The sequence below is a fragment of the Elgaria multicarinata genome, chromosome 6 (assembly GCF_023053635.1).
Source record: "Elgaria multicarinata webbii isolate HBS135686 ecotype San Diego chromosome 6, rElgMul1.1.pri, whole genome shotgun sequence".
Classification (NCBI taxonomy): domain Eukaryota; kingdom Metazoa; phylum Chordata; class Lepidosauria; order Squamata; family Anguidae; genus Elgaria; species Elgaria multicarinata.
Genome location: NC_086176.1, coordinates 92,062,868 through 92,172,849, shown reverse-complemented (window position 1 = coordinate 92,172,849; position 109,982 = coordinate 92,062,868). Strand labels below are relative to the sequence as shown.

At 41.0% G+C, this 109,982-nt stretch overlaps 2 protein-coding genes across 3 annotated transcripts; one reads left to right on the top strand and one right to left on the bottom strand.

The window, feature by feature from the left end:
- Positions 1–639: 639 nt before the first annotated feature.
- On the bottom strand, positions 640–23,858 carry MIER3 (MIER family member 3). 2 transcript variants are annotated; one of them, XM_063128056.1, is made up of 13 exons: positions 23,810–23,858; positions 22,826–22,903; positions 18,984–19,129; positions 17,750–17,884; positions 16,356–16,476; positions 15,093–15,178; positions 14,415–14,487; positions 10,389–10,540; positions 9,320–9,401; positions 8,103–8,194; positions 4,891–5,018; positions 4,586–4,731; positions 640–4,480 (listed from the first exon to the last, which is right to left on the bottom strand). In XM_063128056.1, the coding sequence occupies exons 3-13, from the start codon at positions 19,080–19,082 to the stop codon at positions 4,023–4,025; spliced, it is 1,572 nt and encodes a 523-aa protein (XP_062984126.1). In that variant the 5' UTR covers positions 19,083–19,129; positions 22,826–22,903; positions 23,810–23,858; the 3' UTR covers positions 640–4,022. The 2 variants fall into 2 exon arrangements, with proteins under 2 accessions (XP_062984126.1, XP_062984125.1); XM_063128055.1 differs by having other exon boundaries at positions 22,879–22,903.
- Positions 23,859–47,828: 23,970 nt separating this feature from the next.
- Positions 47,829–91,108, top strand: GPBP1 (GC-rich promoter binding protein 1). Its single transcript, XM_063128054.1, has 13 exons — positions 47,829–47,992; positions 49,057–50,049; positions 51,726–51,795; positions 73,453–73,572; positions 78,602–78,725; positions 79,661–79,884; positions 82,692–82,758; positions 83,893–84,074; positions 85,059–85,196; positions 85,402–85,563; positions 86,666–86,856; positions 88,474–88,576; positions 90,216–91,108. The coding sequence occupies exons 4-13, from the start codon at positions 73,510–73,512 to the stop codon at positions 90,372–90,374; spliced, it is 1,413 nt and encodes a 470-aa protein (XP_062984124.1). The 5' UTR covers positions 47,829–47,992; positions 49,057–50,049; positions 51,726–51,795; positions 73,453–73,509; the 3' UTR covers positions 90,375–91,108.
- The last annotated feature ends 18,874 nt before the right edge of the window (positions 91,109–109,982 follow it).

Below are 109,982 nucleotides of genomic sequence, written 5' to 3'. Positions count from 1 at the left end.
CCCACCCCTGGCCCATACCTGCAAAAAAAAATGACTAGGCACAAAGATTACAGTTAGTGTCTGACACTGTAAGCACTAGAGCTGAGGGTAGGCAACCTGGAGCCTTCCACATGTTTAGACTACGGCACCCATAATTCCTGATCATTGATTGTGCTGACTGGGAAGGATGGCCTATCCTAGCTCTAGCAGTATTCACAACTGCCAGGTTTGGTGGTGGTGTGAGATTCAAAACTGTTAAATGGTATGGAAAGGGTGAATGTTGTACCTACAAGTGGGATGATGCTGTTGGAATGCACTGGGTCAGCTCACCAAACAGCAGCAAATCAGAATAAAGTTGCCACATAGATCTCATTGGAGTACTTGAGTATTCCCTAGAAATTTGTTGTACGTGATTAGGCACTTTGGGAGACCAAAGTAGTTCTCTTGCCTAAGGATGGCCTATTTCCTCCCATTATTCCAAGTGACACACACTTCCCATATCCGAGTGCAATGGTGATAATATAAATGTCTTAATATTCCATTTCCATTCCTTATTGGAGACTGAACTTCTGAAAACAAAAACTCAAGAACTCTTGTGTCTAAAAATACTAGAGTGACAAATAAATGTTGCAGAGGCATGAAAACTTTCACAGGAAGAAAAAAGGTTTCCAGACATTTATTTCTGGAACTGTACACCAGGTATTAAAGTACAACAAATACAAAATAATGTTCAAAAAAATCAGTGTTTATGTACAAATATTAAAACCAATGCAACAATAGCAACTTCCTCTTGGGCATCAGATACTAAAACTGGTTGCGATTGTCACTAATTTATGTCATTATGCACAGGGGATACCAACCTGAATCTAGGAATGACTGGATTTACTGGTTGCTTCAGGGAGGACTACAGTCCTCAGCTGTTCTTGAACAATAACTAGAAAGTTCTCCCGTTCAAATGGAACAATCATAACCATGATACTGTGTAAATTTAGTTTCCCATTTATAGACAATGTGCTTATAACACTGGGCAAACAGTCTGCTAATGGTCAGTTTATCCACTAGTTTACATTCAAACGTGAAATATCCACTAAAGACTTTGGTTAAATTAAATAGTATCACTAATACACTACTGGATCAGAAATTAACATCCGGTTTTGTAAGTTTTAAAATGAAAACTGCACAAATCAACTGTATATTGTACACAATTTAGTATACTTCAGACAGGATTGTACAGCCTTCAAGCGAATTCACCAGTATGACCATAACATGAGGAAAAATAAACTTTTTAAAAGCTATCAATGAGAGTATGAAATGGCTAACAAAAGTAGAAGTATTGCTCTAATCACAGCACCAGTTACGCTTCTAAGAGAATCGGCTATCCTTTTCAGAATCCCTGTAGTTAAGTGATGCATCTACCAAACTGCAATTGCCCATGATGGATTTTTGGTTTGTTCATGAAAGTGGGGAAGGGGAAGAATATATTCAGCAAAGAACCAAGAAGTCATCACAGTTTGTTAGAAGAATTGTGTTTTACCCACTAAGGAATCAAGGCAATATAGATTTCTTCATATGGTTACAGTTCGGCCGTCTTCAAAGTGACCCTTAAACACAATTCTTTTAATAAACGGTAACAATTTCTCCATTAAAATGTTTAAAATAGAGAAAAACAGGTTAAGTCCAGCTTTTAAAAGAAAAATTCAATAAATAGCTATTTTACATGAATAAATTCATAGTGGTACAAATTTATGAATGACACATCAAGCATGCACAAAATGTTACTATACACAGAAGTAGTCAGAAAATATTGAAATAGATATCTAAAAAGATATGCAGAATGTACATATTTACATAATCTTGCAAATTATTGCCTCATTTTAACAAGGAATTAAAAGTAAACATTACCAGCTAGTTAGCCAACAGGCTAAATTAGATCAGCAATTAAAAATCTATTAAAACTAGCCAGAATTCATTGTTCTCTCATACCATTTTCAGAATTTTGGTCAAAAGTCTTTATTAAATAACTAAAGTGTCCATTCAACTTGCTGACAATCAAAACTTTAGACGAGAAACTAGACTGTCTCAGTCTTCATTAAGTCCCCAGCAATGCATAGATAAACTGAACATAGTACTGCATCAGCTAATGAGAATGGGTGTGTTCACTTAAGTGCAACTGGTATAAGCATTCAGACATTTTTGTGTAATGATTTTTGTACAGACCAGCCACTGTAAACCCATAAACATGTATGTATAACAGAAAAAAGAATATGGCCGGTATTTTACAAAATTATGTAAGATGAGTTGATTCAAAATAAAAAGAAACAAGGTACAGAATTCAGCACAAACCACAGCAACAAGGAGCTGACAATTTGGCTAAAAGTGTCAGAATATGACACAGGGCCTAGGCTACCCATTACTGACTGTGTACTTATTAGAATGACAGATTTTTAGATGTATACTTTAGAACAGATCAACAACAACATTTTTTGTCCATTGTGCTAAATTAAGTTGCTAAAATGGTTAAGTGTGCTATTGTGTAGAATTCTTCAAAGCCGTCTTTTCTTACAATGCCGTGAAGAACACACAGCACTATGCTGCATCTCAAACTCGGGATGTCAATGCAGTTCACAGTATGTAGAATAAATACCCTCCCTTTGAAGTATCAACTAAGGAGTCTGATTTCTACTTATGCAGTGCAACCATGAAATCATTACTACCAACACTGACAAATTTGCCCTTAAAAAAAGAAATTGCAATATATTTAAAGGAAATTAAATATGCTAATGGCCAGTGCAAAACGAGACACGGTTTACTGCATTTCAATTGTACTGTAGTAAAGTTCACCATTTTTATAGAAGTGTGTGTCATTAAGGACACATTACCAATACCTTCAGGTTAAGGTTGTAACTGACAGCCAAAGCTTTAGTGGCCTTTCACAAATCTGCATCTGTGAAGCTTAACCAAAAACACACACACATAAGAACAGCCTTATCAACGGTTCCTCTCTGGAATATAAAATGCACTTGAGCCTGTATCAATCCAGGAAGAAAAATATATATCCATGGTGGAAAACGAAATTAGCTCCAACACTCTACTGCATCCTCACCTTCAATGGATCTGAAGTCCCTCATACATTTACCATTTTGAACTGCAGTGCTCTGAATTTAAGGCAAGTCCTAAGATGTAAATCATTAGTGGCAAATCCTAAGCTGTGCAGACTGTACCATTATATCCCAGTGGCCTTAGGAAAAGTTACGTAACATTTGATGTTGTTTTTCACATTAAACTCCTGAGGAGTGTGGACACCCACCCCCCACCCCACCCCAAACAATACACATCATTTCAGCCAACAGGTTTTAAGAGTACACCAAAACCTTTGGACAGTATAGCCAGCTCTGTGTAAGGTAGCCATGGCCTATAATTTGGTAAGAGCATCCAAATGTGTCTTCGGACTTTGCTCCTACAGTCCCTTGTGCTAGTATCCACCAAGATGAAACTGTAGTTTTGTAAACTGAAGTGCTCTGGTTTAGTATCAGATGAGAGAAGGTTCCATTTAAAATATCCTTGTGTGTTGTGCAGTTTAAATTAAAGAAACCTTTCCCTGCTTATTTTTTTTTAAAATGCTACATTGAGCAGGGATCAGGACTGGTACCTGTAAACAATCGCTATTCCACTGCATCCATTAGGGCAGAATCAACTTAGACTAAAAGCCACTGCAATCAGTTCAGAACTTCTGTGCTGGTTTTGAGACAGCAGTCTCTGTCTACAGGTTTAAAAAGAAAGAGGAAGCAGAGCTTAAAGCTGCACCACAGAGTTCTCTTAGTCCCCAAACTCTGCTAAACATTGTATGAAGTTTCCACATTTATGGATTGGGAAAAAAAGTGAAATTACTCTTGATAAATCAAGATATAGTTCTGTACATAAAGACATCACTGATGTCATATAGTTCAAACTTCCAGTGAAAGACTAAGCAAACCTGATCATTCCAATCAAGTTTACCACGAACTGCTAACAGCATCCACCGTCTCTTCAATTTGCTGCTAAATTCATTCCGAGTGGAGGGCAGTATGCTGGTGTAATGCATGAGCACTGATAAAGCCATTTGTCTCGTTTGCAGATAGACTGCTGAAGTCGGCCACTGAGACTGCCATTTTGGCACTTGTAATGTGATGCGTGTGATTCTCAAAATCAACACCCAAGTTGTTTACAGAAACATCATTCATGAAGGATTCCGGGACTGCAATTCCCATTTTTAGTCTCTTGGCAGGCCTTTCAGACTCCTCACTGCACATGTTCATTGGGTTTAACTCAGAGTGATAAAATCCAGTCTCAAATAAATTAAAACAATCACTTTCACCATTACTAGGCAAGTTAAGCAAATCTTCTGTTACGACAGGCACATGATTAACTGCTGTTCGGGGCAAGCTGTCCAGAGGTGGGAAGGCATCATCTAAGCAGTTCACATCTGTAGAGTGGCAGACTGTGGCTACACTGTTGGTCAGCGCTGGAAGAAAGAAAAAGATTTTACCCAAAACATCACCATTATCCTGACACTCATTAGCAGTAAGCTGTTCCATGCCATCTTTCCATCCAGTACCATTCAATTTACCTGTCAAATCATTGGCAGTGATAGAGTTCAGGATGCTTAGCTGTTGGTCAGGAATGGGCTCTGATCTGCTGTTCGACGTTATGGCTGAAGAATGTACAGCTCCACCAAGAGCTTCTGCTTCATCTACCAACCGATCCATATAGTCCCTGCAAAGGCATGATCATATTATGATTAATTAAGTGGTCTGGTTGGAAGATACGTCTTCAGAATATCATCAACGTAATGTTAAAATACTGATGATGCTGAGGAATTCTAGAGGAGAAATGAAGGGGGGGGGGAAGACCTTCCAAGATCTTTGAACTTACGTGACTCCAGGATGGTGGTTGTACCTCTTTTTTCCAAATCTTGTTTGCTGTGCAAAGTAGTCATATCGTTCTGATTTCTTCCACATGTAGTAAAATGCTACACATTCAGCGACTGTTCTGGTTCTCACCTGTAAAGAGTAATAATTAGCACATTCAAGTCTTGATACTAGTCTCTGATAACTGTAACCTTCCTGCTTTATGAGAAGGTCTGAAGGAAGATTACAGTCCTGACCACAATTAGAAATCCTGTATAATTGTGGTGTGGCCTGTAACCCCATTCAGCTGAACGCAGTTACAATCCCCCTTCAGATATTTCTGCTCAGTGTGAGAAGGTTGGGGTGCATGAGGCCAGCACACGGAGCCCCATACACCCTCTCCAGATACAATTCATGAATGCCAGATTAGGACTTGGGGGGAAAATACTAATTGCAAAATACTAAAAATCTCTGAATTGTTTCCAGGTTAAAGATGTGGAACCTCTGTAAACCCCATCTCAGTTGTCAAGACAGAAACGGAGGAGAATAGGTTTATTACTTAAAATGCAGGTTTTCTTTGCAATTTGTTGCTGTTAGTTCTTTGGGCATTTGGTATGTCCAAAGAAGACCTTTATCTTCTTTTTCACGAGAAGAGCATTTTAACAGCTATCAGAAGGAGATACCACTTCTAGATAATCAAATACTTTCATGAATGGTATCTGCAGAGGGGATATGGGGCTGCATGTGCCGGGCCCATCTCATGCACCTCCAACCTTCCCACGCTGAGCAGGAATATCTGAAGGGAGATTCTGCATGTGGTTGCAGCCCACACCACAATTACACAGCGTTGCCAATTGTTGTCATGACTATAATCTCTCTTCAGTCGATACAGGAAAGTTAGAGATAGGGTGGCGGCAGGAGAGGCATGCATGATCCAACAACCCCTCCACTCATACCATTTATGAATATGGCTCCCTAATTTTTTTTAAAAAGAATTTTGAGATATGTATTTAGAACTTTGCACAACGGATCTCACTAATAAAATGGATGTCACATCTTTGTAAACTGCCTTGGGAGCCTTTTTGGCTAAAGGGTGGGATAAAAATGCTACAAATAAACTTGAAAGGTAATTGCCAACAGCCTCTTCAGAGAGAAGTCATAGGCTTTAGCAAGCCTAGTCCGTGTCTTTGGGCCTTATATATTTACAGAGTGGGTAATTAAAAGAATTCAAATAGCATAAATTACAGTCTAAAGATAGTCTATTTTAGCTTTTCTTTTTTATATACTTTGAGCATATGCAGGCTTGCAATTATGCCATTCACCTGGTTGGCTGAGACAAGTTGTTTGCAGGAAACCAGATGAGAAGGGCTAAAGTTGTGCAAACAGTCATCACACTGGTGTCTTACATTCATATAGGACTGTACTAGGAGAACTGGACCATGGCTCTTTCCCCGTTCTAGACATAGAGGCTTTTTACTAGTTGAGTAGTACCAAAAAGAGCCCAGAGCACTGGCTATACAGATGTCCTGTGTGCGTACAGGGCAGAACTCTTGTGGTCTCCTTTCTCAATTAGACAAGAGCTACACATTACTGATCAATCTGTGTTTCTGAATAGCCACCACAGCTTTCATGGCTTTGTTCTTGCAGAAATAGTCTATCCTAGTCAGCCTTGCTCTATAAGCAAAATGTATTCTCACAGCTGAAACTTACTTATGATGATATCAAAGACAAGCTGGCAAAGAAGAGCCTGACTCTTTCATAAATTGAGCAACACCATGGGAGGCCCTCAGGATTACACCAAGTTCATTTTGTCACAGGTAATAACATTCTAAGGATTCTTAGGCCATGGCTAGACCAGGCCTATATCCCGGGATTGTCCCGGGATCACCCCTGTGCATCCAAATGACACACAGGGGATCCCGGGAGCAGGCAGGGACGACCCCTCCATTTGCCTGTGATAATCCTTAGGTCTAGGTGAGGCCTTAAACGCAAGGGGTTTGCCCCTGATCTTACAGAAGACATTTAATAATAGCCCATGGCCCTCCTTAAGCATTGAGAAAAACCAGAAGGCTCAAGGTACCAAATTCTGATGCATTTTGATTGAGAGTAGAACATATAAGCAGGCTAAATACTACAAGACCAAGAGAGTGCTCCTGCTTTGTTAGAAGTATGAATCACCCACAGCTCTGCTCGGGTTGCATAACAGCTTTTCCATCAACCAAGAAAGTCAAATCATTCACATCTTGTATTCCTGCCATGCCTATTTCAAAGATTTCTTCTTATTTCAGACTGGTAGAATAAAGTTCTCATCTTAACTATACCAGTAAGAGACTCTCCATTTTTTAAATATCCATTGCAACCATCCTAAATCCTTGCTAGGCACCCTTCCTCCTGGCCTGCAAGTCACCCCTTCCCAGTGAGCACAGGAGAGAAGCTGCCTTCGCATTTAGCATGCACCCCAAAAGCAGACTATGTTAGGATAGGGAGACACAGTCTTTGTGCTTTGTGTAGCCTGCTCTCTCCCACTTCCAGCTTGGCATATGCTCTCTGGAGACCAAGCTGTACAGAAGGAAAATGGCACTCAGTCGAAGGCATGCACCACTGATACAATTCCTCTGACCCTTTGAAGGCAAGGGAAAGTCGACAGGGTCTTGTCGTCACCCCTTGAAAGGCTAACAATTTATTGTGGCATAAACATTTTGTGAACTGCCCAGAGAGCTTCGGCTATTGGGCGGTATAAAAATGTAATAACTAACTAACTAACTAAATAAACATTCATTAGTCAGAGCCCACTTTGCCAGATGCATTTAAGATAGCTATACCTCAGGCATCAGCAAATATAAACTGGTTTCAGAACAGAAGTAGCGGTCATAAATTGGATGCTTTTCTCCTTTAGCCGCAAACAATAATTTAGGACTTGTGTGTGGTAGTGAAATAGCAGAAAACTAAATGAGCAGGGCAACTAGTTTAAAAAAGAAAAGGATAAACCTCCAAAATAATGACATTCCAATGCAGCCTATTTCAGACATAAACAGCCGGACTCATCTACGAAATGAGCAGCTTTACAACATTTGTTGTAAAATTAACATGCAAACAGCCAGTCAGCAACAATATGCTGTTTATGTTATTCTACGCATATCTGATTTTATCTGATTTAATTAGTTACTTCTCAGATTTTAGAATGACTTTTGCCTGCATTTGTTTCGATTCATTTCATTTATTTGGATACAAACATACCTTATTTTTTTGTATGAGATGAAAATCTTTCCCATAAAGCAGAAGTGCATGTTCAAAGTTTCTACATTCTTCTTCGGTCCAGGCTGTCATTTCTTGAGAAAGAGAGAGAAGCAATTACAATTTGATAATCTGGCAAATGAATAGCCATCCAGGCTCTAACAGAGAACATCCTCAACCAAGAAAACAGAGAACATCCCCAACCCAGTAATAACAAACCACATGTGGAAATGGGTTTCTGTCAACTGTAGCCTGAGTCCAACAGGCAGGGAAGAAAGGTTCACATCCTGTAATGGCACCACGCAGGCACAACTGTACATGTATACTCTAACTGTATACTTCATGGGCAGCAGACTTATTCTGGAGAGCTCAGTTTCCAATTATATATTATATTATTACACTATGGTATATTGTATACAATTGAATTCAGTTGAAATAATATATTCAATTATAGTATTTTCAACATACTAATTCTTATGTCGTGCCCATCTAACTACCCTTATTGCACTTATTTAGGGCAATAAATAACAATAGATTTATTGCTCTTATTTAGATTTTTAGCCCAGGCTCAAGGCAGGTTGCAATAATGCTAATTTTTATTACCTGAAGAGAATGTATCTTTTAATTGTGACTTTAAAAATTGCAGAAATGTCCTCTTTAATAACATATATTGAAATACCTAGCCAATGTCTATATTTTTCTAGCTATGGCGTTTAAAATAAATAATTTTATTTGGAAGTGCATCTCGTTCAAAATAACTAAAAGGAGTTTAGCTCATGATGGATTCATACACTTGGGTGTTTTTTTTTAGCATTCAATAGCCTCATTAGTAGCATCTCCCTTATGGTGTATGATTGTGTGTTTTCTCTTTGAAATTTTTACCTAACACCTCTCACAGTGAACTAAAGCTGCAGAATGAAGCTGTAACCTCACACAACAGAATCTTCAAGAGACGAATATCTTCCATTGTCAAATTATATGGAATATTCCAGCTGTAACTCTTGCATCTTTCTGATAGTAGCTAAGCAATCTATGATGCTATTATAAGAAGTGAGGAACTGGGGTTGTCACCTCAACTGATTTCTGCACCTTGCAATAAAGCATTCCTCCTGCAGTGCAATCCGACACATGTCTACTAGAAATCACTGTTAAGTTCAACAGTATTTTCTCTCAAGTGTGTATAGCATTGCAGCCATAATCTCTTACCAGAGAGGTCTTACCTTGAGATGCCTTTCCATTTGAGCAATACTTCTCAACTGCTTCTTTTATGCTGTGGTTACATTTGAAAAGTTCATAGAGTGCCTAGGGGAGATAGCAATATTCCTTGTTAAACTAGTCAAAAGAAAGATACACAGCACAGGGGTTATATCCCCACGACAACCAAATCTTTTTAACCTTATTATTCTGTGATTTTTCCACTTTAAAAAAGGCAATGAAGTGAGATTTTATGCACACCAAGACAGTATCAGAAGATATTGGGTTGGAGCCAAGCCAAGCCTTCTGCAAACAGAAGGGCCCCTTCTGTCCTAGCTCTTGATCCAGAAGAAGGTTGGAAGGAGGAGAGGGTGGCTACTTCTGCACTCCTCCCCCGGTATAATCTCCCACACTGTTCTGTAGGGTCCCCCAATCATCCAAAGCAGATTTCTGACGTTGCCTCCCTCCCTTTCTCGCTGGCAAGAGCATCTGCTATCCAGAGCTCTGCTCTGGCCTGCAGAAATGAAGCCACTAAAGGGATGCAGAATTCTGGTTCTTGCATCCCTAGCTTTGGAACTGTCTCCTAAACATCCAAATTAAGGATTTTAGGATAAAAAGCAGTAAAACATATAAAAGCACTTGGGGTGGGGGTGGGGTGGGGGTGCCAGAGAGCCATTTCTGCCTCTGCAGCCCTCTATTATCTTTTAAAAAATCAGTTTTGGACAGTTGGGGGACCCTCCAGAACATTGTGGGACGTGGCACAGGAGAAAAGGGCAAAAATCACCTCACTCCAGTCCTCTGCCAGGAACCTCCTTTGGATCTCAGTCCTTCCAGAAATGGAAAGACCCTTCCATTCACAAAAGAGCAAGTCTGGATCCAGCCTATACATTTACAATGCATTTTGTAAAAAACACACAAACAACCCTTCAAAATATTCTAATCCCAATGGGATAAGGCAAAGTGTAAATCAAACTATAACATGATTGTAGCCTTAAGCAAAAGGAAGCCAAAAATGTTTGATTTACCTTTTCCTGAATTTAAGAAACAAAAAGCACTAGGCAGGCAAATTATACACAGGTAAAATTAGAAACGTACCTGTTCATTGTCCCGTGTATGTATTCCCTCAGGAATTCTGCCAATCATTTTTTCATTTCCAGTTCTTAAAGCAGTCTCAAAAAGGTACTCTTTAACTTTACTCTCAGAAATCACATCAGGTTGCCAAAGTAGCTGGTCTTCATTTTCATATGCTATTAAGAAAAGTAATTGAAACAAAAATGATGGGACAGGATCTCCAATGACAAAGAGGCAGAAAGATGGAAAATATGTAATTTTGACTATATTGGCCACAAAAATAAGGAAATAAACACTGGCACAGACAGGTCAAGTAAAAGTGGATCAAAATCAAGCACCTTGGAAAACCAGGAGTACAACAATCATTATTCCTAAAAAGCCTGGATAAGAGGACTGGCCTTTTTATCATGTGTACTTTAGAGTTTTAATTTTTGTGAACCACCCAGGGAGCTTTCGCTATTGCATGGTCTAGCAGTACAATTAATTAATCAATTAAACAATCTCATATACAGTTTTCTTAGAAGTATAGCACACTTATGGCACAATACTACAATAGAGAGAAATACTGGAAAGGAGTGGCTTTCTGATGTCATTTTCAGTTTATAAAACTTTATAAATTTGTTAGCATGTACTCTTAGCTTGTCAAGAAACCAACACTTGAAACACTTGTTCTCCAAGTCACCCCATCCCAATTTCCAATTTTACACGCTTATTTTACACTAAACCCTCACAATTGGAATATACAACTTAGATCTTAACTGCAGAACAAATTATGGGAACGTCAACCATTATGCCTGCCATGGCAAGTGTGGCACTGCCCTCTGGTGAGCACAACAAGCAAAGAGCCTTTCTCTCAGAATTGAGGCTGCACATCCCAACAGCTCATTGATAGCCATGCCCCCACCCCACCCGTTTGAATATTGGAAGGAAAGTTGGGGGGCAGGGTTGGAAGCACACACCCTGCCTCTCTTCCCTTCCCTACCTTTCTTACAGAAAAAGTGTGTTGGGGGGGGGGGAAAGGGTCTTTGTTGTTGGAGGGAGGCACTTGCCTGTCCAGCTGACAACCATAATTTTGGACTTGACTAGAAAGGCCAGCCAAGAATTGTAGACCTCTTCATTGGCAATTGTCATATGTTTAAGCATTGAGATTGCTTTGCAAACAAAATGTTTTATATTTAACCTCGCAAGTTTTCCACAGGCAACTCTGCATTAGATAATTCTCTAATCCAGAACTGTAATAAACATGAAAAATGGATTATACATGAACAAAAAATCCAATTAGCTTCTTACCCTGAAGAACATGGCTAAATAAGAGGCCAAAATCCTGCTTGTGTCTTTTGAAATAACCTTCTGGCATATTTTAGCAAAATACAATGAAAATGAATTCATTTTTTAAAAAGTTCCATTTGCCTTACTTGGAATCTCATAAGTGCTTCTGATATTTTAATTGGCAATTAACAAACAGTTAATTTACATCATTGATCCTCCCATCTCTCTCAGCAGCTTTTGAAATCACATAAATGTTAAGCCATCTGCAGAAGTTAGCAGCAATGGAAAAATTGTTTTAAGATGGCATCAATGTTTCTTTTCAAAATGGTCTCAAAATATAGCAATAAGGAATTGCTTCCCTGTCACATGGAAATTATACTGTGTAGCCAGTGATATTGGATGTTTTTTTTTTCATTTTTAAACTTACATTGTTTCATAAAATTAATAGTAACAGAATAGATGAATACAAATGAAATTGGACAAGCAGAATAAATACTGTACCAATCAGATCTAAAATCAAAAGTTGTAACAAACTTTTTGTGTTCTATTATCTCTAGAAATTAGTATACATAGGCACACAGATCTTCAGATGTGTTAAAATTAGTAAGTTAACAGTTTTCACTACCTTCATCCCCCCACTAAAATCTAAATAATATAAAGGAAGTGGTATGCAACTGTGAGTTGTCTTATTTAAAATATACTTACCAGTATCCCAGCAAAACTAATTAATTCCTAAGTATATTTCTTCAAATCACACCAAGTGCACTTTAATAATCAAATATTTAAGTTCAAATGCTTCGTGCTATTGGTAAGACTTTTCAGATATTTATGCAGCACTTAAAACTAACACTGCATACTTTTTAAAAGCTTTGTTTACTGAAGTCAAATAAGCGTGCAAAATCAGATAACCATCACTATATTTCTGGGAAAAGTTCCAATTTAAAATTCCCCAGAAAATCCTAGTCTTTTTACCTAATATAAAACAACAGTTCTAAATAGCAATATTGAATGCTCATTGTCTTCAACACACAATTCAAGGTGCTGGTTTTAAATGATATAGTCTCAGTAGCCTGAAACTTACATTAATACTAGGGAGCACCACTGAGATGCTCTTTACTGTGGAGGCATGCTCCAAGTTCCATCATATTTTTGCACTGGATCAGAGATGTTATGTAAAACAATGTTTTCATTACTGTGGCCCATTTTTTTTTACAGAATTGAACATAAGAAGTGTCATGCTGGATCAGACCAAGGGTCCATCTAGTCCAGTACTCTGTTCACACAGTGGCCAACCAGTCGACGGCCAGGGACCAGCACCCTCTCATCCATGTTCCCCAACAAATGGTGCACACAGGCTTACTGCTTCGAATACAGGAGATAGCATACAACCATCAGGTCTAGTAGCCATTGATAGCCTTTGCCTCCAGGAATTTATCCATCTAAAGGCCATCCAAATTGGTGGCCATCACTACATCTTGTGGTAGTGAGTTCCATAATTTAACTATGCGGTGTGTTGCCTCAACAGGGAAGCCTGGCAGAGCTTGATGTAGCTAAACTGGGGAATGGGGGGACAGGGGGGTGAGCGAGGCAGGAGTAAAAATATTTTTCTGCATAGGATGCCATGCTACAGGGCTGCCAACATCCCCAACTCTTCCTTGCCAGTGGAGCTGTTGTGCAGCAGAACTGTGCTGGCTGCAGTGGTGTCAATATGGTAGTAGCTCATTCTATGTTCCTAAATCAACAGCCCAGAAAGACTATATTAGTCTTTAAATGCCTATATTGTTATATTCTCAGTCTCACTTACTGGAGAAGTGAAGATACCACATTCAAAGTGATTGTTTCTTGAGAAGCATTATATCCCGCACTGTTCTGTAAGTACCTTTTACATACTTTCATCTGATGAATACAAGTTTCTAGGCTATATTCCTGCACCTAGATTTCAATGAGACTTAAGCCCTGTTCAGGCTTTTGCCTGAATGTATGAGGGATTAACCGGGTAAAGGACGAGGCCATGCAAGCTGGCTCTGCTCCCTAAATCCCCATGTGAACCACCCTACTCCCCTCTACGCCTCTGTCTGAAGGGGAGTTTTACTTCTGTTCGCCTGAATGGGAGTAGAACTCTGCATGATCAAGGTCTGCAATCATGCAGAGTTCTACTTGCATTCAGTTGAATGCAAGTTGAACGTCTCTTCAGACCTCCCAGCTCAATGAATAAGAACATAAAGACGAGTCATGCTGGATCAGACCAAGGTCCATCTAGTCCAGCATTCAGTTCACACAGGGGCCAACCAGCTGCCCACAGGAAACCCACAAGGAGGACATGGCATTCGCAGGGGTGTAGAAGGCAGGATCAGCAAGCATAGGCCCATCCCCTACCCAGTTTATGCACTCACACATTCAGGTGAACACCTGATAATACAATTGTGCATTATCTAATTGGATGCTTACTACTATTTCTATGCTACTTTTCAATCTATGAAATGCTTTATAAAATATTCAAAACTACCCTGTGAGTTGCCGAGATAACTCAGCAAAGCACACCCAGTGGACTTCATGGCTGAGTAGAGTTCTGGACTTGGATATCCAGTGTCCGAATGCAATAATCTATCTGCTGCACCACAACAGCCCTTTGATGTTTTAATATTCTGCTTTAGATGCAACTGCCACTTTTAAAAAAATGTAATTTAAAAAACTTGACATAAAAGACTCAACATTAAATCAATAATAATAACAACAACAACAACAACAACAACAACAATTATAATAATAATAATGACTTACCCTTTTCATCATCAGAGTTTTTGCCTAAATAAGGAGGAATTTCTGCTTGGTACTGAGAACCAATCATTATTTCCTGAAAGGATTAAAAAAAAACTATTTGAACCATATATTGTTTTATATAGTTTTAATACATTTTAATTTTTAGTAGAAAAGCAGGATCCAAATCAAATAAACAATAACAATAATATTTTTGTAAACCGCCCAGAGAACTTTGGCTACTGAGCAGTATAAAAATGCAATAAATTATACATACACACACACACACTTATTCATACATGGCTCTCATTAAAACCAAATAGCCATGATCCAAATTCTTCCCCTTGCATAAGATCCAAGCCCACCCTCACTTCCATACACACACAGGAGTGAGATAATATTTCCTTTTGACAGCAATACCTCATAGCTCATGGGATGCCACTCTGGCAACCCTCCTGAGCACTGGAAGAACTTTCTGAGGGTTACTGCTGGAAAAAGGAGCTGAAAGCCCCTACAGGCAAGCAGAACTCTGTCCATAGTACTTTGAATCCTGCTCAAGGCCAACAACAAATATAACTCCAGGACCGGGCATTTTTCTTATAATATTTCAGCTTCACAGTCTTTATTTATCCAGGACATGTAGCTCAATTTAACTATTTAAATAAGTTTAAATCAATTACGGTGGACAATTCTAAACATTACCTTCCGCAAATCTTCAGATGAATTACCAGTATCCACCTCCACATCTTCACCATCTGATTCTTTATCACCATCACATGTAGTGTTTGCTTTTAATAACAGAAAAGGAGTAAGTGTTAATTCAAAATTATGACTTTAATAGCATACACTGTAACATAGATAGGTCCAATATATTTTATTTTTGTTTGGAGACCTAGAAAATAAAATTAATCTTAACAGCCCTTAATTACATTATGCTGCGCAAGAATGGCATCCATTTGACTCCTTCTGTTGGTATATTTAAATGTCTGATAAAAACGTGTTTTTTAAAACTCTCCTTTCATGTTTACCAGTTCCCATCTTTTGCTTTCCCTTGCATCTTTCACCTTATGTAGAGTGTAAGCTTAAGTGCAGGACCTGTGCCTTTTACAGTGCTTTATTTACATAGGTACTCATACACTTCAATTTAAAGCAATGCAAACTACGCTAGTATTTCACTGAAATTTGGATTGTCTTAATATTTTCTATGCTCCCTGTTCCCACTTCCTAGCAAAATTCAGATAAATTAGACTGCATTTTAAGTGGTTGGACAAGGATGTTGCCATTAACCCTTATCTCAGTTTTATCTCAAGCAAGGCAAACACAATATTGACTCTAATATCGAAATCATTCAGGTTATCATTAATTACATTTTTTTTCACTCTTTAGAATTTTGAAAGTTCAGCACATATGAATTGAAGGGGTTTCAACATAGTTTTATATATTTTGGTTAATGATACTGGATTTCTAGATCACACCCACTTGTGGAAAAAGTTTCAAGATACTTTCTAACACGCCAGGAATTATTTTTTCCTGAAAATGAAACATTATCACAGGTGGGCCACTTGTTCACTAACTGTGTCCTAGCATCCATGTTTCTTTTGACTGTGTGTAAATGGATCTATGCAGGTTGGTGGGAGTCCACTGGCTGAGTTTCTAGTGTGGCCTTTAGTAAGCAGTGTAATTAGCACAGTTGTACTACTGCAATGTTAGAGACATAACAATTACATTCTAACTTTCTTTCCATAGCCATGTGATTTACTAATATAAAATAGATCAGAGGGACACCAAAAGCCTGTTCTAGGAGGGTACCGCTATGCCTACATTTTAAAGAGGCGAGATCAGCAAGCTAAATCAGAATGTATTCTTCATGGAGAAAACTAAATACATGACTGATACAAGTTCACAAACTTAACCCTCCTAATTTGAAATCTGGCACATGAATATTAATAATATTAATTTCCCTACATCTTAAAGGCCGAGGGAAAAAGTCTGTAGTTTCATGCGAAGTAACCGACGGTGTCAAATCATCAGCGGAAGACTGAGTTTCTTCATCATCCCCTGACAAAAGGTCTTTGGCTATTTCTTCCTGTAACCAGAAGAGCCAAGGATTACTGTCATTCAACACTGAAAGTAGTACCTATCTTGAAATTCACATTACAGCTGTGCTCCTTATGTGGAATTCTGGAGAAGAAGGGCAAATCTTTCCATGAGAATTTCATTTACTTCTGATGTCAGACCCAATTTGAGTCACACTCACGAAAGAGCTTGACAAAAGGGAAACATTACAGCATCCAGTAGTTTTATGTTTCAATAATTATACAAAGCATCTGGATGGTGTATATATGAAATTTTATATCCTGTCACTAGCAGCTCAAACACAATGTGTTCAGTTGAAAGAAATGTGCATTCAAGAGGAAACTATACAAAGTAGCATTGGATATAAGAGGCATATTTGGCTATAATGTATACTATTTGTTTGGAATTTTACCTTTCTTAGGTAAGATTTTTTTTTTAAAGTCTTTGACATTATAAGGGCACAATCCTATGGGTTGCACCTTGGGTAGTTGTAAGCCCTCCCCCCACCAAATGCAGGGAATGCAAGGCAGACGGAGGGAATCCTCTCCTCCATGCTCTGTCCGCCCTACAGTTGTTGCTAGATGCTCGATTTTGAGTATCTACCCAGGGAGCTCTAGAGTGGGAGTGGGGAGGCTGCGTGTTGCATAGGAAGCTGTCTAAAGCAGATTCTGCAGTCTCCTCCCCTCCCCACCCTCAGGAACGCCCCATTTTCACCCTCTCCGTGCTCGGTTCTATGAGCACGGAGAGACAGCCATCAAGGTTCACACTTCATACTGGCTGCGAGGGGAAGGGGATGTGTTTTCCTGGCTCCCAGCTCAGAGTACTGTCTGTGAGCTTGGAGCCAGAAAACTGAAAAATCCTATGTCCTCCCAGACTCTGTCCAGGATTGCTCTCTAAATATCTCATGCTTTCATTTCATTCTGTTTTTCTATTTAAACCCAAATCTTAACCACGCTTACCCAGATGTCTACCCCATTGCTTTTAATGCAAATTATTTCCAAGTTAAGCTTGCTTAGGATTGCAACCTACTTATCTCCTGCATGTTAAAGAAAATCAGGGTCAGATTTCTAAGAATTGTTTGTAAATATTTGGAATCCAGCCTCCAGTCCAATGAAGAGATTTAATCTCTACATCCTAAATGGAACAGGAACGTGATAACCACAGAACACAGAAGTCTATAACTGAAACAGAGGAAGGTGTTTAAAACTTATTTATTTATTTATTTATTTATAACGTTTGTATCCCATCCTATATCATTAAGATCTCAGGACGGCATAACTTACTTTATCCAAAGTCATGTCTGGAAGTTCATCCGCAAGTTCACTTGGGGAACTGTCTGCACTGGAACTTGCTATAACAGGAATCGTAGGTTCATAGCCATAGAATGCCAGCAAGTCTTCTAAGGGCATGCTTCCTTCCTGATTTTTTGTTTTAAAGGAAAACAAAATACACTGCCATTTGTAGAAGTCAATAGGCAGAATCCAACATAGTGCAAGTGACTTTCTCCCTCTCTCCTTCCAACTGCAGTGCCTCATAAGGAAACATTTTGCTCCAGAGGGTCCTGTACACTCCCTCCCAATTCTTCGGATGGAAACAGTTCTAGCACTGGAACTACTTCATTGGATTTCACCCAAATTATTTTTACACATGCATCAAGGAACAAAATGGTTTAACAACTAAGTGAAAAGAATTATATAGACTGGTTAGCCCTGCATGAACAGAATGTTATAGGTGGACCTTTGGTCTGATCCAGCATGGCTCTTTATGCTCTTATCCAAAGATATTAAGAAGTGATTTAAAGAGAGGTAGACTTTAAATACACAATTTAAATTGATAGAGATAGCATTTGCAATCTAATCCTACACTACCACTTAATTTCAACAGACAAACTGGCATCCTATTATTGAGCAGAGCCATATTTTATTTATTTATTTATTACATTTTTATACCGCCCAATAGCCGAAGCTCTCTGGGCAGTTCACAAAAATTAAAACCATGAAGAGCATATTGTTCTGCAATAGCTTCTCAACAGCCATCTACACAGTATAGATACACTGCCGTTAGGCCTACATAGAGCGCTGGTTGTGCAGTGCTGATGGCTGCATGTAATAAAGCAAATAACGTTCTGAGTGGAAGTATTCACTACATACAAGTTCAGAAGAAACTACACTTAGTACATTCCATTCACAGCTTGTTATTGCACCCTACAATCTAGACTGGGAGTTTAATGACATGTAAAGTATGAAGTGATTATACTCTTAACAACAAGAGTTACATACCAGTTATGAACAAATGGGGAAGTTGTGTGGGAGTGGTTTTCTATCATTTTGTTGTCATATCAATAGACTGGGCTTCTCATACTTAATTGTTTGAGCCCTATGAATATTCCCCTCAAAATTTCTAAAATGACAATGAAAGAAAAAAGTAGGTAGGGCTTCTTTGGTGGTTAACAAGGCACAAACCATTCAGTAGAGAAGATACTATAGATCCAGCAAGTCTAGGGGAAAAGTTGCTTACCTTTTCTAAGTCTTCAATCTCAGAACTGAAATTTTTGCCCTCATCCATCATTTCCTCCTCTTCAAGAGTTCTTTCATCATCATAGTCATGTACCAACATTTCAGCTGTAGGGTCAAAGTCATGATCCTCAGAAGATAAAGAGCCAACTATAAAAAACAATGCAAATACCTTTAGCAACATACAAAATGATACCAACGGTAAAAAGCAATGCAATATATTAAGTTCAAGGCCAATGTTACAAACAAGCAAGCCTCAGCATCCATTTTTCTTACCCACTAGTTGTAAGCACACTGCTATGTCCTCTAATTTAAATAAAGAAGGATATGAGCTTCATGCCCCTTATTCCAGAATAGCCATTTTGGGATAGTCAAGTGTCTGCTCTGGAGCAGAAGTTCTACTGAATCACTTACGTACAGCCTTTGTTGCAAGTACTGAAGCTAAATATAGGTATATTTGCATAAATAGCAAATATGTCTGCCAGTATAAACTATACCAATGAGCTTAACCAATATATTGTAGCTATGTTGTATGTAATCTGTTTTTATGCTTTTTACGGTTTTAACTTTTGCATATTTATTTTTAATGTTCTGGGTTTTAATCTTTGTAAACCACCCAGAGTCCTTCAGCTATGGAATGGTATATAAATGTAACAAATAATAATAATAATAATAATAATAATAATAATAATAATAATTATAATAATACCTTCCCTGATCACTGGACTTTGGTATTATGAACCAGCGAACGAACACTAACCAATGTAAACACAATGGTTTATATGTGGGAAACCCAATACAATTTGGATGAGAACTTGCAGAAATGTAATGTCTGTATTCAAACACCTACTAAACAAGAAAATATTGCACTGATTAGAAGCTGACTCACTTGAAAAGATGGGTTAAAACTATCATAGCTTGGAGGAAGAGGGAAAGTAATCTAAACAAGTAAGAACTGGGTGTTCATAATTCATTTTTAATAAGAAAAATGTTGTTTAAAAGCTGTTTAAATTAGCCCCAGCTATGTAACACTGACTTCTCAGACAGCCCAAGACAGGATATAGTTGCTTTGCAGATTTATAGCAACATGTCTGGATGGTGCATGCCCATTTATTATGACCCTAAAGGTCAGCAGATCACCTGTATTCTTATTTTAAAAAACTTGGAACAACTTCAAACTGTAACTTTCCTACAAAATGTGAAGTATCTGTATCTGGACAATTTGGACTGAAATATAATATTTTGATTAAATCCAATTTTCTTGCAGTTGTTGAAATGGAGGGAGACACATTTTAAAAGAATACAAATAAAATTAAAAAATACAGTTCTACTTATTTCCTTTTTAAAAGAATGCTTCCCCTCTTTGACAACTACTTATGATATCCTAGTATAGTAAAAGTGCTCTACTTAATCCAAATTTACAACAATCTGAAAAATTGAATTACTCATTCTCATAACAATAAGGACAAGCACATATAATTTAGAACTGATAACTTCTATTTTAAAATATATGGGACAGGATCCAGCTGAAGTTAAGCATTATGAAATCCTACTGATTTGAATGGGAAATATTTAAGTTGGTATGCAACATCCCCATTAAAATCAATGGCATCTAAAGCGCTTAATTTTTCACCACATTGTGTTCACATTATTTTTCTTCAAATAATTCTAGAACCAGGTGGGTAAGTTTATGATACAGAATATTTTATATTGCTGCATATAGCTGATTAGAAAGCTAACGAGTTATGTTAATTTAACTCTTATTATAATGGAAAACTCCCTACATATTCTAACAATCCAATTCTATGCTTGTTTACTTAGAGGTAAGTCCCACTGTTTTGAATGGGGCTTACACCCAAGAAAGTGTGCTTCAGCTTGTGCTGGCCAGAGGGCAGGGTGAGGAGTTTCCAAAGACAGGCCTGGTAAATCTTTGCTGTTTTGAACCCACAGTTGAACCTAACCCAGGGAAAGGGGGAATTACTCCAGTTAATTGAAGGTCTTAATTCTGGAACATCTCAATGAAAAGAAGGGACTTTGGATCCAGTGAATTTAGGGCCACTTCAGGTTACCCTCCGCTATGCCCATAGAATACCTTGTTTCAAAGCCTACTGCCAGCAATAGAGCTACACTTTCTGCAGCATACCAGGGACTCTGCTGTGGACAAGCACTCTACCGGTGGAACTCCTCTCCACTAGCGGAGGAGCACATCTGCCTGATCCATCTCCAGCCAGCAAATTTCCAGGCTAGGATTGCACTGTAAAGGTCTTAGAATAACTTTTAATATATCAAATCTTGTGCAACACTTATTCTGATTACTGTACTTGCCAAGTGCTGCTTTAGGTTGTTTTGCATTTCTTTATACAATTAGAGAACAAAGTATATTCCATTTATAGGCTGTATATTTAAGGAACATTCACTTAACAGATAACACAATCCTACACTTGTCTACTCAGATGTAATCCCCATTGAGCTCCAAGGTGTGTATAGGCTTGCACCCCAATAATTCAGTCAATGATTCTTACATAATGTAACTTTCATCAAGGTGAGCAAAGCCACATTATATAGGTTTTCAATAGGTAATTTGGCTTTTTTAAAAAATACCTGATTTGTATGATTTTATTTTGATTTCATTAAAAGACAAACTAAACCTAAGATTAACACTCACTACACTTTAACTTCTTTGACACAAGTAACTACACTTTTACTTCTTTTCATTAAAGTTAAAATGTTTAATGAACAAAGCAACAAATAATCATTACTACCACAAGCAACAGAAACACAGAAAGCTGCATACACAACACAATGGGGCTTTTTTCCAAATGCATAGATCAGATTTCATGGCTGTAATCCTATGTACCTTTACAGTCCAATTTTAGCCATGATTAGTTAGAAGGCAGTCCCAATATCTTCATTGAGATTTACTTCCAAGTAAATATGCTTACAGCTGCAATCTTACTCACGAGTAAGCTAAATTTGTTGAGTGCTATTTAACTAGCATCTTCTGCAGATGGAATAGCATCTATAGTTGGAATTGATTCTTCTTCTCCTTTTCAGACCGAATGCTCCCCATTTGCTCCAGAGAATTGAGGACCCTTCAAAGCAAATTCTGGGGGGGGGGGGGGCGTGCAAGGAAAGGGGAGTTCTGCTGCATGAGCAGAAGTCTATTCAAACAAAACTGCATATCACCCCTTACGATAATTGCATTTTATTTTATATATTTAATACATAGCGGATTGACTGTATTTGACTACTCTTACTGTTCTGAGTCATCTTGAGGACCTTACAGAATAGCAGGGTACAATTTAATATAAGAATAAATATGTCCCATTTAAATCAACAGGATTGACTTCTGAAAAAACATGGCTATCAACTTGTGAGGCTGCAATTCTAAACTCATTTCCTGTGAAGAAAGCATAGTGAACTCAGGGGGACTTACTTCTGACTAAGCATGCTCAGTTTAGTGAAGAAACAAGTGTTTTTCAAAGAAGTGTCTGACAATTGCTGAAGCAGCAAACAAGTAGCATTCAAGCCTTACCAGCCTATGTCTTAAGGTGAATTCTCTTGCATGTACCACCGATTTCGTTTAGAACACTAAATGTTTGGCTTTTACAACACCACAATAGTTTTATGACCAATCACTGTGAATTCTACAGGAGAAAACACCTCTACAGGTCACTCCGCACTTCTACTTGAGAACAAAATCGGTGACTTTGAACATGAAAAATGTAGCACAAATTAGTGAGAATTGAGAGATAGAGAGAAAGAGAGAAAATTATAGTAACATATTAGAGAAAATACACAAAGCATCTTTGACAGATGCGCCTGTAACCTGGCCCTTAACCGTACCCAAAAGCTTCCCACTGCTGGAATCACAGAAGAAGGAACTGAACAGGACAAACCTGGGCTCGAACTCCCAAAGGAAGCCTGGAACAAGCAACGGGAGAAAAAAGAGGTTAGAGACAGGCTTGCCAAAGAGAGCTGGGAAGACGGGACTTGAAAAAGGAATGTGTTAAGTGAACACATCCCGTTCCAAGTTTCTCTCTCTGTCTCTTTCATACAGACACACACACACACACTTCCCCTCCCTCTTTTTCTTTGCCTCTCTAACTTCCCAGCTCGTATTTTTTTCCTTCCCTTTCTTTTTTTCTTTTTGTGTCTCAGCATCCCTCCCCCCCACCCACCCCACCCACTGACCCACCCCTCTCCAGGGGCGCACCTACTATGTCTCCATCCCTCACCCAGTCCCACATCTCTTTTCGCCGTCCCTTTCCGCCCGTCCTCCCGGCTCTTGGTCATCCCTCCGGGTTGCCCCTCGCCCTCTCACACTTTCTCTATCCCCGCCGTCACTGATGCGAGAGCCGGGCCCTGACACCCCCGTTCCCATCTCGGCCGGGCCCGCCCGGGAGCTGACAGGGGCTGCCCAAGCAGGAGTGACGAAGGGAGCAGGACCGCCCGTCGGAGAATCTTGCCGCCGCCGCCGCCGCCTTCACCCCTCCGCAGCCCAGCCCGGCTAGTGTCCCTCCATCCCAGCCTTGCCCGGGCCGCCCCGCTCCCAGCCGTGGGACTGTGGTTGGAGACCGGCCGGGCGCTCAGCAGACAGCTCGAGTGGAGACGGTCGGAGCCAGCCGCGGCCTAGTCGCGCAGGCTACGCTTCCCCGGGGCGAGCGGCTCGAGTGGCCCCCAGACAGCCCCGGAGGCCCCATCAGAGGGGCTCCGACCTACGGAAGGGGGTTATGGGGCCGCCGAGGCAGCCCCCGGGGACCGGCCCGCCCCGCCGCCCCGCCAGGAGCCCGCCGGACCCCAGCGCCCCTACCCGCTTTCCCCGCTCACCTCCGCCATATTGGGAGCGCTCGGGCTGAGCAACAGCGATGCGCCAAGTGCCCGGATGGGGCCGCTAAGCCAATGGCAGCCCGGCCGGGACTAGGGCTAAAGCCGGCCAAGGAGGGAGGGCAGGGGGAGAGCGGGCGAGAGACAAGGCTCCTCGCCTGGTCGGGCGGGCTAGTTGAGGAAAAGAAGGCGACGGAGGCGCAGAAGTGCGGCCACCGCGATCCTTCCCATCCTGTCAGAGACTTTCTTTCTCACCTCCCACCCCGAGGGCCTGGCAAGGGGTCCAATGTGGGGAAGAGTGGGGGGGGGAGGAGGAGAAGAAACTCTCCGCTTCAAACCCAGGCGGCTGACACGAGCCCTGCGCCGAATACTTACTCATTGAAGTTTGTCAGGGTTCTTCCGTCCCCGCATGAGTGGATAGGCCACCCGAGAAACCACGTTAAACAACAGCGGGAGGGATGACAGGAGTGGGTAAAGACAGAAGTTCTTCCCTTCCTATACAGAAACTTCACCTCAGACTTCAAGGAGAAGAGAGAGTCTGTCACAGACCTCCACCCACACACCTTACCTAGGAGTTGCAAAATTATTCTCACAGCTACTCCCCACCAAAAGTGAGGTTTGCATATCTTCTAGAATGCAATATACTTCGTTCAGCAACCTGTAGAATACCTGTTTTACAGCCAGCAGCACTTTCAAATACCATGATTACAAAAATCATAAATTTCTCCTGTCACTATGTGGTTCAAATCATAAGATTTGGTCCATTGCACAAGTAGGGAGGTAAGTAACAAAGCTTGGAAATCTTCACAAAGTAGAAATCCAAGGGTTGAATCCAATGTTAGTTCCCTGTAGTGTTGACTAACTTAAGTCCCATGCAAGTCAATGGGTCTACTGCAGATTGCACCAAATTATTTGGGATAGTGAAGTCTCCCCAAATAAAAATTCAAGTCTCAAACTTCAAACTGATAGATGGGCAACAAAATGGTAAATAAGATTTGCTATGTGTAAGTCTAAAATGAAGTACATTGGAGAAACGTAGCACAAATTTATGTATAAACTGATGTGGTCTGAACAGCTTGGGAAGATATCTTGAAGTCATGGTTTGCTACCACGAGATGTAGTGATAGCCGCAATCTGGATGGTTTTAAAAGGGGGTTAGACAAATTCATGGAGACTAAAGCTATCTGTGGCTACTAGTTCTGATGGCTATATGCTACCTCCAGTATTATCAGAGACAGTAGTACACCAGTTGCTAGGGAACGCAACCAGGATAGTGGTATTATCCTGGATTTTTTAGGACATACCTGATTTTGCTCTATTGGAATTGCTGGGAAGGGTATTGAAAAATTGCTAACCAAGCTCTCTTAAAAAATATAAGATGTCTTATTATGAAATACAAATGCCCAATATTTAATAAATAATTAAGAATTTGAAAATATGAATATGCAAAATGTAATAATTGTATTAAAGGGAAGACACACAAACACACAAGCAGGCTCACAATAAATTCTGGATAACTAGCATAAAAAACAGTTGTCAAGAAGACCTGGATAATATCCACAGATAAAATGCTAAGTTAAAACCCTATAACTTGGGCTACAGGGTTATTTGAGCAATGGACATGTTTAAGACTATTATTCCAGGACAAAAGTATACTTGAAAGTTTTGCTTATCAATTAATGAGCAAAAATGTTGTGTCAAGCCATGGATGTCCACAGATTTTTTTTCCAGGGTGGGGAAAAACTGCCGTGCATAGCAGTTTGCAGTTGTAATTTGCTACTACCACACACCTGTGCACTTTCCTTCTGAGTGTGCTTTGTTGCTTAACATCACATTCCATGACAGAAGCCTACACAAAGTAAGTAGAAGATCCTGGGAAATCATGTAAGTCAGTCATTTACAAGTTTTCACCTTCACCAAAATAGTATAATCTCATAGAGGGATAATGCGACATTTCAGAACATTTTAACTGTCCCTGACACACACCTTGAAAAGAGATGATATTGCTTAATAAGATTTTCTGAAGCTCAAATGTAAAAATACATTAGGGACAAGAAATACCAGATACAGAATACATGCCACTGCCTACTACAGATTTATGCTCATGGTGTGAAAGTCCCCTGCATTAGCATCAAATCAGAAAGTGTTTGGTCTACAAACACACACACACACTTTCAAAATGCTGGTGATTACCTTGAAAGCCTTGGAACCCAGGTACCTGAAATAAGTCCTGGTCCCACATCAGCTCACCTGTGTACTGAGGTTTTCTTTGGAGGCTCCCCTCTGGGTGCCCACCAATTAAGGTCAGGCAGGTGGTGACCAGAGGGCACAAGGCTGGTGAGCATAGAGATGTAAAATTTCCAGAAATTTTGAAGCCATGGGGGAAAAATAGAAATTTTCAGAAAAATTGGAGAGAGAAAAAGCAAAAAGCAATATTAGCACTTTTTACAGATTGAAAGTCATTTTGTTACTTTAGGAACATAAAATGTAATTATGTGCAAGTTGGTTATTTCATATGCCTACAGAGTCGTGAGGAAAGAGTGGCCGAAACCCTGTTGCTCTTGCCCAGCAGGGTTCATAGACATGTGTCACCCGTCCCTGAGTGGGGCGCCCCACATGTTCCCAGGCACATGCATGTGCCACCACTGAGTGGGGTGCCCTGATTGGCAGTGCCCCATGTGCTTCCCAGAACGTGGAGGTGCCATCACTGGGTGGGGTGGAGCATTGCTATCAGCGGCTTGCCTCTCTGAGCCACCATCCTGTTCCCATGCAAAGGATTTCTCCCCTAAAGCTATGTGAGAGATGCTTGCAGCCACCTCGCTTTTCACTTGCAAAGTGGGGCAACTGCAAGCATCTCTTGCATCACTTTAACCATCAATGATTTGGGGGATGGACAATGAGAAGCCCATAAAATTCACTACTACAGGATGTAGTGATGACCATAGATTCAGTTGTCTTTAAAGAGGGTTTAAACAAATGCATGCAGGATAGCTATTATCAAGGCTATTAGCCATGATCACTAAAAGAACCTTGATGTTCAGAGGCAGAATATCTTTGAATTCCAATTGCTGTTGGTGGTGCAAGCAGCTAATGAGGGCTGCTGCCTTTATTTGATGCTTGTGGGCTTCATAGAAGCACTTAGCTGGCTGCTGTTGGAAACAGGATGGACTATATTTGGTCTAACTGGAAATGTTATCTGCATGGAAACATTCAGTGAAAACGAATTGAATATCTTTCCAATTTGCGGATAGTGATTTATTAACCTTGGGTCTTGAGTATTTTCCACTGACACCTTAGAACTCTTCTACTTAAACACAAACGCTAGATGTTATTGTGAAATGGAATTGCTTTGTGTAAAATTGTTTCCTTGAATAATTGTTAAAAATACTAGAATGTAATTCAGTCATTTGCAATTTTTCACCTTCACCAAAATAGTATTATAATCTCACATGAGAATAACGTGACATTTCAGAACATTTTAACTGACCCTGACACACACCTTGAAAAGAGATGATATTGCTTAATAGCAAGATTTTAAACACATTAGGGACAAGGAATACCAGATACAGAATTCATACTACTGCTTACTACAGATTTGTGCTCATGGTGTGAAAGCCCCCTGCATTAACATCAAATCAGAAAGTGTTTGGTCTACAAACACACACACACACACACACACACACACACTCAAAATGTCAACTTACCTTGAAAGCCTTGGAACCCAGGTACCTGAAATAAGTCCTGGTCCCACATCAGCTCACCTTTGTATTGAGGTTTTCTTTGGAGGCTCCCCTCTGGGTGCCCACCAGTTAAGGTCAGTCAGGTGGTGACCAGGGCCTTCTTAGTGGTGGCATCCCATTTGCAGAATTCCCTCCCCAAGTAGGCTTGTCTAGCACCAACTTTGTTTAGCACCAGGCAGGCTTTTAAAGATTTCATTATTTTAACTGCTGCTGTGGTTGTTGTTGTGTTTGGAAGAATTGGATTTGCATTTCTGTTTATTTTTGTGGAAATATGGCTTTAGAGCAGCACACAATTTCAAATTTAAAAAAAACCTGGTATAACTTGGCATAGGAAAACTCCTATATCTGGTTTGCTGCTAGTTGGAAAGGGAATGCTAGACTAGATGAACCTTGACCTAGGCTACGAAGGCAATCCATATTTCAACATTGCACCTTGAACGGTGTGCTTCTCCCGGCTGCAGTGCTGATATGGAATGTACCAAAATGGACTGATGGCATTGGATAGGTTTAATTAGTGCTTATTCTGCACTGAAACAAGTAACCATACCAGCTGATGTTATAGACGGCAATGATAAAATTGAACCTTGGCTCTGACATTCATTCATTCATTCCTGTTCTATATCACCCAATAGCTGAAGCTCTCTGGGCAGTTCACAACAATTAAAGTCATATATATGGCACAATTAAATATACTATAAAATTTAAATGTTTAAAAACTACAGCATAGAATAAAAACAACAAACAAAATAAAACCTAGCAGTAGTGCAAAGTTTTAAAATACAGTGACAGATTTTAAACAACAGAAACTGAAAGATTAAATGCCTGGAAATTGGAAAGTCTTCACTGGTGCAGAAAAGATCACAAAGCAGGCACCAGGTGAGTCTCCCTTGAGAACTCAATCCACAAAAGAAAAGGCCTTCTTCTTAGTAGCTAGCCAAATGTCACAAACTCATTAAAGGTGCAATCCTATGCATGTTTAGAGACAGAAAAGTCCTACAACTCCCAGCATTCAACACCCAGTATGGCTGGCTAGAGAATTCTGGGAGTTGTGGGACTTTCTCTCTCTCTAAGCATGCATAAGATTGCATCCTATGTGGTTTCAGCAAGCTACTGCTTCAGCTCCATTATATTATCTGTATGATTATCAAGCTTCTTATCAAGCATTTCACAAATCGTACAAGCTTCTTATAAAGTGTTTCGCAACCATAAACGACTTTTGTTTATTTAAAGTCTATTAACAAGCTATTGTATAAGTTCTGTATCAAGCTATAGTTTTGCAACTATTAATGACTTTATTCAATTAAGTTTCTTTTTAGGTGTTTTTCATCTATAAATTACTTTTGTCTGTTCTGAGCACTAAATACTAAGTGCCTGATACTGTAAACAAAACAAGTGTCTTATGTTAAGCGTTTCACTACTATAAAATACTTTTGTTTGGTCTGAGCACTAAATAGCACATGCCAGATATTAATTAATATTTTTTTTGAACCCATTACCTCAATTTTTGTTCATATTTAGTATTGCAGTTTGTATGCTGGTTAGCACCACCTTGTTTTGTTTATTTCAACTGCTGCCTTCTATTTTGTATACTTAATATTGTAGGGTGACATTTCCACTTCACTCCTCCTTGTAACCATGAAGCCCAATGCATGGTCTCAGAGCAACCAATGCTATAGCATTGTCAAAGGTTTTTATTTGTTTGTGTAGGAAACAATGTACAGTTGTAAGTGGGAGAGCTCCCCCCTCCTCTTTAAATTCAGAGTGCTATTTAATTATCTCACTAGTAAATTTCTAGCCATAAAATCTGTGAAGCAAAGCATAGAAATGTTAACGTCAAACTCTATCCAAAAATGCAATCTGAAAAATATGTATATATAGGTATGTTAAGAAAGTTAATTATGTGGAATTTGTTCTTCGAGTCTGCAGTGGGAGCAGAGAGAGAAGCTGAGCGTAACCAATGGGTTTAGGGATAACTGACATCTGCGCCTGCTTGAGTTGGCCTCTTTGCAAAAGTGATGCCTGGATGCTTTCCTGAGAAATGGCTACCTAGGAATAAGGAAAGAAAAACAAGACAAATACTCCAAGCAAGCAAGAAAAAAGGAAGGACAATGTCTTTTTGCCAGTCCCTTTCCCTTCATCTGTGACCACACAGAACTGGGACAGCAACACAGAAAAGCAATGGTTTACATTTCCTACTAACTAGGCATATGCTCCGCTCCTATTAGAAGCGCAGAAGCAGGAGCGAATTGGCCTGCTCCGCCTTGCCCAGAGGCGGAGTAGAAGCGGACCGCGGACCCCTAGAAGCAAGGCGAAGAGAAGCGACCATTTTCGGAGCGCTTCTCTTTCCGCGGAGCGCTCCGATTGCCATCTTGAAACATTTCACCCATAGATAACTGGGTTGTTTTTGAAGCTATCGTTCTGAAAATTCTTGTGCTTAGACAGTCGTGGATGGGGGTCATTTTGAGACTACTCTCACCTCTCTGCATCGTGCGGGTCGCGTGCTATTTTTTTTAAAAAATCGGGTCAACAAACAGGGACAGTGCGGGTCAAACGGCGGTTTTCGCCCATAGGATTGCATTGCGGAAAAGAATCGGGGATAACTGGGTTGTTTTTTAAGCTATCGTTCTGAAAATTCTTGTGCTTAGACAGTCGTGGATGAGGGTCATTTTGAGACTACTCTCAACTTTCTGTGTCCTTTGGTTCGCGTGCTATGTTTTTTAAAAAAATCGGGTACATTTACAATACAAACGGTAGGGTAAACCCGGCTGCGGCGCGGCGGGGTTTATTTGAAGCGATGACAGGCACATTCAACTCCCAATCCTGATGAGAATTGATCACCTCATGAAGCATCCTCTAATCCCAGTGTTGGAGGGGGAGACTAAGGCAGAGGCACCCTCAGAGCTTTCAGCTTTCAGCGTCTTTGTGGGTTGGCGTTCGTGGAGAGAGGAGTTAGTTATAGGTGCTGCTGCTGTGTTTGGACTTTGGAGATAGATTAGGATTTAGCTTGGCGCATGTGTGTGTGTTTGTTTGCTTCTTTCTGACTTTTAGCTTAGTTTGCTCTGTGTTTTTCCCTTACTTTGATTTAATATAAACTTTATTTTTAAACTTTGCAGTGTGTGTTTGTTTGTTTGATTGGTTGGTTGTCCCCCCGCCCCCTCTCTTAAAGCCTGACTGTGTTTCATCTTCCTTCCTTCTATATACCAAAAAATACAAAAAAATACCAAAAAAATAATAATTCTCTATTTCTTCTCTCTGTTACTTGGACTCTGTGTGTGACTGTGTGAGCGTGCTGTGTGTGCAGTGCACTGTTTGTGAAGTGCAACAGCCACTGATTGAGCATTTCAAATCCTGTTTGGGCAAAGCATACACACACTTCTTGTCCCATTCCCCTACATACAGTAGGATTAGACACATGGATTAGCTTTCATGGTGCCAAGTTTGAGGTTTCTAACATGCAAAATGACAGAGCTATGGAAAGGGGTGTGAATGGGGTGCCCGATTTTCATAAATTCCCCAAAAATCAGGGGATGATGGGATTGCCTTGAAACTTGGCGTCCATGTGGACACGTGGATAAGCTATCATGGTGCCGAGTTTGAGGTTTCTAACATGCAAATTGACATAGTTGTAGAATGGGACAATTTGGGGTGAGTTAAGCCGCGCCAAAAATCAGGTGATGATGGGATTGCCTTGAGTCTGGGCGTCCATGTGGACACATGGATAAGCTATCATGGTGCTGAGTTTGAGGTTTCTAACTTGCAAATTGACGGAGCTATCCCAAGGGGTCTGAATGGGGTGCCCGATTTTCAAAAATTCCCCAAAAATCAGGGGATGATGGGATTGCCTTGAAACTTGGCGTCCATGTGGACACGTGGATAAGCTATCATGGTGCTGAGCTTGAGGTTTCTAACATGCAAATTGACGGAGCTATCGAAAGGGGTGTGAATTAGGGTTATGGGTGGTGCGTTAGAGGTTAGAGCCGCGCCAAAAATCAGGGGATGATGGGACTGCCTTGAGTCTGGGCGTGCATGTGTGTCCCTGGATAAGCTCTCATGGTGGCGAGTTTGAGATTTTTAGCGTGCAAATTGACGGAGCTATGGAAAGGGGTGTGAATGGGGTGCCCGATTTTCAAAAGTTCCCCAAAAATCAGGGGATGATGGGATTCCCTTGAAACTTGGCGTGCATGTGTATACCCCCATGAGGTGTCATGGTGCCAAACGTGAGGTTTCTAACTTGAACAGAAAAAAACTTGTTTACTTTTTTAGCTTTCAATGCAAGCCTATGGGGGGGGAAACGGAGCTCCGATCCGGATCCGGAGCTCCGAGCGGAGCGGAGCGGAGCGGACATGGGCGGAGCGGGGCAGGGCGAAGCGGCCCGATCCGAAAATCACGGATCTGGAAGTGAAGTGGAGCAGGGGGTCCGTGCACATCCCTACTACTAACCCTGTTCCTAGTCCACCAGAAGTCCTAATCCAGAGCCTTCAAGGTGCAGCACTTGTCAAACTACTTTGCATTCCACTTGCATGGAGTCTAAACACCTGTATTTTACATGGGTGGAGTGGTTTTGAAATTTAAGCAGGGAGTTGACTTCCTGTTTCCTGAGCAATGAGCAGGTGTAAACGTTTGTAGAAATGCCATATACATTTGTTCTGAATGTTGGTGATAATGGAAGCTTTTCAAAAGCTTAAATGTGTATGTGGGAAAATCTTTTATCTCCATCAGCTGATCAGAGATAAGAGATTTTTCTTGCCTGGAGAGGAGGACCAGTGGGGAACCCCTGCAAGCCATATGTGGCCCATGGGTCAGAGGTTCTCCATACGTGCTCTATGGTCAGTCAGACCCTATAATCTCCTGGTACAGGCCACGTGTCCTATTTTACAGAGATCTGTCTTCTGCTTAAAGGTTTCCTTCAAGTCTGGTTTAAAGATAAAAACCAGACGTAAGCTTATGCAGTGCAGCCCTCTGGTGGAACACCAGGAGCTTAACCTATTTTGACCCTCATGAACTACAATGGAAGGGTTGATTCTGAGGCAGAGACTCTGAGGGAGGAGAGAGAGAGAGAGAGAAGAGAGGTCCTGACAAGTATTAAGAGAAGACATGGAAAGAGAGCCATCCCACCAGTAGCCTTCTGTCCATCCACAGTTAAAATTCAGCACCAATCCATAAGCAATAAGTATCAGCAACTGAGGCCTACAGCCAACTCTGGACTATGTAGCCAGAGACAAGTGTTAAGAGATAAACCCACACTTTAGGATCCTACAGTTCCTAGACTCAGTGGAGGCTGATAGTTCTGATGTTGGTGGGGTGGTGAATCTGCTCCGATTTTCAGTCAGAACCAGTCAGAATTCTAAAGGAGCTATTCAAGGACTGACTGACTGGGTTCTGACTGAAACCCAGAGCGGATTCACCACCCCGCTGACATCAGAGCAACCATCCTCCACTGATTGGATTCTGTCCCCCTCCCCCCATTGTTTTTTTTACAGAAGGGTTATAGAAACTGGGGCCTGGGGCCAAATCCGTCACTCCAGGGGTTCCCAGAAGGCCACACACCCCTTTCCCCATCTGCTTTCCTCTAACCACTGTTCATTTGTGCAGATTTCCCCCCATTCTAAAAGGCTGAAATGTCTCAGGGTTAGTTACTGGCTCTAAGAGCTTTAAATTAAAATAAGCTGATATTTTTTATTTGTATTTTTATTGCATTTTTATCCCTGTGGGCCGTAAAAGCTTCACCAAAATACAATTCAGCCCTCGGGCCAAAATACAGTCTGCACCAGTGATTTAGAGACTTGAACCTTGTTTATTCCTTTTGCTTCCTCCCCCTCCCTCTGGTTACAATAAATCCTAGTTCTTGTTTTTATTTCTTCCAGTAAGCTGCTCACTGGTTTCTTCCCTACTTCACGTTGAGGGAACAAGGTTCCTGGTGGCCTGGAGGCATCACACGTTATTATTATTATTATTATTATTATTATTATTATTATTATTATTTACATTTATATACCGCCCCATAGCCAAAGCTCTCTGGGCGGTTTACAAAGATTAAAACACAGAACATTATTTATTTATTTATTACATTTCTATACCGCCCAATAGCCGGAGCTCTCTGGGTGGTTCACAAAAATTAAAAGCAAATATACAAAATTTAAAACCATAAAAAGCAAAACAACAACAACAAAAAACAGAAAATACCCATTTAAAAGAACTATTCTGGGGTCAGTTACAAAACTCAGCATATGCTGTTAAATGCCTGGGAGAAAAGTCTTAAGCTGGTGCTGAAAGCACCAGGTGAGCCTTGTTGAGGAGATTGTTCTATAATTGGGGGAGTAGGCACCCGGAGGAGGACCTTAGATGTTGAGTGTAGTGTATGGGTAGGTTTATGTCGGGAGAGGCGTTCCATCAGGTATTGTGGTCCCAAGCCGTGTAAGGCTTTATAGGTTAAAACCTGCATCTTGAATCTGGCTCGGAAACATACAGCCAGCCAATGAAAGCGGGCCAGATTAGTCTTGTATGTTCAAACCTTCTGTTTGGGGGCAGCATTTCCCCCTCTCATTCTTCCTTTACCATGTGAACCCAAGTCCCAGGGTTCCAGTGGAGGTTGATGGCTCCACTGGAATCCACTCTGGGTTCCAGTCAGAACTCTAAAGGAGCTAGCTAAGATGCTGAACCTCTTATGGGGACAGGGTTCAGCGCCTTGGATAGCTCCTTTAGATTTCTGACAGAAACCCAGTGTGAATTCTCTACCCCATGAGGTTGAAGCCACTAGTCTTCTCTTCACTACATGGTTCCCACCACTTCACAGAGTTGATGGTAGCAAAAGTTGGGTTACACTTATGAAGAGAGCACAGCAGCCTTGAGGTCCCCCATCAGCAATTAGCACCTGGACAGCAGACTGACTAGACACAGCTGGTCACCACTATGGTGAGATGTATTGTGTTTCTATTTATATTATAGTAATTCTTTCTAAATTTGCATTTAATCATAAATTAGTATATGCAAATTTTACCCAAATATGTGCCCTCTTTAGTCCTCTTTTTGGGTGATGCGTAGTAGCCACCCTAGCTCATGCTCAGAGTGACCTTAGAGACAGAGCTACATTGGGGTACATACTCCAGACAAACCTCTTTGTCTATATTAAACTGAGTTTTGGGTTCCCTTGGCTTGATGGAGCTGAAGGCTCCTTTTAAGAATGTGATCAAGTAATTTAGCTAACCTTTTTTATGAAGTGTGCAAACTTTAATAGTCATCGACAAAATATTTATAAAACATCAATAAAACATTTTAAGAAGAGGAGAGCATACAGGTCATGGTATAAAAATAACAATGCAGGTGGTTATTTATATCTAGCTTCCTAAATTGCTGACAAAAGATGCATAAGACCAGTGAGAGTTGAGAGCTTGTAGTTACTTGTTCAGCCTATGTTAAAAGTTACAAAATAGTGTCAGTGACGTAACTTCTGAGCTGCCTATACATTGACAGAGCAAGTAATTTGTCAGCAGCAGATATTGTAACATCTGTAGGCTGTGAAGGCTATTTCCTTTCCTTACCAAATATATTCAATCACCTGATGTTTAGGTGACATTTGGTGCCATACGAAAAACTGGTTCTTCAAAGCTCCAATGAGCAAAGGAAGGGTGGACCAGGAAGTACTAGAGACAGCTTTAAAGTACATCTTATTTTTTATATAAAAATTAAAATTCACAGTAGAAAAGCAGTGGATACATTCCAGCATATGACAGACAAGTAATACCAAGTTTTCTTCTATTTCATTCCATAGCTCTTCAAGACCTTCCCCACCTTCACAAAATAACCTAAGCTACACTGTAAGGTAACGTTAACATTGAGTTATTACCTTTTTTTCTCACTGGTCCAAATCATCTAGTGTGTGCGTGACTTTTGCCAAGAAAATTTGCATGTGTATGTTGTTTCTGGTGAAGAAGATAGCTGCAAAAATGCTTTTGAAGAACAACACATTCTTTTAAACCTCTCTTTATATATTCCAAGTTAGAACATGCCATGTGTTTGTCAACATGGGCTCTATCCCTGGGGTGCTTCCAGACAAGGATTTTTATGTGCAATTGCCCTGCCACATTCATGGATTTTTTTTTGGAGAATTTTACAAATGATGTCTGCATCCACTTGTAAATGCACTCCCATCCCCAGCCCACTGATTTTCTACTGCTTCTTCTTTCACAGAAAATATGTTAAGAAAGAAAAGATGGAATAGCTGCACAATACTTTCTGATTGTTAACACTATGGCACCTTCATCTGGAAGCACCCTTTATTTATTTATTTATTTATTTATTTATTTATTTATTTATTTATTTATTTATTTATTACATTCTATACTGCCCAATAGCCGGAGCTCTCTGGGCGGTTCACAAAAATTAAAACCATTCAAAATATAAAACAACAGTATAAAACTAGAAGTTTGCTTCCCTCCCAGGAGTTGCAGGGCCCCCAATCTGAATTGGCCAAGGATTAAAGACTCTCGCTCCATATGCCACAGTCCTGAGATGGATCAGACCCCTCCCCCCGCCGCCATTGCAGCTGCTATTTACCTTTAAAAAAGCACTTATGTATTTATGAAGTTGTTCTAAAACCAGGAGCTGTTTGGGAGGAAGAGTTTCCATTTGCAATTTCAAGCAGCAGGCTGGAGTTCTCCCTGCCACCAGATCTACTCCTAAGAAAGCTGTTCTGTTCTGGTTGGGTTGGAAGCCGATAAAAGCACTAAGGAAGCTTCTGCAATCCTATATATATCTACTCAGAAGTAAGGCCCATTGTGTTTAATGGGAGTTACTTCTGGATAAGTGTGTGTAGGATTGCACCCTTAATGGTGCTAGCCTAGGATGGGAATCAGGCTTCAGGCAGGACCTGATTCTTATGTTTCCTGTTGCCTGTGTGAACTGCAAACATGCGAAGAGCAGCACAGGAGCTTGAAATGGAGAGTTGACGTGGATGCAATCCAAGGCTGGCACTAAGAAAGAACATAATTGTCCATCTTCAAAAAATAGGATAATAGGATAAAACCAGCATAGCTATTAAATACCAGGCCTTAAAGGAAAAGACTAAGGATCTTGCTGGTGAATTTGTAAAAATTGGAACCATAAATTTAGAAGAGCAAAATCTCGTTTCCCCAGGTGATGGATTTTAACTATGTGTAAATCAAACTAACAGATGCTTGGCAATGAAGCAGAATGTGTGACCGAAAATGAACCTGAGCAAAACAGCTCATTATCTGTACAGTAGGGCTGTGCTCCGCTTCTCTTCGGTTCTTAGAAGCGATAGTGGAGCAGCCTGATTCGCCTCCATTACAGGTGGAGGAGAAGCGGATGGGGTGGCTAGCAAAGCATGGCAAAGAGAAGCGACCAAAAGTGAACAATTCGCTTTTACGTGGAGCGCTCCGCCCGCCATTTTAGATAGGATTGCATTGCGGAAAAGATTAGCATATAACTTTTTTGTTTTTCAAGCTACATCCTTGAAACTGAATGTGCTTAGAGAGTCATGGGTGGGGGTCATTTGTGCCTATTTTCAGCAGTTTTGTGCTGTGGTTTGTTTGCTATATATATATTTTAAAATAGGGTAAAAAAAGCGGGAGGGGTACCTTTTTTTGAAGCAGTGAGAGGCAGATTTAACTCCCAATTGTGATCACCTGATGAAGCATCCTCCAATCCCAAAGTTGGAGGGGGGGGGATAAGCAAAACGGGATACTTAGTAACTTGGGATACTGGGAAACTTTTCTTTCTTAGTCTCTGAACGGACTTTTCCCAGTGTTTTTTGAAACAGTAGCCCCACCAAATGCACAAACACAGCCTTAAATCATATACTAAGCAAATAAATAACAGATAGGAAACACAGCACTGCTACCCACCCTAACCTTGGTGAACAACTGAATAGATGTGGTGCAAGGGGATGATGTCCATAGGGCATGTGGACATGCCCAGTGCACACTTCTGCCCTTGGAGGGTCATCAGAACCCTCCAAAGGTTAGCCAGTGAAGCTACTATGCCTGTCATGAGTTGAAGTGTGCAGTAGCTTCTGAAAGACTGGTACCTAGACAGGAGCAGTCAAATTGGCACAGTTCCCCCTCCCCCTGGGCACGTCCACTTTCCTCTTACTGGTAAAAGACAGATATAGCCTATATATATATATATATATATATATATATATATATATATATATATGCTATACAACAATAAGTTGAACCACAATGAAAGCCTGCCTGACTTCACTGAAGAGGGAAAGCCAGGAGAGCTTTGGCTATGGGGTGGTATATAAATTTAATAAATAAATAAATAAATAAATAAATACAGTAGGGGTGGAATTAAAAGCACTGCAGCAGTGTTGCTGAATCACAACGAGAATATAATATAATTATATATAATTATATTATATTCTCGTTGTGATTCAGCAACACTGCTGCAGTGCTTTTAATTCCACCCCACTGTATTTATTTATTTATTTATTTATTTATTTATTTATTACATTTATATACCACCCCATAGCCAAAGCTCTCCTGGCTTTCCCTCTTCAGTGAAGTCAGGCAGGCTTTCATTGTGGTTCAACTCCTTATTGTTGTGGTTGTTGTTATTATTATTATTATTATTACTATTAGTATTAATTAGTACTGCTATTATTAACATTATTAATGGCTGTGATCACAGTGCAGTCAATCAATTCTGAAGCAAGGATCACAAAGCTTTACTCTTATCCTCCTAGTCCCCTAGTTATGGGATGCAAAAGAAAAGGCATCTCTCTGTGGTGTTCCCGCCTCACAGGGACAGTTGGCATTACTGGCTTTGAAACAATCCTTGGCTCACTTTGTTGTGCCCCCAGAAATGTCTGCTGCATGCCTGCCTTCCTGCCTCTGCCTGGGTGCTGTTGTTGTGAGATATCTGCTGGGACTTACTTCCCCATAGATCTAAGGCATAGTTGTACATCTCTGGCTGCCTCTCTGCCCTCCTGGTGCCTGGGAGATGTACTAGATGATGGGCTTTGTGGTTCAATCCCACAAGCCTCTGGCATGCTTGCTCCCAGTGCTAAAGGGGCATGTTGCCTGTCCTCCTCTGTGCCCGCCTCACAGGGATGGTTTGTGCATGTCTTGCTTTGACTCAGGGTATCCTTCCGTGTGATAAAAGGCAGCTGCATTGCACACTCACCCTGTTTAAGATTTCTTGGTGTGTGTGTGCATTTTTAGAAGTGTTTCACCTGAGATGAAGATCCTTATTTAGAAAAAATCTTGATTCCCCCAAATCATCTGTGCTATTGATTGCTATGGGCAAGCACTTTGCAATGGATCCCTATGGGCAGGTATGGTTTCCTTATGGGCATACTGTCCCTTTTTGTGGGGGATTTTTCATATATTCCCCCAAAATCAGGATGCTTGGATTTGCTTCCAACTGGGTGTGAATGTGGATACATGGATGAGCTCTCATGGTGCCAATTTTGAGGTTTCTAATGTGAAAACTGATGGAGTTCTAGCATGGGACTTGAATTGGGGTGAGTTAAAAGGGAAAAAATCACCAAAAATCAGGGGATAATGGGATCTGCTTGAAGCTTGCCATGAATGTGGATCTAGATGGCATCTGTGAGGGTGCCTATTTTCAAGTTTGTATCAGTAAAAATGTCGGAGTAAAACCCATTTCTGAAAATGGGGTGTAGGATTTTCAAAAATTCTCCAAAAATCAGGGAATGCTCAGATTTGCTTCCAACTGGGTGTGAATGTGGATACAAGGATAAGTTCTCATGGTGCCAACTTTGAGGTTTCTAACATTAAGAGAAAAAAAGTTATAGGCGTGTGAATTTCAATGCAAGTCTATGGGGGGAAAACACGGAGCTCAGATTCGGATCTGGAGCTCCGGAGCGAAGCGGAGCAGACCATAGGCGGATCGCTGTGGAGAGGAGTGGACCCAATCCGGAAGTTGTGGATCTGGATGAGAAGCAGATCCGTGTGTGTGTGTCTGTGCACAGCCCTAAAGCATAACAGAGCAGGGGGGGAAAGTGAAATGCATCTGCACAGGGTTGAGCATGCATGAACTATGCATTACTCAGGATGTACAGTAACAATTCCTCCATTTTCAGAATTAGACATGCAAGTAGCTTGCATCAATGAAAACGGAGGTGCAGCCTGCCAGCCAAGGAGCCAAACTCAATTCTTGTTTGGAAAATGTCTAGGAAATTTTTTTGATTGATCCAGATTGACCCTGGACCAACAAGGGGAATGTCTAATTACAACTATTTGTTCCAGTTTAGAATGGGCTAATACATACCCAGATAGACATTATATTATTTATTGTGTTAATTCTTTTCACCTTTATGCTGTGGGTTTTTTTTACTCTCCAGTCCCAAGAGTGATTTATATCAATCTGAAACAATTAAAAACACAACAACAGTATCATCAATTATAATATAAAGCAGAGATTAAAATAATTCGAAAAGCATGCTAGAGTGTAGCTATTTGGGGTGGGTGGAATTCCATATACATCAGTTGTGCCAGTGGAGCAGCTATAGGATACGGTGGAAGCCCCACTATGCTGGTAGACTGTGAGATTATGCCAGGTTTTGGGCAGGATGAGGGTGGCAAGCAGGAGGATCACACTTATATCCCATATTCTTCCAGACCATGACCACATTCCTGTCAATAGCCTCAAACCTGGCATAAGAAATTTCCCTCCTGTTGACTTCAGTGATGCAGGTGTATGTGCCAGGAACATATTCTGGTCGTTGTGATTTCATTGCCTTCCACCATGTGCCCAGTCCATGGGTTTTGACAGTATTTCCAGGGATGCTGGGGGGAGATCTGCATTGCGTTTTCCCCTCCTACGCTGAGAAAGTACAGGGGACAGTGGCTATTTGATTGGTGTAGTGGCAGAATATCTCTGCACCCATCCAAAGGGGCCAAGGGTGTTTTCCTTGGGAAAATGGGAGCCACCACTGAGAAGCCCCTATTTGTTGTAGTTGACAATCATGGCAGGACCCATAGTAGAGCTCCATTACTTAATGGGCTGGTTCACACAATCAGCTCAGCCTACTCTGGCCAGTGCATGTGGGTGGCCATTTGGAATATTCAGCCTCTGGCGAGGGGTTGACATGGTTTGTCATGTTGTGTGAAACTGGGCAGCAGGAGTTATTTGAGGGTTAAACAACCCCCCAAACAACTCTAAATCAAGTCATGGCTTATTTGAGGGTTGTCTAACCCTCAAACAACCCCTGCCGCCTGGGTTTGCATGACATGGCAAGTTGTGCACCTGGGCCTCCCAAATCTACTTTCCAAGGACCTGGATCTATTTCCCAGAGCACTGAGTGTCCATTGGTGCCAATGGATAGCCCCCTAAACTTATTGCCATGAGAAGGGGATTTTCAAAGTGGAATCACAGCTGAGAAGGAAAGATTTAATCCTCCCCTTGTGCTGCAACCTTCACCCCAGAAGATCACATAGACACAGGTTTGTGCATGGTAATGAAGCTTATGAAAACATTACAGTTGGTGCTACTGGAAAGTCTTAATAATCAGTCTTAATTTTTCTTGAACAATGTTTAGGCGTGTAATGGCTTTCTTCCACGCACCAGATCAGTAGTTTGTTAAAATATAATTGCAGTCATTCTAGACCAGGGGTGCACAGCACAATGTCTGACCCCCTGGCCTTAAGTGCTCCCCCCAGCTCTATCCTTCTCTCCATCCACTCCCTCACAATCCTAATGCAGATTGCAACTTCCCTTCTGCAGCTACCATTGAGGAAAGAGAGAACTGAATCAAGATCATTGGGGAAGCAGATAGAGAGAAGACTCTCCATTTCCCCCACCCTCCAGGCCACCTACCAGTGATCACTCTTTCCCTACTGCTGTGAGGAGAGAGCGAAGTGTACCAGGTTCACTGGGATGTGCATGCATGCATACGTGCATGCATGAAGGTTTGTAGTCCCCTATCCCCAAACCAGGATCACATGTGGCCCTTGGGGCTGAGAAGCTTGTGAATTCCTGTTCTAGATAATACAAAATACACACGTTTTGAAAATGAAATGAAATGCAACACTTCACATCTAACAGTGCACTCTCCTATGCTGTCTACTCAGAAATAAGCTGCATTGTGTTCACTGAGATTACTTTCAGGAAAGTGTGTATAGGATTTCAGTCTAAGGGGTGGAAGATTAATCAGCAGAATCAAGCTTCATCACTTTATGCTGCATGAAAAGTTGTCGATGTTTGAATGCTCTCCCAGTATTATTTATTTATTTATTTATTTATTCTTTCTTTCTTTCTTTCTTTCTTTCTTTCTTTCTTTCTTTCTTTCCTTCCTTCCTTCCTTCCTTCCTTCCTTCCTTCCTTCCTTCCTTCCAAAATCCCTTCACGTAGCCAACTAGAAAGCCTGGAAGATCTCAACCTTGCTTTCACCCCAACATTATGTTTTTATATGTGCAAGAAATTCTCCTGTCATAGGCAAGTCTTCAACAATATAACACAGAAATGGTACAGTCCAGAAAAAGCTTTACCACTTGACTCTGCTAGTTATACAACCTTAGGCAGTGCAGTACTGAGCAAAACTCTCATTTGCATGGATTCACGTTAAACCATGGAGAATCCAATTAGCTTGTAAGAAAAATAAAATAAAGGCACACTGATGTGAGCCAGATCAAGTCACATGTTTTCTTGGATGCCTAAAACTGGGGAGAGCCCCCTGGATTCAATGACCTTCTCCCAGTGAATCCAAGTGTCCTGCAGATACTGAAATATTTTAATACACTATTGAATTTACAGCAGGACTTTCTTCTGAGAAGACATGCGGTACATAGGATTTACATTGAATCACATAAATCAGGGATAGGGAATGTGTGGCATACATGTTGAAAATGTTTTTGGACTGCAACTGCCATTATCCCTCACCATTGGTTATGCTGGCTATGGCTGATGGAAGTTGCCTCCCAACAACATGTGACAGTCCATGTGTTCCCCACCCTGACCTAAAAAATTATTTATTTATTTATTTATTTATTTATTTATTTAATTACATTTATATACCGCGCCCCAGCCGAAGCTCTCTGGGCGGTTTACAACAATTCAGTGATACAGGAGTGGATCTGAAGTTCTTCCTGTCCGAGCCTGAAAACATTTTCACATGGGCCAAATCTTCTGTAACATTCTTTTTTGAGTGCCCTGCAGGTGTTCTCATAAGGCATTTGGATCCTGGACATGTGTTTAAGTGTTTGCCGGAATGAAGCTGTAGTACATCCCCTTTCAGTCCTCTGAATAAATAATGAAGCTGTGAGCATGATCTTAAAAAAGTGCTTTGCGCATCTCTGTTTCTAATAAGTCACAACCTTCATCCATGCTTTTGCATTTGGTGATTTCATTTGGCACAGCTGAATTAAGCAACGGGCCATATTTGGCCACAACCTGACTAATGCAGTTGACATGCTGCTTTCATATCCAACGAAGAATGTTGTTGACTTTGTAGTGTTTGACGTGATTGAGTTCTGAGACAGGTGTATTGTTCTGTTTTTAGGAAACTGTGGAAAATAAGATGTCAAGAAAGCATCTGTGATGTTTGCCCAGCACTTAACAATGATGAAGGAATTCTTGTTTGACAATGATGCAAAGAGTGATAGAAAGGTTATGTGCTTTAATAAGCTGAGGAAACTGGAAAGAAAGAAAAAAGAATGATTCTATTTCCTTCGCTTAAATAACATGCACCTCACCTTCTGGTCTAACAAAGACTAATTCTGAAGGAAATCTGACAGACGTCTGCAGACTTTCATCCCAATGTTGTTCGCATAAGTAACTGCAATAGTACACTGAGTGTTGTACACCACCGTTGCTATGGCAACATTCAGTGCAAGGCACATGGGGGAAGTCCATGCCATCTTTCCATTTCAAAGAGCTTACCCAGTGCTTTCTAGGAAAACAAGATGCTGGGGGAATCTGTCTATAAGCTCTTACATAGTATTGCAAACCTGGAAAGAAACCCAGAGATCGTCTAGTCCAACCCGCTGTTGATACAGGAAATCCACTACTATGGCATCCAGTCTCTCCTTAAATACTTTTAAAGGAGAGTCCACCACCTTCTAAGGCAGTCTGTGCCAAGCTTGTACCATCAGGATCTTCTTCCTAATTTTAGTCTAATGAGGAGTGGAGAATTTCTGGTCGATGGGCCAGTGGAGCCTTTGAAATTGGCCCATGGCCTCCATCCTTTCCTGCCTCTCCTGCCAGTGTGGCATTTAACCTAACAAAAACAGGTCCCAATCATGTGAATTACCATGCAAGGGGTGATGGGGGAGAGGGCAATATAGAGAATGAATCCTGTTCCTAGGTATTAGCTGTTCCCCCCAATATGCAAATCTGATGATCATCTCCTCTATTCCTTTATCCTTTATCAAAATTTATAAAGATATTATATGCCCCTACATCTCTGTTGCATAGGAGCTTAACCAGTGGTGAAGGAAATATACTTTTACCCTGCTCGGGGGAACTTTAATCTGTTCTTTCTTCATATTCCAAGGCCTTCCAACCCACAAGTACTGCAATATCTTTATTAGGATCCAGCAAAATGCCAGAAAAGATTGTGCAAGCCTTCAAGTTCTCCAAAACTCTTTATTAGGCTAGGAGGTATAAGAGGCAAGGGATGGAGGGCAAAACAGAAAAGTTAAAAAATATAGGCCATGAAGTCTGCAGTATCAGCTCAGTTTCAAAATGGTGATTGCATCCTGAATGAGTCACTGGTAGGTATTGCAAATATCAGATAACACCTAGCATTTGGGGACAAAGAAGCAACAGTTGATCCTCATTTCTGAAAACATAAAAGGCGAACTGTAACTCAGATCTGTCTCTTGCCCGGACCAAGATGCACAGGCCCCTGAGCAGGCAGAGAGCAGAAATAACAAGAAACACAGCAATCTTTATATTAGCAAAGCTAACAAAGCATCTTGAAATTACTTGTGGGAACAAGAATGACCTATGTTCAGAAGATGACAAATTGTAATAGGGAACAATCCCCATATTTAAACCTGTGGAATCAAGGGCAGGGGTTTATGGGGGAGGTGAATCTTCCAGTCAGTCTTGGCCATGAGGGCTTGGACACACCTCCATGGGCCTTTTAAATATCTATATGAAGCATCTGAGTGAGATCATCTGGGGATATGACGTGAGGTACCATCAGTAAGCTGATGACACTCAGCTTTACTCCTCTTTGTCATCTTCTGAGTCAGGTGAGGCTATGGAAGTGCTGAACTTGGTAATGGGCTGGATGAGGGCTGATACACTTCAAACTAACAAGATAGAAGCACTATGGGTAGATGATTCTTGGATCTCATGAATTAGTAGTCAACCTGTTATTGACCAATGAAAAACAAAAGGAAACATGGTTGCTGCTCTCTCCAGAAAGGTAACCATGTTAGTCTGGTGCAGTAAAAACAACAAAGAGCCATGTGGCACCCTGGAGCCTACAAAATGGATTATCGTATGTGGGATTGCTGCTGTTTGTACATGGCTGTTTTTGCTGCTCTTCCACAGTTCCTCAATTTTATCCCCCAAATCTGTTTTATTGGTGTGTGTTTTTAAACATTACCTTTATGAAACCTGCCTTAATTATTATTAATTTAAATGCAGGATATAACATTTTAAAATAATATAAATGCATGTTCCCAGTACATGTATGGCAGAGATATAGTAACTTGGATTGGTGTTGCATATGAACTTAATTTCTTGCAGGTTCAAACCGAGATCCTCCATTTAGCGTAGTATCCTATTTCCAACTGCAGTAAGATGCCACCAGACCCTCACAAGTATGGCATCGAGGTGATGGCCTGATGGCTGTGCTCTGTACATGGTCCTGAGCATCTCAGGTTTCATTTAGCTATCATGGTTGGTAAGAGCAGCTTCTGTAGGAGGGGCTTAGCTAGAGGACATGTGATGGTAGTGGCTTGGTAAGGCAGGTGAGACTTGAGGCATCACTACCTTTTGTAGGCACTAATGCACCACTGGCTGCTACTCTGCAGGTACTCTCATTTAGTACCTGTCCCTGCCCCGGATGTTTAGGGCTACAACTTCTATCAGCCCCAGGCACTTGCAATGCTGCTCGGAGCTGATGGGAGTTGTAGTCTAACACATCTGGAGGGACCCACATTGGGAAAAGCTTTAAGAGTTTATCATTGTAATAGTATTGCCTCCTCTTTTCTCTGCACACCTTCCCATCAACAGCTTGTAGACCAAGGCCTTAGCTAGACCTAAGGTTTATCCCGGGATCGTCTCGGGGTCATCCCTGTTCATGTAAATGACACACAAGGGATCCTGGGAGCAGGCAGGGATGATCCCAGGATAAATTTTAGGTCTAGCTAAGGCCGTAGTGTGCTATTAGGTTTTCTTTTTTTAAACCTGAGTCATGGAGATGTTCACAAATACCTTATATTACCTCAGTAACTGAGCCAACAGTTTCGTTTCAATATACTGAAGAGCTGGAGCACTTACACTCAATAGCTCCACAGGCTTCCAAGGGTGCAGTCTCTATTTTCTTTTAATGTTTTTAATCTTTCTAAACTGCCCAGAGAACTTCGGTTATGGGGCAGTATAGAAATGTAATAAATCTGTTGGTATTATTTTATTTTGTACATGGCTGTATATTTTCTACTTGATTACTTTGGTGTTTTAATTGGTAGTTGTTATGCTGTATGAGGCAGCTAGCACTCTAAAGGGCAGGGTTTTAAAGCTAATAAATAAATGCATTTTGCTTTAATTTGATGTCTCATTTCTTTTCAAGATCCTAGTTTTTGTCTTAAGAGATTATATAAGAATGGCTTTTGTTTTGTAAATATATATGTGTGTGTGTGTGCATTGTATACGTGTGTTTGTGTCTAGTGAGATATGCCAAAAATGCTGTTTTGTACTCTATATAGGACAAGCAGGCCAGCTAGTCACTACACAAAAGAATAAATGGGTAGAAATCTCACGCCAGAAATTGTAATATTTTAAAACCAGCCTCCTAGGACCTTCTATCATTAACTATAAAGTAGCCATTCTGGAACAAAGAAATTTCAAAGGCAGATTAGGGTAAAATGCTACAAAGTTAGAATTCATCAAGAGGTTCAGTTCTATCCCCAATGACTTAAACTGGAGAAAAGATTAAAAACGACACTAAATGTGTGAATTGTTTCATCCAATACCAGGATGTTTGTGTTACCAGCAACTGTTTTGTGCCAGAATAAATTTGTTCGTCTCTAAGGGGCCACAAGGCACTTTGTTTTATGAATGACCATTAATAACACACGCATGTCTGTAGACACACCTCTATAGACATATATACACACACCTGTAACTCAGGGTAGCACTTCAGGCATCTGATGAGGTTAAAAATATATGCTGTAATAGGTGCCACAAGACTTCACTATTTAAAATATAAAAGGCAGAGAAGCATTTTGCCTCGGAGTTCCCTTCGCCAATGGCATGGAAACGAAGGGAGGCTCCGCCAGCCTCACATTCAGGAATATTTATATATTTATTTGAATTTTTTTTTTATCCCAGTTGTCTACGCTCTCCACAAAAACAAAACAAAATTCACAGAAAAGCAACGTATCAATAAAAGCACGCTAGGAAAAACAGAAGATAACAAAATAAATAAAATTGAAATTCTAGGAGACAAACAAACGTTATTCCCCGCCTCGATCCAGAGGGAGAGGCGGGTAAGAAATATTTTTTTATTAATTATTATTATTATTATTATTATTCACGCAAGATTCGGTTCCTGAGATCTAGTGAGCACTAGGAGGTGTTGGAAGGCGACGTTAATTTCAGCATCCCTCGTGGGTCGCCTCTCTCAGCCGCCTCGCTGCTGGCGGGGGGATTCCCTCTTTCTCGCGACTGGAAGAGGCAGCAAAGCAGCGCTCGCTGGGGGGATTCCCCCTTTCTCCGCGCTCAGAACGTTCGGGATTGTTCCGAGTGACGTCACATCGGGGAGGCTCGCGGGCTGGCCAGCCTCCAGTCGAAGCGTCGCCGCACAAGAGGAAAGAGGGAGGGGAGCTGTTTAGGAGCACGGGAGAGGAGGCGGGGTGTCCACGAAACTGCTCCTTTCGGGTTCCCTTGAAACCGCCGCGCACTCTCGCTGATCGCACTGTGTGGTGTCCCCCCGCTCCGCACAAGCCAGACCTTCTACCTGCGCACGCAGAACCATCACAGCGTCGTAGACGTCGGGTTCGCGCGCGTTCCATCTCTCTTCCCCCCCCCTCCCCGCTTTTAGCCGCGTCTCTCGCTCGTGGTGGCGGTGGTAGTGGTGGTGGCGGTTGGTGAGCTCTCGCGAGGTTTGGGCGCAGGGCATCGCTGCTGCGGCTCGGAGCGGCGCCATTTTGGGACGGACTGACTGACTGGAGCGAGGAGTTTGTGCGCGCGGCGGGGGAGAAGAAGCGGCGGCAAAAAGGAGCTTTCAAAATTCGGGACCCCGGTTCAGCCGTGAGCTTTGCCGGGACTTGGCTGGCAGGTTAGAGCCGCGCTGCTGCCTCGTCCGTCGCGCAGGCCGGGGGGAGAGGTGGCGGGGAAAACAATCCTTGTGTGGAAGCGGGGTTGAGGGGGAAGAGACTGAAAGCTGTGGGGGGAAGGCACGTCTCTGGGGAAGGAGGAGGAGGAGAAGGAGGAGGAGGAGAAATAGCAGCCGCCGCCGCCGCCGCCGGGATCCTGATGCCTGCAAAGAGTCGTCTTCCTCAGAGCAGCTCCCTCAGTTAGTCGTCGTCGCCGCCCCTCGTCTGCCTTAAGTCGAGAGCATGTGGCCTCTCTCCCTCGCCTCTAGAAAAATAAATTAATCAAGGCACAGGCTGTTCGGGCCCCCCATCCTCGTTCCAGAAGGGCAGTTGGAGGCACCTTTCCCCCTCTGAGGAGGGGCTACGAGAGAAAACGCGACCCTCGGTTTAGCGTGTTTATTATAGGGTTGGTGAAGAAACTGAGAACTCGTCCCCGACTTTACCTGGCTAGAAAATGGGAGGGAGGAGAAAGAGCGAGACCTTGGCAGCGCTCACGGGAGGCAGACACGGAAAGTCACGGGCTCGTTTCCTCCTCCTCCATTCTAAGATTTTGCCTCCTCTCGGGCCCGAACACCGGAGGGTGACTTGCAGCCGGATCCTCTTGCACGTTTACTCGGAAGTGAGTCCCTCGGTGGTCAGTGGGGCTTACTCCCAGGTAAGCGCGCTTGGGGTTGAAGCCAAAGGCTCTCTCCTTTCCACCGATTTTCCTTTTGTTTGGCTGGCCCGTTGTCGCGATTCTGCACTAGATTGAGCGAAGGCGCTTGCTTGGGAGTTCCATTCTTCCGGTTTTCTTCAGTCTTTCCTCCCATATTACTGCTCTTGCCACCAACGACTCTTTCACCCAAGAGGAGGAGGGTCTCTTCAAGGACCAGCCGTTGGAATTTAACTGCATATTCAGACTCACGTGGTTTTGGTGATTGTTGGGGAATGGGCTAATAACGCAGGACTTCTCCATGTTACCTAGCGAGGAAAACTGATGGTTGTGTGTTCTCTCTCTCTCTCTTCTCCACCCCTCCCCCACTTCTAGGTGATTTGGATTCTGAACGTGAGCCTGGATGTTTTGCAACCTGTTGCCTCAGCTTATGAGGAAGAGCTAGCTGGATATTGAACTCTGCTTCAATTGAAAGGAAGATCGTTGACTAAATATGGAATTGGGATTATAACCTGTTCAGCCACTTTTCCACTACAAACATTTCAGAAGGTTGCAGAACCCAGTTTGGAATGTTCATGAACTTTTTGAGATTTTTTCACCCCTCCCCCCAACCTGTTTAAATTCAAACCATCATCTTGGACTGCTTTTTGCCCATATGGAATGGATAATTGTATAAACTTCTTAGGCTCTGCATGTTGCTTTCAAATCGTATTTTTATTTTCTAGTTCAAAAGTTTCACATAAAACTGAGATTGACTTGTTTTATCGACCAAGTCTAGAAGATTACATTAAATATAGCTTCTAATTCTTCTATTTTTTGTCTAGAGTTCATGGCAACTATTAATTCAATTGTTAGGAAGCCTGACATGAAACCTGTTTTCTAAATGAAGAGACTAAGAGCTTTATTTTTCATTTGCATTTTTAGTATTTTTGTTACGTTGTAAAGAAGCAATATGGGAATATCGAGATAGCTGCTTTTGTGCAGATGCCTGAATTGACTCTGAGAAATGTACTTCACTACAGATGCAGAATTTGACATTTCAGTTCTGTTCTTTGTATCATAAAAGGTGTATTTATTTCATCCGGAACTGATGTTCATGATAGTGAGATATACATGGAATAGGAAAGTGAAGAAGTTTCAAAAGATAAGACAAGCTGTTAAAATCAGACTTGTCTGACTTTTGGAATTAACTTTGTGGTGTCTTTAAATGTGAAGAATGGGTAGCTGATTTCCAGCAGTCAGCCCTGTATTGCATAGCTACAGATGTAGTATCTTTACGGAACTCAGGATATTATTTGCAAGGGAAGCAAACTGGAAAAAACAAATCACGGACAATTAATGCCAATCTGTGCAGTTCTCTTGGATTTTGTAAGTATTGTTTAAAATTCCCATTGACCCAAATATTTTTGTGGTATAGGCTTGAAGGTGTTCAGTTTGTCAGAAGTAAAGAGAATGGCATTTAACATTTGAAAATCTATTTTAAATATTATCCTTACTAGTGCCAACCTGAATTCCATAAAGTTGTAACTTGACAGTGTACTTCAGTGTGTAGCTCAATCTGATGAATGACTACTTGAAAATGAATTGCATTGAGTTCAAGTTGAACTTGCATCATGCTTAGCATTCGAGCCATGGTATTGTGCAAAAGTAAAGGTGGTGATATTGGCCAGATTCAGATATCGTGATCCCGGTCTGATAAACAATATTTATTGGACTGAGAACAAGCCTCATTACTTGTCTCCCTCCCACTGACATTAGCAGTGATATCCTGGCTTGTTAAACTAGTGATGTCTGAACTGGGGAAACTGGCTTAATAAACCAGGATGCTGGTTGAAGCTGGGTATGTAAAGGGGATTGTGCATTCACAAAGATCTTTTTAGCACGATTGACCATGACATCTGAATCTGACCATTAAGTTTGTACGTTTTCCAGCCAGAGACTTTGTTCTTTTCAGTATCTCATGTGCATGTAGAGGTAAACTCTAGGATGCAGTAGTACTAGATAGGAACATTCTTATGGACATAAAATATTATTGTAGCCCTGGGAACAATTTCTGATTACTAGAAGGAAACCCTGATCCTACTTAGCGCTTCAGCTAATATTATTTGCATTGCACGAGATTATTAGCATCCTATCCCCCAGCAAGTGGTGCAGATGTGTGAAGCTTTACCCCAGTTGCCTCGAAATGTCCTGGAGGGAGCAATCCTATGGCTTGTTGACAGTGTCTGGGGTGGGGGGCATAGGATTTTTTGAATTCTGTCCTTGGACCCAGCAGTCCAAGCTCTTCTTCCCCTTGTAGAAAACCATGCCAGCTGCCTTCAGAGATCGGGAGAGGAAGGAAAGGGGGAAGTTCTGTGGGAGGGGAGGACAGTGGGAAGGCCAGTTTATGAAGAATCCTCTGGTTTCCCAGGCTTCCTTCCCTCCTGTTCTGAGGAGCCCCTGCCAGGTGGAAAGGAAAGCCTGTTTAGCAAAAATGCAGAGTAGGAAGGAGTGTGGTGGTGAAGATAACCTCTTTGCTCTTTCCCTTCTGCATAGGATGCCTGTCAGCCTTCAAGTTTAGATGCTGATGGACATCCTGAAAGGGTACTACCCTTAGAATCTCTTTATACGTATTTGTTTTTGCAAGTGCACTTCTGTATCAAAGCTGTGCTTGAGATATAGAGAGCTCTGCCCCATCCATGTTCCTGTGAAAATCCTTTCCACTGAAAATTCAGGTGTACCTCAGTTGCGTTGGTGGGGGAAGGGGTTCCCAGTGCTTTTGCAGAAATGTGGTACACCAGACTAAGGGCAAAGTGTGGCTTTGTGCCTGCTCTTGAACTCCATGCCTTGTAGGACTGGATTCTTAAGTTTTACCTGGTTTTGAGAACTTCCTTTAAAATAGCTGGCTTTCTATAAGAAAACTAGATTCAGAAAGTAGATTAATAACTACTTCTAAATTTGTCTTTTTCTATACTTCCTTAAAAAGTACAATTTAGAAAGCTTTATTAGGTCAAGTATAGTTATGCTTTAATTGTATTAAACTATAGGTCTTGTTTTCCTGGCAGGTTTATTTTTAACAGAATCCAGTGCTGCCTCAAAGAATATATAAGATGGACAAAACAACCTAGTTCAGAAGTAAGTGACAGTTATTTGAGTTCATACATTTTTTCTGTTCATAAAGGTTATGTTCAAAGCACTTGAACTCCAGCATCTATAAGTAATTTTTGCCCTGATCCTAAATTTGGCTATTTAAAAGCCTTAAATTGAAAGTTAAAGTGAAACCGAGCAGGCAAGTTTCTTTAGAGAATAAACAATGGCTTAGATAATGTTAATATTTTGAATTGGACTACTTATCTTTAAAAAAATCTGTTTATGTTTACTTTCCTAGCATTTTGATTCACAACTAACTTTATGTGCCTGCTCCTGTGACAATGAATCTCTCCCTCCCTTTGTGAGTTGTACAAGTGCAGACATTTCACTGCCTTCCCATCATTGCTTGTAAAGGATCCACAACTGGTCTTGTGGATCTTTGGATTGCAGTCCAAATGCTGTTTTAATTGCTGCTTATTTCCTTTTGTGCAATCTTAACACTTAGACAAGGTGAAATGATTAGCAAGAATTACAGCTCTCAATGGGAGCATCTCAGTTTTAATTGCAGCTTGAAGTAGGACCAGCCAAATAGATTGAGGGCCTGAATCCAAGCACGCATCTATGTAATTTTCCCTTTGAGTGAGCATTAAAAGTATATCTCAAAATTCCAGCTGCTCATTAAATTTTCAAGTTAAAAAACCAGTTTGGAAGTTCTTGGGAGAATGATCAGTCTAAAAGGCAAACAGGAAACAATGAATGTGTGCTACATCTTACAATGATGGCAAATCCTTGTCATATTTGCAAACAATTTTATGGTTTATGAAATTGAAACATTTATATATTGTGGAAAATGGTAGTATGCAAGTTCATTGGCTATCAGTCTTAGAATCTGTAAAAAGTACTTTCCCTTAGCACTGTCTCTTAAAGTGATCGCATGTTCTGTGTTGGGGGGTTATATTCAATTTCTACAGAGTCCCTTTTCTCCCTGAATTGAGTGCATATGTAATTGGTTGATCATGTGGACAGCTTACTTATGCAGCTCTTAATGTTTCACACTACTGTAAATACATGCTTGGCACTAAGGATCCATGTATACAATGGAGTGGTGAGATGAAATGAGACGGCTATTGCATTTTGCACAGCCTGGAGTGATGTAATCAGTGCTAAGTATCCTGAAAATGTGATGGGTAGCTGCTATCCTGAAAAATGCATTGGTCTAGCTGCTTGTAGTTGCAGTGCTTGTTCAATGCTGGGTTCTTTTATGTTGGTGTTGTTATGCTTCTTCCTTAGCAATTATTTCCTGATAGGTGAAGCAAGACTTGATGATAGGCCAGTGTTTCTCAAACCTCTAGTCCCTCAACCAAGAAATATCTTTTCTGTGGGCAAATGTGCATATGCCTTGCATTTAGGAATAGGACATGCACAGGAAAATCTCTAGAACTAAGCTGCAGCTCTTCCTGCAGTTCCGTCTTCCAATTGAGGGTGCCTGATAGAAGCAGGGGCAGTGAGGAAAAACAATGAAGGTCCTTTGCTAAGGATAATTAATTTCATCCAGTTCTTGGCTATTGTTGTGGGAAGGATCCAAAATTTTGTGCAAGTTTCTAGATGTTTAGAGCCTGCTCAACAGTCTTAAGATCATAGACAGTACCTCTTTCACCTTGTCCTTCACATTTGTAATGCTGATTCTGTAACCTCTGTTTTATCAGCCTTTCTGAATTGCCTAGTTATCTGATCTGATATTAGTATAAACACAGTAGTCCTGTTTCTTGGAGCATCTTCTTTGTCCCCACTTCAAACCTTGCCTTAGTCATGAACTCACTAGATCAGGGATTGCCAATACGGTGTCCAGTGGACACCTCCAATGATGCCTGTGAAGGGGTCCCCCATGTGGTATTTGCACATACCTGAAAATAATTTTGTTTCAGTTTTTTAAATGTATGCATTTCATAAAAATCCATGTACACATAACTTTCAACAAAAGCAGACTAAATTATCCAAATAAGTATCCATTTGAAGGTGGTGTTTATATATATGTTTGAATAGTGAAAGCATTATAAGGTCCTCAATTGATTGCATTATAGGAAGTGAGTGTTTATCCTTCTAGTGTTGTAATATTAGTCTTTTAGCTGTCAATAAGGCAGTAAGAATCTACTTACCCTGACCAGTTGTAAACTGCCCAGAGAGCTTTGGCTATGGGCGGTTTATATAAATGCAATAAAATAAATAAATAAATAAATTTGTTAATTTCTATGAAACTGAGAAATAATTTAAAAGAGTGTGTACTTCAGTGAGTATTAAAGACAGTTCCAGTACAAAACATATGTTTAATAACCTCCCCTCAAAAGAAGCAACTACTGGACATCGCTAAAATATATTTAAAAGAAACATTAAACAGATGTTGCACTTTCCAATAGACATGAAAAAAAAGTTTTTGCTGAATAAGATGCAGGCTAAGATACATAGATGCAACAGCGATTCACTGATTTGGTATTTTGTGGTGGTGCCCACAGCAGTTTCTCAAATGTGCTCACAGATCCAAAATGGTTTGGGATCTATGCATTAGATGACTTTAGTCAAGTTGTCATTCTCAGTGCCCAGTAATGGCGATGATTCTGATCTACTTTACAAGGTTGTTAAGGAGTTTCCTGAAAATATATGTGAAGCACTTTAGAACGGTTTAGAAATGCCAAAAACTCAATACTAAATATGTTTACAGCACTTTACTGTTATATTTGTATTCTACCTTCCCTCCCAAGGAACAGAGGGCTCTATTTACAGTATCTTTCATATTAACTTGTAACACCACTGTAAAATAGATTAGGCAGAGAGTGACTTGCCTAAGGCCCCATCAAGTAAGCTTCATTGTTGAGTGGGGATTTGAACTTCAAGTGAAACCAAGTGAGGTCTTAAAGTAATTTGTTCCCAAATCCCACATTGGCTGCAGCAGTGGCATCGCCCCCATTATTTCTCCTTCAGGTTTGTCAACAGAGGGTTTGAGAGGTACAGTTGGTGACCAGAAACAAAAGAAGAAAAGTTTCTTGTACTTTTTAGTAGTCATGTAGAACAGAATTTCAGCAGGTGCAGCCTTTTCTTGTCATGTAAAGATGTCACAACTACCAGAATCCCTCTTCTGTGCAAGTATTAAAGTTCAGAAGCCTCCCCTCTTTTGTGAAGGGGGTGGGGAAAGGAGAAGGTGAGATAGGTGTGTGTGGCTTAAAAAAATGGCATAGTTAAAAGTCGGTCCTGGGTCTGAAAAGGTTGAAAACTGCTTTACTGAATTTAGTGCCCCTGAATTTATCTCAGATTGTATTGCATATCATTTATAGTCAATTGAATTGTACAGAATTGAGTTTTAAGATCTAGTCTTTGAAGAGCTTGTATTAAATTGTGCACACTACAGATTTGTATGTGTCTTGCTTGATACTGATCTCTGTGACTACTTTTTCAGTGATGTTGGTGTTCTTGAAAATTCTGAATTGGAAATTTTTCCAATGCAAATTAGGTTAATTTGCAAAGGGAAAATTTCAATTTGTGTTGGAAAATGTTCTGTTTCGTGATGTGCTCTCATTAGACCCGTGTACAAACTTGCACACTTTCTAACGAGACCTACACCAGCTTATAAGGAATCTTTAGACATTGGCAATAGAGCATCTGTAGCTAAGTAAGGTGATTCTTACTCAAAGAAATCTACACCATTGAATAGGATAATGCCACAATGGCACATTTATTGAGGTTTAAATAGATTCAAATGCACAAGCTAGTTTTGGGGGAATTAACTGAGCAAGTGGAGGCTTAGAAGTAGTTTCCAGACACAGAAGGAGACTTTTCTGAGACTTAGACCATACACACACAGCAGGGAAAAGAGTAGAGGGAATCTCTAAAAGCAATATTACTTTCCCTGGGCTGGAGCCCTTTCCTGTAGACATGAACTGGTGAGCTTTGCAATTCCTGGTCTCAGGTGAAGAAGAAAGAAGGAGCAGGAGCCTTTCCTTGGGGAGGAGAGACTCAGCAATTTTGGCAGCAGTGTGGCACTTTTAAGGGGGGTGGGTTAGGCACCTAGTGGTTTCAGCAGCATGGCTCCATATCTCTGGGAATAGGGGCCCTGACTCAAAACCTGAGGGGTTGTATACCATCTAGAGAAAAGCAGTGACATCACTGCTCACAAGCACTGGAAGTGATGCTACTTGTTGTGGGGAAAAGGCATAACAAAAGAGGGTATTTTGAGATGATGGCTGAACTTGCCAGAAACAAAAGATGACCCTACACACCAATGACTGTCTTAAGGACAGATGTCTAGGCTAGAGTTTAACAATAGGAACACATTAGCATTTGCATGACCAGGTATATTACCAGTTATCTCTCCTGCAATTCAGCATTCATATTATGCTCAATTTTACCCCCACCTTTGCTTCTGGGGAATGCATTTACGAGGTCTATTAGAAAATGGATTACTTGACCTAGCTTTGTGTGATTGCTCTCAGTCCCATTCCTGTGCTTCAAGATGAAGTCAGTACTGCTCACTCATAAGAGAGCTACTTTGTAGCAGTTCTGATGCCAAAAGATCTGGAGGGCTACAAGTTGCATACTCCTGTCTTATGGAGATCTAATTTATCATGTTTATTTTACTTCTGTTTAGTAAACAAAGCTAAAAAAAGTGCCCCATGCTAATTTTTGCCCAATACCGCATAGTTATTTGACCTGACATATATAATTTTGGTACTAACCATTCAATTTTAAAACTGTCTAAATCTTTTGAAATATATAACTTATTAATTGAATCTGTTTAAATAATTTATTTTATCTACTTAAGTACCATCACAGCAATTTTATAATTAATGGATTTTATTGTGTCAAATGTTCCTCTGTGAAAAGAACTTACTTGCACTATATAAAATAATCACTGGCTTTATATGACATGTAAACTACCTGGTAGAGATTTGAATGTAAATCCAGATTTTCAGGTTGAACCTTTTATTTTAACCACAAGCCTATTTTAATTAGAATCTGGTTAAACCAGATACATGCAAATAGTTGCATGTAGTAATCCAAAATGATTTACATGAAGGTTATGAGGCTTTATAAGTCATTAAGGGAATGAACATTCTGTTTACCGGCACCCCTCTTTTGCCCTTCTGTTGCTCAGCATGCCACCTTTGCATTTATTTGACTGAATGCTGCATTGGCTGACATCTCCCTCTCCTTAAGTTAGCAACCTTTGAGGCTTGAGGGGGGAGGAAGAAGCCAGTTGTATGGGCATTTCTCGTATTGCCCAGCTACTGCTCTTTGGAGAATGCGATGGAGGGAGAAGATGAAGACGTCTATACTTGGTAGAAAATGTCTGCTTCCTCACTCTGCTGTATCTCAGACATGAGCTGTATTTCTTCCTGACATGTTTTTCAGAGGGCATCTGCTGAGCACGAATGAGGGAGATAAGGTTGCAGGGCGACTGCCTCTTTGCTTACTAGATTCAAACTGCCTTCTTGGCTGGTTTGTTTTCTGGAGCAGTTACACGCTTTTTCCAGACTCGGGGATTAAAAGAATCTCACTTGTAAGCATCATACTGTTGTCCCATGTTTACGGTTTTATGGAAGTTGCTTCTTGTCTCACTTCTTACCTTAGAGACATTCTTAAAAAGTAGAGATAACAAGAGCTTATACGTGCAGCCTTTATAGTACAGCCATGTGTAAATAAGATAGCAGTATGGCAGATGTGTGCAGCTCATTGCCAGTGGCCATTTGCATTTGCATTTAACTATATGAGTAGTTAATGTAAACTTGCCATAGTGAGTCCTAATATTTGATCTTCTCTTCCTACTGTAGAAAGAAGTACCTTTTGGTTTGTGGTGCCGTTTAGACCACTCCATACTTAAAACATTAGAAAAAGAAGTGGTCAAAGATCTTAAGCTTGGAGCCAAAGGTGCTCTTGTTAGGAGCAAACGGTTTTCATATAAGGTAGCCCCCTTGTTTCTGTCAATTGCTCTCCTGCTTTTGCCCACTGTGTTCCATCCCCTGCTGTTACAGAGGGTCTTCTGAACGGCTTTTTTTTTGGGTGGTGGTGGTGCATTGTGGAGAAGGGGTTGGGAAAGCTCCATTGCATCAGGGGAGTTTTTCTCATGTCTTTAGATCCAATCCTTGGAGGCCAAGGAACAGACTTTCCCTGTATGAGGGGGAGATACTTGGCCAAATGGTAATATGCCACTCAAAGTTGCCTATCCAATTTTAAATTACAAGTAAATTGTTCAAAGCATTTCACATATAAAGTGCTATATAAATGATTTTACTTTTTCTTATTGCTGTTTCTACAGTGTTTTGAGCCAAGCACTTCTGAGTTGGAGTACAGTTGGAATCTTCTAATATTAGTGTACAAGACTAAGAAAATATTCCTGTCTGTCTGAAAAATAAGTTTAGAGTAGTTGGATCAGCTTTATGCTGAACCAGTTAACATGTTTTCATCTAATAATATTTATGAAGTAGTTAATCATTAGGTTCCATACAAAAGAAATTAAGCCAAAATAAAAATGAAACCTTGTCCACATGATTACAGTGCAAAAAGACATAAAGGACATGCGGGAAGGTCAGGTAAATCTAAGGTCAGGTAAAACTGCAGAAGTAGCGAGATAAATCACACAAAAAAGCCAGTGTGCTGTAGTGGCTAAAGTGTTGGACTGGGAGTCAGGAGATCTGGGTTCTAGTCCAAACTCAGCCATGGAAACCCACTGGGTGACTTTGGGCCAGTCACACACTGTCAGCCCAACCTACCTCACAGGGTTGTTTTGAGGATAAAATGGAGAAGAAGATTATGTATGCCGCCTTGGGTTCCTTGGAGGAAAAAAGGCAGGATGTAAGTGCAATAATAAAATAGATAAATAAATAAAGCCATTTCCTAAAGGGAACTGACCAGTTTGATGCATGGTGTATGTAATGGGAAAAATGACCTAACGTGGAAAGAAAGTCAAAAGGTACTATTGATCAGGAGCATTGTTGCCAGTTTATAATGTATTTGTGTGTGCGACTTGTGTTTTTGTGTTTCTTTTCCTCCACCTCTTTGAAATGAAGTTGATGGAATAGTAACTTGAAGGAGGTTCTTCCAACTAAGTGCTGAGTTTATGCATGGTTTACTATGTACAAATAGAATGTTCAGCTTAACAATGCTATCCCTCAGGGAAAATCATGACCTTTTGTTTTGGCAAAGGATAAAAAAATGCATTATATATTCAAATGAATGAGTACTACTTAACACTGTTTAGGATTAGTTTTGAAGTATATGGCTTAGATTCTAATATTCTACTGTCAGTAGTAGTGACATAGGTTTTCTGGGAAATATGGAACTGGAATATTTTCAGGAAAGTTTTCAGTGCCTTTAATAGATATACATTTGATTTTATGTTTATTTTATGTTTTATAGATATACATTTGATTTTATGTTTAGTAAACAAAACTAAACAATGTTAATTTTACATATATGGTATAAATATTTCAAAGTTTTTCAGTAGCCAAATATATTTGAACTGAAATATTTGAATAGGTGAAAAATTCCATATAGCATACTCAATGTGGTTCACATGTCCCAAAATATTCAAACAAATCAAATCTGTAATTGGAAATTATTTTACTGGAATGATTTTGTCTATTATTTTATGACATGGCCACACAATTTGAATTTTTTAATTTTGAGAAAAAAATGAAGGTACTGAAACTGGTAACATTGTTTTTATTACACCCAAGATTATGCATTATTATTATTTATTCATGCTTCTTAGAGATAGTTGCCTGTCTTTTTTAAAAAATGATACTGTCCAGACTAGTATTGTATCTATTTGTTATGCCACTAGTTAATTCTACGAAACAGTATAGTATCAGAAATTGAGAATTTTCTGCCCCATGACATAATGGGGAGAATGTTGTTGGTAGCTCTGCAAAAAGGTTCTTTGACAATTTTTCCCTTCTTCATTTTCAGTACACTCCAAATCTCTGAAGCTAGTTTGTGTGGTGTTGTGGATGTGCTTTTCGATTGTGCAGCAGGATCTTTGGATTTGAGCCACAGACTTAATGTCTGAAGGGGTTTCTGTTTAAAATCTAACTAGCCTCTTTAATTGTAATTCAGCAAACTGGCTATGACATCTTCTCTGGCAGGTCTATATGTCCTATATAATAAGGTATGCTGTTTGTATTATGCTGCTGTTTGTCAAAAGTGCACTGCTTCTTGATTAAAAGATATGAAAAGACATTATCAGCCTTTTTTGATGCTCAAGATTAAACACAGTTTGTAAGGCTTTGCATCAAATATATATTGTGTGTTGGTGCAATCCCTGGTAACATAATGGGTTGGCATTTTATCTGTCAATGGGAATTTTTAAAAGTAAATCAGAGTTGATATAGCCTGAATTTAACATTGTATGCTTTAGAAAAATCCAATGTTAGCCTTGCTTTGTTTAGTTTTAGTTAGTTTTCTGGGGTTCCCATTCAGAGAGTGACTTTCCCTCAGAAGGTGGAAGAAGGAACACGGGCTAGAGCCTATTTGAAGGCCTACTCTGTGGCAATTCAGGCAGCGAAAAAACTTTCTCTGCCACTGTTGCATCTGCAAAGAACTGTCCAGTGGAGCTGTTTCGGGTGGTCAGATGTCTTCTGCACTCTGGCCCCCAAGAGGAGATTTCAGACCTTTCAGCAGACTGCTGTGACCAATTTGCCCAGCACTTTGCAGACAAATCGCTTGGATTCGCTCTGACTTGTATGCTATTGCTGTTACAGATCCAATGGATTTAACTTTGGCACCTGCTTGTCCAGTATTATTGGACACCTTTCAGTTTATACAGTTCGATGATGTGGACAGGGTCCTTGGATTGGTGAGAGCCATCATGTGTATACTAGATCCTTGCCCTTCCCGGCTTATAAAAGCAGCCAGATGGGGACTGGGTGAGTGGGTAGGTGGAGTGATCATTGCCTCCCTTTACCAAGGTAGGGTGCCAGCCTGCTTGAAGGAGGCAGTGGTAAGACCCACATTGAAAAAGACCTCCTTGACCCCCGCTGTATTGGATAACTACCGTCCAGTCTCCAACTTCCCATTTTTGGGCAAGGTATTGGAGTGTGTGGTGGCCTCCCAACTCCAGGGATTCCTGGATGAGATGGATTATATAGATCCATTTCAATCTGGCTTCAGGCCTGGTTATGGGACAGAAACAGCTTTGGTTGCCTTGGTGGATGACCTTCGCCGGGAACTGGACAGGGGGAGTGTGTCCCTGCTGGTTCTGCTGGACCTCTCAGCGACGTTCAATACCATCGACCATGGTATCCTTCTGGGCCGCCTTGCTGGGATGGGACTTGGAGGCCCTGTTTTACAGTGGCTCCATTCTTTCCTGGATGGGCGGACCCAGAAGGTGGTACTGGGGGACTCCTGTTTGACTCCTTGGCTGTTGGCCTGTGGAGTCCCTCAGGGCTTTGTTTTGCCCCCCATGCTATTTAACGTATATATGAAACGGAGTTGTGGGGTGTGGTTCCACCAGTACGTTGATGACACCCAACTCTACTACTCCTTTCCACCCAATTACAAGGAAATGGTTTCTGTGCTAAACCGGTGTCTGTTGGCAGTAATGGATTGGATGAGGGCGAACAAATTGAAGCTTAATCCAGATAAGACAGAGGTGCTCCTGGTCAGTCGAAAGGCAGATCAGGGAATAGGGATTCAGCTTGTGCTGGATGGGGTTACACTCCCCCTGAAGACACAGGTCCGCAGCTTTGGTGTACTTCTGGATTCAGCCCTGAGCCTGGATGCCCAGGTTTCGGCGGTGACTAGGAGTGCATTTCCACTGTTAAAGCTAGTGCACCATCTGTGCCCATTCCTAAAAATGTCAGACCTGGCCACAGTGACACATGCCTTAGCTACATCCTGATTGGATTACTGTAACACGCTCTACGTGGGGCTGCCTTTAAAGAGTGTTCGGAAACTCCAGCTGGTTCAAAGAGCTGCAGCCAGATTGTTGACTGGGGCTGGTTACAGGGAGCTTACAACTCCCCTGTTAAAAGAGCTCCAGTGGCTTTCAGTCTGTTTCCGGGCACAATTCAAAGTGCTGGTTATGACCTATAAAGCCCTATATGGCTCGGGTCCAGGTTATCTGAAAGACCATATTCTCCCTTATGAGCCTGCCCGTGCTTTGAGATCTTCTGGAGAAGCCCTTCTTTCAGTCCCACTGTCTTCACAGGTGCGCTTAGTGGGAACATGGGAGAGGGCCTTCTTGGTGGCTGCTCCAGTGCTTTGGAACTCTCTTCCCTGGGAAGCTAGGCTGGCTCCCTCCTTGATGTGCTTTCAGAAGCAGGCAAAAATTTGTTTGTTCCGACAGGCCTTTGGATAATACTCTGGTCCATCTATATTAAGGTCTTGTAAAATTGTCATGTGTTTTAAACGTTTAATGTTTTAATAATGTATTTTTAATTTTTTTTGTACATTTCTTTTCCTGGGTTTAAAATGTATATGTTTTAAATTTTGTAAGTCCACCTTGAGGCCCAGTATTGGGCAAAAGGCGGGATACAGGGAATCTGCTATCCTGGACTTAATCCAGGAAAGAACTAGTTGATGAAATGAAAGTGCCACAAACCTTGCGGACCTAAGGTTGATACAAGGGAATTGAAAACAGCATGGCTGTACTTGTATCATGGGATTTAGGAAAGCTGATTTGGAAGAGTTCAGAAAAAAGTAGAGTAGGATTTCATGGCTTGCAATTCTGAAGCAGAAGAAGAATTCACAAGGGATAGAAGTTTCTGAAAGTGAAATACTAAACACAATCATGAACTATTCCAGTGAAAAGGCAAAATGGGAGAAATCTGGAGAAGCCAATGTGACTGCACAGAGAGCTCTCTGAGATGAGACTTAAAAAGAACATGTATAGGATATGGAAGAGGGACATATATACACATTCAGGCTACAGTAAAGTAGCCTGAACGTGTAAGGATGGTTTCAGGAAGGCTAAAACTGAGAATGACCTGAAGCTTGCACGGTATAGTAAAATAAAGAAAACTGGCTTCTTGGCTATGTTCAGAGCAAGAAGAACAAGGAAGTGTCAGACTTAAGGAAGAAGGTGAAGTGTTAACAGGTAGCCTAGAGGTGGCAGAGATACCAAATTCTTCTTTTCTTCTCCTTTAAGTTGTGATCAAGCTGGAAAAGGTAGAACAAGCGATACAAATAGGGACTTGTAGCCGAGGATACTTAAGAGATGGTTAAATAACATGTAGCTACTTTAAATGAGTTCAAGTCCATGGACAGATGAATTACATCTGATGGCACAGAAGAAGCTTGCAGATGTTATTTCAGAGCCACTATCTGTACTCTTTAAGAATTCTTGGAAAGTAAGTGAGGTAAAAGAAGACTGGACTCAGTCAGATGTTGCTGCAGTCATAGTTTGATGTTGATACCAGGCAACACATTATTATGCAGTTGTTCTATGAACATCTAAAAAATAATGAAATTATTATTAGAAGCCAGCATGGATTTTTCAAGAATAAATTATGGCAGACCAAACTTATTTCCTTTTGTTAGATAATGGGAATACTGTGGATATAGTATATCTTGGATTTCAACAAAGCATTTGACAAAGTCTGCCATGATATCCTTGTAGTCAAGTGGATGAATGTGGGCTGGATGATACTGATGTTAGGTGGTTTCACAGCTGGTTGAACAATTGTTCCCAGTGAGACTCCTTATCAAACTGGAAAGAAGTGTCAAGTGGAAATGCTTTTCAAATTTGCAGATGATACAAATCTTAGAGGACAGAATCAGTATTAAAACTCTTTCAGACTGGAATACTGGGCAAAAACAACATGATGAAATTCAACAGAAATAAATGTAAAGTCCTACATTTAGGTACCAAAAATCAAAGGCACAAATGGAAGATTGGAAGAGACTTGGCTTGACAACAGTTCATGTGAAAAGGATATAGGTGTCTTAGTGGATTACAAGATGAACGTGAGTCAGCAGTTTGATATGGCTGTTTAAAAAAGGTAATGCAATCTTAGGCAGCGTTAACAGAATCACAATGTACATAATAGTTCCATTCTACTCTGGAGTACTGGGTCCATTTTAAGAAGAACCTTGACACACTAGAGTACGTCTAGAGGAGCAGTAAGCAGCCTGGTGCCCTTTAGACACGTTGAATTGCAATTTCTATAATCCCCGTCCATTGCAAGTGCTGGCTGGGTCATATGGGAATTGAAGTTCCATCATAATCAGTTTTAATAGATTTTCTTGAAACATATTTTTATGGATAAAATATTAGTAAAAAATTGGGGGAAAGGCTTATTTTTCTTTTGTTTTTTGAAGGAACATTTTTAGGTTTTTTTCTGAAAAATTGAACAGTTTTGGATTATGACACTTTGACTAGGTTTGCACGTCACAATAAGCCATGGCTTAAGGTGTTGTCTGGAGCACTTTTCCCTAGCCAGAGTGGCTTATTAAGCCAAAATAAGCCAGCTTTATAAGCTATGGGCTGGGTTCACACAACATGCTAACTCACCATGGTTTAGCGTGTTGTCTGAACACAGTGCTTTTTCTGCAGGGTGGGTTAATGTGTTGTTTGAATACAGAGTGTTTTCTACAGGGTGGCTTGTTAATCATGCAGTGTGGTTTGTTTTTCTTGCACAAACCACCTTGAGAAGCCATGGCTTGTTGTTGGGTTATTCACGGTGGTTAAAAAGCCACCCTGCATAGTTAACAAGCAACCCTGTGGAAAATGCATTCCATTCAGACAATACGATAACCTACCCTATGGAAAATGTATTGTGTTTAGACAACATAATAACTCAAGGTTCAACAACAACCCACACTGGGTGGGTTAGTATGTTGTGTGAACCCAGCCATGGTTTGCAGTGAGGTTTATTTAGACCTTATTGTGTTGTCTGACACTGCACAATGGTTTGAAGTATGCGTTTAAGAGTGCCTACAGAGTCCTTTAGCAAGACTGTTCAAAACTGCTGCTCTGCTCCAGTAGTTATACGTAGCCAATAAGAAAGGCTATAAACTGCCCCTGAAACACTGAAGTGTAGTGCAAAGCAAAAAATAATAAATTGTAGCATTATATAGTGCTAATCAGACATCTAAAGTGCAGCACTGTGAAGCAGTGAAACAGTGCTACTGCGCTATGAAGGAAAGCAAAAATAAAGAACAGAGAGTGTCAATTGCCTGGCTGTACAATTGAAACAGCAGAAAGAGCCAATCTCCCAAAGCCCAAAGTGTGCAATTGCGAATTAGAAGGATTTTGATGGATCGTTGGGTGCCTCCCTTCTAGGGGAAATTGTATATCAAGTTTTGTCCTGATCCTGTAAACTTCCAATAGCTTCGGCTATTGGGTGGTATAAAAATGTAATAAATGTAATAAATAAATAATTTGCGCTACCCCCTTTTTAGTGCACCCGGGGGTTTTGCTCCTGAGTGAAATTGCATTGACAGATCATCAGGTGTCTCCACCCCCACCCCCCCGGGGGGGGGGAAGTAGTGTAGCAAGTATTGCCCCAATCCTACAAGCATCCAAGGGTTTATTGGGAGAACTGTAGAGGGAAGAGGGGCGAGGGCTGTGAAAATAAGCTACACGTGGTAGCTTATTTGCCCAATCGTGTGGGAATACCAGGACTTAAAGTGATATGCGAACATAGCCATTTTCTTTTAGAATGATGAATAACATGACTAGAGATGTTAAATTTCTGGAAATAATAAAGCGACGCGGGGGGTGGGGGAAATGTTTTTTTTTAAATAATCTCTGTAAAATACCCAGCATAGTTATTTCAGGGATGTTCGAAGTGACAGATGAGTAGAATCACCATATCACAGTACAGATGAAAATGTGCATTCTTGACAATTTGGTTTTGTTCTATCAAGTCCTGTGATTATGGGCTTGTTCTGGTTAAATTCTGTAGCAGTCAGTTAATGTAGTTGTAATCTAAAACCCACATGTGAAAGGAACACTGTGGTTATTCTGCCACTGCCACCAGATGCAGTGGAACAGCATGTGGGTTATTCCACCTATTTTTTTTCTTTTTTCTATAAATTAAAGTTAAGGCTTAGGTTAACTTTGAGGCTGTAGCAAGAACTCATTGCTACAGTTTTTAATAAAGTTCTCAATTAGACTTCACCACTTAGGAACGCTGCCTCAGCTATAAAACCTTTTAACTGCTGCCACTAGAATAAACCCTCTCTACTTAAATGAAACTCAGAGTTTCTTTTGGGTAGAGAGGGTTTATTGTAGTGCCAATATTTAAAAAGGTTTTATAGCTGAACCAGTATAAGCAGGGGATTGACACCACTGATAACGTAGCATGGGATTGATACCACCTTTCAAAATGAACCAAAAGTAAGCTGGTTATTAATGGACATTATTTCCAAAAGTAAATAAAATAATAGGTTGAGATCGCTTAAAGGTTCTTAGATTAAATATACTTGTTTCCCATTCTGACTTCTAATATGATTCAGATGTTTCAAGGACTTCTTGCTGGTCAGTGGCCCCTGATGTTTCAGGGAGTACTCCATGTGGTCAGATAAAGTAGGAGCCTAGAGTTTGTTATATATAAATTGGTTTGCTCATAAAACCATCGTGTTTAGTGCATTAAATTAAAAATATTTGTTTATTCAGACAATAATTATAAATTTACTGAGTTTTTTTATACAGTTTTTAATTTTAATAATTTTATGGACAAACCAAGTTATACTTAATGTAATTTATGTTCCTAAAGCAGCCTTCCCAACCTGGTGCCCTCTAGATGCTTTGGTCTGCAATACCCAGCATTCCTGGCCACTGGCCATGCTTCCTGGGGCTGATGGGAGCTGAGGTCTGGAGGATACTAGGTTGAGCAAGGCTGACCTAAAGCAACAAATTGACTTTAGATCTGTAAAGTGTACTTTTAAAAAGTATTGCTTCTCACTTTCTCCCAAATTTCCATTTTTCCAAGGACTCCCCAAGGAAAACACACACACCCGGATTAATTTTTTTTGGGAAATTTTGCATCTCCGAGGCACTATATGGCAACCTTTTTCAATTTGATGACCTCCAGATGTTTTGACCATGCTGGCTGAGATTGTTATAGTCTAAAACATCTGTAGGGCATAAGGTTGGTAAAAGCTGCTATGTGCTATAAGCTGCTGTAAAATCATTCATTTATAGGTAAAGGGAAGTGTGACAAATAGATATAAAGTCTGGTTCTAGGAATGAAACCACAGAATATATAATAATTGTAATTTCACATGGTTTAGTGGTCAGATTTGCCCCGTTTAGGAAATACATTAAAATGTATAAGTGGAAAGTGGATTTAAATATGCCTTGTTGTTGTTTGTTGTTATTACTGATTTAAAAAATGATTGAATTTATCACCTTGAATTAAATTAGTCAACCATGGTTGGTAGATACAATGCACTTATTCCATGGCATTCAGGAATTGGTACTGTCATATGAAAATTTCCAGTTCCTTGGAAAATACCATGTTGCCTTTATAAATCTAGTTTTTGTATCTTTATTTGGCACCTTTTCCCTGCTTCCAGAGTGTTTTTGTTATATCTTTTTAAATATCTTTGCAACCAGCCTGTTTATTGAGGTCATTTCTGGAGGCTCTCCTCCAGGTATCCCTGCCACGTGAGGTGAGTGGTAACTAGAGAGGAGGCCTATTTGGTTGTGGCACCCTCTTATGGAACTCCCTCCCCCAAAACGATTCCCTGGCACCAAAGTTTCAGTCTTTTTGGCACCAGATGAAGCTGTTCTGATTTTAATAGTCTGAGCCAACTGCTACATACACACGGAAGATTTGTCTGTCTATCTGTCTATCTATCTATCCATCCGCTCATAAGAATGTTTTTTCTTGATTTTGTATTTTATCTTGTTTTCAGAAGCACTGCTGCAGCATGGTGTATAAATATTTTAAATAAAAACAAATAAAACATTGATGAGAAGACATGGTTTGATAGTTTTGTGAATCCTTCAAGTGGTATAGAAATGCCTCAGATTGCTGCCTCCTTCCCCAATCTATAATATATGTAAAATTCTAAATGTGAATATGTTCATATTTGTGTTTTCAGTTTATTCACTGTCATACAACATACAGTTTTAGGATTATTAATTTAAGTTGTGGTAGGGAACCTTAGACAAGCAAATAGTAGCCAATGGCACTATCATCCTTAATTATGGCAAATAGTAACTTGTAATTCTTAAAGGGAGAAAAATTTGTCCAGGGAATTGAACAAATGTGGTTGCAGAGATTCTTTGTTTCTATGAGAGGAGACAAGAGCCATTGGGGATATATAAGGATAGGACTTCCTTGTATATGTAGCTATACATACAAGGAAGCCTTATCCTAATTATATTTATAATGTGCTCTTCCTTTGAACTGCTGAGAGCGTTCCCTAGAGGTCTCCCATGCAGGCAATTTACAGGACCAAAACTGCTGAGCTTCAGCAGCAGAACTGTATTTTGAGCCTTCAAATCCTTCTCTGTGCATGGTAAGAATACCCCTTTTTGCTGTATTGTATATTTGATGAAGTGGGCTCTGAAAGTTTTCTCTGTGAGTAAGGTAGCTCTGAGTCTATGCAACTGCATTTAGTAACATGCAGCGTGTTATTTCTGTTATCAGAAATAATATGAGCAGAAGGACATATGAACACCTTTGTAACTTTCTACACAGTTGATATCTGGGCAGTGTAGCTATAATTAATGCATTGATTATTGTATCTTTAGCCTGATATAGGGCTGTCATGGGCTATCATATGCTTCTGTATCTAACATTCACATAGTGGGGTTATTGCCAAATTGTGTTGAGAGTGCAGGGGATACAACTGCAGTTCAAGAAGGAATGTTTTAGGGTGGGTTAGCATTACTTAATTGTCTTCAGATAACAATTGCTTCATGGAATCTTCACAGTTCTTTTTGCTAAGGATAAAATCACTTATCGGCACGCATCCTGTTGCCTTCACATTTTTGTGGTACAAATGTTTGCAGAAACAGGGTTGATGATGGCCACAAATTTTGGCTCAGCTTGTTAGCCAACCATTACTTGTGAACTCAACTAAAGTATAAACAAAATTGTGAAAGGGATCAGCTTTGCTTTTTTAGTTTTTTGTGTATATGAACAGGGATTGACAATTTTTTGGGTGGCCTTGGAGGCCAACCCAAAACTTGTGGTTGCCAAGATAGGCCCTTCCTCCAAGATACTAGCTTCCCCTCCTTTTTCCTCTATTGGGTGGGCTAGAGTGGGTCAATTATGTAAGCCATCGTGTTTGAGTTATATTTTAATTAGAGATGTGAAGGCCTGGAAAAAACCCGGAAAAACTCAGAAAAAAACTGTTTTTCCCCCTTTTTTCCCTGAATAATTGTTTTTTCCCCAAAAATTGAAAAAAATGAAGAAAAAACGGATTACGGGATGTTTTATTTTAGCATGATGAACAAAATGTTTAAGACAAGGTGTTCAGATATTTACTTCTCCAAATGATTTCTAAAAACTGTACAGTATCAGATTATTACAATGTCTATGCACCAAGGACAAGCAAGTACTAGGTTGCAAACTGAGACTACAACTCTAAAATGCAAGAGGAAGATGCATTTCTGCCTCTAGGGGGCACTTCCATGGAAGCAGAGACTGAAACTAATACTGATAGCTATAGGTCAGAAAATGAGTCTGATTAAATTCCATTCATATTCATTGAATCTTGGTGTCCGTCCCCCCCAATTTTTCTCAGTTCTTTTTATGGGAATGGGGGCTTTATGTCTTGACACTGGAGGACTAGCGGAGACATAAATAATTTTCTTTGTTACTAATGTTGGTGGTTTCTTCAGTTGTTTTTTACAATTGTTTTTTGCCTGCTCCTCATAAACTGGCAGAACCAAAGAGGTTCTTTACAGTTCAGGTGTTCCTAGCAGTTCAGGAGCTTGTAGCTCCATTTGATACCAAAAAAAGTAAAAAAAGTAAATTAAATTTGTAATAATTGTTTGAATACACTAGTTTGAATATACCAAACGTAATAATTTTATGCCAAACCAACTTGGACATAATTAAATTTTATGTTTCTAAAGTAACAAAATTACTTTCAATCTGTAAAAAGTGCTAATATTGCATTATTTCAATTTTTCTAAAAAATTCTGTTTTTTTCCAACCTCCCCCCCCCCCCGGAAAAAACCCAGTTTTTTTTACCATGGCTTCAAAATTTCCAGAAGTTTTACATCTCTAATTTTAATAAAGCCAATAATCTTTCCATGTCATTCATCGATGTGTTTCTTGCAGTTCTGAAGCAAGCTTAATGAGAAATGTTTGTTAATCAACTATTGCTCTATGCTACATCACTGCTTTGAATTTTTGTCTAGTGCCACTGTCATAGCTCTGTTTCATGAGGAAGCAGTGTTTTCAAGCAATTATCCTTTGAGCAGCAGTGGCAATTTGTAGTATTCACTGAATATGTTGTAATCTCATGTAGACTGAGTTATAATATTGTTTCCTGTATTTTGGATCTCTGTGTTTCTTTACTATCTGTAGCTTTGGAAGTCACAATGTATTGACATTACCAAACACAATTGTTTTGTTATGTCTCTCGCATAAGGGTCCCTAAATATGGTCTCCATGCTGACTATTATCAGCTGTTGCTTCCCCCATCTATTCAACTTCATGCTAAGTTTCAAAGACACTCACAATAATTTTGAAGGCCAGGGGAAGCCTTGCTTGTCAGTTGCCCAAGTCTTCTGTATTTGCCAGAGCACTCAGAGAAAGAGTTGGTGACAACCATAAATAAAGGCCACCAAGATCAGCCAAAATGTGTGAAACATTCCCACTAAATATGTTTTATATGCTTTCCTTTTTTACCTAATGAGGGAATGTTCTTAAAATGTTCCCATGTGGAATCTTTCTTATAATCAACATCCATGACAGTTTGAGGTCAACAGCACATTCCTATATATTACTCAGAAATATGTTCCATTGAGTTCAGTAGGGCTTACTCACAAGTAAGTAGTTACAGAATTGCAGCTTAAGTGTGGGAATATAGGAAGATGTAGACTGGGCAATTGAGAAATTATTAGTTTGGTTCTTCATTTCTGTTGAAAAGCCTTGTTAACTTAATATATCTGGCAGAGGTATTGATACAGTATAGAGATTTACTGTATTGCTAACATGCTAATATCCAGTTTATTTAGTGTTAACCTATTTAAGAGAAATTTAGTATATGCATATTTAAAAATAAAAAATATTTTATTTTTTATTTTTTCTGATTATTTTTTAAATCATCATTTTTTATCCACTATACTATATTATCTTTTGTCTTAATTAAATCCACTGCCTAACTTGGCCCAGTTCCACCATCGCATAAACACAGAACAACAATCCTATCCAGTCTGTTTAGGCAGAGAAACAGAAACTGAAAGTCCAGAACTTTCAAGAAGCCAAGGCTGGTAGTTAGGCTAGACAGAGCCATTTTCATGAGATGAAAACCTGTAATGAATGCAGATGTTTGGTAGGTATGAGTGTGTGACAGAACCATTAATTCATTTTATGAGCCTGTAAGTGTAACTCTCATAGGGCCTGTTCAGACAGCATGCTAAGCCATTGTTAGGTTGCTAACTCTTTTGCAGTAAATGGTTAGTGAGTGTGTTTAAACTGTGGTTATGGAGCCACCATGATTAGGAATGGTTCACACGACACGCTTAAGTCATGATTTATTTAAAGCCATAATGTTTAGCTGAAAATGCTTAACTACTTAGCATGTTGTCTCAGCAGGGTAATAGGATGCTTTTAGGATGTTTTTTCAGGAAGTTTTAATGTATACTATGTTTTTAATCAGTATTTTATGTATTTTATACTTACTGTTGTTCCCCACCTTGATCAGGATGGAGAGGTGGGTAAGAAATAAATTTATTATTATTATTATTAGAAGACAGTGTAGGCATAAAGCTTCTGATCTCATAGCAAATAGCAATGGTTAAAAGTGGGAGTACAAAATTTGCTTCCTATGGGAAGCATCTTTTCCCCCCCTCCTTAGTTTGACAAACTTCCTTCTTCTGAGCTTAGACTGGGGAAAAGAGCAGACAGTTGTCTTTGTAATTGTGCTGGCTTCAGAGGTAGCTGAGCATGATTTTTAGAGAGAGTACCCTTGATTCTTCTCTGAGTTGGGGGCATGGCCATGTGGTAGTAAACCTTTGGCTGATTTCTAAGGACAACCAAAATTATTTTATTCCTTGTTTGAAAGAAAGGACCAGACTGCATGCTCTCGTCTCTCCAGTGCAGTTTTACCCTGTAAGTTTTTATGTGCTCTGAGTATCTGCCTACTTAACTTGGCATAAATTGCACAATGATCTTCATGGTAGTTTTTGATTGTGTTTTCCTAAATCCTTAGTTTTGTACTTTGTTAGAGGATATATTGGGCTGGTTTGTACATAATACTAACTCATTGTGTGTATGGATTGTTGAATTCTGGGTTGTTGTGATGTGTGAATGTGGCCACGCTAACAAACCATGGTTTATTAACTATGAACAACCCGGAAAGATAACTCATGGTTTGTTGTTGGGTTGTGAACTTTCGGTTGTCTTTATGTGCAAATCCATAACTTTGGGTTGTTTCGCTGTGCTGCAGTGACAGCAGGCAAAAACTGCAGCCATTTTACATGCCAATACTATAGTGCCAACATCTGGAAGGCCACAAGTTGCCCAGTCTTGTTGTAGATGGATCAAGATGGTGTTTACAAATTGTTGCACCGAACCTTAATACGTAAGAAATTATTGAATGGCAAAAGATGGAGCAGAAGAATTGCTGTGCTCTCTACGTTGCTTTTAAATATTTGGTGCTAACCAATACTGATTTAAAAAAATATATAGACGCCTCCTTAAGGATTGAGAGGATGGGATAAAAATAAAATGAATATAAAGTTGGCATAGGTACACCATTGGATTATCTCTTCGTGAATAGTGTCTTGGTTCTTCTAAGCACTGCCTAAGTATTCCCAATGAAGCACTAAGCATTAATTAGCATTAAATGAGAACATTAAACGAGAATTTTGTGTTCAACTTTCTAGTATCAATTGTGCAGCCGTCTACTTTGCATATTCAGTAAGAGTAAGTCCTGCTGAGTTCAGAAGGACTTACTCCTAGCTAAGGGTGCACAGGATTGCAAAATTTACTCAGAGAACCTAATGTTTTATATATGCTCTTATATTGCATCCACTGTGAATTGGATGTACAAGCAAAGTTTTATCTGCTTCTCATTTGCAATAGTGGGGATCTTTGAAGCCTGTGAATGGGAATGCAGAAATAAGCAAATTCTTTCCCCCTTTTCCTTTGTAAGGATTAGGTTTTTCAATATATTGATATCAAGGAGTGGAAATTTTTGAGATTCAAGTAACTTGAGCACTAAAATTGCTGGTGTTTAAAAGTCTTCACTGGCTTCCAGTTTGTTTGTTTGTTTATTTATTTATTCATTACATTTATATACCGCCCCATAGCCGAAGCTCTCTGGGCGGTTTACAAAAGTTTAAAACAGTGAACAGATATACAAAATTTAACCTTGGCATAAGACCTCTTTTCTGGTGTTGCATTTGTATCATGCTTTTCCCAAATGCATTTGGTGAAGAGCTGCTGTACTATATATATATTTAGCTATTTTACTGTGGTTTGTTACTACTTTTAAGTTGCCTTGGGGACCATTGCGGTCAAAATGAAAGAGATAAATATTTATCCTACATAATGATACATTGTACTTCCCTGATAGGTATTTGCCATGAGGTGTTGAAGCCTTGTTTCACTGACTTGGAGAGACTGGACCTAAATGGCGCAGCATGACTTTGCTCCAGCCTGGCTTAATTTTCCTACTCCACCATCATCATCAAAGGTGTGTTCTTACTGTTTATTAAATCACTAGTATGAGAACCTACTTACCTTTTACTTTAAAGATTACCACAGGTTGTGTAAATCATCAATTAGCATACTAGTTGGCGTAAGGCCTCTTTATTAGGACCACTCCTCTGGATTTTAGAGGGATTAAAAAAAAATCTGGCGGGATGGGAGAAGAAACAGGCCTGGTGAGCTGCTGCCATCCAGCTCTTATGGTAGTCCTTCCCTTCCCCAATTGCCACCTGAAGGTCTTCTGAGGGAACATCTTGCCCTGATGGGATGAAAGAAGGAACAAATAAAGTTTGAACTCATGAGCCTAAAGCAAAAGAAGAAGAAAATAAAGAGGATTAGCCCAGCCCAGAACAAGAATTGATTCAGTGCAAACCTGAGTACATCTGGGCAACTGAACTACCCACCACCAACATGCTTCCCCCCCCCCCCCCCCCCCCGGTCCCTTTTCTTGTTAGATGGTATGTCTGAGGGCAGGGGATTGTACTGATTTTTGTAAGCCACTCTGGGAGCCATTTTTTTGTTTGTTTTAAGAATGGGATAAAAGGACTTCAAATAAACATACTAAACAATTCCATTGCAATAACCATCTCCTTAAGGTTGACTGTTTTTAAAAGGAAACTTGAATGTTATACAAATATGTTAAAGCTTACAGCTACAATCTCTTAAATAGGTTGAATTGTCCAATATTTTGCAGTGATCAAATATTCCAAGAATCATACTGTGTTGATGGCAGATTGCCTTCTTAAATTGCTTTATGGTATCTATTGTTACCAGAGTGGAAGTGAGGGCAGCTTGCCCCTTATCAGGACAATAGCAAAGATTATTTCATTGAATCCTTGCTATAACCACAGGAATCTCCAAACTGGAACACAAGCAGTCATTAGTGGCAAAGGCCACTGCCTTTTGGATAGAGTTATAGGATTGGAAGCATGGAAACATAGGTTAAAATCCTTATTCAGCTATAAAGTTTGTAAGGAGGTGAATGACAGTTACACATTCTCAGCTTAAATTATCTCACAAGGTGATTCTGAGGATTAAATGGTGGGGAAACGGCACAATAAAATCAATATAAATTTGCTACTTTTAAAAAGTGAATGTCATTGTTTCACAGTAATAGCTATCCATTTTTTAAATTTAGCATGTGTCAAACATGTTGATCTTTACTGTATTTTGTAAAAAATAATTGACTGGCCAAATGCATAAAAGGTAGAACTACGGGGAGAAATATCTGGATTCTAAGGTTAAGCACAATAAATTACAGAATAAACTGTATATTGTATTATTGAGGGTTTTGTACTGGATGTAGGGTCTTTGCATCTAGAGGATGTCACTTTGTATCCCTCTAGCAAAAACCAATGTATGGGAGATTCTGTACTTCTGTTTTTGATTGAGCCTTGCAATCTTTTGGTTCTCAAACTTTGAATATTCATGATTAAACTGATCAAGCAGCTCAGACACTATGACACTTGCAGAGAAATGACCAGTAAATCACCAGTAAATTCTATGCCTCACTTTTGGAAAATTCTGGACACATGTTATAATCCAATACTATACACATTTTCTAGGTTCATTCCCCACTTATTTCAGTGGGCCTTGTTTTGAGATAAGTGTTCACAGAATTCTAGCCTTGGCCTTCAAGAAAGTGATCTTGCTTAGTACCATTGCATGAGAGTCTAAAGGAAATTTGTTGCTTGTTTCTTAGCAGGCATAATTCTCCAGATAACCGCATCATCTAAGGTTTTGGACTATGCTCCTAGATTGTGTAAAGGCCCTATTTAGTTGTAAAGCAGTGTTTATTTATTTAAAAGACTTGTATCACATCTTTTAAAAAGGCCCAAGGCAGCTATCATTACTATTGAAAACAGTGAATTGGAACCCAGCTGGCCATTATGTGAGTGGAAGGAATCCATTAATGGAAGGCACTGGGATCCAATGGAGGCTCCTTGCTGGAGGAAGGGGGCATTGAGTCGTCTTCTATCTTCGCTGGTTCCTTCTTCCCCCTGCAGCCTCTGGTGTCTCCTCTTATGCTGGAGAGTATCCAAGTCCTCCAGAGCAGGTTTTCAGAGGTCTGCAGGGGGGAAGGAGAAATCTTCAAGATCACCTCTCTTCCCCCTTCTTCCAGAGTGAGTGGATAAACTAAGCAATGAACTGAATCCCACCCAATTAAAACATTTTCTTTTTAAAAAAATCATCAGTTACAAAACTTAAGTAGCATAAAAAGTAATTAAAATGGTCTAGCAATTATGGCAACCAGAATATGTGTGTTCAGGTTGAAATTATTTTCAAAATTAGGCGTTTTATTTCAATTAGTCTCTCTTTAGAAACTTTTGAATCTGTTGTAAATCCCCTTGAGTTTAATCACTCCGTTCTATATTTTACTCCATATTATTTTAAACTGCCTTTTTGAAGGTGGCAACCTTCACTCCCTCTCTTATAATATGAATGATGTATGGTGTGTTTGATGAAGGGGGGAATGGAGGAAAAAGGCCAGGCAGTTTTATCTTTCTTGAGGTAAAAATACTGCCTTGATTTTGTTAACAAAAAGAAATACGTGGCTGCTTCTTGGGTATCTAATTGTTTTCCATCTCACAATAGTGTAGAGATCAATAATACCTTGAAATGTCATAAATCAGCGAAACTTTTAACAACTCACTTGATTGCAACATATTTAAGCTGGATAGAACGTTAGCTCCACCATGTGCTGAAAAGGCAGACTGCATGATTGCACCCCAAAGCAACATTTTTGGAAACTTGTATCTAAATACTAGCAGGTCTTCCAGTGTCTGGAGCAACTACACAGGACATACCTTAAAGAAGAGGTGATATGGGCTTAAATTGCAGCAAGAGCTACAAGCAGCTCAATCTTCTGAATATTGGGAAGTCTTAAATAGAATATATGGTTTAATTTATACGTGCTCATAGCAGAGAACAATACCATAGCAGTGTGATTTCACTGCTGTTTCATCTGCAGTGGCTTCCAGTTTGCTTTGGGCCCCAATTCAAAGTGCTGGTCATTTCTTTTATTGTTTGGAGCCAGGTTATTTTAAAGGAGCCCCTCAGCTTGCCAGATGAGGTCATCAATAGGAAGTTGCGGTTTGTGTTTCACCACCATCAGAAGTGTGGTTGTTGAGGATGTGGGACAGGACATTTTGTGCCAGAGAACCAGTCTGGTACTCACCTGTTAAATAATTTTAACAACTGTCAAAACCATTTATTTATTTGCATTTATTTATTTATTTATTTATTATTTAAAAGAAAGAAGTTTATAAAAGTAAATTAAAATTGTTCAATTTAAAAACAAAGGAAACAGTGGCTACTCAGTTGAGGAAGGCTTCTTGAAACAAAGTTGTTTTCAGGAGGCGCCGAAAGCAGCCTAGTGTTGGTGCCTGCCTGACCTCCAGGGACAGAGAGTTCCACAGAGAAGGAGCCACTAAAGGCTGTGCTCCTGATGGATTCCAGTCGGGCCACAGGTCCACGTGGAACCACCAGGAGCATGCCCTCTAACAACCTCAGTGATCGGGCAGGTTGGTAATGGAGAAGGTGCTCTCTCAGGTATCCTGGTCCCAAGTAGTATTGCTTTCGGCACTTGAGTTGGAGTAGTTTTATTTTTCCTTGATTTTGTTGTTGTGATATTACATTACTTCTGAACTATCTTTTTGCTACTTACTGTGTTCTGTTTTAATATATGTCTTTTATTGTAAAGTTGTTCTATCTACACACTACCTTAGAAGCTTTTTGCACAAAAGCAGTTTATTCATATAAACAAAATACCAGCTATGGTTCACCCCTGTAGGTGTACAAATATAGCCCTTCTAGTGAGTGTCAGATCACATTGAGAATGGCCAGGTGCTGCAGATACTGCCGAACTGCTCTGAAAGTTTAGGCTGCAATCCTGCATTCACTTAGAAGTAAGACCCATTAAAATGGATGAAAACTTACTTCTGAGAAGACTTGTATGGGATTATGATTTGAATATCTTTAGCCTTTTCTTCCTGTTCATCAAAACTATATTTTTTAAAGATGTTTGTGGAAGTTTAGTGACTTGATCACAAATTTACAAAGACCTGGAAGAGCATTATAACATCAACCCTTTTTGCTCCTTCATTCCATCACTGTATTCTTGTCTTTATTATTTTATTTATTGTACTTTCAAACTGCCCATAACCCAAGTTCTCTGGGCTGTGTACAATACATTAAAAACATAAAATAAGGACAATAAAACCAAGATAAAGCCAGCAGCAAAGAGCAAAAACACATCACATTAACCCAAAGTTAAATCCCCCAATGACATACCTGCTCCTTTAGAGGGAGTGTGATCCCTTGCAGAGCTGGTTGAACACCACTTAACTAGACAGATGAGCTACGTACAATAGGTAGCTCCTGTTTGTCTGATTTGAGTCTCAGTTTATTGGGACTTATCCAGTCTGTTATCTTGCTCAAGCACTGATTCAGAATATCAATTGCCTTACCTGTACTAGATGAAAAGCATCTTTAAATGCTTTTAGGATTTTTTTAACAGTGTATACTATGTTTTTAATCAGTATTTTATGTATTTTATGTTTGATGTTCCCCGCCTCGATCCATTTGGAGAGGCGGGTAAGAAATAAATTAGTATTATTATTATAAAAAGGAGGATACAGCTGGGTGTAATCTGCATTTAGTGATATCTCAGCCCACGTCCTCTCCTGGTGGTACCAGATATATGTTGAAAAGCACTGGAGATAAAAGAGAGCTCTGAAGAACCCCCTAACACAATTGCTATGGGGCAGACCAATAATCCCTCAGCACCACCTTTTGTAATTGGTCACCCAAGTAGGAGCAGAACCACCACAATATAGTGTCCTCACTTCCCAACTGTGAGACAGCCTATCCAGAAAAGGGATACCATGGTCAGTGGTACTGAAAGCTGCTCAGATGGCAAAGAGAACCAACAGGGCCATACTCCCACTTATGGATTGATGAATTATTAGTGTTGCTGTTTTTAGTCCTCACTTAATGTTTGTGCTCACTTTCAGTCATCACTGAATTTTGAGAAGCATTCCGAAAGCTTTTCGTGGACAGAGAATCGTTACGAAGTTAACCGTAGGCGGCACAACTCTTCTGATGGATTTGATCCTAATAGCGGCCGTGCAAATGGAGGTTTGTATGTGTTCAGTCTCCAGATAAGGTGTAAGCCTATTTTAGGTACTTCTAATTTGTAAATCCTCAGTACTTACTCAGATGTTTTAGCTTACAACTCACATTAAGCAAGCATAGCCATTGTTGAGCTGTCGTGGGAATTGTAAGCCAAAATATCTGGAAGTCCACAAGTTTCCCACCACTGTATCCATAAGGGGATTGTATTGAATTAAACAGTAAGCATAGAACTCTTCAGTACAGTTGCAGAACTGCTCTTTGGAAAAAAAGTGAAATAATGTTCTTTTTCGTCTATGCTGTAAAAAGCATTGATTGTTAATCAGTGAAAAGGTACATCACTACTGTGTTAGTGGCTCTTTACTCCTGACCAAAGCTTATTTATTAGTTTTATTCGTTTATTAACTATATTTATTAGTCACATCATAACCTACATTCTCTATTCTTTGTACAATACTTTGCAATAAAACAATGTTAAAACATTCCAAAAACCCAAACAACTCAATGCTTAACAGATCCTGTTCTGATGTGTCCAGGCATTTAGGCAGTCAGACTTATCAACTGAATCCAGGTTTAGGGAGTGGACTGTGGGTTAGCACACCCATAGTCTTGCCATTCCATGTATCAATTTCACCCCACCGCCTGTATATGTGATATATTTGGCTGTATTGCCAAATCAGTTGAAAATGAACTTGGATGCATTTCTAAACACTCTCAAAACCTACATTTAATAGAAGTAAAGTTATCAGCAGGTGCAGATCTTACTTTATGAAGAAACCAAAGGCCAGATACCTACATATAAAGCTAGGTCCAGTTATAAGTTTAAACAAGAGCTAAAGGTTTAGTTCAACACATTTTTAAAAAAAATTCTGTAGTGTTTCAGCAAAATAAAATGACTTAAAACTGCTCATAATTTTGTGTTTAACCTTTTAACATCCAAGGGCATTTGGGAAGAAAAGAGAGAAATGGTTGGCGTTCGCAAGGCAGAAATGGCACTGAAAACACAAACCACAGAGGGGGATACCATAGCGGAGGTTCACGTGCTCGCACCAGCAGCTTTCAGTCTGGAAAAAGCCAAGGTTTGCATGAAAGCAATGCACCCGAATGTGAGACTCTGAAAAAGGAAGACAAAGAAGAACCCAAACAATTTGAAGCTGAGGATTTTGTAAGTTAATCTTAATACATTCAGGCACTTGCAAAGGGGGACTATTTACATATTTTCATTGAAGTTTAATAAGACTACAATTATACTTTGGTAAGAGTGCTCACTCCCAGTTCTATCACAATTAGTTCTATTATACTGAGAATGTGCTGTAATGGAAATTTGTAAACGTTTGGGAGTTTATGTTGCAACATGAGAATTGTTCTATATAGACAGGTTTAAAGCTTTCATTTTATATAGAAGGGATGTTGCTTTTATTTTTGAAGTATTATTTATTTAAAATGTTATATCATCTTTTTTCTCTGCAAGAAAGACTGAGATGGTTAAGAATGTAAAGGCCAAACTACATGTTATGTTAATCATGTGATTTACCCTTGAGTGCAAGGATTTTCTTTCACAGATAACTTGATCAGGGCCCCTGGATCAGGGCCCCAGTGTCTTGAGTAGAGGGACTTTAACCCTTTGCCCCCTGCTGCGGTTAAAGCCCCTTACACCCTACTCAAACCAACTGGGACCACACCTTCCCACAACAAGCCATTTACCACGCACATTACCCACTTTATCTGCAAAGTGTCTAGTGACTAGAATGGGCAAGTATTAAGTACACACATTAGACTCCAAGAACCTTTCCATATCCTCAGGCGATGCAAATTGACTTTTTTCATGAAGTGTCTAGCAAATTGGTTGTGATGAGCTATTGAGCAGTCTTCCGCTCCACTGCAAGGGTCAAGTGGTAAAAGCCCTCTGACTATTCGGAACAAGTCAGCTGATGGACTGAGCAGACACAGTAATGATGCAAAAGTAAGATTTCTTTGCTGTCATCACCAAGAGCTCTGTGTTCATTCAGATTTTCATGGGTCTTTTGCCACTGTTGCTCTAGTTACCTACATTGCTTCGTTGTTTCATTGCCGTCACCCCTTGAACCACCAAGGTGTTTACTTTGTTCCTGAACATCCTATCCCTGATTGTGGACAAGGTATTTCCCCTTGCAAAGGTCAGCATTACCAAACTGAGTGATAGAGAAATCCCCAAGAGTCCATTAAAAACACACACACACACACACTTGGATTCTGGGGCAAACCAGTTTAAAGCTTCTGCCCCTGCAAACGTCTGGGATGCCAGTAAGCCTAAACCTGAACAGTTAGCAAACTGTGAATGGCAATGGTGGTTTCCTCCATCTTCAGGTCACCCTCCTCCTATCCAGGATAAAAGACCTGGTCCGAATTATGCCCAGCTGAATGTATGGGGCTAGAAATTACCTGGGACAGGCCTATGGTTGCCATGGCAGCCATAAAGTCTGAGTCATTCCTGACACACGACACTCTGAATGGATGTTGAAGACGCTGGGAAAACCAGTCTGGGATATTCCAACATCGCTTCCGAGACTTCTCCAGCTCTCAGATAGGGAGACTATTGAGCAACGGCATCTGTTATGCCAGTAGAATCAGGAGTGCATAATTGAAACCTGGCAAAGTCTGGCTGGGGCTCTTGGTCAGGAAGATAGAATCCCAATAGACCACTGCTACTACATCTCCCTCTCCCCCAGGTTGTGTCTGCTGCTGGACAAAGAATCCTGGTGGACATAACTGAGATGCATTTATGCCCCCTGTTTTGTCCAACCAGGTGTTTTGTCCACGTGTTTCCACCAGCTCCCAGGCCTTCATGCTCATGCAGGATCAGGTGGAAGATGTTTTACTGTGAAGCAATCCAGCAGCAGAACTTTCAAATCCAGGGTCTGACACACAAGCTACCAGAACACTGATGGTGGGAGATGAGCCATAAGGGAGGGGTAACCAATATGTGGTCAGTCATCCTATGTAACAGCCTGACCATCTCCCATCGCCATATTTCCCTCTGCCAGTAGCTGCACCCACCCCGTTAGACAGGATCACTACACTCCTATTGTTGCATCCCTGTCTCCAAAGCCCCAGCCCTTCTCTCACAATGGTCTTAATAGTTGAAAGTCGAAGAAAAGGGGAGGGGTGCCCTTGCCATCAGAGCTGCACAAAGAAACAATCTCTTGTTGCTGGTATCCTGCCACCTGCACCTGTGTTCAGGTAACACCCCCCCCTGCTATTGCTGCCACTGGAAGAGGCCGCTGTAAGCACCACCACCAAGATTGACAGCTACTTCTAGGTGGGAGTGGGTGGGTTTCCTTAGAGACAGCTGCAGATGGGGGGTATCACCTCTTCAGAAGGCTCTGAGGCAGATGGTGCCCCCTTTCTTAGACTCCCCCTGGGCTACTGATCTTTTCCACCAGCTCCCATCCCCTCCTCTTGGCTGGGTGGTAGCAATAGTAACAAGCAGGAGCTTGGTGGCAACAGTGTCTCCCTACTTGCTCTCTCAGCTGCAGCAGGGCCAAGGCATATCTTCCCGCCCCAGGAAGTGATCTCACAGGCCAACACCTGTGGGGCAGGTGCTAGTCTGGCCTGCAGATGGTCCTATGGCTGTACCTATCTCTGCTCTTCCCTCCAGGCAGTGGCAACTATACAAAGGAGCAGCAGCTTTGTGTCAAAGAAAGTCTCTCAGCTGCTGCTGAATTCATTGGGAGAAGCTGTAATTTAATCCTTATTTGGAAATTAAGTCATTTGGGATTTAGCACAATTATGAAAACACCTGTTACCCCATCAGTAAAGTCAGTTTACAGTCTCCCCCATGCATCCATTCCTGGTCTTAGTGCTCTTTGTTATCTCGGAGAATATATTTTATAGTCTCGCACATTAGATATCAAATACTAGGTGTTTTCCAGCAGATCCTAAAATAATCAAGCTGTGTATACATGTGTTTGTCTTTATTTTTATTTTTTTTAGCCTTCCCTGAATCCTGAATATGAGAGAGAACCAAACCAGAACAAATCATTAGCTGCAGGTGTTTGGGGTAAGAGATTGGGCTTTAAAATACAGTAAAGCTTTTCAGTGTCATTATTGTAAATGTACATAACACACAGTAACAATGTTCTACACTGCAAATACTTATTTCCTCAAAGCATAACTTAATTCTTCTAGTGTCATTTGTATATTGCCTTAATTTTTTTGTTTTCACTGATACAAAAAAATATTCTGATTGTTAAAACAGATTTCAGTGTTAAAGGTTGAGTATATGTGTGTGAAATGCATAAACTGTTTTATACAAATTTTAGGCAAGTGCCCCCAAAGTTTTTTTAAAAAAAATATTTTGTATTGTGTAACTTTGCTTTTTGTCAAGGATAAATGTTTTATTAGATTAGTCTATGGACCAGCTTGATTTTTCTGACTGACTTGTGGGGTACTGAAAACAACCACAATCGAAATGTATAGGTGTACTGCTCATAGAGGGCTTTATTATTGTGTGAGTCTTCACTTTCCCACATTCAAAATTGGCACTATGTGTTTGTGTGCCTAAAACTAAGGCCGTTTCTACACCTGCCTTTTTCCCCGGAATTGTCCCAGAATCATCCCTGTTCATCCAAATGACACACGGGAGATCCCGGAAACAGGCAGAAATCCCTCCATTTTCCTGGGATAATCCTTAGGTGTAGAAAGGGCCTACGATGGCTATACAGATTTTTTTTAATGCAAGTGGGACCTACAACGAAATGTTGCAGTATGTTCTCATTTCCTAACAACAGTGATTCAGTTCTCATTAGACTGTGTTTTGTATTTCTTTCCTTCTTTGAAAAATATTTTTGGGTACTTCTGCAAACTCAATTATGTTGAAACCTTCCTCTTGTTTCTCAGTCATTTTGCTTTGGGTGCAGTCCTGTCTGACTATAAGAGGAAGTGATTATGTCAAAGTATTTTGTGTCTTACATTTTTAGACAAGGCAGATGTTATTGTGTACCTAAATCTATCAAAGAGTCAGACTACGTTAAATACACTCTTAATGGATCAGATGGCTCTTTTCAGTTCCATGGTACATAGAACAAACATGTCTACAAATACTTTGATCTGATCTACAAAGTGTTTTACTTCTGACTTGAAATTAGCCATGCAATCTAGGATGAAATGCTTTTTTTTGTTTGTCTCTTTACAGAATATCCTCTGAATCCTAAATCTAGATCTCCACGAATGCTGGTTATTAAAAAGGGCAGCACGAAAGATTTACAGATATCTGGATTCCCTGTGGGAAATGTTCATTCACAGTCAATCAAGAATGGAACTGGTACAAGTGTCTATAAAGGTTTAGTCCCGAAACCTGTCATTCCACCAGCAAAGGTAAGATTTGATAGTAATGTTTTTGGGAAACAGGGATTTCATTTTATTTTATTTTGACATTTTTCAATACTTACTACATTGTGTATTACTTCTGCATTGTGTATAAAACTGATATTAAATCTAAGTACATGTATCTCCATTTACTCATATTTATCCTACGTTATCTGTGTCTCCTTGTCATTGCCTCCTCTCCCTTTTTTTCTCTCTGTCAAAATTTAGATTGTAAGCTCTTCAGGGCAGGGACCTGCTCCTGTTCTAATTTCTATTAATGCCCACGCCTCCTTTCCCCCCAACCACCAAATGTTTGGTGGTTTCCCTGCTTTTGTGAGCGCCCCCCCCCCCCCCCGCATTCTAAAAGGTTTCAGTGTCTCTCCTGAAGCTTAGTTACTGGCACTAAAAGCATTAAGCTACAATATTCTGTTTTGGTTTTGCGTTTTTGGCTCCACCTTTGCCTCCTTGTCCCTGCCCCCTTTGCCTTTTTGCCCCAGGAATACAGTCTCTGAGAGTTTCTCTGAATTGAATTTAGCCCTCAGGCTGAAAGAAGTTCTCCAAGTTGATGTGAGGAAGGCATCCCACAATAGTTAGCTCTCCCTATTGTCCAGGAGAAGCAGGGATCCACAGGATTGAGTTTTAAAACCTATCAGTCTGAAGTCGTCTTCCTAGCCACTTCATCCCTGCTTTTTGCACAGGACAGTGCTAATTCTCATCTCCTTCTGTCTCAAGCCTATACTTATCAGTATTTCTAAAATTTCTTAGAATTCCTTACCTCTTTGACTTTTTGTCGCACAACCAACTTTTATTTTTTCACCCTTCCTCCCCCCCCCAAGTTTATCTTCTGCTTCTTTCTCTCTTCCACTTGCCTATTGCTCTTCATGATTCTTCCAGCAAAGCATTTCAAAAGCTGAAAAGAAAAAGAAAACAATGATTCATGTGATGTAGTTTGTAACCAGTTTGTTAAATTTCAACTTTTAAAATTTTGTTTAGACGACGCAGTGGAAAAACCAAACAAAAGAAAACAAGCTTGGATCTCCATTTCCTCATGATTCTGCATATGGTCTTGGAAACTTTAGTGCTTTCAAATCTACTGCCAAGGCTGTTGGATCACAGAATTCAGTGAAAGAGGTATTCCAAATGTCATTACTTTCTTTGGAGTATTTCCAATTTTGGCAAGTTGTGTCTCTATTAACTTGTGGTTTTGGAGAAATAAATGAAAACCCGAAATGGTGGTATTGGAATAAAACAAAAGTTCCTTTAGCTGAACAAAAATAAAAATTGCCTTAAAGTTTTTTTCTTATCTCAGCTTTATGTATTTTTAATTTCCCCTTAGTGTAATCGGTCAAATTCTTCCTCCCCGGTTGATAAACTTGGCCAACCTCGCTTAACCAAATTGACGCGAATGCGCACTGATAAGAAGAGTGAATTCTTGAAGACGTTGAAACGGGATCGAGTGGAAGAGGAACATGATGAGAATTGTGTTGGGCAAGAGAAGGTACTGCATATTTGCACAAAGGGGCATGTGCATTTCATTTTTATTATTAGATTATTTTTTATCCCCCCTCTGTCAAATAAACTCAAGTTACTAATGACACTTTAAAATACTGCCAAATGATAAAACATTAAAATAGAATAAAAGCCATAAAGAAAGTCATCAGTAATAAAAAGCAGATTCAGATAAATGCTAGGCAATAAAATAGTTTTTATGTAGCATCAAAACAGTGATTGGGCATCACACATTAAGACCGTAATCCTATGCACATTTCTGTTGGAGTAAGCCCAACTGAGCACAGTAGGACTTCTGAGAAAACTTGCTGAAGATTGTGGTGTAAATCATCCAAAAGTTGGTTGGCATGCAGTTGTGAGATTTCACTTAGCTAACTGAAATAAAGATTACCGCAATATTTTCTTTGATTTGTGTTAAGCATTTGTGACTTAGGTTTGATATGCTTAAATAAAAGTAAATGTTTCCATATAGTTATAGTTATTGCATAAAGCCTCTTAATGTCAAAGTAGTTTGGGGGAAAAAATCTTCAGCAATATAATATGTTTCACGATGACTGTTGTAGAATATCTCACGTGCATTTTTTTTGTTGGACATCTACTTCCTTGAGAGCTGGGCATGTACTTTGATTCCATAAAGATTATCTTTCAAAGTGGACTTGGCACATGTTGGCGTAGATGGTCGCTGTTACATTACCTCTATCCATCTTAGCTTAAAAGTCAGATGTTGAAGTCACTTCTATCCCAGATAAGATAATTTTCTTATCTAGTCATGATGCTATAAGGTACCCCCAGGATTAGAGGCAGGATGTATCTGAATGCCAGTTGCTGGGGAAAAACAGCAGAAGATGCCTCTTGCCCTCATGATCTGGTTGTGGGCTTTGTGTAGGCATCTGGTTAGCTACTCTGGTGATGGATGGAGGGAGATGCTGGACTATGTAGGCTGTTAATCTGATCCAGCAGAGCTCTTCTTATATTGTTAACTTCCAGTGAGGTGGAGTATATAGGCTTGTTGTATTTTTTTTTGACTGCATACAAATTATTGTGTATAAATCTTTTTTGGAATTTATTCAAATATGTGACTTCTTTAACAGGATGATGACGACGATGAATTTAATTTGCATAACAGCAACAATAGTCACCAAGAGAGGGATATAAATCGAAATTTTGAAAATGAAATTTCACAAGAAAATAGAAATGCTGCAATGATGTCCCAGCAGATCATCCGGTCTTCAACATTTCCACAGACCGATGTCCTTTCAAGCTCGCTTGAAGCAGAGCATCGGTATGTATTTTAGGAGAGCCTTGAGCAGATTGGGGTGGGGGGCTGCTAGGGAGGGAGGGAGGAAAGGAAGGACAAATATTTGCTCCCACAATGCTGGCTGCTCCCCTGAATTTCCTTATTTAGTAAAAGACAGCAGCACTTTAAAAATGCTTATCTGTAGCCTGTCTGGTATGAACAAACTCACCATCCATCCTGGATAAGTATTGTAATGCAGACATGTTCACATTAAAGGACTTAAAAATTCTACTTACTTTAGTGTGTTTATGGAGTTAGTAAAGGAACACAGGGAAGAATGAGTGCTGAAAGGAGCTCCTGCAGTATCTAGGAGAGCTTTTTCATGTTGAAATGACTGTTTCCTGATGACAGAAGTTGACCTACCTAAACAGTGCCAGTTTTACAGCTGTAACATTTTCTTAGACAGCATTAACTATATTAATGGCATTCTCTTTAAGGGGTACTGATTGGTAACTTAAGGCACAGTCCTATGCATGTTTAGATAGAAAAAAAGTATTATAATTCCCAGTGAGACATGGTGTTCTAGAAATTTGTGCACAGTGCTTGTTTTTAAACTTCACAGCTATGTGGAAGATTTGATGTGCTGGGGCAATGTTTTTAAATGTTTTTATGATTCTATGATAACAATACTTTGCTGTGCTCATAGCTTGGTAAGCACATCATCTACCCTTTGAAGTACTGAGAGTTTGGGTTGTTTGCTCTGTGTGTGAGTGTGTGTGTGGTGGTTGTGCAGTATGAGGAAGTGGAAATGCATTGAACTTTTCCACCTTGGAAACAGAACTTTAAAACTTAAACACATCCTACCCAGTACTACTGTTTAAGAGTATATGAAGGTGCCTTAGACACAGTCAGATGGTTGGTCCATGTAGCCCAGTATTGCCACAACTGCTTGGCAGCGGATCTCCATGGCTTCAGACAAGTTTTCCCCATCCTACCTGGAGATGCCGGGGAACCTGGAACCTTCTGCATGCAAAGCAGGTGTTCTTCCACTGAGCTATGCCCCCCCCTTGGGTTTCTTTGCTGTAAATTTACTGCTGCATTCATATTAGAGTTACACTTAATGATGTTATGTCTGAGCGCCTCTGTTCCCTTTCTATCCCAAAGGCCATGGGAGGCTAACCTTCCATCTTTTCCTTCTGGCAAGATTGCAATTTATTCAAATTTATTTACTGCCCTATTCAAGGAGTAAATAGCTAATGGTACTTCCAAATGAAATCCCATTAAAGATAGCATATAAAAATGAAGTGGGCCTTTGAATCTTAAAGATCCTGCATTCTGAGCTACTCTCTTGAGTTTCCTGTGGCATCTTGCAACTAACTATAGACAATAATTAATTAAATTGTCCTCCATTTAATGGAGGATTGATTTATCTGTTTTTATTTTAGTTGCTTGAATTTTCCTTTTACAGACACATAGGAATAGTCACAAAGGTGCTTCTTCTAAATTTCGTGCTCCTCTCTCTTGGCAAATAGATGATTAAATGGCTCCGTTCAAGGCAATCATATTGGGCCAGGGGATTGTTAGTTGCTTTTGACGTATTCGCAGATGACTGTCCAAATTAACCCATACAATTTTTCTCTCTTTCCCCCTACCCCACCAAAGATTGTTAAAGGAGATGGGTTGGCAGGAAGACAGTGAAAATGACGAGACGTGTGCTCCACTAACTGAGGATGAAATGAGGGAATTTCAGGTCATTAGTGAACAGGTAAGGGACAAATCTGCCACAAAGTGTGTGTATCCTAAGTAAAGTATTATGATGAGCAAAGTAAAAGATGGGCATTTTGTATTCAATATTTAGAAAAGTATTTTCAGTGTTCTGATGATTCTATTAGTTTTGAATGCTACAAAAGCAAGTAACACAAATCTATTTTTTTTTTCATAATTGTGGGAGAACTATAAACTTCTGCACAAAAATGCAAGGTTTTCTACATGTACAAGCAGAAAGCCCAAGCAAAGTTCTCACATGCTCTCCCCTCTCCTTTTTCTGCATGGTCGGGAGGAGCAATAAACCAGGATTCAGTTTCATTTAGCCTGATTCCTGTCTTATTATTACATGTGAATCACGGTTTAAAATAAATGCGAGTCAGTTGCTAAATACCCTATTTCTTCGATTCTAAGACACACTTTTTTCCCATATAAACATCTCTAAAAATGGGGTACGTCTTAGAATTGCGGGTGTGTCTTAGGTTTTTTTTTCTGTTGGTGGTACTGAAATTAGTGTGCATCTTACAATCGATGGCGTCTTACAATCGAAGAAATATGGTAAGCCAAATTGAAATCATGGGAAAGGAAGAAGGAGCTGTACTGCTAAACTCCAGGGCTTAGTGTTGCCCATGGAAGCAATAATTGCCTTAGAGTACAAAGCTTAACTTTAGTAGACAGTTTAGGTTTTCCTACTCAGAATGGCTGCTTACGCCCTGTTCTGCTTGCCAATGCCATTCTTCCCTTTCCCCCAGCTTCCATATTACTGCCTCCCTTCTAGTCTTGCCACTGGGCTATCCCAGTTTTTTGTCCCAGCATAGAATATCAATGGGGGAGGACTGGTATGTACAGGCCTCATAGCATTTCTCTGCTCAGTAGCTTGCCTTTCTTTCTTTCTTTCTTTCTTTCTTTCTTTCTTTCTTTCTTTCTTATATAGAAGTAAGTATTTAAAGTAAACGTTATTTAAATTACTAGTGCGAGACATTTTGTTCTCTTGGCAGACCTCTTACATAAACCTTTTAAACTTTAGTTCCTTTACTTGGATTTCTTTAGAAGAAAAGGAAGTAAATCCCTTTTCTTTTAAAGAAATCCAAGTAAGTGTTCTTTGGAAGTATTTAAAGGGATGTGTGGATAAATAGACTGAGAAATGGTGATTAACTTTTTAATGGCTGCAAAAATGTCTATGGCTTTGGGTTAAAGAAAAGTAGCTCCCCCTTTATCTAATTTAGTTTTATGGGATCCAGGGTGCAATGATAATGATAACTTGCATACTATAGACATGCACAGGAGAAACAAATGTGTAACACTCAGTTTGCCAGGAATGATGCCATAATTCAATGATATACACCCATGTGCATGATTCTCTTGGATTTAGTACTGGATTTGTAATTATGGTTTAATAGCATTTATCTAATGGTTGACTTGTTTTATGATTATAATACAAAAATTAAAACACTGCAGCACAAACATCTACATATAGTAATGCATACAGTTAAAAATTGTATTAATGCTTTTGCTTAATCTTACCAATTTATACTTTTTTTTTTTGGCCAAATATGAAATTTGCAATGTAACACCTTGTGCAAAACTAGATGATTCTATCATGTTCAAACTGCTAAATTTATTTACTTTTTAAATTTCAGTTACAAAAAAATGGCCTTAGAAAAAATGGTATTCTAAAAAATGGCCTCATCTGTGACTTCAAATTCAGTCCCTGGAAAAACAGCACTTTCAAACCAACCGTTGAGAATGAAGACACGGAGACGAGCAGCAGTGACACATCAGATGATGATGATGTGTGAAGATTGCCTGGGAGTTTGAGGATTTCCGTCTTGCATCTCGTGCAGTTTGAGAACGAATTGTTCAAAAGAGGGGGAGAACTATAATTTGATGTAGTGATATGCCCCGTTAGAGGAAGGATCTTTGGGACTCCTCGTGAAGGAACCTAAGAATGTTGTGCTGATGAGCTGTGTTGAACATGACTATAATTTTCTTTGTAAATGGATGTTGTAGAAATGAGGACTTTGCCCCAACATTGACTTTCTTCATCACTGCAGCATTTCTCTGACTAGCAATGTGACAATATAAGAGAATGAGATTTTCTCATTTAATAATAAAAAAAAAGATTATGTAATGTTTGGCAAAGTTTTTGTCTTAAAACTGCAGGTCTAAGGGAGAAAAGGGCAGCTTGACCCAGTATGTTGCTTACTGAGACTGATTTATTTTACAGTGGAAATTCCAGTGTTCACTTTGTGCACAGACAATAGACAGTGTAGCATGTTGGCTAAAAATGACAAAAGTGCACTAAAACATCAATTTCCTGAACTGTTATAATCGTTCCACTTCTTGAAACATACCAGTAATTCTCTAGCAGTTTGTACTACAGTAATTATGGAAAGACTCGCTTCAATTCCAAACTTCACAGAAGTGGTGTAAATGAAAAGCTTTATTTGGATGCTGCAAGACCCAGGAATTGGGATCCTCCACAATGGGCGCTGATTCTTGTGGGGAAAATAAACATTATTTTGATAAATTATTCAGATGCAGAAACTTTATTTCTCTGACGGGATTGAACCAGTGCATGCAAAATAAAATGTCTTCTTATAATTCCTTAGAATATAGCATTGAAGATACTTGCATATATGGTTCTTTAATTACCCAGGATCACTGCCATCATGCTTTTGAGAATTAAACCAGTGGTTTGTGTTGCTACAAATAAGTAGGTTTGTTCTTGTTTCTGAATCTGAGTTGCAATTTAATGTACATGTCACCAAATAGCTGTATGGAATTTTGCAACAACCACATCTACATTCATCTACACAGGTTTACTTGAGTAACTGTCATGCCCTGTTTTCCCCCAAAGCTGTTACATAAACAGCATCATCCTTATCTATATTTAGTTTCTATTTTGCTCTCCAGTGTCAGCTTTAAATTAGAAGCCAAATTAGATCGTAGAAACCTTTTTTAATAAAGTTTCATAGTATTGTATATACTGTTTCTTTTGGAAATAGTTGATTTCGAGAGCCCAAGAAAATTGGAAACAAAGGATGGGCACAGAACACACTGAAGATCTCGATCCTCTATGTTGGTGCTATAAAGGATGGCCTCATGATGCAAAAAACAGGATGGCATTCAAAGTGTACAAACGTAAGCTTAAATCAAGCGATCAGAAAGTTCTATTTTTGGCTGACATCATTTAAGAATTTTTACCCTGCTCTTCAGCCCACAAGGCATTTTCGTAGTGGTTTATAGAAAATCAATAAAAACTAAAATAGAAAGAACAGTAAAATGGATTGGATCTAACCCTTGCTCAAACTGGCGTCTATTCATGCAAAGGCATATCATCCTCTCCCCTCCCCTGCAGTCCCCTGTGCGTGCCGCAAATCTGTTCAAGAGATTCATCAACCCTCTGCAACAGATTTGGGGGACTGCAGGGAGGAGGGGTAAATCCGTTCTGTCAGTGGTTCCCTTCCACTGGCAGAATAACACCATTGGATACAACCTGTGATCTTTACACAGCTTAGTTAAAACGTGGTAATAGTACTTCACTTTGCTTCTTCCTCTTCTTTTGCTCACGGGAGGACGGGAGAAAGGGACACATTATGAGCTCATGAAACAGCAGGAGGTGGAAATGGTGCAACTCACCTCATTGGTTGCTGCTTCTCACAGGAAAGTTCTACTTGTAAGTTACTTGAAGAGCACTAGAATGGGATACTTGCCATGGCCTGCAAAGTGCCTGTGGTCCAACAGCACCAACTGATACTCCATAGAATCATAGAACAGCAGAGTTGGAAGGGACCTACAAGGCCATCGAGTCCAACCCCCTGCTCAATGCAGGAATCCACCCTAAAGCATCCCTGACAGATGGTTGTCCAGCTGCCTCTTGAAGGCCTCTAGTGTGGGAGAGCCCACAACCTCCCTAGGTAACTGATTCCATCGTCGTACTGCTCTAACAGGAAGTTTTTCCTGATGTCCAGCTGGAATCTGGCTTCCTTTAACTTGAGCCCATTATTCTGTATCCTGCACTCTGGGATGATCGAGAAGTGATCCTGGCCCTCCCTTGTGACAGCCTTCTCTTCTCCAGACTAAACATGCCCAGTTCTTTCATGTAAGAAACCACATGAAAGCATTTTTAAAAATATCGTACTAAGAATGGACAAATATCAAAGTATATATTTGAGCCTCAATAATTCTATTGATTAAAGTTCATAGTATTGTGAGAACAGCTCTACACCAAACAGGTCTGAAAGGGTTGTTTTTTTTAAAAAAAAAAAATCCAAGTAAATTATTTGTCATTCATTGATCAAAATTGCATAGGACGATTGAGAAGATTGAGGGGAGACATGATAGCACTCTTCAAATACTTAAAAGGTAGTCACACAGAAGAGGGCCAGGATCTCTTCTCGATCCTCCCAGAGTGCAGGACACGGAATAACGGGCTCGAGTTAAAGGAAGCCAGATTCCAGCTGGACATCAGGAAAAACTTCCTGATTGTTAGAGCAGTACGACAATGGAATCAGTTACCTAGGGAGGTTGTGGGCTCTCCCACGCTAGAGGCATTCAAGAGACAGATGGACAACTATCTGTCAGGGATGCTTTAGGGTGGATTCCTGCCTTGAGCAGTGGGTTGGACTCGATGGCCTTGTAGGCCCCTTCCAACTCTGCTATTCTATGATTCAGCATAAATGGCAGAAATAATGAACTGCAATTATAAGAACTACAAGAATCTGTTAGAACAACCTCCCCCAACCTGGTGCCCTCCAGATGTTTTAGACTAAAATTCCAAGCATTCCTGATCATTGGCCATTCTGAGTAGGACTGGTGGGCTTTGGTCCAAAACATCTAGAGGACACCAAGTTGGGGAAAGCTGTGCTAAATAGATACGTAGTGGAGGATATATACTATTCTTTTGAGCACACTTTTTAAAACAAAATTGTGATCTGAAGGTTAGGATCAATGTACAATGACCATCAAACTGAACATATAAAAGGTGGCTCCAATCTTGATACATCTTCGTGCAATAAAGTGTCTGGTGTTTGCTCATTCTAGTCGCTGTTAGCAGTCCTAAGAGTGGGCAATGCAAAATAAAATGGACATGAGATAAATAGTTCATACTATGATTTAAGGTGTGGAATGACCCTTTGGTTTGTAAAAGTCTTTCCATCAGGTGGATTGACCTCTTCATGCACAAGGCTGATGGTCTGCACAGGATTGGGCAGGAGGCATGAAAATAGACAGGCTTCTTGTCTGTTCAATGCAAAAAGCAGGAGTTGTTACATGTTCTCCATTCCAGTATCTAGCCTAGAATTAATAGAGAGAATGGATTGTACCTCCATTAAGAACAGCCCATGATTCCTTGGGGAGGCTAAGCCATTGTTGGTTGGTTGGCCACTTGTGAATCACCCAAAAGGACACTAATTGCAAGAAATTTGCAGATGCTGATTTATAGCAAATTTAGAAATAATTGCCTTAACTTAAATAGAAATAAACTACATCTCACTACAGTGCAGATGACTCTAGCCAGGTGATGTTTGTTTGCTCAGTTGCTGTTCAGGTGCTGTTGCTGGACAGCTTCTATGCCGTGTTCTTCCTTCTGATAGCAGACTTGAACTGGATGGACCTTCAAGGACACCTTTGAAATAGAGAACAATCCTTTAGACTGTCCTCTGTAAAAGGGGACACCAGGCCATCCTAAAACTATCGCCCAGGAGTGGCATTCAATTTAGAGTTAAAGAACAACAACAAAATGCAAGGTACCCACCATGCTTTTACGTATTACTTTATTTGATTTATATCCCTCCTTTCCATAAAAAAATGCACTCAAGGCAGACATAAGGAGTATAGAAGCAAGGATCCAATCTTATCTGAACCAACTTTCAATCTCCACTAATATACAGGTTCTCTTTTGCAGACAATTTGTAAATTTGCATTCTGTGATAGTTAATTGGCAAATGAGCTCTGTTTACCACCAGGTGGTGCTAAAGTTATAAAATGTGTGTTGTTGTGCTCTCTCTCTCTCTCTCTCTCTCTCTTTTGACTTCGTTCTGATTTTAAATGATGGTAAAATAACTACTTCCATGATTAAAGTTTTTCTTTGGTCCACTCTATTTCATTTGCCAATTGTATGATCAACCAGGGGAGGCATTTCCATGGCATAAATCCTGGGAACCTTCGGAGGAAGGGCGTGATATAAATCAAATAAATATTACTTGTCACAGTTGAATCAAAGTTTGGTATGCGATGGACTGTAGGTTTCAGAAAATGCCACAGCCTTGGTGTCTGTTAAATGAAAACCTTCTAAGCTTTCACTCTTGAAGAGTGACATACACAGTACTGTTCTGTGAATCCCCTCAACAAGAAATAAAAATATATTAGTTCAGACTGATAGTTATGGATTCCTTCAGCCCCTTCTGACTCTAAAGCAGCCAGTAGATGTCAGCACAACCCCACCTCCATGGAAATAAAACCCAGGGATTCTTTTGTATCTATTTGATAACTTGGCTTATTTGTAAAAGCACACATTTGCAACTCATTTTGAAATGCTGACCCCCACATCAATATTTTGTTGCTGATGCTTTTCTTTGTGCTGCATTTCTTTTCTTTAGTTCTGCTTTCTATTCCCCACCCCTTATGCTGAACTTTATTTCCTGTTCATAGCTTAAGGGTTGGAAGATGACCTCAGGCAGTCTTAGAAAGAAACTTCTAGGGGGTGTGATGCTCAGTATTTTAGAATGTGTTATCTGTAGGGATGTGCTCCGCTTCTCCTCGAACTGGAGAAGCAGGAGCGGAGCTGGGGGCTTCGCCTACCCTTAAGGCGGAGGCGAAGAGGATTGGGCGACCCGCGGAGTGTTGCGGAGCGGATCGAGGTGAAGGCAGATCCTTCGCCTCGATCCGGAGCTCTGCCAAAAAGGTAAGTGGGGTTTACTTGGCCCTGCCGCGATGGCGGCAGGGCCAGGTAAACCCCCCTCCCTCCTCTCCCTTACCTGCGTCCGTCCGCGGTCCCGCGGCTGCTTCAACTGAGCCCGAGGACTCAAACAGGAAGACTAGGCCGAGTTGCGGCCTAGTCTTCCTGGTTGAGGCCTCGGGCTCAGTTGAAGCAGCCGCGGGACCGCGGACGGACGCAGGTAAGGGAGAAGAGGGAGGGGGGTTTACCTGGCCCTGCCGCCGCTGCCGCCCGTGCAGCGACGGCGGCAGAGCCAGGTAAGGGACCAAGGGGGAGGGGGTCTTACCTGAGCAGTTGCGGCCTAGTCTTCCTGGTTGAGTCCTTGGGCTCAATTGAAGCAGCTGCGGGACCGCGGACGGACTCAGGTAAGACCCCCTCCCCCTTGGTCCCTTACCTGGCTCTGCCGCCGTCGCTGCACGGGCGGCGGCGGCGGCAGGGCCAAGTAAACCCCCTCCCTCCTCTCCCTTACCTGCGTCCGTCCGCGGTCCCGCGGCTGCTTCAACTGAGCCCGAGGACTCAACCAGGAAGACTAGGCCGCAACTGTGGCCTAGTCTTCCTGGTTGAGGCCTCAGGCTCAGTTGAAGCAGCCGAGGGACCGTGGACGGATGCAGGTAAGGGACAGGAGGAAGGGGGGTTTACGTGGGTTTACCGGGTTTACGTGTGGCGACGGCGGCAGAGCCAGGTAAGGGACCAAGGGGGAGGGGGGGGTCTTACCTGAGTCCGTCGCGGCCCATCCCAGTTTCACTAGAGCCCACGGCTCAACCAGGAAGTGTAGGCTACAATCTGGGCCTACAGTTCCTGGTTGCGCCGCGGGCTCTAGTGAAGCTGGGATGGGCCGCGACGGACAAAGGTAAGAGGGAGGGGGGCCTTACCTGACGCCACTCCCCACCACTGTGGGGCTCCAATTCGGAGCCGGAGCTCCGCAGCAGAGCGGAGTGGCCCCCAGGCGGATCGAGGCGGGGCGGAGCGGGCCTGATACGCAATTTGCGGATCGGCCGCGAAGAGGATCGGGGGGTCCATGCACATCCCTAGTTATCTGCCTTCACACTTGGATCTGAAATGCATATTTTGCTAGCTGTTTAGGAGGGACTAGTTTTTATTTTTAAGATCTGCAGGAAAGTCCTAATTCCTAATGAAACCACACAACCCTTTTGTATATATGCCTCTCATTTGCAGAGCGGAGGTTGCGGGGTGGGGATGGAATCAGCAGTCAAACAAAATGTAGCTGTCACATAGAGTAGGGGTGCAGAACCTTGTCCTTGGGGGCTAAATTTGGCCCACCCACAGTCCCAATCCAGCCCTCTGTGGCTCCCCAGGTGGCCATGCCCCCTTTTCCACAACCATGGATTGTTTGGCAGTTTCCTGAGGTTTGTATGGATTCCCCCCACCCCATTCTAAGTGGTTGAAATGCCTCTCCTAAGACTTAGGACATGTCTACACCATGCATATATCCTGAGGACGTCTATAGGTCATCCCTGTGTGTCGAAATGACAGGGGATCCTGAGGTCAATCCCTGGGATAACTGGGACTGCGGATTTCCCAGTTTTTTCACAGTCCTGGGACAACCCCGAGGACCATGGCTGGTGTGGTGCAGCTTCCTGGATCCTCAAACAGGCACGGAGCTGCACGGGGTAGCTCTGTGCCCCTGGGGGTGGGAATGGGCAGCAATTCCACCATCCTTAGGATGGCGGGGGGGGGGGGGGTTGTGCATGGAGTTTGGCTGTGGAGGGGTCCTTACCACATGCAGCTCTTTAAAAAAATGGTGCCCATGACATCCCTCTTCCCTTCTGGGACGTCACATGGCTATATAGATGCTGGAGGAGAATCGTGGAAGCAGGTAGATGAGCCCTTAGTGGAGATGAGCCCTTAGTTATTGGCAATAAGAGCTTTCAGTGAAAATATGCTGGTATTTCTGATGCTTTTGGACTGACCCCTTTTGCCTTCGGCCCCTGGCCACCACTGGAATGTGGTCCCTGAGAGCATCCCCAAAATGGAATTTGGCCCTTGGGCTGGAAGAGGTTCAACGGCCCTGCATTATAGTGTAGGGGCATTTCCAGGCAAGGCTTTTGCAACTAAGATTGTAGTGCCTGAATTTGCTTTCCTTTCCCCCCTCCTCCTCCTCCCTCCCAATCCCCTTTCCTTTTGTGTCATGTCTTTTAGATTGTAAGCCTGTGGGCAGGGACTGTCAAGAAATACTTTTGTAAGCCGCCGTGAGAGCCTTTTTTGGCTGAATGGCGGCATAAAAAGCCTTAAATAAATAAATAAATAAATAAAAACAATCGTACTAAACTTTACTGGGCGTCAAAACATAATTGTCTTCAATATGTAGCCCTCCCATGTTTTCCCTCCACTGTTTTTGCCTTTTTATGGTACCAGGAAAAAAATCCAGTATGGAGGAAAAGATGGACTAGCGGCACAACAACTTTTTGCTGATAGCACTAGCAGTCCTCCATCAGGGAGCATGCTCAGGCAGTTCTCTTCAATTCACACAAAGGGGGGCATCTTGGAATACAAGCTTATGGTGGCAGCAAGGTATCCATGAGGGGTTCCAAGTTGGCACGCGGAACGGGATTTTTCGGCACAGCACCACAAGCCCCTGCCAGTCCCATGTGGTGAACTGTTGCACATGAACAGCTTGTGCCCAGAGAAGCCACCACATGACATGACAGGCCACCATGGCTTCATTTAGCTGCGGGGTCTGTTGTGAAATGCCAGGTGAGTGGGGGCACCATTTTTGCATCATGCCCGCGGTCTCTCGGCTTACTGCGGCTTGGCATGTCATGCAAACTCAGGCAGCAGGGGTTGTTTGATGGCTCAACAACCCTCAAATAACCTTGAAACAAGCCATGCAAAAATGATTTCTTCGGGATCCTGGCACAATGCAGCTACCTCTGCTGCTAAATTAAAGCACGGTGGACTGTCGGATCGTGCGTGTGATTGTCTGAAAGCAGCATGGCAGGCAGATCTCACTAGCATGCAAAAACTTGGGTAAAGGTGGAGATGCAGGTATCAGGGGTGAAAGCTTGAATGCTCATGTAAGATGATGCAAAGCTGGCATAATTAGAAGGATGGCCGCCACCTAAGTTAACCTTAAGCCACTATACAGTTTACTTGTATGCATTAGTAAGCAGCGCTGTGTTTGGAAGAGTTGCATCCTGTTTATACATAAAAACAACATGATTCATCGATGGTCCCATGGCAGAACCTGCACAACGGAACAGCCATTTCTACCGAGGCTCTGGCATTTTGCTCCTTTGTGTTTAGTTTAGGCAGTCCATGTTGATACAATCTCCCTGGCCAGTTGTAAACTTTTCCTGGAAATCTGGACTTTGACGCAGAAAGTCAAAGAAAGAAAGAGAGAGCCCTTACGTAATAAAGAAGCAGATCATGATCCCTGGTCTGTGGTAAGTTGTGCTGAATAACCCTAATTTCTCTTCACTTGAATTCGCCCTCAAATGGCTCATTTGGCAAAGTGAAGCCAATTTCTGTGGGTTTAAGGGTGAAATCCTACAGCCAGCATTTGTGTAAGTGCTGGTGAAAAGGGAGGCCTGTTGGCAGGATGGCACACACCAGTAGGCCTGTTCAGACAACACGCTAACCCTTTTGCAGCAAATGGTTAGTGAACGTGTTTAAACCATGGTTATGTAGCCACCATACGATGTGCCTAAGTCATTGGTCACACGACATGCTAAGCCATAATGTTTAGCTCAAAATGCTTAACCACCACGGCTTAATGTGTTGTCTGAACGGGGTTAATGTTTAGCTCAAAATGCTTAACCATGGTTTAGCATGTTGTCTGAACAGGGCCACTGAGTTGCCCCCATTGTATAAAATGCTTTGTCTGCTTAAAACCTATTGGAATCATTGAGAATTACATTAGTTGCAGCTAACTCATGCCAATAATTTCTGTGGGACTAAAACGCAACTAACTTCACCTGGATCTGATGATTCCATTTTGTTCATGAAATGTAGTACAGAAGATGAGCCCAGGATTTGAAAAACATATGGCTGATGGAACTAAAATATCCCATCTATGAACTATAGCATGGCGGGGAAATAATTCTGCTGCTTGGCACTTACTGTTTCATATGATGACAAATGAATGTGTTTCAGCCAGAAGCTCTTCAGAAGACGCTAAGCAAAGCCAGCCCCAAATGCTAACATATTGGCTAGGTTTCTTCTTCTGATTACCCAGCAGTCAGTTCTCCTTATGCTCTGTTCAAACAGGATGCTCACCCTATGGGAGTGATTGCATCAAAGGACCAACTGGACCAAACATTAGGGTTTTAATGATGTGTTTAACTAAAAGAAAAAGAATTCATCTGCTGATGTAGGCTGAAGTTACTGAGGATGTTATGGCCATCTCTGACCTTAGCTAGACCTAAGGATTATGCCAGGCAAATGGAGAGGTCATCCCTGCCTGCTCTGGGGATCCCCTGTGTGTCATTTGGATGCACAGGGATGATCCCGGGACAATCCCAGGATATAGGCCTGGTCTAGCCATGCCCCCCTCTCCCCCACCTAAAAGAAGCCACAGAAGTCTTTTCCTCCATCCCAGCTGCTTTTCAATCTGCATGGGAGATAAGAGTGGCCCCATGTAAATCTCCAGAAAAAAGAAAATAGCAATTTGTATAATATTTTCCCATGCTAATTTATACACATAGATGCAAATTTAGAAATAATTCTTACAATTTAATCAGAAACACAGCACAGCTCAGCATAGTGTGTAAAGGTATGACCTGGGCCTTAGCTAGACCTAAGGTTTATCCCGGGATCATCCCGGGGTTGTCCCTGCCAGCTCTTCCTTCTGAGGGTGCTTTATCTTTTCACTGGACTTGAACTGGACAGACCATCAAAGAGAGGATGCCTTCAAAATGGAGGATTGTCCCTCTTTAAAACAGGGCACATGGCCATCCTTGGGAGAGAAAAAAATGGGTACAGCATGTGTCGGGAAAGCAAGTGGAGGTCTGTGTGTGTGTGTGTGTGGATACTTTGAGCTTCTCTACATTAAAAAAAAATTGCACAGCCTTACTGTGGCTTTCTGCATCCACTTTCTTTCAGGGATTATTATCGGTACCATTACAGGAGCAGCCACATAGTTTGAAATTGAAACCTTCCTCGCTCTGTGTGTGTGCTCCATGTGCTTCACCTTCTAGTGGCACAATTATAGAACAGCACCAAGTTTACACACTGGGAGATTGCACGATTTCCCAGGTATTCCCACATTATCTCTCTCTTTTTTTGAAAAACACACACAAAACCCTGCATTTTCCAGGGGATAATGTTGGAAGGGCCCTCCTGGATGCTGATGTGAAATTGCTGGTTTCCCATGTTAAGTAGTCCCTTCCTACTCCTTTGATCCTCCATTTAAGATCGCAGCCTCTACAACTGAAAGAGCTGAGGAGCTGGGAAGAAAAATGCTGGAGGAAAACACACACCCCACCCAAATTGCACTTTTAGTCTGGGCTTTATTCCAGCCTGCGATGGATCTCTTCCACTGTCGTTGCACTGTTTGTTTCACTTCTGGGATCTTAGAAATTGTGGTTGTTTTCTTCTACTCTCCCATTCCACATCTACTTCTGCAGCCCTTTCAGGGATAACAAGTGCTGTCTCTCTTATTATTGTTATTGTTATTACTGTAATTATTCAGTGCTTCCAGATGAAGTTTTTTTTTAAAGTGTGCAATTGCCCTGCTTCAACAATCAAATTTTATGGGGTGACGACGGCGGTGTCCAGTCATCACCAATTGTCATTTGTAACCCTCCTGTGTTTTCCCACAGCTGCTTCCATCTTTTTTTTTCTTACCACAGGAAAGGGGTGGGGGGTGGGAATCCAGATTTATGCTTGCGGAAGTAGACTTTGCCACCCCCTCCTTCCCAGGGCAGCCCCTCCAGCCCCCTGAAAATGCTATAGCGAGTCAGGAGACCCTGAAGAATGGAGTGAGCTGTGGTGTGTGGGGAGAGGGAGGATCCCTGGGTAGAGGGATCCTTACATGAGCAAAACCCTCCGTTTCACAGAAGGCAGATCCTGGATCCAATCAATTATCTGTTAATGAGCGAAAGAAGGAATAACTGATGATAGAATCCATCCGGAGCCTATTGTATCAGAGCCTATTTCATCCAGTGTCTATTCTATCATGTATCACACACACACACACACAGAGCATTAATGGCGGCTGCCATTAACTCACTGAGAGGAAAGGGCCAGTAAGCACTCATGAGCCTTCCTCCTTTTCATATGGTCACCCTACGTATGTGCAGACACCAAGGGGTTGGGCTACGTGGGGGCATGGCTAGTCAGCACATCTCCACTCCCCACTCATGCATTAGCACAACGCGTGAGCCCCTCTTCTGAACAGGGCAAGGGTGGTAGAATGCACTGTACTGCATCCAAGGCAAGATCTACACTACTGCTTCAGAACAGTTTGCAACAGTAGTGACAACTGTTGGGGCCCAGGACACACTCCCTATACAGTTTTCAAACCTCTTTCAAAGTGTTATATCTTGCGTGGTGTAGATCTGGCCCAACTGTAATGCCATTTCTGAATGATCTCCAATGCAAAACAACAACAACAACAACAAACCCTCTCTGCAAGTAGAAAACTAGCTAGAAACTTTCTTCCAAATATGCTAGATTTTATTCGCAGAGATTTTTTTAAAAAAAATGGGGGGGGGGGAAGCACTAAAAATAGCATTCTCCACCTGTAGCCTGAGATAGTGCAATCCATTCTACAACGTCAGGGTTCTACCACCTCATTCTGCTGCATGTATAGACCAGGTATAAAGTCTGTGTGTACAGGTGTTCCCTCCTCCTCCTTCGAGTGCAATGGAAACTCTTCTCATGTGTAGATTACAGACATTGCACCTCCATTGTAAGGAAGCCTAGCACTCAAACAGCAAATGGAGTTTGCTGACAATGCAATTCTCTTCCCAGCTGGTCCTCTCATAGCTGTTAAGTTCCTGCGGACAAGACACAGAGAATGTGACAACAGTTCTGAGCAGGGACACAGCCTTCCTTGAAATGACTGAAATGCTTTCAGTTAATAAGGGCACAATCCTAGGCAAGTTTAGACCGAAAAGAAGAACTTGGGGTGCATAGGATTGCACCCTTAGAAACAAAAAAGATATCAAAGAGAAAACCAATCAAAGGAAACCCAAAATAGAGATAGCAGGGCTTGGCGAAGAGAGCCCCATGTTTTGACCACAGCTCCTGTCACCCCTGATAATTGGCTAGGCTGGCTGGGACTGATGGGAGTTGTAGTCCAAAACATCCAGAAGGCACCAAGTTGGGGGAAGGTTGTAATATATGATAATATGAGATCCGAATAATGAGAAAGAGGAGTGGCATGGAGGATGAACCCAGAGCAAACCTCATGGAGTTAAAAAGAAAAGGAAGGACTCCCAAGTACTTTTTTAACTTAAGTTTTATGCTGCAGTTTTATTTTTTTTAAAAAAAGAGCTGTATTTTATGGTTTTAATTGTTGTGAACCATCCAGAAAGCTTCTGGTATTGGGTGGTATAGAAGTGTAATACCGTATTTCTTCGATTCTAAGACACACTTTCCCCCCCATATAAACATCTCTAAAAACGGGGTGCATCTTAGAATCGCGGGTGTGTTTATTATTACTTAGAATCAAAGCTCTTTTTTCTGTTGGTGGTACTGAAATTAGTGTTCGTCTTACAATTGATGGCGTCTTAGAATCGAAGAAATACGGTAAATGAATAAAATAAAATAAAATAAAAGTTTCTTTTTTAAAAAATAATCAGGCTACGTTATCTTTTAGTCTTACACATCTGGGAGTGTGGAGGTGTGGCGTTAGTTTTTACAGCTTCATTTTCAAATGTATGCATATTTGTTCTCTCTCTTTCAGGATGCCCTTTTGGTCCAACCTGGTCTGTTTCTTGCCATATGTGGGCAGTCATATGCTCAGATGACAAACACATGGTGGTTGGACTGGCTTTACCTTGGATTAACTATCTATCAGTGGAGGCTTGTAGCTCCTTGGATAGCTCCTTTAGAGTTATGATTGGTTCAGGCTGAAAGCCAGAACGGATTCAACTGCCCCACTGACATCGGAGCCACCAGCTCCACTGATCTTTATCATGGTGTATTATATCCTACCTTTCTTCTATCAAGGTGAGGCTTTTAGGTGGTCTCCCATCCAAGCCTTGACCAGAACCAGAACTGCTTATTGGCATCATCGGAGTGTTTACACATGACACAAAATCAGCCTCAAACTGGCTCCAGGTCAACCAACTGCAAGACTAATTATAGTTATGTGATAGCAGCACAAGTACATAAGAACTTAAGAAGAGCCTTGCTGGATCAAACCAAGGGTCCATCTAGTCCAGTGCTCTGTTCACACAGTGCCCAACCAGTTGTTGACCAGGATAGGGTGCACAGCACCCTTCCACCCATGTTCCCCAGCAACTGGTGTATACAGCCTTACGGCCTCTGATACTGGAGGTAACTAGTATCAGCACTAGTAGCCATTGATAACCGTCTTCGCCAAGAATTTATCCAACCCCTTTTTAAAGCCATTCAAATTGGTGGCCATCACTTCACCTTGTGGTAGTGAATTCCATAGTTTATGCACTGTGTAAAGAGGTTCTCCCTTTTATCTGCCCTGAATCTCCTACCAGTCAGTTTCATGGGATGACCCTGGCTTCTAGTATTACGGGAGAGGGAGAAAAATGTCTCCCTATCCACATTCTCCACACCATGCATAATTTTGCACACCTCTGTCATGTCTCCCCTTACCTTTCCCTTACCTAGCAACCACAAAACAGCGTTGTTGTTGTTATTTATTCGTTCAGTCGTTTCCGACTCTTCGTGACTTCATGGACCAGCCCACGCCAGAGCTTTCTGTCGGCTGTCGCCACCCCCAGCTTCCCCAAGGTCAAGTCTGTCACCTCCAGAATATCATCCATCCATCTTGCCCTTGGTCGGCCCCTCTTCCTTTTGCCTTCCACTTTCCCTAGCATCAGCCTCTTCTCCAGGGTGTCCTGTCTTCTCATTATGTGGCCAAAGTACTTCAGTTTTGCCTTTAATACCATTCCCTCAAGTGAGCAGTCTGGCTTTATTTCCTGGAGTATGGACTGGTTTGATCTTCTTGCAGTCCAAGGCACTCTCAGAATTTTCCTCCAACACCACAGTTCAAAAGCATCTATCTTCCTTCGCTCAGCCTTCCTTATGGTCCAGCTCTCGCAGCCATAGGTTACTACGGGGAATACCATTAACTATGCGGACCTTTGTTGTCAGTGTGGTGTCTCTGCTCTTAACTATTTTATCAAGATTTGTCATTGCTCTCCTCCCAAGAAGTAAACGTCTTCTGATTTCCTGGCTGCAGTCAGCGTCTGCAGTAATCTTTGTGCCCAGAAATACAAAGTCTGTCACTGCCTCCACGTTTTCTCCCTCTATTTGCCAGTTATCAATCAAGCTAGTTGCCATAATCTTGGTTTTTTTGAGGTTTAACTGCAACCCAACTTTTGCACTTTCTTCTTTCACCTTTGTCATAAGGCTCCTCAGCTCCTCCTTGCTTTCAGCCATCAAAGTGGTGTCATCTGCATATCTGAGATTGTTAATGTTTCTTCCTGCGATTTTAACTCCAGCCTTGGATTCGTCAAGCCCAGCACGTCGCATGATGTGTTCTGCATACAAGTTGAATAGGTAAGGTGGGAGTATACAACCCTGCCGTACTCCTTTCCCAATCTTAAACCAGTCCGTTGTTCCGTGGTCTGTTCTTACCGTTGCTACTTGTTCGAGTATTCACTATTTCTACATTTTTTTTTTAAATGGAAAGATTTCAAGGAGAGACTGAGCAGACAGAAAGAAGGTGTAAACTTGCCTTTAATACAAAGCATGTAATGGTAGGTAGTGAACAGGCAGTTCCTTTAATGGCAAACTCATTCTAAATATACTGACTGTGTTCCATCTAGTGATGACTAAGTCCCATTGAAGGGACTAGAACAGAAGGTGCAGTGTGGGCCTATGTGTGCTCATGCAGAAGTAAGTCCCATTGGGCTTTCTCCCACGTAGGCTTGTTAGTTATGACTAACTTGTTCCATTGGTTTCAATGGGACTTGGTCATGATTAATATTAGCTGAATCAAGGCCATAGCCTAGCAAGGAAGAGACGGATGCAGAAACAAGTACCTGCATATTGGGCTAAAGCACATCCTCATCTAAACTAAAAATGTCATGTATGTGTCTCCCTCAAAATTAGCAAAAATGTACAGGGGTTGTTTGGGAGACTGTTGGAAATGTGAAGAGCAAGAAGGAACCTTTTACCATATGTGGTAGTCATATAAAAAAGCAAAATCTTTTTGGACTCATACATTTGTCAATGCAAAAAAATATAAAAAGACAAATATACAAATGAAAGCAGAAGCATTTTTGCTGGAACTTATGGATGATCAACTTAAAGAAAAAAGTAGAATATTGTTTTTGTATATGACAACAGCCGCCAGACTACTATGTGCACAGTACTGGAAAAAGACACCAGTATCATCAACGGAGGAATGGTTGCTTAAGGTTTTGGAGCTGGCGCAGCTGGCTAAACTTACGGCGTTAGTAAGAGAAAGATCAACAACCTCATTTGTATTGGACTGGAAACCTCTGATAGAGTATATACAAGAGTTGCAAAAGAATGATGTATTTGTTTGTGGATTCTACATATGAGCTGTGGTTTTTACATAACACTGGGCTGGCTAAAGGGCAGTAATTGACAGCCTATGTCTGACATGAAGGGCCTTGCTAGACGAGGACTTAGCGGGCTTTGTGGGCCGGTTTCCCTGCTGTGCATCCACATGACGCACAGGGGAATCTGGCTCCAGGCTGCGCTAAGGCCTCCCTTAACGCGCCATAAGCGAAGTCGCTTATGGCGCGCCTTTTCCACAGCTCCGGCCTGAGGCTGGGGCTGCGGAACGTCTAGCTACTTCCGTGGTTTTTTGCGGCTACTCGCTCGCGAGTAGCCGCAAAAAGCCGCAGACTGGCCACAGCGCTCAGTGCTGTGCCCATCGGCCGGGGGGGGGGGGGGATCCCGGAGGGGGGAGAGGGAGCACAGACGACACGGGACACACAGAGGGAGCACAGACGACATGGGACATACGGAGGGAGCACAGATGACATGGGACACATGGAGGGAGAGGGAGGACGGGGAAAGAGTGGGCAGGAGGCATGGGAAGGGATCAGGACCGGATGGGGAGGTTTAAGTAAAAAAAAAGCCTTACCTTCTCCGGAGTCTTCGGGCCGCACGTGGCCCCTTTAACAACAACAACAAAAATGGCCGACGCTGCAGGGCTTCCGCAGTCCCTGCGCGTCGGCCGTCTAGGAGGCGGGCCGGCGCGCGCTAATGTTAGCGCGCCGTCGCCCCGCCTCCCTGCCGGCTTATCCTGGCAGGTCTAGCAAGGCCCAAAGATTGCCTCAAATGGAATATGGCCTTATATGTTTTGTATATGTGTTTTTATTAGATGTAGTGTATCATATGTGATGTTCTGTAATGGGGTTTTTTTTGCTTGTCTTCCCCCTCTTTTTGTTTGTTTGTAGAAAATAATAAAATTGTTAAAACTGGAATAAACTAAAAACGTTAAGAATTAGTGCCTGCATTTGCTTCCATGTCCTTTTGTGACACATTTATTATATTGCAAGCCTTCAGGCAGCAATGATCTTGTAATCCCTGTATAGGGCTTAGAAAATGTTAGGTACTTTATAAATTTATTTATTTATGGCATTTTTATACTGCCCATCAGCTGAAGTCTCTGGGCAGTGCACAATTAAAAACCGTAAAATATAACAAGTATAAATTTAAAACACTAAAAAGTGAAAAAGGCAATAATTATCAATTTATAATCATCAACATTATTATCTTTTGATGTTTATAGGGTTGTACATCCCCATATCTGACTATCCGCTACAACTTGACTACTTTCTGATACCTAGAAATGGATTGGGCCCTTTACATATTAGTGTTTTCTATTTTTTTTTCCAATATTGCCCACCCTGAACCTTTATTGTGTTAACAAAAACTAATCAAAGAGCGGCAATGAATTGTTACTGTTTCTCACTTGCCTCCCTCTTCCGCTGCCAGTGGTTTTACACACTGATACACTAATGCACCAAGAGCAATCCCTGCACATAAATGGGCTTCTTGATTAGGATTGCTCTCTAGTCCAGAATTTGCACCAGTGAAATGCTGCAAGGTAGGAATCCGTGTACCCATGCCCCCCCGCCCCCCGCCCCCCGCCAGCCCGTAAATGCTCTCAGAGCTGGCCATCTGTTAGCCATTGGAAGTAATTAAATGTGTCCTTAATTTTACACCAGTGAATTTAAATTAAGAGAGTTGCAACTGCACTTTAAAACCTAAGCCCATGTTATTTTAAGTGTTTGCATCAATGAATGCAACACTATTTTTTTTTTTTTGGTCTCTCATCAGCACTATATCTAATTTGTTTAAAAATAATAATACAGCACTTAGTTTTAAATGTTCAGACATGATCTCTAATGTGCCATTAGGAAAAAAAATCTCATTAGAAATGGTAATCCCAGTGAGGCAGTACTGTCATAGATGGTTTCCAGACAGGAATTAATTCTGCAGCATTTGGATGATTGCAACTTTAGCCCATGTGCCTCAGACATTTAAATCGTTCTGTATGGGTTCCACCTCCTCCCACCCCGTGTCACTATGAGGCTCAAACCGACACGTTATGTGGAATTCTTGCCTTTTCCCCCTCTGTTTCGTATGTGTGTGTGTTAGGGTGGCCAGGTGTCCTCTTTTTTTACAATGAGCATTCCTCCATTTTAAGGAATCCTCCATTTGATGGGCTGTCCTGTCCAATTCTGGCTTAAAGATAATGAACCGTAAGAACTTTTGTCCATCAACAGTGAGCACCTGGTCTGGAGGCAGGCTGAACAGGTAGGCCCACAAGTCACCTGGTCACAGCAGGACCAGATTAAGACATGCTGAGGCCCTAGGCTGTACCAAGATTCAGAGGCCCCATACTGTAAAAATAAAGGGAAAGAAGTGTATTATGCTGGTGTGATTTAAGTGAATCAAAACAGCACATGTGCAGAGTACTTTTTAAAATTTTAATCAGGCAAACAGTTATGTTGTTGTTGCTGCTGCTGCTACTGTTGTTGTTGTTATAACGTATAAGGAATATAGAAGGAGTTGCAAAGCATGGGGTGTCAGTTTGGTTGTGGGAAGAAAAATGCTAATTGTGTGCTTCACAAAGGAAGTAATAAACATGGTTGTCTAAAGCCAACCCCCTCCCATAAAACTGCTAGGTCCAGGGTCTGAAATTGCTTAACTGCATCATTGATGATGAAATTATCTCCCCCACCCCGCCTGCCCAGGATTTCCTGTTTAGGGTGACCATATGAAAAGGAGGACAGGGCTCCTGTATCTTTAAAAGTTGTATAGAAAAGGGAATTTCAGCAGGTGTTATTTGTATGCATACAGCTACTGGTGAAATTCCCTCTTCTTCACAACAGTTAAAGCTGTAAGAGCCCTGCCCTCTTGAGCAGATACAAAAGCTGGTCCTGCAGCTTTAACTGTTGGGATGAAAAGGGGATTTCACCAGGTGCTGCATGCATACAAATGGAAAGGAAAGGAAAGGAACCTCTCGTGCAAGCACTTGAGTCATTGCTGACTCCTAGAGGGACACCTGCTTTCGCTGACGTTTTCTTGGCAGGCTTTGTAGCGGGGAGATTTGCCATTGCCTTCCCCAGTCACAGGTACCTTTTCCCCAGCTAGCTGGGTACTCATTTTACTGACCTCGGAAGGATGGAAGGCTGAGTTGACCTGAGCCGGCTGCCTGAGAACCAGCTTCCGCTGGGATTGAACTCAGGCCGTGGGGAGAGTTTTGGCTGCAGTAACTGCTGCTTACCACTCTGCGCCATACAAATGACACCTGCTGAAATTCCCTTTTCTATACAATTGTTAAAGATACCAGAGCCCTGTCCTCCTTTCCATATGGTCACCCTATTCCTGTGAGGATTGCTTAGCTGCAATCCTCAGAGGAGCTGGTGGTGGAGATGGATTGACCTAGCGGAATCACCAAGGATCATCAGACAGGGGGCAAATTGTGTTTCCCTACCATTATGTACTGTTGCTCTGCTCCCCACTTCACTTCTGTATTGGGGATGAGTTCAAATTATACAGGGGAGTGTGCAGAGACCATGTGGCCCCTACAGAACAATGGGAACAGTGCCCGTTATAGCAGAACTTTCCTGCAGACGCCAGGGAATCCTAACAAATCTCAACTTATTTCAAAAACATTAGGTTTTCAGTGGCCTATTTTAAAACCTGAAAACTGTGAAATGGAGCGGGAGATGCGTGGCAGGATCACTGCGTCATCGAAATGACACACGAAGATCCGTGACTCACCAGTTGTGAGCATGGGATAAAACACTCATCTGATGAAACTCATTGTTGGTAAGTCAAAGATATAACACCTGATCATGTTGCT

Coding starts and splice junctions, on each gene's coding strand:
- MIER3 (XM_063128055.1), bottom strand. Junction 17,885..18,983: donor AGATTGAAGACTTAGAAAAG/GTAAGCAACTTT, acceptor ACAAAAAATCAG/GAAGGAAGCATGCCCTTAGA. Junction 16,477..17,749: donor CAGACATGACTTTGGATAAA/GTAAGTTATGCC, acceptor TTCTGGTTACAG/GAAGAAATAGCCAAAGACCT.
- GPBP1 (XM_063128054.1), top strand. CDS start 73,510: ATGGCGCAGCATGACTTTGCTCCAGCCTGGCTTAATTTTCCTACTCCA. Junction 85,564..86,665: donor ATTGTGTTGGGCAAGAGAAG/GTACTGCATATT, acceptor CTTCTTTAACAG/GATGATGACGACGATGAATT. Junction 86,857..88,473: donor TCGCTTGAAGCAGAGCATCG/GTATGTATTTTA, acceptor ACCCCACCAAAG/ATTGTTAAAGGAGATGGGTT.